The sequence below is a fragment of the Ranitomeya imitator genome, chromosome 1, assembly GCF_032444005.1.
Source record: "Ranitomeya imitator isolate aRanImi1 chromosome 1, aRanImi1.pri, whole genome shotgun sequence".
NCBI classification, from domain to species: Eukaryota; Metazoa; Chordata; class Amphibia; order Anura; family Dendrobatidae; genus Ranitomeya; species Ranitomeya imitator.
Window position 1 is genome coordinate 1,146,137,955 of NC_091282.1, and position 144,179 is coordinate 1,146,282,133.

The window sequence follows — 144,179 nt, forward strand, 5'->3', positions numbered from 1 at the left end:
AGATTCTATCACTACTGCCCCCTGATGACATCCTAAATTAATCGCAGTAAAAGAAGCAGGGACAAATGACCACAGCCTTGCCCCTGATGCCAATCCGTTTCAGATGGGTGACAGAAGCGATGGGCGATGCTGCGGTCACTTTCTGCTTCCTTCACTGCAATTGATTGACTCAAGGCAAAAAGTTAAAGCGGACTACTGGTCAACTTCTTCATAGCGCTAGTCATTAAAAAACTGCATACTTACCACCCCGACTAACCCCACTCTTCTAACTTTCCCTGCAATGGTCACGACATAACAATGTCAACTTCAAGGAGATTAGAGGAGCGCCACCGATCCGAGAGGAAAGTGCATTTATTAAAAATTTTGTGCAGAAAGCTAGAGCACTCTGTTAAACTTTTACTTTGGAACACTTCTTTAATGTAATCACATTTACATTGGACCCCATAGTGGACCCATTGCGGGATCGCGAGTTATGGTACGGACCTGCTTTTTCTTAATTCACTTTATCTAGGATTCAATGTGTTTTAACTGAACTTTCAATTTGGATTTGCAAAGTGGAGAATTTTGACAAGGAATGTAACCACAAGTCTTCACGTCAGCATAATTACTTACTTTTACATTGTGCAGCTATGTAGGTTTCTTTACACTTGCCAACATTCCCTCTATTAATGTAGAAGTTTGGCATCTTTGAAAGATATCCATCTCCTGTTTATTGGAACAGAGTAGACTGAAATATGTAACCACCATAAATGTTAAAGGGGTCGTCCACTTCCCAAAAAATAATTCTTTAAATGTGTAGTATCAGTATGTTGAAGTTACTAATATACTTATAATACCAAAGATGTCCAGATCATTAGCTATGAGCATGGTCCAAAGTTGAGGTAGCTCCATTTTCGACCCTGGGCTCAATAGAGGAGAGCATTAAATCAGAGCTGTGTAGAATGGAAGCCACCCTCTTATCCGTCTATATATCAGCTGGCTTAGCTATTGTAATTAGCCCCTCTCACACAGCACAAATGATATGTCAACACATAAAAATATCTTGTCTAGGCCTGGGCAGAAGTAACCTGGAACTGTGCTGATAACTGACATTCAGGGCACTTTTGGAAATGACATATACAGTGGGTACAGAAAGTATTCATACCCCTTTACATTTTTCACTCTTTGTTTCATTGCAGCCATTTGGCAAATTCAAAAAAAAATCATTGTACACTCTGCACCCCATTTTGACTGAAAAAAACACAAATGTAGTAAGTTTTGCAAATTTAATAAAAAAGAAAAAAAAACTGAAATATCACATGGTCATAAGTATTCTGACCCTTTGCTCAGACACTCATATTTAAGTCACATGCTGTCAATTTCCTTGTGTTCCTCCTTGAGATGGATCTACTCCTTCATTGGAGTCAAGCTGGGTTTAATGAAACTGATAGGACTTGATTTGGAAAGGCACAAACCTGTCTATATAAAACCTAACAGCTCACAGTGCATGTCAGACCAAATGAGAATGATACGGTCAAAGGAACTGGCCAAGGAGCTCAGAGACAGAATTGTGGCAAGGCACAGATCTGGCCAAGGTTACAACAGAAATTCTGCTGTACTCATGGTTCCTAAGAGCACAGTGGTCTCCATAATCCTTGAATGGAAGAAGTTTGGGACACCAGACTTCTTCCTAGACCTGGCCATCCAGCCAAACTGAGCAATCGTGGGAGAAGAGCTTTGGTTTGAGAGATAAAGAAGAACCCCAAGATCACCGTGGCTAAGCTCCAGAGATGCAGTAGGGAGATGGAAGAAAGTTCCACAAAGGCAACTATCACTGCAGCCCTCCACCAGTCGAGCCTTTATGGCAGAGTGGCCCAACGGAATCCTCTCCTCAGTGCAAGACATATGAAAGCCTGCATAGAGTTTGCTAAAAAAAACACATGAAGGACTCCCAGACTATGAGAAATAAGATTTTCTGGTCTGGTAAGATGAAGATATACCTTTTTGGTGATAATTCTAAGCGGTATGTGAGGAGAAAACCAGGCACTGCTCATCACCTGCCCAATACAATCCCAACAGTGAAACATGGTGGTGGCAGCATCATGCTATGGAGGTGTTTTTCAGCTGCAGGGACAGGAAGACTGGTTGTCATTGAAGGAAACATTAATGCGGCCAAGTACAGAGATATCCTGGATGAAAACCTTTTCCAGAGTGCTCTGGACCTCATGCTTGGCCGAAGGTTCACCTTCCAACATGACAATAACCCTAAGCACACAGCTAAAATAACAAAAGAGTGGTTTCAGAACAACTCTGTGACCATTCTTGACTGGCCCAGCCAGAGCCCTGACCTAAATCCAATTGAGCATCTCTGGAGAGACCTAAAAATGGCTGTCAACCAACATTCACCATCCAACCTGACGGAACTGGAGAGGATCTGCAAGGAAGAATGGCAGAGGATCCCAAATCCAGGTGTGAAAAATTGTTGCATCAATCCCAAGAAGACTCGTGGCTGTACTAGCTCAAAAGCCTGCTTCTACTCAATACTGAGCAAAGGGTCTGAATACTTATGACATGTGATATTTCAATTTTTCTTTTTTAATAAATTTGCAAAAATTTCTACATTTCTGTTTTTGTTCAGTCAAGATGCGTTGCAGAGTGTACACTAATGAGAAAAAAATGAACTTTTTTGAATTTACCAAATGGCTGCAATGAAACAAAGAGTGAAAAATTTAAGGGGTCTTTCCGCACCCACTGTATGTACATTATTCAGCATTGAAACAATATGAAGAAAAAGTCTGCAGACGCTGCAGGCCTTGGTAGCATGTTTTGGCCACACAGGCTCCTCACAGCAGAAAGTGCAACACGTCGCAGGCATTGCAATGCTGGAAAATGGCTCCTGTGACACCAAATCAACGTAACACCGAGGCGTAAGTTTTCCTTTAATGAATACTAGAGAGATCTGGCTACTTTACATTATGCCACCTCACACCATAATCCTGGCAGTGGAACCGATGTGACGTCTCTTCCTTCATGGCTTTGCCCACATGGCTTCCAGATGAATCTGTGCTTTTCCAAGACAAAAGTAGGACACATCTTTGAAGAGAACAGACCTCCATTCCAGCCTTCATTGCTCCATTCCAGACTCTGGTCTCTAACTGGAGACCGATTGGGCAATGCTATAATGAGGTCTTTATGAAGGAACATCTCTCTGGTCCTACTCCAAGTATTATGGTGTGGGTTGACATAATGTATGGTTGTTGAACTCTTCTAGTCTTCATTCCAGGTATAAGATCATCTCAATGTCACATTAAGCATTAAGCAGTGGTATGACCATTTTCCAAATTGTCCCAGGAGCTGCTTATAAACAAGAGGCCGTATGTTGTTTGCGCTATTATGAGCAGCCTGCATGGCCTAAACGAGCTACCATGGCCTGAAGCGTCTCTGGACTTGTCTCCCGTCATGCTCATGCTTTGACGTCATTGGTCGGTAGTTACACAGGAGCTGCCAGCAGCGGATCTTGATTATTTGCCCAAATGCAGTCAGCGCGTCAGACAACAATTATTAACCTTCATTGATAGGAGCCAAGGTGTGTAAGTGTGGGGATTTCTGCACGTGGTGCTCATACGCCACACTGAATAAATCAAGATGTTTTGAACATTTTCTTTCTATTTTTTCATCAGCTGCATATCAATAACTAGTCTATCCATCCTGTGATTTCCCTAATTCCAAGACTTTTCCTTCTAGATGTTGCAATGTTGAGGACTATATACTGTACAGTATTATATAGTAACAGTATAGTTAGACTCATGGCAACTATGAATTTGAGTTGTAATCCATAATGGAGCAGATTTGGAGACAAGGCCATCAGGGTAGCAGAGTAGGCACAACAATGAAGCAGAGATAATTCAGTGATAAGGAATTGGAGAGCAGAGTTGTTATTATTATTTATTGTTATAGCGCCATTTATTCCATGGCACTTTACATGTGAGGAGGGATATACATAATAAAAACAAGTACAATAATCTTAAACAATACAAGTCATAACTGGTACAGGAGGAGAGAGGACCCTGCCCGCGAAGGCTCACAATCTACAAGGGATGGGTGAGGATACAGTAGGTGAGGATAGAGCTGGTCATGCAGCGGTTTGGTCGATCGGTGGTTACTGCAGGTCGTAGGCTTGTCGGAAGAGGTGGGTCTTCAGGTTCTTTTTGAAAGTTTCGATGGTAGGCGAGAGTCTGATGTGTTGTAGTAGAGGGTTCCAGAGTAGGGTTGATACGCGAGAGAAATCTTGTAGTTGCATGGGAGATATGAATATGACAAAACTTATTCCACATAGTTGCTTCATCAATTGTGCAAAGCTGATACTGCAGAAGAGTTCAATACAACATGGCTGACACATCAATATAGCAGGGTTGACTCAGTGATGTAGCAAAGCTCAGTTTGCAACAGAGCTGTTCTTAAGAACAAATATGGAGAAGGTCCTTTGTAGCAGCATGGATACCAACTGCCGGAATGCGAACTCTTTGAATTCTCAGGTGGCGTCCTAATAAATGGCCTAGGGAGAGGACGTTGTAGAATGAGGATTGACCTCTCCACGATGGATCCTGGAAAAGTGAGTTACATAGCAATTCCTAATATCACTCAACCTTGTGCCAATGTGGTATAGTCCTACAGAAGACTGATAGGCCTATGCGCCTTTAGATATGGTTATTGACATCAACACACACGTATGGTTACCTGAAGGCTAGGGCTGTGTGGTGACGTGTTATGCAACATTGACATTGCTATGTCACATTGCGATGTTGCAATTAATGATTTTCTATGTTGTGGCATTGCGACCTGTGACCTACCATGACTTTCGTTGGTCACTACTTTTACATCAAAATCACAGATTTAAAATGGTCGCATGCAAGTGATTTTGTTCACACAACTTGTTTGATCTTTCCTGTCATATGACCCCTTTCTCCATGTGTGAGAGAGAAAAACTACCTGTATATTGGGGGCAGCCATTCTGCTAAGAAAAGACAACTGAATAGCTGACCTTTCTCGGGTACAAGACCCATTGTCCAGACAGCTCTACGTGTCTTATATTGAGTATTTTTGACACGTTATTGATCTCTTGATTGACCCAATTATTTTGCCATATCGATGATAAACACAGGTCCGTATATAGAACTCTAGAACAATATGTTCTTTTGTAGGTACATAGATGTCCTCCCTCCTTCTTGACCTACCTTCTTGTTACTGGTGCCAACTTCTCCTCGTAGATGAGTCACACAAATTGACACTGATTGCAGTGAGAGGTTACTGCAGAAGCTTTGATGTTACCCTTGGTTCCTTGGAAACTCTTGTAAGCAAGTACATGGGCTATATTTAGTGAGATTGACTTTGGTAGATTGCCAGTGCTCAGACTTTCTTTTTGTAAATAACTCATTGATGAATGCCCTGATGAACTTCATGTTGTCTTGTAGACAAATGGACACCAACAATATTTCTTCAAATAATCTTAGTCCGTGATTGCTCTAAATTATACTGTATAAAACGTAAGGCACTAATCATCACTAGGGTGAATTCACAGGTGGCAGATTTTGCTGCAGAAATGTCTGCAACTAAAATTTGATCTCATTACACTGAATAGGGTTGTTCCAGAGGAAAGGGACAGTTGCAAAACTTTCTCCAAAAAAATACTCGGTATATGAAGTTTGTGCAAATTGGTCCAAGATTGGACCACAATGCACGGACTGGTAGCGGCTCTCCTGGCTCGAGCGGGACAGCCTTATAGAAATATTTGAAGCTGCCATGCTCAGGTAGGGAGACCTGCGGTCAGTCCATGTATTAGCAGTGCAATCTTGGACTGATATGCATGGATGTCTGAATGATCCTTAAGACTTGATAGGTGCTGGATTACTTGGTATTCTGAATTAGCACAAAGCTGAAGAAATGACATTACATACTTGTAAGGCTAGATGGTAGATCTCAACAAAAAGATTCCCAGCACGCTGTCCACTATCCACGCCAGTACCGTATGGCAGCCGGTCCAGAATCCTGTAAACTTTGTCTTGCACTTGAATGTCTGCATCCTAGACACCAATGACATCATAGTGTCACTAGGGCTTTGTAAGTGCCAGAGACATCCAGTACGCTATTCCACCATTCATGCCAATACCGTATGGCAGCCGGTCCAGAATTCTGTGAACTTCCTCATCTTACGTCATAGTGTCATGAGGGCTTTGTACATGCCAGAGACATCTAGTATGCTGGCATTTGAGTGATGTGCAAGGAAGTTTGCAAGACGCTATTCCAGATGCCACAGAATACGGACATGGACACCGGACCAGGATCATGGCATCTTTTTCGATCAAATCTAGTAGATAATCTTCAGAAATTAATCATTTGCAACAAATAGCACTATATCAAGGCAGCACGGTGGCGCAGTAGATAGCACTGCAGCCTTGCAGCGCTGGAGTCCTGGGTTCAAGCCCCACTAAGGACAACATCTGCAAAGAGTTTGTATGTTCTCTCCGTGTTTGTGTGGGTTTCCTCCGGGTACTCCGGTTTCCTCCCACATTCCAAAGACATACTGATAGGGAATTTAGATTGTGAGCCCCAACGGGGACAGCGATGATAATGTATGCAACCTGTAAAGCGCTGCGGAATATGTTAGTGCTATATAAAAATAAAGATTATTATATCTAGCATATCAGAATTTTTGGAATGCCTTCATACACAGAATCTTGTGAGATGATTAATGAGTGGAACAGGCAGTGAGGGTCATCAATGAGTTGAATAGGCTGCCACGAGAGGTGGTGAGTTTTCCTTCAATGGAAGTCTTCAAACAGAGGCTGAACACACATCTGTCTGAGATGGTTTAGTGAATCCTGCATTGAGCAGGGGGTTGGGCAATGGGCACCATGATCCTGGAGGTCCATTCCAACTCTAACATTCTAGGTAATGAGCCTGTTAAATTCTATGGACACATTTGACATGGAAAAAATTGATTTTTACATATGTTAACTGTTACCTGTAAGTAATAAAAATCTTCACTGCTTCATTCATTTTCAGACCCCTGTGAAATCCAGAACAGAGCCTGATCCAAGTTCCAGATTTTCCTCTTGTGGGAGTTTCCCTACCTGTAATACGGGTTGGATGTGAGTTCTGAGCATATCCAGGCTGTTGGTTTCTTAATTTGCTTTCAAGTTTCTGTACAGGTCTTATATTGTATTTCCTCTCAATTTGCATATGCGGTTTTGGTGTCCTCCAATATCCTCACTTTGCTCTCAACTGCTGATCCATGTACAACCTCTCTCACCCTCTCCTACTACCTCTTAGGTTGGTTTCAAACATTCGTAAATCGTGATCCATACTCGGACAGCAAAACACGGATATGAGAAACCAGCCAAACACTGAAAAATGGGAATTGGTGATCAAAATGCCATCAGGAACAGCACTGATAGATTTGTGACATTTCTGAAAAGCACGGAGCTAGATAATGGACACTCTGCAGCAGCAACAGGTTAACTTTTTTTTTAACAAAGGTGACTTGGAAAGTTGCGTAACTTGGCACAATTTTATTATTTATTGTCCATCTACTGCCTGAAGTCAAAGGTGTTAAATTCTGGAAATCATTGACTGCCAAGATCAAAAGTTTCACTAATGTAATCTGCCATGCAGACCTTAGTGCAGATGATGTAGATGCAGTTGCACCTCTCAGGGTATGTGCACACAATGTCTTTTAAGGTACCGTTAGAGTTAGCGACGCTGCAGCGATATAGACAACGAGCCGATCGCTGCAGCGTCGCTGTTTAGGTCGCTAGGAGACGTCAAACACAGCAGCTCTAGAACGATGCAGGAGCGATCCAGTGACGTAACGGCGACTCACTTATCGTTCTCGCCGGTTGTTCACTCCATGTTACAACATTGCTGGCATCGTTGCTTTTGCTGTCAAACATGACGAATCACGCCGACCTGACGACCAAATAAAGTTCTGGACTTCTAGCTCCGACCAGCGATGTCACAGCGGGATCCTGATCGCTGCTGCCTGTCAAACACAACGAGATCGCTATCCAGGACGCTGCAACGTCACGGATCGTTGTCGTTCTCATTGTAAAGTTGCTCAGTGTGAAGGTACCTTTAGATGCGTAGCTGCTGAGTTTTTGAAGAAGACCCTTCAGGAGAAATAGCAGCTATCTTTATCTTGAAGTATTGTCTTTGGTATTTTTGCTGAGCGTTTGAAATGATCCAGCCAGCCAACCCCCTAATACCATGTCACTGGCCACACAGACACCAGAAGCTTTCTCCTGCTTTCAATCTGATGCGGAAATGGCGATGATAGTTGGACATTTTTGGCTCTTTGTTAATGAAAATATGAGTAGGTTGGATATATGTCAATTTTAAAACAGTATAAAAGATTTTTTTTTAGATAAAACTGGACAAGCCCTTTAATAAATGAGACACTTCCTGATACTGATCCTTCACATTACTCTTACATATAAATCCCAATACATGAGACTAGGATCACAGTTAAGGTACCGTTACACTAAACGACTTACCAACGATCACGACCAGCGATACGACCTGGCCGTGATCGTTGGTAAGTCGTTGTGTGGTCGCTGGGGAGCTGTCACACAGAGAGCTCTCTCCAGCGACCAACGATCAGGGGAACGACTTCGGCATCGTTGAAACTGTCTTCAATGATGCCAAAGTCCCCGGGTAACCAGGGTAAACATCGGGTTACTAAGTGCAGGGCCGCGCTTAGTAACCCGATATTTACCCTGGTTACCATTGTAAACGTAAAAAAAAATAAACAGTACATACTCACATTCCGATGTCTGTCACGTCCCCCGCCGTCAGCTTCCCTGCACTGTGTCAGCGCCGGCCATAAAGCAGAGCACAGCGGTGACGTTACCAGCGAAGACATCGCTGAATCGGTGTCACACACGCCGATTCAGCGATGTCAGCGGGAGAGCCAGCGACCAAAGAAAGGTCTGGCCCTCTAGCCCCGACCAACGACATCACAGCAGGATTCTGATCGCTGCTGCGTGTCAAACTAAACGATATCGCTAGCGAGGACGCTGTCACGGATTGCTAGCGATATCGTTTAGTGTGAAGGTACCTTTATATACACACGCCTGCTGCAGGATACAGCAATCACTACATGCACTTTGGCCTTAGAGCACACTTCAACTTGCACCATTCTAACGTATAGTGTTGCTGCACCTGCACCTTAATCTGCAAGGTTGTATCCTTGTATATACCTTTCTTACATCCCTGTGTATATTCTATTTATTCATTTTATTTTTAATATATATATATATTCTTTCTTTGGTGATATGTATTTATTTATTTATTTACCCACATTTGTGATTTACTCCATCATCATGTAGTCACCTCAATATTCTGTTAAGAATACTTCTCCGTCTCCTGGTGTAGCGCCCTTCTTTTGATTTCTTTCCCCCCTACCATATGGTGTATCTTATTCTTAAATAAATATTATTTAATATGATTATTTGGGCATGAGTTTGGTCTTTTTTGTTCTCTTTCTTTGTTTGTAATTTCCGAGTTGTCCGTTACTTTGTTCATATTGGTATACATATTAGGTATGACTTTGAAATTTTGTCTCTTTTGATACCTTCTTGCATTTGATTCATTTTTTATGTATACCTTGCCTTGAGATTTGTATTTAACAAAGCCTTTGTCGTAGATGTGAACATCACCTTGTACCAGAAAGGTAATTTATAGTGTCACATTTTTAATTGCAGGCATTGAATGTCCTTTTATTTTGACCCAATATTTTCTTTAAAAATATATATATATTTTAATATTATTCAAGTACATTTCACATCATAATACATGGCATAGACAAATTGTACATTTTTTGTATAGGTAGATAGATACATAGGATGGATACATGGGCTATTTAGAAAAACAGGTAGAACCTCAAATTGATCCTGATTAAGGCACAGACCGAGAGGATAAACCCGAAAAATAACTGTGCAATACAAACCAAACCAATTACTCAACAAAATTATCGTAGATATATTTATGTTTTTCATTTTACATTTTTTGTCTTGTAAAAGTGCACTTTTTTTTGCATTCAGGCATCATGGCATACAAAACAAAGAACCGACACAATCCTTTCTGCTCCAAGACAGATTTTTTTTTTGTTCTTTTTTTTTTTAGGAAATGTATTTAATGATGGACAAAAAAAAAGAATAACATTGTAGCACTAATGAATGTGTGAGGAATGTGGCAAGACAAAGCAAACTAGGCACGGTGTTTATAATTAAATATAGGTATAAGTTATTTCATATAGTTATATGGCTTGAACGTACACGTGAAGCAGTAAATTGTCCATTTTCTTTATTTCCTGAGGTGTAATTAAGAGCAGGAAGTTACTGCTTAGCCGCTGTATTACAAAAAAACAACAAAAAAAATAAAAGTTCACATTCTTAGGTCTGACCCGTGGTGAGTACACTGAGGTTAAAAGAATAAAATCTATTGACTGGAATTGTATAGATTCAGACCAGCTGAATCCAGAATTACATGTATAAAAAAAATCCAAAAAAGAAGGAACATTTTTTTTTTAGACGAGCATGTGTCTCTTCCTGTGGAGGGCGAGGTGATCCGAACGGGAGAAGCTACGGTCACAGTCTGGACACTGAAATGGTTTGATTCCAGTGTGTTTACGGAAATGCCGAGTCAGTTCGTCAGAGCGGGCAAACTTCCACGTGCATCCTTCCCATGTACACTGATAAGGTTTTTCCCCTGTAGGAGAGAACAGGAAGATCAGTTAAGTGCACAAAGAAGCAGGTTGAGTGCAAGCGATATTAGATTTTATTTTTTCTGCAATATGAACAATGAAAGAGTTGGGGGGGTAAAAAAAAAAAGTAATCACTTTCCAAATCAGCAACCGTCCTGTACAAGAAAACAACAGCTGCAAAGGACTGCTGAGGAGGTCAAAATGTTTTGGAACAGATGCGCAAAAAGTAAAAATATATCATTCCTCTGGGAACTGCGTGTTCACATACAGGTTTCAAGATGGAAGCTGCCTATCTTATTACGAATAGCGTTTAAGGGAATCGTCCTTCCCCTTCACATTTATTACAAAAAGTCCTATTGGCACTCAACTATAGGGCAGAGGAATCCTGAGGCTTGGGGTCCATGATTCAAAAATCAGATATTGGCCCCCATCACATACCATGTGCCGTTTATAATATTGGTGTCTTTTTACATGGTCAAAAGGGCTTTTCGGTTCTTTCCTACTCTCTGTACATTCCAAACAAATTGCTCAACAAAATTTCATATATTTATTTTTTTCATATTAGATTTTTTTTTGTCTCGTAAAAGTAAACCTTTTTGCATTCAGGGTTCATGGCATACAAAAGAAAGATGTGACTGATGCCTCTTCATGCCCTATAGTCATATCTCTATTCCTGGATGTAGACGCATCTACAAAATACCAGACAGAAGTAGAGTTGGTGAAAATCGATTGGCATGATCTGGTCCAAAGGCCATGTCAGTAATCTGTGGCCAGTGGATGGGAGCCCTGAAAACCGATGGCATCCCTGACTCCTCCTATATTAGCTGGCCTGGCGTGACATCATCGCTGTGCCTTGATGTACATGTGACATCATGCCAGACTGGCCAATCAAACGAAGAGCCCCAAATGCTGTCAGGTAAAAGACGATTCTCAGGGCTCCTGTTCAGCAGCCATAGTTTAATGATGTGACTAATGGACTGGGTCCTCCAAATCGACTCTAATCAGAAGGCTAGAAAATAACTGAATCCTTTGCCCTCCTTCGTTGAGTGCTCTATCATTGAGATGGATTACATGATTATTCCCATTAGTTACCCCCAAGTAACTACAAATAGACAATACCAATAGGCGGATCCATATAGCGCAGTCCACATCGTGGTTACTGTTGATCTTTTTTGGATTAGGATATTACTTTGTATGTTACCTAATCCCTATCAACTAATCAACCACAACCCTTCATGGAGTTTCACTAATTCAGAAACTGAGTCATTGTAAAATTGCTGAATTATAAACCAGGCAGATATGGAGTGGTGCTGACCTGTATGTGTTCTCCTGTGCGCCTTTAAATGAGAACTTTTGGTGTAAACTTTATTGCAGCCATCATAGTCGCATCTGTGTATTCTTCGTTTCCTCTGCGTTTCTGGAGATTCCACAGGTAATGGCCTCTTCACTGGGTGTACTATAACTGATGGGTGATGTCTGCATAAAAAACACAGGTATATAAATATTACAGTATACATTAAAAGGGATGAATGCCTACAAAATAGCACTCAGTAAAATCGATCATAATCAAATGCAAATCGGAAGCAAACGGTCCAAGTAAAATTAGAGTAATTGTATTAATATTCAAAATGAGACATACAGTGTGTTAAAATCAAAATTAAGGAGAGTAAAGACGCTGAACTCCAGGACAATCCAAGGAAGAAGCTAATGAGAAACGCTCGTCGGGGTTCTGGTTCAAGTGGCTCCAGGTTACCTTTCTTTGCACTTACATGATATGACATATTTAAATGCATATTTCTGACAAACTATATATTAATATGGCCCTACTATGGTAATATTAAAGGGACACTGTCACCTGAATTTGGAGGGAACAATCTTCAGCCATAGAGGCGGGGTTTTCAGGTGTTTGATCCACCCTTTCCTTAACCGCTGGCTGCAATATTGGATTGAAGTTCATTCTCTGTCCTCCGTAGTACACGCCTGTACAAGGTAATCTTGCCTTGCGCAGGTGTGTACTATGGAGGACAGAGAATGAACTTCAATCCAATATTGCAGCCAGCATGCAGCCAACGGGTAAGGAAAGGGTGAATCAAACACCCGAAAACCCCGCCTCTATAGCTGAAGATTGTTCCCTCCAAATTCAGGTGACAGTGTCCCTTTAAATAAAGACTTCTGTCTGCATTCACGCCATATTTAAATGCTATTAAGCTCTCTATAGCTACTGTCCATTTATATTATATGCATAACTGTCAGCTAATAACAATTTCATTGTATGGTGACTTTGATTGTCCTGGAGTTTTGTGTCTTCACTCTCCTTTTTTTCTGATTTAAAATGTATGTCTTATCTTCAATATTAATAAAATTATTCTAATTTTATGTGGATTTTTTTACTTTCAATTTGCATCTGGTTATTATGATATATTAAAAGGGGTTGACACAAAAAAATTATTTGAATATTTTTAAAACAGCTAATATACTTAATTTCTAAAACTGGCAGCGATGTCCCGATTTCAGACCCCCTATTGTCATTTCAACAGTTCCACTTCCGATTTTTTTCAGTGCACTCAGAAAGCTTCCGTTTCCCTCTCTATAACTGTATATGATAAAGGGGCTGGTGCCGAGACATAGACTGAGGCGGGCACAGCTAGCCCCAATGCAGACTGATTGGGGGAGTGGAGCTCTTTGTGTGGAAGCAGAGCTGTGAGAACAGTAAAAGGAGGTCTATAATCATAATTAAACTGAAAATAAAAAAACAAATAACAGAAATTGAATTCCATAAAATCTCCCCTTCGCTTTTTCCCCCAAGCACAATACTGCACATACTAGTGAGGTTGTGGCTGGTTTAGAAACTTCATTTTTTGCAATGTTTGCAAAAATTGCTTGCCTTTTTTTTTCCCCATAACGAATTGCAAGGACATGGTGGAGTCACAGTAATCTTACAGCGACTCACCAGACACCATGCGAGAGATAGCCAAACCGAAATAGCAGTGCTGTTATCTTTGGAAATGCTCCCACTAGGAGTTGGATAACAATGATTAGACCTTTAGGAGAACTCAAATCTTGTGTGAATATTCATTTTTTTGCAGCCTTGTATCCAATGGTGGACACAAAACAGAAGGGATTCTGTAGATCAAAGTAGGCCATTCATTAGGGGGCTGGCTTTTGCCACCCATGACAAAATGGCCTTTTGTTTTTAACCCACACCGCATTTGTATGACTCTCTGGCCAATTCTCACCCCTTTGTTAATTATTCAGTAGTAACCAAGTTTTTCTGGAGAGGGAGGTCCTCCAAATAGGTCTGACACCTTTTATCTAAGGACACAAAAGTAGACACATGGCATTTATGCCTTTGCCTGGAGGTTAAGTATCACAATGCTCAACATGCTAATAGCAGGAATCCCAATGAAAACATCATCTATTTGTGGGATCTCCAATGTATTATAGTCATGAGAAGAAAAAAATAAGTACATCATCTTTCAATTCAATGATTTTGTGTATCAGGTCATAAAAAATAAAAACTTCCAGTCCATAGAATACAATCTCAGATAAATACATGACAGTGTAGTCCATCAAAAACTGGATCGAAATGCCAGAAGCCATGTGTGTGAAAAATGGAGTACTATGTGTACTTAGACATTAGCAGGGCAGGTAGCAACCAGATGCTACTAATCGGATGCTCATAATTCATTGTTCATGTGTAAGTATAAATAATCACCAAAAAAGCAGAAATGTTGGCAGTTTACTGGTCTGGAGAATTCAGGCATGCGTCAAGGAGGAAAGATTACAGTAATGATAATGTAATGATCAGTAGTGAAAAGCAATCTGCAAAAGGTGATAAGGCCATTTCCAAACAACTTAGAATCCATCACTTTACAGTGAGAAAAATTATTCACAAGGGCAAAACATTTGAGACAGTTGACAAATCTTCCTTTTAGTGGAACATCAGACCATGTAATATTAAAGGGAACCTGTCACCTGAATTTGGCGGGACTGGTTTTGGGTCATATGGGCGGAGTTTTCGGGTGTTTGATTCACCCTTTCCTTACCCGCTGGCTGCATGCTGGCTGCAATATTGGATTGAAGTTCATTCTCTGTCCTCCATAGTACACGCCTGCACAAGGCAAGATTGCCTTGCACAGGCGTGTACTGTGGAGGACAGAGAATGAACTTCAATCCATTATTGCAGCCAGCATGCAGCCAGCGGGTAAGGAAAGGGTGAATCAAACACCCGAAAACTCCGCCCATATGACCCAAAACCAGTCCCGCCAAATTCAGGTAACAGAGTCCCTTTAAGATAAACTGCCCAAAACTCAAGAGCTAAAACTCAGACTCTAAAGGCCTAAGTTAGCGTGTTAAATCTTAAAGTTCATGGCTATATGACAATGGCTTCTTCAAAATGGTTGCAAGGAGAAAGCTTCTTCTTGGTAAAAAGAACATGATCCTAGAAGTATAGTTTCTCCTTGCGGAGAGTGACATGTTAAGCACGACGAGGTAAGGAGACTTAAAGCCGCAATGCTCCTCTGGGAAATATGCAAATTGTCTCTTCAGAGAGGAAGAGGACTAGAACTCTAGTGCCACCTATTGGAAGTAGCAATCCTAACAGTCAATGTCGACCCTTTAACGAGCCTTGTCACAAGACTTAGGATAAAAGCCAAACCAGAATCTTAGTTTGCAGACACTGTGTTTTGGGGTACTGCCTCTCATCCGTGCAAAGTGGAGATCTAGTTTGGCTGAGTGAGAGGCATCTGACCGGGATCCAAGAAGCATCGTTGCTCCTTGCGGAGAGTGACATGTCATTGCGGATTTAAGTCTCCTCACCTCGACATGCTTAACATGTCACTCTCCACAAGGAGAAACGATACCTCTTGGATCCCGGTCAGACGCCTCTCACTCAGCCAAACTAGATCTCCACTTTGCACGGACGAGGGGCAGCACCCCAAAACACAGTGTCTGCAAAGTGAGATTCTGGTTTGGCTTTTATCCTAAGTCATGTGACAAGGCTCGTTAAAGGGTTAACAATGACTGTTAGGAATGCTACTTCCAATAGGTGACACTAGAGTTCTAGTCCTCTTCCTCTCTGAAGAGACAATTTGTATAAAAAGAACATGGAAACATGACTAAAGTTTGCAAACTTTCATCTGAACAAACCACAAAACCTTTGGAATAATGTCTTTTGGACAGATAAGACCAAAGTAGAGACTGTGGTCATAATTACCTGCACCACGTTTGGCAAAACTCAGACACAGTATGTCAGCTCAAATACCTCAAGCCAACTGTTAAATACTGTGATGTGAGGACTTGGGCTTGTTTTTCAGCAACAGAGCCTGGGCGCACTGCAGAAATTGAATCAACCATCAATTCTTCTACATATCAAAGTATCTAAAGTACAACTTGAGGCCATCTATCCAAAAGCTAGCATGACATTGACAGTAACGTGCATCAGCAAATGTGCATCAGAATGGCTGAAATGAAAAGGATCGAGGTGTTGTAATGGCTCCAGACCTACCTCAAACTAACTAAAATGTTATGAGTGCTATGCATAAATGAAAACCCACAAACCTCAATGAACTTAAAGAGCAGCTATCACCAGTCTGGGGCTGCCCTTTTTTTATTTAAAGAAAGAGTAGGCAGCCTCAGTCCACTGAATTTTCTAACCACTTATTAACAAAAACAGTCCAATATCTAATGTCACCCTATGGGACTTGACTTTCTAGCAAAAGTCAGTTTCAAACTTTTCGGTTGTGGGATCCCACAAACCTTTGTGGCCCTTTTAGTTGTGGAAATGGGTGGTTTTGCTCCCTGAACTACCCCAGATTGACTATGTACTTTGCTAAGCTTTTACTGAACAGTGACATAATTGGAGCCGTTACTGTTTGGGAACAGCTCAGTGAAGTACACGGCGACAGTAGCTGGGGAAGTTTGTGGGATCCCACAACCGACTAGTTAGGATTCAACTTATGCTATAAACTCAAGACCTTTATTGGGACAATAGGAACTCTTGAGACCTCTTTCGTTAACACGTGTTATTTCCAAGAGTCTGAGGCTGCCCACTCCTTTTTTTACATAACAAGGACAGCCCGGGAGTAATGATAACCGCTCATTAAGCCACACTGAAGAAAAGTTGGCCAGAATTATTCCAGAATGATGTGAGAGACTTATAAAGTCATATAGAAAACAATTAGCTCAAGTTATGTTCGGTAAAAGTGGTTCTACAAGTTATTGATGAGTTGTATTTAATTTTTCACACACTGCTATGGCATTTTAGTCTAATTTTTGCCAAATACATAATGACATGGTGTAATCTGTCGTTCATCTGAGGTTGTCTCTACCTAATTTTAGGACCTTCTAGGAAGCAGATGTTTTCTTCATTATGTACTGATAAGTATAACGATAGATATCATAGAGGGTGTACTTAGTTTATCTCGTCATCACTCTATACACATGATAACAATATAATTTCCTTATAGCCCAGCAGAAGTGTTCTCATTATAAGAGTCCTCTTCTGCGTGCCTCAAAGGGGGAGTTTATTATTTTTAATCATTAACAAGGTCATGCTCCCTTTTCCCACGCAAACATTTTCAGGATTGCAAAACCATGTTACGTTGCAGTTTGCTTTCTCTGTGTTTGTTTACATGATCTATTTCCTCCAGAAATAATTCAAAACAGCTTCTTTTTTTTTTCTCCTCCCTCCCGGCACAAAAAACAACTTTATTTTTTTTTTATATAGTCCTATATAGTCCTAGTCATTAGAAGAAATATTTGCTATTGTCTCAGTCACTCCTTTTCACAGCAATTAAGAATTTCCTGTTGTGTTATGCCAAAAGGAGGGTGCGGTCCCTGACGTCAATTCCAAAAGAGGAGCTCAGCCCATGCGCCCCACCCACGGGAAGTTTTCAAATTGGCTCCTTACATTCAAAACATATTGCCACACCGCAGGTAGAACAATCCAATGACTACACCTGCATTCTTCTCGCCTTGTTTTTGTCCTTACTAACCTAGATTCTTCTACACACGACAAATGCTTGTAATTTTCACTTTAGGTCATGTAAAATATTATTTGACAATCCTTTCGGTGTGTAAGAGAGAACTTCGCTGATATGAAAAGTACAAGTTTCATATTTGCCTTTTCTATCCGGTGACAGATCCTCATATAGAGGCAAGGGAAGGCATAGTGGACCATGTACATTGGTACAGAGAGATACAGATTAGATATTAGAAAAAACAGTAAGGGTGATCAATGAGTAGAACACGCTGCCACGAAGAGGTGGTGAGTTCTCCTTCAATGGAAGTCTTCAAACAGAGGCTGGATAGACATCTGTCTGAGATGGTTTAGTGAGCCCTGCATTGAGTAGGGGGTTGGACACGATAACCCTGGAGGTTCCTTTCAACTCTAACATTCTATGATCCAATGACATTCTGCTCAATTTGCAAAAAAAAACCTAGGTACATGTTAAAATTAGAGCCAGAAAATGTCCACTGAACAAGAAGTTGTAAACCGGTAAAAAAAGACACCCAGGTGCACTAAATAGTGATCCAGACTTGGATATATGTAGCACAAGAATGGTGGTAAACTGTTGTCTTTGACCTGGCTGAGACCAAATACTGATGTAAAATACTGACCAAATACTGAACGTGTGAATGTGACTAGTGGTCCATGGAAGTTTGGGTTCTGGTACCCTACCCGAACTTTATTCAAGAAATGTACCCGAATTTGAACCAGAACCCTAACCCCATTAAAAACAAAGGGGACCCAAGGTTTTGAGCTGGAAAACTCTCTCGCTCTCTCCTCCCAGACTTCCCCCGACTCTCTGAACGGACTAACGGGATAAGTCTGTGTTCAGCATATAGCACTGGACGCTAATTGTCCAGTACGAACCCCAAACTTAAGTTCTGATCATCTCTAAACGTGACCTAAAGATGAAAAATTGCCTGATTTTTATCCAGAAAAAACCAAACAATATTTCTACATACTGCTATGACCTTAGCTTCAGAGAACTAAGCAGAGGTCACATTGAGCTCAATAATTCCATTGGAGCATTTAAATAAACTCTACTGTCAGAAGGAGATCACTGACAGATTTGCAGTTTACACATTCTGCAGCCTGCTAAGTACTGTGATTAATAAAGGCATGTCCCCGCTTAATTGTAAAGTTCTGCGGAATATGTTGGCGCTATATAAATAAAAATTATTATTATTATTATTATTATTAAAGGTAATAGAGGTCAAACGGTACAACATTTTTAATGAACACTATTTGACCCCCATACCCAACATATCTTTTAAGTGTCCACATTATGTGACTTACTCATGGAACATTGACTTTGGAGGTGTACTGATACCAGGAGACATTTGTTCAGGGTAAATTTCAGTCATACATTGATCTGTCACAGGCTCAACTTTTATGCTTTTTAATAGTGGAGATTTTTCGTAACACTCCGGGACTGTCACAGGCACTGTAACAGAACAAAGATAGAAAGTTTATTTATTAATGCACATGAACCATTCTCATGTAGTCAGTTAGTAGATAGAGATAAGTGTCTATAGGAAAAATATTCGTCCAACAGCCATCATAGCCAGCTCTTACCATACATAGGAGTGCTAGTTCTTCCCAAGCGCTACTGTGTTCTGTATTTATAAGCCGCGGCTTATCGCCAGGAGAACAATGAGCTCAGCAATCCAAAATCGGAAGTGCACGATTGACCATCAGTCAATCAATGAGTCATCAATATAGGGGTCTGTGCACCTATACACATTAGACCAGGGGTGTCAAACTGCATTCCTCGAGGGCTGCAAACAGATCATGTTTTCAGGATTTCCTTGTACTGCACAGGTGATAATTTAATCACCTACACAAATAATGAGTTGGTGATTAAATTATCACCTGTGCAGTACAAGGAGATCCTGAAAACATGACCTGTTTGCAGCCCTCGAGGAATGCAGTTTGACACCCCTGCATTAGACCATCAGCCAAGCTTGTTGATATCGGCGGGTTCGGCCGACATTAGTCTAATATGTATGGGGGTCTTTAAACTGCAGTGGGTCTCCACACTGAATTTTATTAAAAGCTAAACCGCCCTCAAACCAGAAATCAATGAAAATTTTTGGCCCAGATCATTCTGACATTGGTGCTACAGCAAGTGAATAAGCTGAAACCTTAGCGAACTTCTTTTGTCATCATAGATCCATACATTATTAAGGCCCGCATACACATTAGACTAAAGATGGCCAAACCCGTTAATGTCGGCTGGATCGTCCATCAGTCTAATGAGTATGGAGGCCTCCTTACTTTGTTGATGTCAGAAGAAAGAAAGTTCTGGCCTCTTGAATTTCTATGGTTGAGCATTTTATTCCGTGTGGAGATGAGCTGCTCATAGAGAACACAAGAGTGCTTAGCTGAGCCAAGCTTGCTTTTCTATGGGGTAGTCAGGAGAGGTAGGTGTCAGATGAAATGTGCTTAGAGGCCTTTAGTAAATACTGGTCATACTGGATAAACCATTAGCAAATGTATGTCCGACTGGGTTTGTCTCAGAGATATCTACCATCAGAACTCAACTACTGTGGTGATCAGTGGATTGTTGCAAGTCCCATTCCTGGAGCAATAATGTGCTCAGTTGAATGGCATCCATGTGATACATATAAGGCTCTACTATATCAGAATGGAGCAGCTTTAATCTAGGATGTCTTGTGTTGTCCTCAAACCCAATAGGGAATATGGACAAAGATTGTTCACACAAGAATCCTCAGAAGAACTACCCTAAAATGTAAAACTGAGTAAACAAAGGGATACAGGCTCTTCAGATGGAGGCACGATATCTGCGCCTTCTACTTGTCATTTATCCAAATTGACAGATTAAAAATATGTTGAATTCTTAACATTATTAGAAGTACTTACTGTGTTTACTACTTTGATTCTCCAGTTCATCAGCTATTACCATGATTGGATGCTGAAGATGAGGTGTGTACATGAAAGGAACAGGCTGTACAACCATTGGCTGCAATAAGGGTAAGAGTCCAGGGTTCCTATACCCATGTCTAGGAAATGCAGACAACAATGGGTTAATGGTTAATGGCATTGGGAATTGTGGTACAGATGGTGGTGATGGAGTTAACTTTTTCAAAGGTGGACTGGATGAGTGCATATATAAAACTGGAGGAGTTCTTCTCTTGGGAGGAGATGGGGACCTTCCTGCGGAGGGAGGCGAATTCCTCTTGTTTGTAGTTAGATCCACCGGCTCCATTTGGAATCCAGACAATGTTTCAATGCTGGGGTAAAGTTTACTGTGAGGCATGTTTGGTGTTGGGTAAATGACACTGTATTTATTTGTCTTCAGTGGCTCTATGTAACTTGTTTGATATGGCTACAGAAGGAAGACAAAAACAAGAAAAAGACACCTTGAAGTACAAAATTCAAACAACTGAAGATAATACATAAACGGTCTGAGATAATTATTTAGATTAGGAAATGCCAGCAGACTGGCCAAGCACACTCAGATTTTCCGCACACATTTTGTATAAGCTATAGAAACCAGTTAAAATTTTTACAAAGCTGTTGTAATAACCAGTTCAGGGACTCACGTCACTTGAAGACACAAAAAACAACTATCTTTTAGTGGTGTTGTAGACAAGGAAAAAGAAAAAGATTTCCTGGTGCATTCACAAACTAGAAGTCTCCACTTTCCTCTTTGGGATGATTCTTAGAAGGGTCAATCTACAGGTTCTTGGCTTAAAAAACTCAAAAACTAAGCCCTATTATATGGGCATTATGTAGCAAAGTTGTAGTATTTGGCTATTGCATGGCATATGTATGTGTTTCATCTTGAGAACAATATCTCAGCAATGTGAAACACTGGAACGTTCTGTAATGCAGATGAATGCTCGCTGGGGAGGTCTCAGCACTGGGATGTTTTGTAAGCAGGGTATTGTCAGGGGACCTTGCTAATGTTGCCCATAAACATTACATAGCTGTCAAGCTGACAGCCATCTCTCTCAACACCCCCATACACAGATACTCTCAGCGCAGTCAATCATTCCTGTGTCCTCTATGAGAAAGCTGCTGCCAGGCTCCTTGGGCAATGCCTTATCTCCATGTCCAACAAAAAGAAATTTCAATGGCCTGATTCTTTTCTCCCCCCAATATAATTTGCCAGGAGATGGTAAGGAGGTCACATACCCATTAAATTGTTTGCCGATCACGTTGAAATTGACAGGTTTGGACAACCCTTAGCCTTAAGTGTTTGAAGGCCTTAACAAAGAAGGGGTTGTCTCAAGTAAACATCTCCGTAAAGGCAATGCTCACACCTGTGTTGTTAAAGGGTTTGTCCGCTCCATGGAAAGTGGGCCCAAAATGGTGTAAAATTCCTAAAATAAACTCAGCAGGTACTTACCCCCTGGGTTTAGAGTGGCTCCATTCACGGTGTTTCGGGTGCAGTAGTGATATCACATCAACATTGTCAGCTGTGCCGAGCTTCACAGAATATGGCTAGAGTGGTGATGTCAACGCAGCAGCTAAAACCCAGAGCCAGGGCACTGGCAGGCCGCCGATGCTGGACCCAGGAAGGTCGAGTACCTGCTGAGTTTGTCATTTTAGGAATTCTACACAGTTTGGGTTCCTACCTTCCTGGAAGAATGTTTAACAAGAATAATGGCAATGGTGTTTCCATCCAATGTCCAGTGATCCTCACAGACGATTACTAGGGTCTGTCAGATTTCCATGATGGTGTCCATCAACTTACAGCCCAACATTTTTGGTATGTAATGTTAAAACAACTGACTTCATTTCCTCATAGCCGAATGTTGATTTTCTTCTTTGCCAAATGATGACTTCAAACATTTCAAACTCTTTTTTTTCACTGACTAAAAAGGGTGGAGAGATCTTTTCCAGTAATCGTTCCATTCAGGGCAGTGATTCAGAGTAACCTAATCTTCATCATCATCACAGGCTACTTGTCTTGTGAGGACATATATACAACACAGTCATAAAATTGTGGTAGGAGCACCCTGAGGTATCCACTTTCCGTCAGTCTGCGCTGTTCTAATCCAAGGCGTTGGGGTGATTGGTGTGGTTTAGTTATACAAAGGTACAGACGTAATGTAGAAGTGATAGCAGAAACAGATGGTAGACAAAGCTACAGTAATGTTCTTTCTTTGGCTGGGCAGAGACAGTCTATTCATAATAAATTGAAACACACACAGAAGAATATGTTCTGTACAGCCAAAAGCCTGCCAAAAGCCATGGTGTGGTTCTTGGCACCAACCTTTATATGACTAGATTTCATCCCGCAATAAAACAATTACTGCTACAAAACTAACTGTATTGCCATGGAAATATCCATTAGATTATTAAATGTCTCACCTTACTTGGTAAAATTGAAGAAAAATTTCTTCTAATTTCTGGAATAAAATTTCCTGTATTTGTGTCTAGTGCAAGGCTCGTGGCGCCATTTGCACATCTTTTTAAAACTTTGGCAGAAGATGAAGTTGGTGACTTCATGATTGAAAATTTGCAGAGTTTGCTTAAAAAAAGACTATAAAATTGAGCTGATCCAAGGGAATTTTCACTTTCAGGCCAAATAAACTGAGAATGAGTCTGTCAGGAGGTATTGGAACATGTCTTTAAACCACAGTACTGACCCCACACCTCTAGGAGCTTTGGCAATACATTCGCTGTGCACATGTCATGTCACCTTACCTTGAACTGAAGTGACATACTGAAATGTGTTGACAAAAGCAAAGTGCATAGGTTATACACGTTTCCTGAAAGAAAACATATATGGGGAGGTGCTAAGATAAATCCAGACCATATCGTCCTATGATCACCATATCGTAGCCGAATAGGAGGTGTGTTATGACCTCAATGAACCCCCAGATTCAGATAAGATTATTTATAGTTTGGCCTTGTTAGTCCCATAGTTCTAGTAGATAAAATGGATACTTTATAGGTATATAGTGCCCTAATATTTCTAGACAGTGAGGGTTAGCATTGTTGCCTTGCAGAACTGGGGTCCTGGGTTCAAATTCCACCAAGGACAACATCTTCAAGAAGTTTATACGTCCTCCCGTGTTTGGGTGGGTTTCCTCCTGGTTCGCTCCCACACTACAAAGAATACGATGGTGCTATATAAGTAAGAATACTTTGAAGAGATGTTCACACTGAGTTATTGACTTGGATTTTACAAGCCAACCCGCTTCAAAATCCATGTTGAAAAAGTCATTGTGAACGTACCCTAAAGAGTTGTTCCCAATTTAGGTTGTTCTTAAAGAAAATGACCTATTGTTTTTGGGCAATCTTTTCACAATCTATAGAAAAAGAAATCGAAGTCTTTCAATTTTCAAACTAACCTCTGAGGGTTTTCCTGTCCTTTCAGGAAATCTACATAAACATTAGCAGCAATAGACTGACCGGGACCAGATCTTCTGTTTTGAAGCATCTAATAAGCATATGCAGAGATGTTTTTGCGATGGGAGGCGGAGCTGTGACATCACCCATTGTGATTGGTGGATCCTGTGTTATCAGCTGTAGATTACCTGTCATTGTAATCCCGTCTCTGAGGAGCAGGAGGACCTGAGCTTAGGAGTCCAGTAGGTGGTCCTCCTCAGTGACTGACAGTTATCTCTATAAGCAAAACCTTTACAGGAAAGGCTGTCAACCTATTCGAACTCTTCTTGCTCTATAACATGTCGCCTGCATATTCAATGTCACGGGTTCCTTTCAAACAAAAGTGATTGACTATGCATGGCCATTTCTAGCCTTGGGAATAATTGGGTATTCCGGAATCTGTACCTTCTCACAAATTTAAACAACAAGTGAAAAAATGTATAATAGAAAAGCAACAAGAATATCTTTGAGAATTGACGCAGATCTTCATTCCATGTTTAGATTACATTTATTAAAAAGGCAACAAAATAGGGGTAATATCTTGCATGCTTATGGCAAAGCTCGTTCACTAAATTCTCTTAAACTAGTATGGCTAGACTAAACCACACGCACATTTCTGCACATTTTCCCCCCACTGTGGATACCCCTTCCTGTTATGGGTCAGGGTCTTGGTTTGTGAAGTCATAATACCAGCAGTAGTAAAGCCTGTGTGTTTTCACTGTTCCATTTAAGATGTGTGACCTGGAATTTATAGCCTTACATGTAACTTGCCATATAAAAATCCCAGGCTGTGAATACATGGCTTTAGGCTAGAGGGACTTTTAACTCCTATGAGTCAATAATTGAACAGAAGAAGAACTGGCGAGCAACATATAAATAGTGAAAAAACCAAGGCATCTAACATTTACCATAAAAAGGGACAATGCTCAGCAAAACCTCTTAATTAAAAGCCGATGGGTTTATTATAAATCAGAACCCTTCACACATGAATCCAAGACGTGAATCAACAGTTCTGAGAATCCACATTTTGTCTTGGTCGTGCTAATCAAATGTTCCTCTGTACTCGGAAATTCCTCTCTTTCTCCGTGTCAGACACAATCCCATTTTGAACTATGATTTCCTTTCCACAAGAATGTTTACAAAAGCAATAAACAGCGGACAGAAGTTATGAATCCGACAGGCGCAGGAAGCGGAGTTAATATAGTTTCCTCTATATGTGTCTAGCAAGAACTAAAATCTGCTTCATAAATAAATTTTAAATATATTTATATAAATAAATTATATATTAAAAAAATAAATAAATACATTATATATTTATATATTTTTTTCTTTAAATGCTAAAATATTAATGGAACACTCAAGGGAAAACTGATACACTTATGTTGGGTGTAAAAGAATTCCTAGCATTCTCTGCACAACTTAGGTCCTGCATTAGGCATAATACAGAGTATTCCAAACTGTAGTGTATGTACAGTACTGTTACATTAAGATCTCATTCACATGTCAGGTTTTTTGCGCTCGAGTGCTAGCCATGTTTTTCACAGATAGAACTCATAATTATATTAGTGTACGAGGCTGTTCACATTTCGGTCATTTTCTGTGGACCAAGCAGTCTGCGCAAAATCACAAAGACATGTTCTATATTTATCCGAGCATCGGATCAAAATCGGCAATGCAAGTCTAGGAGTCTGTAAAAAATAAAATAAAAATGGGCAGCACTCGAATGCCATAAAAGTGCGGTGCGACTTTTAAAGACTGGTAGACAGGAGAAGCCGCCGAAACTCTGTTTTTTCACATACGGAAAAAAACTGATGAATTTCGGACAGAATTCCGTCCACACTCTGACCACAATCATTGATGAAACTTGGTCATTTTTTTCTCATACATGAAAAAAAAACTGACATGTGAATGAGCCCTAGCAGGGGTTTGATGCCTTTTTATTATTAAACGGAGCATAATGTATATAGGGCTCAATCTAGAAAGATATAAAAAAAAAATCCATTGTCATGAGCTTATTATTAGAACTGTGTCTACAAGAGGGTAAATATATTGTGAGAAAGTGACCAGACAAGTGGTCAGTGAATGCTAATTTTTCTATGGTTCCTCCCATATGCATATTAGGCTTCAAGAAGTATATACCCCACCCATGGAAAGCTGGGCGAGGTATCAGGAATGCAGGAGAGCTGGATATCCCTTGCATTTCCTTCCCAGCTTTCGCTGTAGACCTTCTCAGTCAATGTGTTGGGCTGATTCATTACTGGGTTTGGAAAGGTGAGCAGAGTGCTCTTTAGGTGGCACAAAACAGAAGAAGCAGAACGTTTCTGTCTGTGGAGACTGTGACTATTGGACTTTTGGTGTGGGTAACACATCCTTTTGGTTACTTTCTCAGATGTTCGGCAGGGTTGCGAGCCATCCAAAAATTTCTAGATTGCCATAAAAAAAAGAATTTCATGCGTTCGTGATCTGACGATTTTTAAGACTGTAATTAACATAATTGTATATTTCACAGTAAATGCAGTTAATATCTTAATATTACAATTATGAGCAGTAGACATATATCACTTAAAAACTTTATGATTTATTATGTTTTTACAATTTGTCTATAAAAAAAACTTTAGCGGTCCATTTTTTATTATAGGCTACCAGGAAGGAAAAAAAATATTAAGATGTCAATCCTGGCAGTTGGTCGTAGGGCACCTGTATAGTCAGGGAAGCTAAATTTTAGTTAGTCCTCAGCTGAGCAGAGCCATTTATCATAAGGCCAGCAGTGATGTAACCATATAGCCAGCCTGGATTAGGATTTAGGATGAACGGATCAATCACTGGAGAAGAACATCATGGTCGGAAGAGTAGAAGGAACAAGGCGAAGAGGAAGACCAGCAACCCGATGGCTTGATACTATCACGATAAAGGTGGAGAAGACCCTGGTGGACCTATCTAGGCTTGCACAAGATTGATCTTCCTACAGAGCATTCATCCATCAAGTCGCCATGGCTGAAGATCGAGCAGAAGGTCGCTAAATGATAAGGTTATATTAGTGATTTGCAGATACTCATTGCTTTTTAAAAGTCCCTTTTAGTTTGTAAATCTTTACACTATGTATATGACCCTTATTTAAATATTAGTGAAGAGCTTTTATTCCTTGGAGTACCAGATGAGATGACCTAATACAGGCAGATCGCGGTCATTACTTTAACAGAGAAGTCTGGCGAGTGCCCAGAGCTCCTTTAAGCAGCCGTGAGGAAGATGAGGTCATGGTAAGTTACAGGATGGGGTTTGGCGAGGGGGAGAGGTGTACGGTTTGTGCCAATATTAAAGCCTGCATTGCTTTCAGACACAGATAATCTTGTGATCTCTCTCATATATGTTGTAGCTGTTGAGAGCATGTCTGGATAATAATGTCATTAGCAGAAGGGAAAGCATGTGATTTCCTGGCCAATCCCCACCCTGGGTTCGCACACCTCCAACATCCTGACTCCATGCGGTGCTACAGGACGAGATCAAAGCTGTGACTTATCTGTATCACTGCAAAAGAAAAACGCTTACTGGGCAATGCTGGACTTTACTTAAAAGGATGTTTCTATGATATTAATTACCTATTTTCATGACAGGTCATCAATATAAAATCGCTGGGGGTCAGACATTCGACTACCCCACCAATCAGCAGTTCTCAGCTTCTGCACTTGCTAGATCTGTGTCTAATTTCCCAACACATCTCAACACACATACACGTTAGGTGTAAGTGGGTAAGAAGCTAACAAACCTAATAATATGTTTTCGGGGAGTAAGGCTAGGTTCACACTTGCGTTGTGCAGTGTGTTCAACAAATCCGTTAAACGGACTGCACTAACGCAAGTGCCGACTTTGGCACTGTGCTAGCGCAGATGGAGCATCTGCTAGGTCCATTTGCACTAGCAGTGCGCTAGCAGTGACGGACCCGGAAACGCTGCAGCCCGCGTCTCGGGTCAGTCACTCAATGATGGCACATCGCTAGCGCACGTCCATTGTGGGCGTGCGCTAGCGATGCGTTTGCCATTGCAAGTAATGGCGGCGTTAACAGACTGCGCTACACCGCGTTATGCCGCGGTGTAACTAATGGCCCCATCACACATAGCGAGATCGCTAGCGAGATCGCTGCTGAGTCACAAGTTTTGTGACGCAACAGCGATCTCAGTAGCGATCTCGCTATGTGTGACACGTAGCAGCGATCAGGCCCCTGCTGTGAGATCGCTGGTCGTGTCGGAATGGCCTGGGCCATTTTTTGATCGTTGAGGCCCCGCTGACATCGCTGAATCGGCGTGTGTGACGCCGATTCAGCGATGTCTTCGCTGGTAACCAGGGTAAACATCGGGTTACTAAGCGCAGGGCCGCGCTTAGTAACCCGATGTTTACCCTGGTTACCATCGTTAAAGTAAAAAAACAAACGCTACATACGTACCTACCGCTGTCTGTCCCCGGCGCTGTGCTTCTCTGCTCTGGCTGTGAGCACCAGGCAGCCGGAAAGCAGAGCGGTGATGTCACCGCTCTGCTTTCCGGCCGCTGTGCTCACAGTCAGTGCAGGAAGCAGAGCGCCGAGGACAGACAGCGGTAGGTAAGTATGTAGCGTTTGTTTTTTTACTTTAACGATGGTAACCAGGGTAAACATCGGGTTACTAAGCGCGTCCCTGCGCTTAGTAACCCGATGTTTACCCTGGTTACCCGGGGACTTCGGCATCGTTGAAGATAGTTTCAACGATGCCGAAGTCTTTCCCCTGATCGTTGGTCGCTGGAGAGAGCTGTCTGTGTGACAGCTCTCCAGTGACCAAACAGCGACGCTGCAGCGATCCGGATCGTTGTCGGTATCGCTGCAGCGTCGCTAAGTGTGACGGGGGCTTTAGTCCGTTAAACGGGTTCACACAACGCAGTGTGAACCCAGCCTAAAGGAACCCAGGCAAAGAGGGAGGAGAATATGGAAACTACCATGCAGACTTTGACACTGGCTGGTCAAAGACCCAAGATATTTATTTTACTTATATATGGCCCCTACATATCCCACAGCACTCTACAGACATCATCACTGTTTCATTGGGGCTAACAATCAGTATGTATTTGGAAGGAAACCCGAGCAAACATGGGGAGAACATACAAACTATAAACCATAAATTCATTTTGTGCAGTAAGAAGCACACATATGGTGGATTATATCTGATGTCAAGAATACAATATTAACAATTTTGGAAGCTGTGTGTGGGTCCAAGATATTAGTGTCATGTCTGCTATGAATAATGTGCCATGTTTGCCTAGAATACTAGGGTCATGTCGGACGCAGTATAATGATGAATAATAGTACCGTGCTACATTCAAGAATAGACTAAATGGTATAAAAAATGAGCTGATATTCACCCATCAATAAAATGTATAGTATTGTTAATTGTAAAGGGAACCGGTCACGTCGGATATCGCCATTAACTAGGGTCAATCTGCATTAAAAAGGTGCCTGTCCATAATACTGAAGCTGGGAGCTGCCAGCTTTCAGTTATACAGGCGTGCCAGTGACTGTAGACATGCCCTGGCTTAATGGTGGACACTTTACTCTGCACTGATGCACTTCAGAGGGGACTGGCAGTCAAAGTGTTGAGGTGGGCATACACCTGCTACTCATAGTATAGTGTGCGCTGGTTGAACCTGCACCGGATCTCCTGTATGACTGAAAGCTGACGGCTCCCGATAGAATGCAATTAGTTTTCTTCTGGGTGCCGCACTTTCAGGGAGGCGACTGAGAGCCTCTCTAATGTTATTAATCTACAGATTGACCCCATATTTGGAGGTTAATAGCGTTATCCAGCACAAGAGCTTCCCTATAATAACCAGTGGAGTGAAATTCTACTGCTCATTACACAGTACACACAGTACTGCTCAGACGTTAGTTTTTACAGACTATAACACAATACCCCCACAGCAATAAAGAAAGCAAAGAGCGTAGTTATATTTACTGTACAAGTAATATACACTGACACTGGAAGAAAGTTACATAACGTCTGGTATTAATGAATTCCAGACAAATGCAACCATCGGGAGCAATGCAAGAAAAATCTAACACAAGGTATTATCAGAATTTAATGTAAAGTAGTGAAAGAGGCCAACTCCGTAACGTCATCTTAAGACCTTGGCCAACACTCCCTCAGTTTTGGTGTCCTCTTCCAAGTCCGCAGTTGAGCAATGTAGATTCTTGGGACAATCCTGGATAGGTATTTCTGGATCACAAACGCTATCATTACACAGAAGCCAGAGAATTTTATACAGACATCATGGCTGCTGCTGAGCGAATGGATCAAATCTTGACTAGTCAGCAGGAGAATAGTTCCAAATTTTGACATGTCAGCAGAAATTGCCTCAAATTCATTTTCAAGGATGGTCTCACAAGGAACAGCTATTAGTTCCAGGACAACTCAACTTCTTTTCCAAACATTTTTCAAGAGTCGATTTATAGAAATGATCTAATTTTATAAGCTTGCCTGTCTTCGGATATAAACCAAATGTTCTTTTAAAAGTGTTTTCCTCCTGCACAGAAGCACAGTGACAAGCAGCTGGCTCCAGTCCCCTCAGCTCACAGGTTACACTCACTCAGAATAATGGAATTATCACATGTGGAAAACTCGCCATCCGTTCCAAGACAAATGCAACTTACGGAGTGGAGTTTACTGGGGTATTGCAGTCTATTTTTCATTTCATGCCAATGTATACAAGATAGCAGCAGCAAACTGTCCCGAAATACAACACGTGTCTGCGCCAGATTTTTCTGCTCTCAAATGGCAACAGCATTGCAAAACATGCCAGTGTCATAGATTCATCATTGTGGTATGAGTGTTACACGATTTTCTCGTAAGTGGAGAAATAGAAAAAAAAATGCCTCCACATTCTCCATTCTGAGAGACTGTGAAAATTGGACTGCACTTGGATATCATCCGAGTGTAGCCTATTTTTTTCAGGGACCTATTGATTTGCATTGTTGATTTTGATTTTACCCTCAGATCAAAAATCAGACATGTTACCAATATTTGGTCCAAGGAAAAAATTGGTCATACGAATGGTCCGATAGAATATCATGAGTACGAGTGCTATCTGCGATAATCAGGATCTCTTCCCGATGTGGCTTCCCAAGGATACACTGGAATTCCAAGGAAATGCTAATTTTTATTCATAGTGTTTTATAATGACACATTCTTACTTTATACAAGATCTCCTTCTCTACTCTCCTCTTATCTCTTCTTCCCACAAACACATACAAGACTTCTCCCGTGCTTCCCCCATACTCTGGAACTCTATACCCCAACACATCAGACTCTCGCCTACCACAGAAACCTTCAAAAAGAACCTGAAGACCCACCTCTTCCGACAAGCCTACAGCCTGCAGTGATCCTCAGTCTACTGAACAGTCGCACAACCAGCTCTACCCTCTCCTAGTGTATCCTCACCCATCCCCTGTAGACTGTGAGCCCTCACGGGCAGGGTCCTCATTTCTTCTGTACTTGTGTGTGCCTTGTATTGCTCGTGTTTATTGTATTTGTCTATATTTGCCCCTTTTCACATGTGAAGCGCCATGGAATAAATGGCGTTATGCAAATGTATAATAATAATAATAATACAGTTACCTGCAGATATGAAGCATATCATCATTTGGCCAATGTAGGGGACAACTTAAGAGCCAGATAACTTTCAGCAGAGGACAACAGTGACTCCCCGCACCCGAGATGTTGGTATGATGGAGCATTCTAACGCCGGCGGTGACATTGTGACTTGTGACATGGAGACTTGTTTCATTCTAAGGCCGGAGTGTAATTATGGTGGGTGTGGGGGAGCTAACAATTTATGGTGCAGGCCAAGGGCAGCAAGCTGAATCCTTCTCAAGGGTGAAGTATGAAGGATGACTGTTCTTTTGAGAGCCACAAAAATGGTGAAATTACAGCAATAATTAATAATAATGTAGCATAACATGCTAGATTGTTAGCTTTATACTAGTGATGAGCGAACGTGGTGGGATAAGGTGTTATCCGAGCATGTTTGGATGCTAACTGAGTATCTCGGACGTGCTCGAAAAATATGCTTGAGTCTCGGAGCTGTTAGACACATTGCAGGGACTACCTAGCAAACAATCGCCATATGTGTTGTGGCTGTCGAACAGCCGAGAGACATGCAGCTGCGGGGACTCGAACATATTTTTCGAACACGCTGAAGACACTCAATTAGCGCCCAAGCATGCTCGGATAACACTATTTCATACACATTTTTTTTTTTTATCACTATAGCATTTTTTTAAACGGTGTAGTCATAAATAGTTCCTTCCACCCACATTTCTTACAGACCGCTAGAAGGATCTTTAAATAAATCAATACATTGAGTTTCAATGTGACAAAGCATCCGGGAGAATCAGATAATTGTGAAATCAAAGGAAGAAGACAACACTAAAAACATACAATTAGGCTACTTCTGGGAATAACTTTTTTTTAAATATATATATATCTCCTGCAAAAACAATTATCGCTGTATAAGTATCCACATCCTGCCTTGGGGAGAATTACATCCGCTCCGTGAGGCTCATGTCTGCATGCAGGGCAGTGAGAACAGTTGACGAGGTGCTTTGTGTGTTGGGAGCAAAGCCGGCTCTAACTCTTTGACTAATTCCTCGTTTTCATCCAAATTGCTAGACAGAAATGTGAGAGAAGGGTCTGCCAGCGCTGGAAGGAGGCACAGGAGGGAACTAAGAATTAACAGCAGATTTCTTCACGCGCTGCCACTTAGCTATGTAGAAAAGTATACTTGGGGTACGCCAGTGTGAGAGCGTAATAACTATCCTGGGATACCAAGAAACACATACATCATGGTACTCTTGCAGCGTTGTGTAATTTAAGAACAGACTCACACACTGGAAAACACAGATTTTGTAGCCTGTAATGGAAAAAAAAGTCTGTTTCGGCAATACAGAGACATATACAATCCAATATCAACAGTGACATAACTTGTGGCTCTTTCCAGAGGTCAGTAGGTTTGTATAAAAGCTGAAGAAGCAATATATAACGTATACTCTACAGGCGCGATGTAAATAGTATCCCTCGTATCTAAATATTAGGACGGGTTGCATTCTGGACACAAACACTTGTGTTAAGACCATGATTTTCACCATTTCAGATGAAATATTTGCACCATTTTTGGAAATAAAAAAAATGAACAACCCAGGACCCACAATGTATTTCTCTAAATTTTGTCCACTTACCATTGACAAGGGCTCCGTGGCCTCTGGCTTTATGAGAACTGGGTCAAACATTAGCATTATTGCATCAATGCCCCTCGTGTGGTCTTGTCTGAAATCAATAGAAGAAATAAAAGTAAATTATTATTATTATTTATTTATATAGCACCATTAATTCCATGGTGCTGTACATGAGAAAGGGGTTACATACAGAGTTATAGATATCCTTTACAGTAAACAAGTTTACAGTGACAGACTGGTACAGAGGGGAGAGGACCCCGTCCTTGCGGACTTACAAATTATTGCAATGTCGTGATGATACTGGCAATTTGGCAATACAATTTCATTACATGTCCTCGGATAGTTCACACGCTCTGGTGTAACGTTATTATTCCTTCATTGAACAGGCAGAAACGTGGAAAAGTAGCAACACCAACAAGAAACGGAAGGTCACACATTATTTATCTCACCCACCCAACTGCTGCAAATTGTAGCTGCTGCTCCAGAGGACTCAGGACAGTAAGGTCATGTTCATACGTTCAGTATTTGGTGAGTTTTTTACCTCAGTATGTGTAAGCCAAAACCAGGAGTGGAACAATCAGAGGAAAAGTATAATAGAAACACATCACCGCTTCTGTATTTATCACCCACTCCTGGTTTTGACTTACAACTACTGAGGTAAAATACTGACCAAACACTGAAGGAGTGAACCTGGCCTTAGTGGCACCGAAAGAAAACATTTCCACTGCAGGTATTGAGGACTGAATCAGCTTTTTCATCACCTTATGTCACCATCTCGTATTAATGATGTAAAGTTCCTTTAAGGCTACGTTACCATAATTAGTTTTTGGTTAGTTTTTTTTTTCGTATTTTCACAAAAAAAGGCAAGTAACCTATTTTAGTTAATGGGTGCAAAAATAGTGCAGAAAAATTTGCAACATCAAAAACTCACCAAAAGCTCATCATGGGAACGTAGCCTAAGACTGCGAGCACATAAAATAATAATTGTTCCATGTACAACACATAACATTTGAATGCACGGATAAAGCAGAAGGCCAAGGAAAGATAGTTTCTCCCTGGTTGATACTTATTAATGTGGGATTTTCTGTTTTGTGAACTGTTACTATCGAATTGATGAAGGGAAATTAGTGGAAACTGCGCGTTACAGCTGTTTGCTCGATAAATGGTTTTATCTTTTCAAAGTCTTTGCCCATGTGCCAGGAAGTGCCATAGCTAGAGAAGTTTGCAGTTTAGAATATTCTTTTTTGTAGAAGTAAGAACATTGGGTTCATTAATAGTTCTTCAGATCACTACTCACTTCTATACTGAAAACTATGAGCAATCTACCGCTTTTAAGTTCTGTAGACAAGTTCGACCAGGTGGGCAAAGATGGCATAACCCCAAGATGTTCATGTAATCTGAAATGAGGTATGGCCAAGCTCTACCTTTGGAAAATGCATACATTTCCCTGTATGTGATCGAAGATGCCATAACACCACTAATAAAGCACACCTGTGGTCATATAGGTTTCTTTCCATGTAGCAGTGTTAGTAATACATTGTGTGGCACTGTTATTAGGTTACTTTATATGTAAATGGCTGCTTGAATAGCTCATGCTGGCATTTACTTGTGTGACAGCGCTAGTAATGTATCGTACGGTATATCATTTCTGTAGAACACGGCACTGATATTTGGACACCTGTGTTTGCCCAATGAATGGCACTGATATTTGGACACGATACTGTCTCAGCATGAAAGCATTATACAATGGCTACTTAAAAGGCACCTGTCAGTCACTTCATGCTGCTTAAATGGCAGGCAGCTTCTCTGCACAATTGCAGCCAGGTATATTATTCCCTGAAATGCTCCTGAATTTCTGAGAAAATGTACTTTGAAAATGTGGGGACCATAGCCGAACACCAGACTAGTCCAGCTTTGCCTTGGCCGACTCTTCCCAGCGCTGCTTCTGGTCATTGACAGTTCCCTTCCTTATGTGTACATAGGGAGAGACCTGTCAATATCACCTCTAGCAGTGCTGGCAAGAGCCGGCCTTGAATGAAGTCAAATGTGTGTCAAAAAATGATATACCTGCCTGCAATCATGCAGCCAATCATGTTGTATGCACTATACTGTTTATTAATGAACTATAACAGTACAACGTGGGGGGCACCTGTAGAGAGTTTTGCACAGGACATCAATGTAACTATGTCCCCAGAGGGTGCCAGTGTGCTCCTCTGTGACTTTATATACAGTTCTGGCAAAAATTAAGAGACCACTGCAAAATGTTCAGTTTGTCTGATTTTTCTCTTTAAAGGTATATTTTTGAGTAAATATAAATTGTTCTTGTTCTTTTATTCTATAAACCTATGACAACATGTCTCCGAATTTGCAAGCAATAAATTTTGTTTGTTTTTTTCTGACTAAGAAAAATGGTCAAAATAAAAAACAAACAAACAGTGCTTTCAGACCTCAAATAATGCAAAGAAAACAAGTTCATAATCATTTAGAAACAACAATACTAATGTTTTAAATCAGGAAGAGTTCAGAAATCAATATTTTGTGGAATAACCATGATTTTTAATCACAGCTTTCATGCGTCTTGGCATGCTTTCCACCAGTCGTTCACACTGCTTCTCGTGCAAAAATTGAAGCAGTACTTCTTTGTTTGATGGCTTGTGACTAGTGTTGAGCGATACCGTCCGATACTTGAAAGTATCGGTATCGGATAGTATCGGCCGATACCCGAAAAATATCGGATATCGCCGATACCGATATCCGATACCAATACAAGTCGATGGGACACCAAGTATCGGAAGGTATCCTGATGGTTCCCAGGGTCTGAAGGTGAGGAAACTCTCCTTCAGGCCCTGGGATCCATAGTGAGGTGTAAAATAAAGAATTAAAATAAAAAATATTGATATATTCACCTCTCCGGCGGCCCCTGGACATCACGCTGGTAACCGGCAGGCTTCTTTGTTTAAAATGAGTGCCTTTAGGACCTGCGAATGACGTCGCGGCTTCTGATTGGTCGCGTGCCGCTCATGTGACCGCCACGCGACCAATCAGAAGCCGCGACGTCATTCGCAGGTCCTTAATTCCTAGAATTAGGAGTTTAGTGAATGAGAATGACGTCGCGGCTTCTGATTGGTCGCGTGGCGGTCACATGAGCGGCACGCGACCAATCAGAAGCCGCGACGTCATTCGCAGGTCCTAAAGGCGCTCATTTTAAACAAAGAAGCCTGCTGGTTACCAGCGTGATGTCCAGGGGCCGCCGGAGAGGTGAATATATCAATATTTTTTGTTTTAATTCTTTATTTTACACATCCCTATGGATCCGATACCCGATACCACAAAAGTATCGGATCTCGGTATCGGAATTCCGATACCGCAAGTATCGGCCGATACCCGATACTTGCGGTATCGGAATGCTCAACACTACTTGTGACTTTCCATCGTCCTCCTGATTACATTTCAGAAGTTTTCAATGGGGCTCAGGTCTGGAGATTAGGCTGCCCATGACAGGGATTTGATGTGGTGGTCTCTTAATTTTTGCCAGGGCTGTATATATGCATAATAGTATAATATATGTATATATATATATATATATATATACACATATACACACACACATATATATATGTATATATATATATATATACATATATTATACTATTATGCATATATACAGCCTGTGGTATATATATATATATACACACACACACACGCACATATGTATGTATATATCCATAAATACACACTGCTTATATAGATACAGTTAGGTCCATATATATTTGGACAGAGACAACATTTTTCTAATTTTGGTTATAGACATTACCACAATGAATTTTAAACAAAACAATTCAGATGCAGTTGAAGTTCAGACTTTCAGCTTTCATTTGAGGGTATCCACATTTAAATTGGATGAAGGGTTTAGGAGTTTCAGCTCCTTAACATGTTCCACCCTGTTTTTAAATGGACCAAAAGTAATTGGACAATAGACTCCAAGGCTATTTCATGGACAGGTGTGGGCAATCCCTTCGTTATGTCATTCTTAATTAAGCAGAAAAAAGGCCTGGAGTTGATTTGAGGTGTGGTGCTTGCATTTGGAAGGTTTTGCTGTGAAGTAAACAGTCGGTCAAAGGAACTCTCAATGCAGGTGAAACAAGCCACCCTTAAGCTGCGAAAACAGAAAAAACCCATCCGAGAAATTGCTACAATATTAGGTGAACTCATCAATGCAAAAAGACCTGGGCGCCCACGGAAGACAACAGTGGTGGATGATCGCAGAATAATCTCCATGGTGAAGAGAAACCCCTTCACAACAGCCAACCAAGTGACCAACACTCTCCAGGAGGTCGACGTATCAATATCCAAATCTACCATAAAGAGAAGACTGCATGAAAGTAAATACAGAGGGTTCACTGCACGGTGCAAGCCACTCATAAGCATCAAGAATAAAAAGGCTAGACTGGACTTTGCTAAAAACATCTAAAAAAGCCAGCAAAGTTCTGGAAGAACATTCTTTGGACAGATGAAACCAAGATCAACCTCTACCAGAATGATGGAAAGAGAAAAGTATGGTGAAGGCTTGGTACAGCTCATGATCCAAAGCATACCACATCATCTGTAAACACGGCGGAGGCAGTGTGATGGCTTGGGCATGCATGGCTGTCAGTGGCCCTGGGTCACTAGTGTTTATTGATGATGTGACACAGGACAGAAGCAGCTGAATGAATTCTGAGGTATTCAGAGCCATACTGTGTGCTCAGATCCAGCCAAATGCAGCCAAACTGATTGGTCGTCGTTTCATACTACAGATGGACCATGACCCAAAACATAAAGCAAAAGCAACCCAGGAGTTTATTAAAGCAAAGAATTAGGGGTATAAAATTTCAAAAAATGTAAAAGTACTACTTTTTCTTTTCTTTGAAATTGTTCACTTCGAAGAAGTGGCATTGACAGTGCCAAAATTCGATCAGTGCACAAGCTGTGCTACTTCTGGCTGGTTGTCCCGGATTTCCAGGTAAGCGTCATTTTCAACTGTATATATACAGTTCACTCCGGGCTGTAGCGCAGGAAACCATACGTTTCCTGTCCCACAACTATCCATCCTATAGGCCAGCCATAGACTGCTGTAGAAATAAAACCTACAAGATGTCAGCGACTCGGTACAATGACTTCACGCATAGCGCCATGTGTGCCGCCCACTCAGAGCACACAGGGGAGAAAGGACTCCGTTGCTTGGATTTTTTCAGCGTAAACTTTATTTTTATGCAGAGGATGGACAAAGGTGGCATTGTTACTTTTGGGAGGATACGTATCACTAAATCGGCACTTTCGGAGAGAGCAATCTTTATTACTTCATAGTTACTTTTGGAGAGGACACTCATTACTACTTTGTTATTTTTGAGAGGGCACTCATTACTACATTTTAAGTAATAATAATAATAATAATAATTTTTATTTATATAGCGCCAACATATTCCGCAGCGCTTTACAAATTATAGAGGGGACTTGTACAGACAATAGACATTACAGCATAACAGAAATACAGTTCAAAACAGATACCAGGAGGAGTGAGGGCCCTGCTCGCAAGCTTACAAACTATGGGGAAAAGGGGAGACACGAGAGGTGGATGGTAACAATTGCTTTAGTTATTCGGACCAGCCATAGTGTAAGGCTCGGGTGTTCATGTAAAGCTGCATGAACCAGTTAACTGCCTAAGTATGTAGCAGTACAGACACAGAGGGCTGTAGGCATTTTATAAAGGCACTCATGGGGCAGTATTTATTTAAAGGAATAATTTATTTACTTGGTAAAGCGGCTTTGGCATTGGCAACCTATGCCAGATCACTGTATGCAACTATGGTAGGTAAGCATAAAAAGTTACTGCACGGTTGCACATCAACACAGGTAACGTTTCTCCAGATTGTTGGAATGAGAGAAGACAAAAATTCTTAAAGAATAAATTTCCTTAACAGAAACTGTCTCTACTAGGACCCACGTGTACATTGCCAAACATGGCCAAAGTTGTCTGTCTTGTGAATCAAACCCCGGGATTCTGATTTTACAAGTTCTTGAAGACAAACTGAACCAAACAACAGTAGAACTCAAGTTGGGAGATAAAATAAACAGAAAAGCTGTTAAAAGGGCAAGGATCATGATTTTCCTGTGTAAACCAGGTGACCTTTAAACAGATTTGCATAGAAGCTGCCGCATTCCTGGCATCCGGCGGCCCATGTCATTGCATTGGGAGGGTCCCATTTGTTGCTCCTTTCCATAAATCTTTTGACACTCTCTACTTCCCTCTGTGCAGGAAGGCAGGGCTGGCATTTCTCTAGCAAACTGTTTTTGCTACTGTTGATAAGGGGAGATGGTAAAAGGTCAGATGACATCACAGTGGGTTTTGACTCATGGATCTCTGGATGCTCTTTCATAGACTTATGAATATGGTTATGCTTAGGATCCACTTGCACAACATGTGCTTTTTTTTTTTTTAAGTCTTGAGATATTTCATGAAAATGGAACCTTGGCCAGTAATAGCTACAATGGGAAAGAAAAGTTGCTTTCTTTCTGCATTCTATTCACATGTAAAAAGTGTCTTCCACTACAGATCACAAAGGCATTGTTATTTAGTTTTCTATGATGACTGAAAGGCAGATTTGCAATTCCAGTCTCTAGACTGGGGGCTATCCACTTGGAAAGAAAACCTGTTGCCATTTTACATCAGTTTAGTATTGGTCATATGCTGACACAGGATGCGCTCTCCTGTTTCGAGCACAAGTGCTTCAGCAGTGGCTTTCACCATCAGTCCAAGCTGAATCACTTGTGGCCCTGACACACGAGAGAGTTATTGTCACATGAGACCAGTACCCTGTGTGTAGGGGGCTGGATTACTGGCTTGTTTCCATGACTAAGCCAGTCCCTTTTTTGTCACGGCTAATACATTGGCAGAGAATGGTTATTTACTGTCATGAGACAGTCAGACTCCTCCACATACGGCATTGACGACTTCCCAACACAATGCACCAGCGGTCCCCAACTCCAGGCCTCGAGGGCCGCCAACAGTGCAGGTTTTCAGGATTTCCTTAGTATTGCACAGGGGTTGGAATCATCACCTGTGCAGATGATCACATTACCACCGATGCAATACTAAAGAAATCCTGAAAAACTGCACTGTTGGCGGCCCTTGAGGCCTGGAGTTGGGGACCCCTGCAATACACTCTCACCCATTTCAAAAAACCAGAAGTGTAACTGCCAGGACCGAATAAGTAGTCAATTTTATTTAATGTCTCTGAATCTTTTTTTTGTTGTTGCTATGACAGTGGTCAGAGCTAGGGTTCAGGGCTCATAGAGAAATGACTGCGATTTTGGGAGTTGACCCATTTTCTGGAATGGAACTACTGCGCACTATTGGCCAGAATGTAGGTAAGCACTAGTGGTCGAGTTTCATGGAAACTAGCTGTACCCCAAGTAAGATAAAGGCTGTCATTGTAGAAGAATTACATCAGACAGAAAAAATATGTCTACTGCAAACGTGCTTATTTTCATGTTGTGTAACTAATTAAAGTAATTTAATAACTTGAGAATATACCCTTTATGGGAGGACATATGCGAATATATTAGATTATGATCCCCACATGGCACAAGTTCTGATATGAGTAGTGTCATTGTCTGTACCGTTTTGCAGAAGATCTTGGCACTATATAGAAATATATACGGGCATATGTTTTCTGACTCGTGTAGCATTATGTGATTTAAAAAATAAAAGAAAGTGAAGGATATGCCATATATTGTATGGATGCCTTGATTGGTGTCCTGACATTGTATAGTATAGTAATTTACCCATTGGTCTTGTTTTTCAGCTCCCGAGTTTTTCATGTCGGTACCAAGAACTACAGGATAATCACACTCCATGTGTATTTATTTAAAAAAAAAGTCAGAGAAATTTGTTAAGTGAAATGACTTCCTGAATGTTCTCCCGAACTTATACAGTGCAAACATTACTCAGAAATGGGATATATTGTGGTCTAATCCTATGTACTGTCGTCGCCCACTCACATAAAGGGATACACAGCCCCTGTGAACACGAACAGCTACAGACATGTTCATAAAATCCAATAACACATCTGTGTTTGCCATCAGACATCTCTGCATAGGATATCCGAAATCTCCTTCATTTCATGTCATTTCTCTTCCTCCACCTTACAAGGCGAGCACTTCTGCTGGGGATTGCCAGATGTTGGTGTGTGTGGGGGCTGTGGTGGGATTGTCTGGTTTAGCGCACAGACCTTGGAGATCAACAATGAAAAAGGAAAGGGGGGGTATAAACCAACACAATCCCTGCGCTGACCTTTCCACAGCATTTCCTATGATGTGTTCTAGACATATTGGGCTTTAACCACCTTGGAGCAAAAGAGGCCTGTAAATCATTAGAAAAGCACTGCAGGCACCACGGGTGCTGGAGGGTTTAAGGCTGTGCTGGAACTTAAAGTAGCCACTATGTAAGGAAAGTCAATTAAAATGCTAAAAAATAGAACATAAAAATATATGCAAAAACTTTCACTATATTATGGACATTTTTTTTTTATATAAAACATTTGAAGGAACCACTTCCTTTGTAAAATTGTGAGAAATTGAGATTTCTTGACACTGCCCTGTCAAAAATGGACGGACAGTCCTAATGTTCCAATGCCCTTTTAAGAAATGATACTGTATGTGGTGCAACTTTTTTTCATGGGAAATTTATGTGAAAGTTTGGACTCTGCTTTGGACCCAGGGGTGTAACTACAACAGGTGCAGGGGTTGCAATTGCACCAGGGCCCGGGAACCTAAGGGGCCTTAAAAGTCCCTTTGGCCTATAGAAAAAGACTATTGCTATTAAAGATTTAAAATATTTGGGGGCCCCGTTTGAGCTTTCGCATCGGGGCCCATGAGTTTCAAGTTACGCCACTGTTTGGACCCCTCTACTAAAGGTACCTTCACACTAAACGATATCGCTAGCGATCCGTGACGTTGCAGCGTCCTGAATAGCGATATCGTTTGACACGCAGCAGCGATCAGAATCCTGCTGTGATGTCGTTGGTCGGGGCTAGAAGGCCAGAACTTTATTTGGTCGCTGGCTCTCCCGCTGACATCGCTGAATCGGCGTGTGTGACACCGATTCAGCGATGTCTTCGCTGGTAACCAGGGTAAACATCGGGTTACTAAGCGCAGGGCCGCGCTTAGTAACCCGATGTTTACCCTGGTTACCATCCTAAAAGTAAAAAAAAAAACGCTTCATACTTACCTTCCGCTGTCTGTCCCCGGCGCTGTGCTTTCCTTCACTCACTGTGAGCACAGCGGCCGGAAAGCAGAGCGGTGACGTCACCGCTCTGCTTTCCGGCCGCTGTGCTCACAGCCAGTACAGAGAAGCAGAGCGCCGAGGACAGACAGCGGAAGGTAAGTATGAAGCGTTTGTTTTTTTTACTTTTAGGATGGTAACCAGGGTAAACATCGGGTTACTAAGCGCGGCCCTGCGCTTAGTAACCCGATGTTTACCCTGGTTACCGGCATCGTTGGTCGCTGGAGAGCGGTCTGTGTGACAGCTCTCCAGCGACTAAACAGCGACGTTGCAGCGATCCGGATCGTTGTCTGGATCGCTGCAGCGTCGTTTAGTGTGAAGGTACCTTAACACAGCTTTAATTGCTGGAGGGCAGTGACTACATCATTTGCAAACAATAGACCACAGACTTTTCTTGAGCTTTACCAGTTCAATCGAATGTGCTACCCTAGATAATCATTTTAATTCTCATTGTTCAGGTTTAAAAGTGATAGTCCACTACTGAACAAATCCCTTATTAATGGACCCAGGGAGATAAGAAAAATATAGTTTGATACCTCATAGACTGTCCCACTCATCTCCATAGTCAATGTTGCGTTCCTTACTGATCTGTGGGTATCAAAATCTGGAAGGGGCATCACATGAATGCTGCAGCCAATCAGCAGCAGTAGGTCAGCCGCTGTGTTCATGGTGAGGAAATACCAATTGGCTGCAGTGCTCACATACCGCCACTGCCGGATGTTGACACAATCAGACCAGCGAGTGATGTAACATAGTAACATAGTAACATAGTAACATAGTTAGTAAGGCCGAAAAAAGACATTTGTCCATCCAGTTCAGCCTATATTCCATCATAATAAATCCCCAGATCTACGTCCTTCTACAGAACCTAATTGTATGATACAATATTGTTCTGCTCCAGGAAGACATCCAGGCCTCTCTTGAACCCCTCGACTGAGTTCGCCATCACCACCTCCTCAGGCAAGCAATTCCAGATTCTCACTGCCCTAACAGTAAAGAACGCTGACTAAGAAGGAGAGGGGCCGGTCCAGGACACAAGTAGAATTTTTTACATTTTTTGTTTATTTTTCTCACTTTCTTGAGCCCATTAATAAGGTTTTATCAGTAATGGACAACCCCTTTAAGCATACCCAAAAAATGATAGACCGCCTGGTATTGTTTGTAAAACACCCCAAATAGTTTGCTAGTTGCTCATACTTGGAACTCTTTTGTAAATGTTGCGCCTCCAGTTTTACCGATGTCTTCAATTAACAGCTATGGTCTTGTGAATATTCAAGCATCTGACGTAATGCTGATCTCATAAGTCATAGTAAGAAAAAAAAAAGGATTGAGGTCCCTGGTGAAATGTATGGAGAGCAGCTGAACATCAGCAGAAAAGCATGTCTGACTCAGGGACAGCCCTGCCATAAAGAATAATTAGTTACTCTATAGTAATTATGGGCAGGGAAGTTTAAGGATAATTGTGCAGTATTATCAGATAATAAACCTCGCCTTCCATGTGCTGAGAGTCCGAGAGTTTTCTTTATGTGCTTCATCATTGGACCATTATTTTCTTATCAGGACCAGAGAAGTTTATCTGCTGTGAAATTTCCTATCCTGATAAAAGTCAGAGGTTCCACGTGGAAGGCCGCCTATAGACACGAGATTGCTGGGGTCTGACGTCAATCAATAGTGCAGTGAGTGTCACACACCCTCAGGTATCAAGGACCGTTGATCTATCAGTTTGGATTTTCCAGATGACTTCCAATTTTTCCCACTTGATATGGAGTAGATTACCAGCCACTCACCCAATGCCCTCCATCAGCGTTGGACTGGGTTGGCAAAGTCCCACCAGTAACATTGGGGCCCACTGTTCAGTTGCATGCGAAAATAACCTGACCCTAGTACATAAATTTACTTTTGCTTCTATGTAATATAAATTTGTCTATCTTGCTTAATGAATGATTAGATTATACCCCTTTCTGCAAATTGTGAATCAAGTGTTATTGAACTACTCATCAGCATTCCCTACATGGGGCCTACAGGAGAATTCTCCTGTTCTCCCATGGGCCAGTCCGAGCCTGGTCACCATAGACACCTACCAGGAGCAAGGTTAGGACAGTGTCAGACTGAGGTGTGAAGAGTCCACCAGTAACATTGACAAAATGGAGGGACCCACCTTTCACATGATACAAACATTACACTGCCCTCATTCACAAATTCACCTATATCTCTATATACTAATAAACTGGGTAGTTGGGTTAATGAATGATGAGATGCTGCTTTTTTTCTGTATAGAATGAATCAAGTGAATTATACCAAGTACTGCCCATACAGTTGGGTTGGGGGCTCAGATCTGAACTGGGGCCCACCGGGGAATTGCCCTATTACCTTATGGTCCAGTCCAAGCCTGATTTAGGACCAACACTCGCACTTTGAAGGGTTCCTGATGATAAACTGAGTGGCACCTGGAGGAATGTCCAGGTCTCCAGAATGAGAGCCAATCTACTCAGTTCTTGTCTACCGAGCTAATAGATCAGTGATCTGAAACGGAAGCATGGAGCCCTTTACTAATCAACTTTTATCCTGCCTAGGCAATATACATTAGTAATCTAGGGGGAATGGCAAATATTTCTGTCCTACAATAGGTGTACATGAGACTCAACAGGTGGCACAGTAATTTATAATATAAAGCTAATTACAGAACATTTTTATAATAATATAAAATGCTGTAATTATACAGTGATTCCTAGAACATTCAGGATGTTTATATGAATAGTCATAGTCAATAGCATTCCAGAGTAGTCCCCCCTACTCTGGAATGCTCTACCACAACATATCAGACTCTCGCCTACCATCGAAACCTTCAAAAAGAACCTGAAGACCCACCTCTTCCGACAAGCCTACAACCTGCAGTAACCACCGATTGACCAAACCGCTGCACGGCCAGCTCTACCCTCACCTACTGTATCCTCACCCATCCCTTGTAGATTGTGAGCCCTCGCGGGCAGGGTCCTCTCTCCTCCTGTACCAGTTGTGACTTGTATTTTTCAAGATTATTGTACTTGTTTTATTATGTATACCCCTCCTCACATGTAAAGCGCCATGGAATAAATGGCGCTATAATAATAAATAATAATAATAATAATAATAATAGTCGGCTAAATGTGCAGAGAGCGGAAGAGGAATGGGAGTGGTGTAGAGAGTTCTGCAACCCATGCGGCCGTTTTTCACGTACGTGCTCAGCCCATGTTTTCCACAGATAGAACATGTACTTATTATAATCTACGGGGGTGTTCACATGTCTACGTCTTTTTAATGAGACGAGTGTCAGCAAAATAAAATACAGAGGCATGTTATGGCAGAAGAAACAAGTAAACACTGAAGGCTGACAATACAAATGTTGATGTTGGTGCCGGATCTTGACAACCTGCCACTGATTTGGATGGTCTCATCTTCAAAACTTGTACCTTACCGTATCATACAGTTTTGTGATAGGGGTGATGTAAAAAAAAAAAACCATTGCAATATATGAACCACAATGATATGATCCAATACAATCACATCTCATTCTTAAAAAAATAAATGCCTTGCAGCCCACTCCTTAGAAGGATTCCTATGCAAGATCCTGCTGAGCGTAGGAAGCGTCTTCCCCCACAATCAAAACTTCATCACAGATCTCTATTGTTCGAAGTTCCTGAAAGTTTTACATAAATATTTGTGAATCAGTAACTCTTTTTTATAAACTAATGGTTACAGAGTCGGGGTTCTTCAAATGAAAGCAGACCCTGATCATGCCAATGATGAAAAGAGCCATGGTGAGGAGAGCTCTCGGGCTGACAGATGGCGGCGGTCTGGATGGTAAAGATCCACAGACATTAGACTGGCCAGATAGACTGTATGAGCGAGCCCCCTGGATACATGACTGCACATTCACAGCTTTCACCACTTGTGAATTAGGTACAGAGCTATGTTCTCAGCAGCTGGTGACCTCAAGGTACATTCCCATTTCAGACAATCACTGAGTAAGCACCGGCAGGTTAATATAAGAGACTGATGAAAGTTACCGTACTTCTTGCTTTTGCCACCGTGACAGATAGGAGTTTCATTTAGAATCAGCAATTAAAATCTATAAAGCAATCTGCACTGAACTTTCATTGTGACCAAAGTTTGTCCGACCAATCAGGATAATAAATAAGAATAATTCACTTTATATTTATAAGGTTTTTTTCCCCCCCTCACAATGTTAATCTTTATGGGATTACATAGAGGCATATGGGGAAACACGGAGGCTCAGTGATTACCACTGATTTGCAAAACTGGGGTACTAGGTTCAAATCCCACCAAGGACAACATCTGTGAGGAGTCTGTATGTTCTCCCAGTGTTTGGGTGGCTTATCTCCAGATTCCTCCCACACTAAAAAAAAGGCGTATTGATGGGGGATTTAGGCTGTGTGCACACGCTGCAGATTTTGCTGTGGATCCGCAGCGGATTTGGCCGCTGCGGATCCGCAGCAGTTTTCCCAAAGTTTACAGTACCATGTAAACCTAAGGGAAAAAAAAAACGCTGTGCACATGCTGCGGAAAAAGCCGCGTGGAAACGCTGTGGATTATTTTCCGCAGCATGTCAATTGTTTGTGCGGATTCCGCAGCGGGTTTCAACCAGCACCAATAGGAAAGTGCTGGTGAAAACCCGCAGAAGAATCCGCAGAAGAAACCGCAAGAAAATCTGCAGTGAAAACCGCAGTGGTTTTGCACTGCGGATTTTCCAAATCCGCTGCGGAAAAATCCGCAGGAAAATCCACAGCGTGGGCACATACCCTTACATTGTGAGCCCTAATGAGGACAGTGCTGATAATGTTTGTAAAGTGCCGTTGAACTAATGGCGCTCATTATACATTAATTCAACAGACCTAAAGCAAGCGGAGGGGCCGGAGAATCCCAGACAGAGAGGAGAAGACCCCCGTGTACAGGCTGGCCCCTGTGCACCGAAATCTGATTAACAGGAAACTTCAAATGGTGATTAAAGAAGAACCACAAAGCGGATTTCTCCACCAAAGGTATAAATGTAATAAGTACCACAGCACCATCACAGCCAAGTCTTGCTGTACATTACAACATCTGCTGACAGGTTCTCTTTAAGATAATGCTCAGCTTCATCAGACTGATCTACATGGTGTCTGGTCCTCATTATCAGTTGTGGGAGCCCATGCAAAAGAACTACAAATAATATCTCTTAGGGTACCGTCACACACTGCCATTTCGATCGCTACGACGGTACGATTCGTGACGTTCCAGCGATATCGTTACGATATCGCTGTGTCTGACACGCAGCAGCGATCAGGGATCCTGCTGAGAATCGTACGTCGTAGCAGATCGTTTAGAACTTTCTTTCGTCGCTGGATCTCCCGCTGTCATCGCTAGATCGGTGTGTGTGACACCGATCTAGCGATGCGATCTAGCGATGTGTTCGCTTGTAACCAGGGTAAACATCGGGTTACTAAGCGCAGGGCTGCGCTTAGTAACCCGATGTTTACCCTGGTTACAAGCGTAAAACTAAAAAAAAAAAAACAGTACATACTTACATTCTGGTGTCCGTCAGGGCCCTTGCCGTCTGCTTCCCGCACTCAGTGACTGCCGGCCATAAAGTGAAAGCAGAGCACAGCTGCTTTCACTTTCACTTTACGGCCGGCAGTCAGTGAGTGCGGGAAGCAGACGGCAAGGGACCTGACGGACACCGGAATGTAAGTATGTGCTGTTTGTTTGTTTTTTTTACGCTGGTAACCAGGGTAAACATCGGGTTACTAAGCGCGGTCCTTAGTAACCCGATGTTTACCCTGGTTACCCGGGGACCTCAGCATCGTTGGTCGCTGGAGAGCTGTCTGTGTGACAGCTCCCCAGCGACCACACTACGATTTACCTACGATCACGGCCAGGTCATATCGCTGGTCGTGATCGTAGGTAAATCGTATAGTGTGACGGTACCCTTAGGCCGGTTTCACACGTCAGTGGCTCCGGGACGTGAAGTGACAGTTTCCTCACGTACCGGAGCCACTGACACACGTAGACACATTAAAATCAATGCATCTGTGCAGATGTCATTGATTTTTTGCGGACCGTGTCTCCATGTGCCAAACATGGAGACATGAAACAAAGCAGAGTCTATATACTGACTACAGGTCACATAGACGATACCACTATAAATAATATATATAACAAAGCATAAGTGGAAAAAATTAAAACGTAACTTTTATTAGAACTAAAGCCACACAAAAAAACAAAACCAGCAGGTTTTGACCGCTAAGTCTTCTGGGTAATTTCACAATGCATCTCTGGGAATGGAAGATGGCGGCAGCGGCGTGTGGCTCGGCGGACTATGGAGGGTGGGAATAGCAGGTTTTTTGTTTTTTTTTTAAATTATTTTTAACATTACATTTTTTTTACTATTGATGGTGCATAGGCAGCGTCAATAGTAAAAAGTTGGGGACACACAGGGTTAATAGCAGCATTAACGGAGTGCGTGACCCGCGGCATAACGCGGTCCGTTACCGCTGGCAGTAACCCTGCGTGAGTGGTGACCAGAGGGGAGTATGGAGCGGGCGCTAGGCACTGACTGCAGGGGAGTAGGGAGGGACTAATTGGACTGTGCCCGTCGCTGATTGGTCGCGGCAGCCATGACAGGCAGCTGGCGAAACCAATCAGCGATGCGGGATTTCCATTACAGAAAGACAGAAGGACAGAAAGACGGAAGTACCCCTTAGACAATTCTATAGTAGATAGTAGATATATATATATACTGTCACCGTCTGTCTCATCTTTCAGCTGCTGTACTTGTGATACAGAAGAAGAGAACAGATAAATAATGATTTTTTTTTTTCTTCCTGATTGAAGATCTTGGAGAAATTCCCCATTGAAAAGGCCATTTCCACCTCCCACCATCCGCCTCTGCTGTGTGTAGTAATCCTGATTCTTATCCGGTGCAGCTATGCATACTGTACAATGTCTTGCAGACACTTTACTACATAGCTTATACCACAACAACCATGATATCATCTTGGTATCAAGGAGAAGGGCCATTGTCTTAGATGTTGCTGCACGTCCCATATAACATGTCTGTAAGCCTTTATTACAACAGCATTTGCAGAGCATGAAGCCCTGTACAAGCTTCTGACTGGTGCAAACAAGAAAATGAGACTTTGGGTATGTTCACCTAGAGGTTTTTTTTGTCATGGATTTTTTTTTTTGGGTGCAAGATCCATATCTAAAAACCATTTCTAAAAAGGAGATTTTTTTGGTGCAGTTTTTATGCTTTTTGTTTTTTTTTAATCCATTTTTAGCCTTTTTTTCTAATGTGGATGTAAAAAAACCATCTGTACATACCCTTTTATTGCATGTTTTAGGAACCATACTAACACAACTTGATTTTAATAACTAAATGGCACTAGCTTCTGGCTGAATGATACTGAGGTCTGGTTGCCACTGACAAAAAGAAGGAAATGTACAAGGATCCAGCAGCAGAAATGGTTCGGAGAATTTTCCTTGTGCGATAAGACTAAGGTGCAGAGAATTGTAGTGATCACCGAGCTACAGACTTGGACATACACATAAATGTGCCATACGCTGAATTTATGGGTGACCTACCTGAGCAAAGTGCCTCCTGTATGCCCATACAATGAGATACATCGCAGTATCAGTATACATTAGGAGACCCTACTGATATATACTTCCTGCTGCAGAGACAATGTCCAACTCAGAAATATGTGACCGCTGCGGCTAATCACTGGCCACTGCAGACAATTACTAGGTGCAGCAGTCCCATGTCAGGAGTACCGACATGGTTGCCACAGCAGGAAATAAAGAAGCAGCTTCAGAATGGAAATAATTCTTATTAGTTTTTACACCTATTAGGAGCCTCAGTTACCAATTCGGTCTTATTTAAACTGGGGTTAAATGGCGACTCTGGCCGCATCAAGGTCACACAGCTGAAGACCATTCATTCCCAAAAAAAAGAAAATCAAGGAGACACATTCCCTTTTGATCTGAGTCAAAGATTACACATACTAGTCCGAAAATTCACTGACCGCACACATTGCCACCCACGTGCTGTCCGTTTTTAGTATTCCAATGTATAGGAAAAAATCACTGATGGGAAAATCTGACACGGATGAAATGCAGATCAAAAACACTGATGAAAATTGGATTGAGAAAAATCCCTGAAGTCTGAATGAGGCCTTACACTGTGGAATATGTAATGACAATCTACAAAATGAATACATATAGAGGTCCACAAATCCTCATATACATGCTGCAGAAAAATCTGCACGGAAAAGGCACCAGGCAGAATTTCCAGCAATACGACTTGGTAATATTCACATATAACCTTTTTATAAAATAAAATAAAATATAAAAAATAATCAACAGTAATTGATCAATTCTGCTAGAACCGTATAACGACAGACCGACCAAGAGCATCGCCCCTATACATGACACATTCATCCTTACCGAGCCGGGGTGCTAACTGCACATGATGATGTGATCGGCCCAATAACCTGTTTCACATAACACATAGGATGGCGCTGTCATTTCATTACTACCTTGCGGTACAGAATGAAAAAATCCCTATTTGTGTGCAGAGTTTCTGTCCTTGAATGTTGTATCAGAATGTGCTGCTGTGAATACGAACTGTGCAATGTACATGGCGCCATCTATGGAGGCGCCATCTATGGAGGCTCGGTCCCGCTCACTTGCATCATAATAGAGCAGGAATAACCACTCATCCGAGTGTGAAATAAACCAATATCCAGCATATTATTTTACTAAAAGGGGCAGCTTTATAGAAATGATAATCACGTATCTGATTTTAGATTTCCTCCAACAATTCCATGCACTGCAGCCTATCTGATAGGTACCACTATTTACCCTGTCTTCCTGATTCATGAATGTAATACCAGAGCTGCGGTGAAGACTGACATGTAACCAGGCAGATGCAATTTAAATTCCATGTATGTATGTATCTATAAAAATAAGACCATTAATTTGTGTATTTTTTTGGGCTGTGTGCTGTTTACTTACAATGAAGGTTTTATCACTAAGAGGTAAGCACTGCTGGACTATTGTAGCACATGTATGCTAGTCCGGCCATGTCCGCTCTGATAAGCAGCTCACTATCAACAGACAATGTACATACAGAGCCTGGTGTAGGCGGGGTTAGCTTGCACAGCTCTGCTGCATCTAAGGCCGGTTTCACACGTCAGTGGCTCCGGTACGTGAGGTGACAGTTTCCTCACGTACCGGAGACACTGACTCACGTAGACACATTAAAATCAATGTGTCTCTGCACATGTCAGCGTGTTTTCACGGACCGTGTGTCCGTTTGGAAAACACGGAGACATGTCAGTGTTTGTAAAAACGCACGGATCACACGGACCCATTAAAGTCAATGGGTCCGTGTAAAACACGTACCGCACACGGATGCTGTCTGTGTGCCGTCCGTGTGCCGTGCAGGAGGCAGTGCTACTGTAAGCGCTGTCCCCCCCAGCTTGTGGTGCTGAAGCCCCATTCATTTCTTCTCTCTTACCCAGCTCCCTCGGCGCTTCCATCCTCTCAGCGTCGCAGCTCTTCCTGTATGAGCGGTCACGTGGTGCCGCACGTGTGCCACACTGATGTGCCACGTGAGCACACGGATAATTCCGGTACCGATTTTTCCGGTACCGGAATTATCTGGACGTGTGGGACAGGCCTAAAAAGTCTGATTGTGTCACAACTGCAGCACCCAGTATGCTAAGTGATACATCGTTGGAATCAGACTCACGTGCCCTATGTTATGCTAATCTCAGATTAAGGGCTCGCTCACAGGAGCGTATACATTGGACGAGTGCTATCCGATGTTTTATTGGATAGCACTCGGACCAACGTTATTCTATGGGAAGTGCTGATCAGCGTTTTTTTCTCATACCACTTTGGCGTGAGAAAAAAAAAATCAGATGGTACGCACTTATTCAAGGTGAGTGGAAATCATCGGACTGAACTCGGATGACTTATGAGTGTATGAGTGCAGTTCGATTTCTGCATAATAACACATCGGAAGAAGATGGAGAAATTTTGTTCCTCATCTCCTCCTCACCTGTGCTAAGATTCTCTCATCTGAGAGAGACGGATCGCACTAAGCGGACACTCAGAGTTAACTCTGATCCCAGTTTGATAAGATTGCCATTACCATAATCGACCCAATTATCTCGCATGAGAAAAACTTCACTCGTGTGACCGTAGCCTAAATAGCAAAAACCTGCTGACCGATTTCCTTTAATATTTCTCAATCATTTCACTATTGATTTTTATAAATACTCTGCCAGATTTACATGTCATGTTTCTGACACCTCTTGGCTTCATGGACTGTGCCTTGAAGAGGAGCATAGAATGGCCACCAGCATCAAGTCAACATCTGCCTCTCTCCGTACCTCCGAGGAGAGGAAAGGATTATTTTCAATAAAAGGAGATTGCACATCTTCTTATGTAACACTGAGCTCATTGTTACTTTACCTGACATGACCCAATTTTGTAATATAATCCATATTTCAGATTTTTTTTTTAAAAAGCAATCTTATGGCAGGATGGGGAGATTCTGCATCTTTGTCAGTCACTTATTTCATTGTAATGCTGATATTTATGATGATGAGTAAACCCCAGTGACATTCACAACTTTCATGATCTTGAAGTCTGAGCAATTGACACACAATGGGCCATCAGTGAATGACATGAGGCCACATTCAATAACTGAAATATTTTTCTGATCTAGTACTGCTCGTACAATGGGGCTTGTTAACAAGTGAACTCTAAAGGCTATGTTCACACGTTGCTATTTACATTACCAGTAACAGCTACAAGATTTCAGAACTATTATGCACACACATTGGGTATTGGGTTTTTTGCCTTGGCGATTTGGAAAACTGCAGCATGTAACTTTTTTCAGCATTTTTTTACCCATAGAAAGCAATGAATAAGTGTAAAAACGCAGCAAAAAATGCAGGCATCAGGTTTTTGCTGCCTTTTTGGTCCAAAAACCTTAAGAAAGTTACATCATGGTTTTTTGTGGGCACCAAACTTTATCAGATCAGAGACGAGAAAAAGTAGGAAACATGCAGCAAAGAATGCTGAAAAGCCTGCTTTTTGTTACTAGCTTCTTTACTGCCAATAAAGCAAGTTTTGCCTGAAGAAAAAACAAATGCAGCAAAAACGCAATGTGTGAACATAGTCTAAGACCATGTGGGAAGAAAAAATCTTTTATCTTCCGATTAATCACCAGACCCATAAGTCGTAGCTAAGATTTTAGCTATCTAGTAATGGCTGAATTACTTATACAGTAGATGTTGCTTGGCGTAATGCCAGATCCGTGTAATGCATCAATAATCTGGAGTTTCAGCGATGTTTATAAGACTTGTATCATATTTTGTGCACATTTCCTTCAACAGAAATCAGATTTGGAGCCGATTTACATAGAGGAAATAGAGGTCAGGCTTGAAAAGTTGGAAATGTTTAGGGAACGTAATGGGGCTCTGTTGCACCCAAGTTGTCTGGTGGGATGTTGTGTAAGGATGTACTGACAGGGGGTGTCATCTCAACCACAAATAGGGGCACTTCTAGTTTCCAATGTAGAACTGGTTAGTGGTTAGTCAATGTGGCTCCTGCCTGCTGTCAGGGGAAAGGGAGGGCTGGTTACTAAGAAAATAGCCCTGGTCCCCTCCCTTAGAGACAATACCATCCCTTATCAGAGCAGACTGCTGTCTGGTTTCCTGTCTCAAGCTTCTGCATTACAGATTTGGACAAGTGAAACAGAGTTTGCTAGTTAGGGGAACAAAGTTGATATCAGATCCCACTGCAGAAAGTATGCAGACGAGTTCCCTCCTCCAAGGCAAACTATACTGACTTAACTAACAAGGGGCTCTCTTGTGTGCAGGGATAGTGCTGGAAAACGTTCCCAAGCACATCTGAGTACGTGTCCTGAAAAAATAAAAAAAGCAAGGTTCATAGCAAGACCGTACGGAAAAATTAAAAAGGTGGCTACTATAGTTCACTGAATGCTCTATGCAATGAGGTATAATAATTAGGAAGTGCAGAAACTGTTTCTGCAATGTGACGAGAATACCATAATGACTTTATAGTATTATAGTATAGTACTAATTACCCTATTGGAGTATACCAACTACATTGGGGTAATTAGTAGAAGCTTTATTTTGGGCCGAAGGCAAAATATTAAGCAGAGCCCCCAACTATCACAGGTTTTTAATAGTATTGGTCTGCTCCTATTAGGCCGGGATCACACTAGACCGTAATACGGCCGAGTGCAATGCGATAAAAAAATCGCATTGCACTCGGACCAATGTTACCATATGGGGCAGCTCCCACCAGCCGACTTTTTGTCGGCCGTTTTCCTCGGTCCGAGACAATCGCAGCATGCTGCGATTGTCTCGGACCGAGGAAAACTCTCGGCTCACTCGCACCCATATAAGCCTATAGGTGCGAGTGAGACAGCGCACACCACTCGGATAGCATCCGAGTGATGTGCGCTATAAGCGGACCCCAGCAATGGAGGAGATGGAGAAATTCATTTCTCCGCCTCCTCCGCAGCTGTGCTCCGATCCTCCCTGTGCGAGAGAATCAGAGCACAGACGCATGACACTCGGCTCCTGCTCTGCTCTCGCATCGGATGCAATACGCTAGTGTGACCCCGGCCTTAGTCAAAGGGGTTTTCTTCATCCCTTAGGGCTAGCTCACACCTCCATATTTTCTGTCCTAGCGCGAGCAGACAAAACATCGGATCGCGGATGTTATTCCATGGGACCATGCACATGGCTGATTTTGATCCAGTTAACAGATTGCACTCGGCCTTGAAAGTAAATGAGTGCATGGAAACCGTGCGACTGTGCTAGGATGCTATCTGAGTGCGGTCCTATTTCCACGCACTGACACAATGCAGAAGATGGAGACATTTTTCTCTCCATCTTCTCCTTGGTATGTTCGGATTCTTTCATGAGAGAATCAGATCACACTATGCGGACACTCGGATCAAAGTTTGTCCCGAGTGTCATTTGCATAATCGACCCGATTCTCTTGGATGAGATAACCTATGGTCTTGTGGGTCCAAAGTCCAGATTCAATTGCAGTCCCTGCAAAGTCAGAGATCAGAACAAGGACTTATTTTTTGTTTCCCCATATTGGATAAATTTACAGAACTCCCACTGTTTCCTATGTGTAGTGTGTACAAGATAACGCTTATTGGCTCCCGTTCACACGCTACAACTTTTGCTATTGCACAGCAAACAACCAGCCTAACTTTCATATTACCATTGTAAGAAATGAATAAGGTCCATGATGCCCTTCCCTGCCTGTCACCTGGCTTTATGTAAGGCGAGAGTGTTTCCAAATTATTATATTCTCATAGTCTAGGCCTATGTACACACACAAGCTCATTCACCAAAAAACACAACCAGGCTGCAGGTTAATTTTTGGACTCTCCCTTTCCAGTAAAGCAGAATACATAGTTTGGTGTGGAACTGCCGTAACACAAGATTTACGACTGATGCACAATAAATAAATATTAAGCCACCTCGTGTTCAGGCGTTCATTGTTGTTTTAGACACCCAGGAGTAGATAATGAGACGCTTGAGGAAATTAATGCTAAAATCATCCCGGCAGGGGCAAAATACGCCAACGGGCACTGGGATCGCTTCACATACCCAGTGTCAGGATACAGGTATACAAACTTCACAGGGGAAGCGGGGTCTTCCAATTTTTCATAGCCCTCCCTTTAGATAGATGTCCTATTATGAAGCCCTCCCTATGATGGTGGATCTGTTGTTGCTCACAATGTACTTTTATTCATCAGCGCACTGATCTTCTCTATATTTAGCTTCATATTCACAAGAATTTCTGCTTATTACGGCTACCTTCCTTTATTAGGGGAAGTTGTCTTGGTAGATAATAATATCAAAGCGCAGCACAAAGATAACACCAATACCTGCACCCATAACAATCTGTGCGAGTAAATAAGGAGTAAAAGCCGCATTGGCTCCGAGCCATACCGCAGGGTCTGGTGGACGCGAATTAGCACCTGAACCGACATGGAATTACTGTGGAGGACACCAAATCACAGCACCAACTTATGTTTGAAGTGTTGTTTTTGTTGCTATGATTATGAGATTAGGATTAAGGTAGATTGCAGCACGCTCCATAATCTCAGTGGGTGGTGCAAGTGAAATGGGGAACGTCACCCCTAATCTCACAAAACACAAAGAATCTGTCAGCAGGTTTTCTGCAACGCACTCTGAGGACAGGATGAGCAAGCAGCTGAGACACTGAATTCAGTGATGTGTCATTTATTAGGCTAGTCAGTGGGTAGAGAGCGTGATATGACCCAGCACCAGGCTCAAACCCCGGTCCCGATGCACCTGACAGACAGCTCCTGGAGGTTCCAGTATGGTAAATGCAGTGACCGGGGTGCCAGCCAGTCCAGTGAAGAGAAAAGTCAGCACTCACCATACTGGTCGTTTGCTATTTATTCAAGAGCACATAAAAACATAGCGTTTAGACCCGTGGAAGAGCTTGCAGCGCAAAACTGCCATAGTCACCGATACGGTGAGTGCTACCTTTTCTCTTCACTGGACATTTTCATTTATTAGGCTGTGTGCTGTTGTTTATTTACAACCAAGATTTTATCACTAGGAGATTATCATTGCTATGACCACAATGCAGGGGAGGCCTGGTCCGACCACAACCAATGCCTCCTCTGATGAACAGATCACTGTCAATAGATAATATACATACAGAGCCTGGTGAGGGCGGGGGCAGCTTTCTGAGCTCTGCTTGATGTAAGAACTCCGATTGTGTCAGAACTGCTGCACCTAGTAAACTAAGGGATACATCACTAGAATCAGGGTCTCTTTCCCGACATTATTCTGCACTCTGATGAGGTAGCCAAAACCTGGTCACAGATTCCCTGCAATTATGTGTGTGTGTCAGACCCATAATTTGGTGCTGATAGATGGCTCAGGGGGCCTAAGGTTTTTTTATAAAAACACATTCATTGAACAAAAACTTTGGCCCCGACTCCTTCTGGTTTCGATAAGATGGCGTGCTGTAGTCAGACGTGCCTGCTTCATTAAGTGGCATACACCTAAAAAGCATCTAACAAGTGACGTGCGGCTCAACACAATTGCGGTACGCCGAAAAGGAAAACTAGAGTGAAAACACCAATAGTCACAACATTTTTGAGCAATGTAGAGTTGCACAAAAATTTAGTAACTTAAAGTGTTTTTTTTGCCAGAATTCTGTCAACCCACCTTTGGTGAATTGGGGCCAAATTTTGTCATGTTGCATCACACATTATGGAGGTATAAAGTGCCTCATGGGCAGCACACAGTGGGTCCATTGGCCACGACAACGGCCCCACCATAATTTTGGCTCCTTCTTGCTCTGCTTCACATTTCTGGATTGTTTTCGCAGTCGGCAGCAGCCTCTCAAAGCAATCATTACTCAGTACAGTTCAAAGGTTGAGTTACCAGCAAACTCGCTTCTGTCTCCATTAAACCCAAACCACTTGATATCAAAGGTCTCAGATTTTAGGCCAAGCCAGTGAACGGGCGACAGTGCCGCAGGTGATCACATTCAGTCACTATAAAGGTCAGCACAGACATAAAGATTTCCCACTGAAAAAACTAGAACACTTGATAATTTGCTCTGAAAATATTCGTTTGTTAGATCACTCCAATTAGGACATTTAGGTCCTACCTAACTGAGGGCTCACATGAGATAAGCCCTGGGTGCTGATGGAGGTGTCTACGAGCCCTTCTACGAAGATACAAGACAGTCTGCACAAGAAATCTGGAAAGTTTTTTTTCTACTTCTATTTGCGCCAATATGTTCTGACTGTTATTTTTACGCCAGCTCTGCCATTTTTTTTTGAAGTGCAGTCAAAGCTTGGTGGTGGACATGGTCAAATTCATCCTAAAGAACAGAAATTACAACAGAAATTGACTGCAGACCAAGACTGGGATAACATGCAACACCGATGCGCCAAATCCATTAAGAGGTGCATGCCTACTAATGAATTTGGCTCATCTTACCCTGTGCCCAATGATCAAGACTGGCATACGAAATGTCTCGTCGGGGCATACATCTAAACCTCCACCACAAAATGGGGTTTCGACATACATGTCAACAGGGCCATAGACTAAAATGGTGACGGCACAGAGAACATGACGTGCACCGTTTTCGGGAGTGTACAGCTCCAGGAGGTGGACACTCAAACATAGTAGGCTGCGTCTGAGTGTCCGACTCCTGTAGGTCTACACTTCCTAAAATGGGGCACCTCAGAACACGTCTGCTTTGCCATCACTATTACAGTCTATGGTATTGTTGGCGCATAAGTCCGAACCCCGATTTGTGGGGGGTTCTAACGTAAACTCTGATGGGACGACTGAACAGGTGCAGAAACGCAATGTTTCTTTCGGGAATAGGAGAAGAATTTTGCCAAATATTCCATCCTATAAACATAGTCCACAGTGTCACACGCTGTCCATCGTTCTTTCGTCTGCTCTCCGCTATCCGTTTCCCCATTTACAAATCGTGTGTAACATATGAGACTGCTCCTTTACAAATTCCTACTTGTGCTGCAATAGGATCATTGGGATCACTTCCAAGAGAAAACAGCTACGAGAGAAAAACACCCTCCATGTTAATCTTCCCAGATGTTTAGAGACAGGGAGGCTGCACAGAGACACTCACGGAAGCATCAGGTCATGTTGACTAGCGCTGTATCACTGGTTAATATTTCACAGATTTTTTTTCACAACTATTGCACAATTCTTAAGTAGTTTAAAAGGAAAAGAAAAAACAGTCCGGCAAGAGATTAGCTAATCCTAATCAAAAGGTACAAAGCACATTTAAAAGGAAATATGGCATGTGAAGCAAGGTGTGTCAGTGGATCCGACATTAGCACAGTCATATTTGTTGTCCGGGTCATTGTACAACATGGCGAACTTCAGAGAAACGGATAAAAGCAACAAAGCATTGCTTCCCATGGGCAGGTGTCTGAGCAGTCGGGCCTGGGTCCTTCTCTGCCCTTATCTATATTGAGGTAGACTGACACCAGGTGGGGTGTTAATAATCGAGATAGGACCATCCCAATTGGGTGCACCTTGTCGCGGTGGGATGGCTTTTATGCTTTTTTTAATTAAAAGGTCTTTAATGAAGTACTGTATGTTATTTACATGTCTCGTTACTATTTACTTACTACAGCGTATATGCTCATTTTGTTTTTTGTTTTTTTTGGGGGGGTTTGTCTGTGAAATGGCCACAGTGTGAAGGCGTTCTTACACATCAGATGTTGACCAATCTATGTTTCAGCTCATTTCTTTGGCTGTACCCTTTGTGCAGCCAACTCGGCTGCAAAGGATCCTGTGGGCCCATTTAGTTGGCGCCTTTGAACGTGTAATTAATTGTTTTTTTTTTTTGTAACACCTCTTTGACAGGACTCAAACTTTAGACTTATGGTGTTGAAGACAGAAACTCTTAACAGTAAGCCACACACTGCACTGTTGTTCATGAGAGATTTTTCTCTGCCTATAAATTGAAATGTTCTTCTTCTTCTTTATAGGCACATTGTACTGGTACACAGATTTTACACAAGTTCTTTTGGCTTCACAGGAAGAACAGGTGAAGCATATATGAGCATGTGCATGACCTGTGCTTGCCAGATGGTTCTCGAGTGGACTCTTGGGTGGTTGAGTGCTGCTCAGCCAAAAATGGCAATATGTCAACCCAACATGAGTTCCTGTAGGGTGAAGATTCACTTCCTTCCATAAATAATATGTTACTACTGGTATAATAAAGAGAGTGACCATTTAAAGATTTGCTTTGGTTTGCCATATTCCAAAAAGTGACTTTGTAAGTGTTAGGGTGGAGATAATGTGGGCTGTGTATCTGCACGCCATGCTCATATGCCCCTGGCAGTGCAGCCTACTTGTGGTTTCAGGCTCCACATTGGGCATGTATCTCACCTGCTGCTGTGGGTGAGATATCCGCCCATTTATGATCGGCTTATGTACAGTACATTCCATAATAACCACTATCGTCAGTTTATAATAACCAAACTAGGCAACATAGCAGCAGGTAAATTAAAGCACTAGATAGCGCTGAAAAAACCCACAACCGAAAAAGCAAACTAGCTCCATATAATCCATAAGAAAACAGGAGTAGAAACAGAGCAAAGAGAATAGTGCAAAATATATAAATATACCTGCTTGTGATACAATAAAATATATTTTGCACTATTCTCTTTGCTCTGTTTCTACTCCTGTTTTCTTATCGTCAGTTTATGTAACATCCACATCCACCAGGCAGCCATGGCTGTAGCACAAACTTGCATCAGCTGTTACAAGAGTTAAAAAAAGCACAAAAATATAGTTAGTTGCAAAAAAAAGAAAAAAACAAAGCTGCAAAAGTCAGCGCTCCTAAATCTATATTCTTCCTCTTTCTGTAAAGTACTTCCTCATGAACACTGTCTGCACCAGGGGAGGTGAAGGGGCAGCGCTCGAGGAGCCTCGCCCAGGGTAGGAAAACAAATGTGGAGCCTAAACAGCAGGGAGTATGAGACATTTCCTGAGGAATCCAGGCAGGATTTTTCCTTTCCTGCTCAGTTACATGGTTCCCTTTTCCTCTTTCCTCTCCCACAAGGGTCACATCTAGGAAGAGTTGCTCTGTTTAACCCGTGAAACTAATTGAAGACGTTTTCGTTGTTGAATACATTTTACAGCCTATGAATGTATTATAGCCTATGTCGTAGCGTCCTCGTTTACCCCTTGTAAATCCTCTGCATTTTTTTCCAATGGTAGCTGGGGTGGATGGAGACCTATTGTCTAGGCCTCCATCCTGAGTATGGTCACTGTTGGGCGCACACCTCCAGAGTCATCAAAGGTGCATAGCCAGTTTATAGAGGAAATCTATAGCATACATAAAAATAAGAGACTTTGTATTACATCTTATCAGAGAAATCTGCTTCTTTCTCCTCCTGGACTTTTTTTTTTTTCAAAATTCTCAATTCATGGGATCCAGATTTTCCATTGATGTGATAGGAGAGGACGGTTGGAGCTTATAACATTCTATGGAGAACTGTAAGTGTGGTATCAGGAGAACTTGCAGCAGAAAGTCTGTGTCTGCCTCTAACTTCTCCCCTCTTCATAGAACTCTAGAAGCACCCACTGTCACTCAGTAATGGGAAGATTTTTTTGAATGCAGCTTTTATCAAATAAAAAAAAAAAATAAAAAAAAAAAAAAAAAAAAAATAATCTCCGTAGATCTATTGCCTTTTGTTAGATTTTTCTTTAGGTATTCCCATCTTCAATATCTTATTCCAATATGTAGTAGGTGTAATAATAATATTAGCAAATACCTCCAATTAATTGCTAAAACATTGTATTTGCTTGATATGAAAGTTTCACAAGTTATAAAAACTCCAGATGACCTCCCTGCTTCATTCATTCTGCAGATCTCAAGTGGATTAGTTTAAAAGTGGTATTCCCATCTCTAAGATCCTACCCCAATATATAGTAGATGTAATAATGATAACAATATTTACAAATATTAGAAACGTAGTATAGTTCTTCTGATTCGCTACGTCTCTCACCCCATGTGCATTACATTTCAGTAGATCAAATATCCATAATTAGGTCCACTCATATAGTGACAGTTAGTTATTAGTCGTTAGTGGTTGTAACCATGGATACCTAATCTGCAATGCCCTGCACATGGGGTAAGTGACATAGTAAATCAGGAGAACTATGCTACATTTCTAATATTTGTAAATATTGTTAGCATTATTACATCTTCTATATATTGGGGTAGGATCTTAGAGATGGGAATGCCACTTTTAATCTAATCCACTTGAGATCTGCAGAATGAATGAAGCAGGGAGGTCATCTGGAGTTTTTATAACTTGTGAAACTTTCATATCAAGCAAATACAATGTTTTAGCAATTAGGCTTCTATTTTTAGTGAACGTAGGATGGATACGAGTGGGTTTTTGTGGTGGTTAATGGCAGAGTTTACATAGCGCGCGCTGTTGACCTACAAGCAATGTCTTCTTGTATATTTTATGATAAAAGAAAGAGCCGAGAGTTTATTCAGTGCGGCAGGTGATAATGCAGCCACTGATTGAAGAATTACATGACTTGGCACAGCGCAGTCTACGGGGAGTGTTGCCATTGATCCCGGGCGATGGCTGAAACGTTTGGTCTAAGGGAAAGTGCCAGTCTGGGGATCAGTAATGTGACTGATAAGCTATGAAACAGTTGTAAAAAATATTTTATTTCTAGTTTCAGGTAATAAACAGGTTATTCTAACGATACATGGCAGCCACTCACATGCAACTTCCAGTTCTTTTTTTTGGGTAGAAGGTCACAAGCAGATCCCCTCCCATATGCCCTATGGACAACACAGGGTGAAAAATCGGATTTTGGAAAATTATGTTCAGTTATTTCAAAATGAAGTTATCCATTGTATTCTCCTAGTTGGAAATAAATGAAGATAAATCGGGAACAATAGACAAAATGGAGATAGCAGTGGCTTTCGTACCCCTTTAACAAACTGACCACTATGGAGATTGTTCAAGTCAGCGTCCATGTAGCGACATTGCATTTTAATAATACAGAAAAGCGGTTGGATATAACAGTTAATGCAGAGTGGATGTGATTTCATTAAAAAAAGTCATATCCACTGGATGTTCAATGGCGCTGATGAACTGAGCCTTTTTGGTGCATTTTTTTACCCTGCAGATTGTATTGGGGAGCCTGCAAAAAAATGCATGTCAAAATGCAATTGCATTTTTAAGTACAAAATCCTAGTGTTTTTTTTTTTAACAAAATTTATAAAAAAAAAGAAAAAAAACATAAAAAAATTCATAAAAAGTGTTAAATACATAGAAAAGGGAAAAATGTATAAAACAACAGCAAAAAAGCAGATTGCTATTGGGTATTTTGGTGTGTAAACCCACAGAAAAGTGTTTCCACTAAATTTCCTTATTGTAATACGTTTGTTGGTTTTTTCTGATCACCAGTAAGAAGATGGCAGGTCTGCAGAACACAATAACGAAGGATGTCCTAACTGTGAGCCTGGCTATAGTCAATGAGGAGGGCAGCCAAATACCAATGACCTGGAAATGTGATCAGACTTGGAGAAAGTGAAGATTTCCGGGCTGGCGGAACATTCTGAAGGAGCAATCATACAGAAGCCGGTGGTGGAGCTGGAGAAATCTCACGTCTACTCTACACCCGGTCGACTGTCCATAGTTTCCAGGGAAAGTCCTGTGTTGTGATCTCGTTTCCCCTGAATGTGCAGTTTCTGACAACGTCCTCGATTATTACATGTGTCAATTTCCTTGTTACATTGCACGTCCCTCAGATGTTTGTTTTTCATGATATTTGTGAGTAATATGTCATAGTTTCGGGCCAAATTCTTATGTCACATTGGAAGGATCTCCCACAATATATGACATTTATACACGTACCTGTAAAGTACCGTGGGGACTTCGGTATAAAGCTAATCGAGGGGAAATTTAGAAATCTCCCAACTACAATCAATATGAACCTGCAGTATCCATAGGGCTACATTCAAACTGGACACTTTTTAGCCAAAGACACAATTAGATACTAAAAATGAGAAGTAAGGAACCACTTGGGACCAAAATTGAGTTCATATCCTAAAGAGAGGGGAAGTACTGTGCAAAGCTTTCTTTTACAAACTAATCTCTTAAGAACTTGTCTTGGCACACAATGTGTGCAGCAAAAACAGGTCTTAACCCACTCTGCGTTCCCACCTTGTGGTCATTTTGCCTTTTTTCCACGATTTTGGAAAGTGGCGGAAAGTTAGTTAATTTTTTGCCGTGGTTGCAACAACAAGAAAATAATATTCCAGCATGGTCGCTACATGTGAATGCATGAGCCAATATTTGAAGCTCATTATTGGCTTGTATAAATATGCTGACAATCATCTGATAAACAAGCGAAATGATCGTTCACTGGGTGACTGGATCGTAAGTGCTAGCACTAAAATCATCATTTTCCACAGTATATGATCCCGTGTAAACAGGAGGTGTGCTGCCGATGACGATGATGATACCCTGTTGGCACAGAACTTTCGGTTTAGCATTTGTTCTGTGTGCAGAGAATTCTGGTCATCCAGTGTAAACAGGACATAAGGCTGAAATAAAGTCTCCATAACTTTCTAGAGAATGTTTGGCACAGCTGATCTCGAAAGTTAAAAAAAAAAGACCCAATAAGTCCAATCCCTGATAGGAGTTGTCAAAGGATCCTTTAACGAAAGATTCTTGGCAGATCCGTACACAGTTGCAGTATAAACACTATATTCTCCCCTTGTAACAATGCTCTGACGTAGGAGAACACCTCTGTGATACATGTCCAATGGAACATGCCACCATTCTTTTCTAGACGAGTCAATGAGAACCAATGTTCTGTATGGGCCCATAGCAGACTATTTATGCCGTAGTTATGCAGAAAGCATTGTGCCGTAATGTTCCCCATAGACATTACACAATTCTTGGCCATATCATTCAATGACATCTATTGGCGTCATCGTATCCTGCCTACTGATCTGAAGAGGAATATATAGACTGGCTGAGCTGCCTTGGTTGCTCCTCTCCCAAATTGTCCTGTAACACCCTAATAAATGACAAGTATAGTCCATAAAATTCATTTCTTCCCTTATTTGTTAGGGCATGAAACGAAAACTAATCTACATTTTTGTTACATCCGAAAAGATGTTTCGAAGTGGGAGTAAATTGTGGTAACACAACAAAACCATATCTTTATAATAGCTCGATTATTGTGCCCACTTGTTAAATGAGGAAATTGTGTTCTCGGCAATTCTGTAATAAATCACAACATATCACCATACAGTATTACTGCCACATTTATACATACGGCAAGTTTCACAAAAACAGGATAGAAATCTAATTTGTTATCAGAGTCACTACTCTGGGTAAAGGAAGACACCCCATAATAGCATTGTGTATAAGAAATGTTCAGAATGCAATGCCCTAATATCTCAAGTATCCATCACAGTATCATGAAGAACTAGACCAGACTCATGGTCCCAGTAAAGACCATGGTCAGACTCAGCAGATATGTGGCTAGGCTTTCTATCTTGGTCCATACTGGGACTGTGAAATACAGATTTGATAGATTGTCCTAGTAGCCAATTCTTTATATTCCTGTTGGATCCCATCTCAGTTTTAGCAAAAGAATCATCATGGTTTATCATCATCAAAATTGACTCTCTAAGGAACCATTTAGACAAGTTGATAATCATCCGCGTGTCCCAGTCAGATTGTCGTCTCGTTTAACAGTACGATCAATAAAAACTCTCATTAGGTGATGAGATCGTTTACATCGACATTATATTCACCATTATCGGCAACATATTTCCACGAGTATACTGGGGACATGCTGCTTATAATATGATGCTGAATGATGACAGAAGCAGTGTTGGACCGGCGTGCCAAGGACCCAACAGTAACATTGACTTTGGGGGCCCACTTTTCACCTGCATACAATTATTATACTTCACAAATTTACCTATATTTCTACATAATAATAAACTGAGCAGTTTGGTTAATGAATAATGATATGCTGCTTTTTTCTGTACAGAGTAAATCATGTGAATTATGCCAGGTACTGCCCATACAGTGGGGTTGGGGGCCCAGATCTGCACAGGGGCCCACCCGGGGATTCCCCTGTTACCCTATGGGACAGTCCGAGCCTGGACAGAAGGACTTCTAGATAGTTGATTATCACTTGATAATGGTCCGATATCACCCTCTCTAATTGTATCTTAAGAGTTAAAATAATTACTGGGCCAGGTAAATGAACCTATGGCGTAGTAATACTAGTCAACAGAAGTGGATCACAACCATAGTCCTGATCAGTGACCGTCACAGGACATAAATAGGCCCGATTCACATTAGCTCAAAATCGTCCAAACCTGATGATTTCAGCTACACTAATCTAGTGTGAATATTAGCCTCCAAACTCGCCCCTGACAGATTATATATGGGAGAAAAGAAGGATTTATCATGTTGGGTTTCATTGTCCAACCCTTTTCTTGAGCATGCAAGTGCATGGGAGAGTTTGGCGTTCGCGTGCCGATTCTTTTTCCAGCTGCTCATGTGGCACCGACGAAACCCACAGCATTGCAAAATATCTGAAGTATCCATTCCTATACTCCATTGGGACTTACAATCTAATATCGCCATCTCAAACTTGAGGTAATTTATCAGTATGTTTTGGAATGTGGAAGAAAACCAACGTAGACAGGAGGAGAACCTAGAGACCACCTTCAGAAGTTGCATGTGGTCAGATCCAAGTCTCACTGGGTATGGACAAAGGGTTAAACACTGGTGAGCTGAGGTGATGGATCCCAGGGTGGGGACTGGGAGTTGCTGGGGCTGTGACAGAGGTTTGGTCAGGACCCGTGATCTGAAACAGGAAAGAGCACACATATGCCATTTGGAATGTATGACGCAAACTCCAGCCTTGAAACAAAGAAAAGGAAACAGCTCTTCTGGCTTAGCAGGGGAGAAAGCACAGAGAGACTGCAGTCAGCCCTGGCTGAGCAATATTCATGAGCAGCTGCACTCATCTCATACAGCAGCAGGGGTGGAGGTGTTTGCTCAGTGGGTGTGAAGAAAAACAAGGGCTTTATAGGCAGGTCCTGCCCTGTTTACAAATACAAGGTGATGGGCCGCAATCTACATTAAATAGTCGAAATGAGCGAATGACTAACGACCAGATCATACCTGAAGGAGCATCGCCCTGACCTATATTCTACCATCATACTCAGTTTCAGCTGATGGGATTTTTAGACTATTTATAGCTATTTATATCATTTTATGATGGTAGTCCAAAGCTATATTCATACAGAGTTTTTGGGAGTGGAACATCTCCAAAGTCCTCCTCAAAAATGTTTGGAAAACCCTTCCTATTTAGTTCTAGGGAAAATTCACTTTGATGTTCATAAGATGAGTTTTTTTGGTGGTTTTTTTCTCTGAAGAAGTTTTGATTAAAAAAAATTGGAGAAAAAGTAAATGCCCTTTCTTTGAAGCGGATCTCGTTGAAATCTACTCCAAGCTAGGGATTGTCAAATGAAAAGTCTGCAAAAATTGCTCCAGGAAAAATAAATCTCTTCCAATACCATTTTGGGTCCCCCTTTAGACGTGATTTTTCTCTTAGGGTTTCATCAGTGTTTTTGATCAGGGCAGCATGGTGGCTCAGTGGTTAGCATCGTTGCTTTGCAGCACTGGAGTTCTGGGTTCAAATCTCACCAAGGACAACATCTGCAAGGAGTTTGTATGTTCTCCCCGTGTTTGCGTGGATTTCCTCTGGGTTCTCCGGTTTACTCCCACATCCCAAGGTCATACTGATAGGGACTTTAGATTGTGAGCCTCAATGGGGAAAGTGATGATGATGACTGTAAAGCGTTGTTGAATATAATGGATAAGCAAAACAATAAGAGTTTAGTCAGAGTTTGGTCATTGTCAGTATTTACCATCAGAGTTTTCTCAGTTTTTCTCGTTTAAAAAAAATAAAATATAATGCAGGCTTCTCACACTTTTATTAAATAGTGAAATACGAACAGCACATGGATGGTATCTGAGTGCTGTCCAATTTTTTCATGGACCCATAGACTTCCATTGGCAAACAATATCGGACAAGACACTCTGCTTTGTGCTGACCACTCAGTCTGAGAAAAAAATGGGACATATGAACTACCCCATAGAATATCATAGGTAAGAGTGGTATCTGTGAAAAACAGAGAGCATTTGTATGAGAAAAATTGACATTTGAATAAGGCCGTAGGAAGAGAAAAAAAACCTCCAAAAACTCAAAAAGGTATGTGCACACAACGTCTTTTCCAGTTGGGTCAACTTCGAAGCCCACCTGAAAAAGCGCTAACTAAACGCTCAAAAGAATGAACAGATACATTTCTATGTAAAAACGATTTGCTGTTCTCTCCTTTCAGTGTCTTATCTGCTCAGACATTTTCCGCTTAAAGGATGCTCTCTACCTTATAATAGAAGTCAATTTTAAAACTCAAAAAACGCCCCAAAGACGCCCAGTTGCCATTTTGCACATTTTGCCAGTATTACTTCTAAAGAAAAACGATAACGGTTTCTTAATTTTTGAATGGCATTAAAAAAATATCCGGAAAATGGCAGTACAAAAGATGTCACAAAAAACCACTGTCGCTTAATGAAATGGTTTGTGCTTGAAAATCTCATGGGTCTGCCTGACCAGAAAAGCCGTTGTGTGCACATACACTTAGTGCTCATGCAAAAATCTGTGGCAATCGGTCTGATCTCAGACAACAACGCATGGACTGGCTGCGGGTCTCCCGATCTGAGCGTGACAGCCTGGTAGAAATATATGAAGGGGTGGTGGTCCAGTTGGAAGACCCGCAGCCATTCCGTGCATTAGCGGTTCATGCTCGGACTCCACCTGGAGTCTTCCGTCTGTGTTGTTGGGCTCCCAATAGACTTCTTTATTTAATTTAGTTCAGGAGAACGGTCAGGTCACTTTTTTTAACTGCTTGGTGTCTTTTGAAACCTCAAGCGGTTAAATGACATTCTAAAGACTTAACATGTGAAAAGCAAGTTGTTTTTACATATAAAATACATATGTTCAGTCTTTTTAGCTTTTTAGGTTGTTTTTTTTAGACGGATTTCCAAGCGGGCCTGCCTGAAAAAGACAATTTGCTCATAATCTAAAAAATTACGTGGTTTCTACTTGAAAAACTACTTTTTGAACACCTCAGCTCCATGTGAACAAAGCCTTTCATTGCTCAAGTTTTGGGCTGTGATCTAACAGCACTCTATATAATGATCCATTTTGGGGTCAAAAGTGAAAATTGATTTCCATTTTTGATCACTATATACAAGAACACTGAGCTCCATCCAACGATTCCTGTCCGCCATTTAATGAACAGATATGGGGTTAGACTCCCCAAGAAGAAATACTAAAGTATGAGAATGCCTGTATATTACTAGACCTGATGGAATAAGCCATCCTATTGTTTTTCTGAAGGATTCATAAAGTTTTCGATCCTCTTTGTGAAATCCGGGGCATATGGCGATACAGAAATGACTCATAAACATGTATGGGTGCTTTATTACTGCCCGTAAAACTCAATTGGAGTATTCTACAACTTTACAATGCAGCTATAATAGGGTCAAGTCTCGACTTTCGACTTCACCTTTATTAAAAAATACTATTTTATGTATTATATCATCCATCAAACCAGATGACAAGCCAATTAGAGAAAATTATTTACAGAAGCATTTTGATATTACAGGTGAACAAAATACAAGCACAGGTTGTGTCAGTGCAATATATCATTATGTCAGAATTTACGGAGCGTCAGATAACACCTACCGGCTATGCACACACTGTAATCCATACATTAATGTATATAGCGCCAGCAGTCAGTGTAGCTTGGAAGTTGTCACAGCTACAGCAGTGAAGCAAAGCATTGCGGCCTTAGCAACTAACGACACGTGAACAAGACCGGTTGGAAGAAACAAATAAAAAAGGCGATCTATCAAATTGGAAAAGAATAATATGTGTCCTTGACATTCATGTATTCCTGGTATGCAAGTAGAATTAGGTGCATGGAGATGACAGTGCCACAGATCATCTTGGGTAAGGCTAAGTTCACACAAGTTGGTTTACCTGCAGTTTTTTTTTAGTGGACACAGAGCTGTAGAGATGAGAAGCATCCATCCTTTCTATATATGTTCCCTTCTTTTGGGATCCATCCATGTTCCGAAAAACCAAAACAAAATTCATCTCCTGTTGGGGCAGATTTTACATTTGCACATTTTAATTAGTCGCATCCACATGCTGCATTTTTTGGGGTCCTGAAATTGGCTTTTGAGTTCTTTATAATCAGCACCATGCCAATATCTGGTGCGGAAACTCGCCTTTTTGGTGCAGATTTTCCCTATTGATGGCGGTATAGTAATGGCTGCGCTGGAGATTGTTACGTTGGTGTCATTTGCCACAATGAATCCGATTGACATTGGTCACTTGTCATTATAAAGGCACATTGCTATTAGATGCAATGAAGACCACCTTAACATAAAAAAGCTTCAGTTCTAAATTGCAAGACTTGAGCTCAAACTTTCCACAAGTTCTGCCAAAATAATGATCTGGTCTCCAGCTTCTTCTCCTTCCTGTGCTACTGTTTTCTAAGCCATAAAAACTAATTTGGCCCCAATAAAGTAGAGTTACCATTCAACCATTGCCTGAGTGTAATAAAGATGCTTAGAAGGTGGCTACCAACTGCTGGGCTATGGCCCGAATTATCAGACTAGCCAGGCACAGACATTGTGCAAAAAGTGAAGGATATGGCAACATCTGTTCCCACCACTGTCCTGCTCATGCAAGAGTGAAGGGCAGGCTGAGGGCAGTCTTCTTTTTTTAGTCATTACAACATCGCACAAAGTGGTGCCATGGTTCAGTCATTGCCTGCTGGCGCAGACAGATCTGTTACATTATGGGGCACGCTGGTGTCACATCACACAGATCTGTTACACTATGGGGCACCCCGATGTCACATCACACAGATCTGTTACACTATGGGGCACCCCGATGTCACATCACACAGATCTGTTACACTATGGGGCACCCCGATGTCACATCACACAGATCTGTTACACTATGGGGCACCCCGATGTCACATCACACAGATCTGTTACACTATGGGGCACCCCGATGTCACATCACACAGATCTGTTACACTATGGGGCACCCCGATGTCACATCACACAGATCTGTTACACTATGGGGCACCCCGGTGTCACATCACACAGATCTGTTACACTATGGGGCACCCCGATGTCACATCACACAGATCTGTTACACTATGGGGCACCCCTGTGTCACATCACACAGATCTGTTACATTATGGGGCACCCCGATGTCACAGCACACAGAATCGTGACATTATGGGGGAACGCCGGTGTCACAGCACACAGATCTGTTACACTATGGGGCATCTGTTACACTATGGGGCATGCTGGTGTCACAGCACACAGATCCGTGACATTATGGAGCACCCCGATGTCACAGCACACATGTCCGTGATATTATGGGGGAACGCCGGTGTTACAGCACACAGATCCATGACATTATGGGGAACGCCGATGTCACAGCACACAGATCCATAACATTATGGGGCACCCCGGTGTCACAGCACACAGATCCATAACATGCCAATGTCACAGCACACATATCCCATATCCATTACATTATGGGGCACCCCGGTGTCACATCACACAGATCCGTGACATTACGGGGCACCACGGTGTCACAGCACACAGATCCGTGATATTATGGGCCCCCCCCCCCGATGTCACATCACACAGATCTGTTACACTATGGGGAACGCTGGTGTCACAGCACACATATCCATTACAATATGGGGCACCACGGTGTCACAGCACACAGATCTGTTACACTATGGGGCACCCCGGTGTCACATCACACAGATCTGTTACACTATGGGGCACCCCGGTGTCACATCACACAGATCCGTGACATTATGGGGCACCCCGATGTCACAGCACACAGAATCGTGACATTATGGGGGAACGCCGGTGTCACAGCACACAGATCTGTTACACTATGGGGCATCTGTTACACTATGGGGCATGCTGGTGTCACAGCACACAGATCCGTGACATTATGGAGCACCCCGATGTCACAGCACACATGTCCGTGATATTATGGGGGAACGCCGGTGTTACAGCACACAGATCCATGACATTATGGGGAACGCCGATGTCACAGCACACAGATCCATAACATTATGGGGCACCCCGGTGTCACAGCACACAGATCCATAACATGCCAATGTCACAGCACACATATCCCATATCCATTACATTATGGGGCACCCCGGTGTCACATCACACAGATCCGTGACATTACGGGGCACCACGGTGTCACAGCACACAGATCCGTGATATTATGGGCCCCCCCCGATGTCACATCACACAGATCTGTTACACTATGGGGAACGCTGGTGTCACAGCACACATATCCATTACAATATGGGGCACCACGGTGTCACAGCACACAGATTTGTGACATCATAGGGCACCACGGTGTCACATCACAGATCTGTGACATTATGGGGCATGCTGGTGTCACAGCACACAGGTCCATGATATTATGGGGCACACCAGTGTCACATCACACAGATCCGTGACATTATGGGGCACCCAGGTGTCACAGCACACAGGTCCATGACATTATGGGGCACCCCGGTGTCACAGCACACAGATCTGTGAGATTATGGGGCACTCTGGTGTCACAGCACACAGAATCGTGACATTATGGGGCACCCCGGTGTCACATCACACAGATCTGTGACGTTAAGGGGCACCACGGTGTCACAGAACACAGATCCGTGATATTATGGGGCACCACGGTGTCACATCAGACAGATCTGTGACATTATGGGGCACCCAGGTGTCACAGCACACAGGTCCAAGATATTATGGGGCACCCCGGGGTCACATCACACAGATCCGTGACATTATGGGGCACCCAGGTGTCACAGTACACAGGTCCAAGATATTATGAGGCACCCCGGGGTCACATCACACAGATCCGTGACATTATGGGGCACCCAGGTGTCACAGTACACAGGTCCAAGATATTATGAGGCACCCCGGGGTCACATCACACAGATCCGTGACATTATGGGGCACCCAGGTGTCACAGTACACAGGTCCATGACATTATGAGGCACCCCGGTGTCACAGCACACAGATCTATGAGATTATGAGGCACCCTGGTGTCACAGCACACAGGTCCATGACATTATGAGGCACCCCGGTGTCACAGCACACAGATCTGTGAGATTATGAGGCACCCTGGTGTCACAGCACACAGATCCGTGACATTATGGGGCACCCAGGTGTCACAGCACACAGGTCCATGACATTATGAGGCACCCCGGTGTCACAGCACACAGATCTGTGAGATTATGGGGCACCCTGGTGTCACAGCACACAGATCCGTGACATTATGGGGCACCCCGGTGTCACAGACCTCAGGTGGGCATAGTGACTAAACAGTTAGGACTACTCTATATAATATACAATGAACAGACACGTCTAATGTACGAGCATACGGAACTGAAAAACTTTTCCCCGCAGCTGTGCACACATAATAATCTCTGGTTATCTGGAGCTACGTGTTAATAAATGTATATATGATTAGTGCCCGCCGATAACATTCCAAGAAAACTTTCTCTATGGCGACATTTTTTTTTCCAACACTTATGCACAGATGCAGCAGAGCTGGGATTATAATTTGGCACAGCACCTATTTTAGATCACAGAGTGCCATCTGTGGGTTATAAAGCACTACAGGGAACGTTCAGCTCCTAAGAATTACAGTAGATGAAGAATTCAGCTCTCCATATAAAGAACATGTAGAAAATGAAAAAATGACACGTAAAAACCCAAATGGAGAAAAAAGACAAGTTGTTGGAATTGATAAGCCCACCACATACAATCATCGTTAAACCTCTCCAGATGACCACCTCTTTGAGAAGACCCTTTACCCAGACCAGATATCCTGTAGCAAAGTTTTAGTTCCACCATTTATTATGAATACTAGCCAACTTTGTTTTTTTTTTGGAGAAGACCATCCCCTAGAAGTCCATTTCTATTTGATTGACACAAAGTGTAAGAAATCCCAGAACTGACTCAATATTTTCCATTTCTCACAAGTATTTTAGCGACACTTATCCATGACCCCCCAATGGCAACGAGACAACAGATTTGATACATGTGGGATTGTCTGTGACGACTCACAGCAGAATTATTCAATCAGGTGAATCATGTCTGACGACGACTCATCCGATTACAAAACACTGTACTAAATAAAAATACAATAAAAACAAAATATAAATAAAATTCCTGGGCATTCGAAGGATTTCAACTGAGCTTCTCCGACTGTGTTGGTAGCAGGAACGCATGTATATCTGGTTCTGTGTTGTCATAGCTTATGAAAAAAATCATCACATCCACGACTTTGGTGTATAGAACCATAAAAGGCATATATACCACAGGATGAAAAGGAAAAGAAACCACAGATCCATAAAGTGTAACTTAAAGAGATGTCCGACTTTGGATAAATTTCATAAAATTGAATGTTCAATCTCAATTTACACCCCAAAAACTAGAAAACAAAGACCCCCAAAATATTGATCCTTTCTCCCCCAAAACCCCAGCTTGTCCATATCGTCCACTGTAACATTATTACGGTATAAAGTGCCGTGTGTTCGAAAGTTGGCTTTCTAAGACAGCTAATCGTTGGCTAATGCCAATCATCTCATGGCTCTCAGTGACAAGGGCTTTCTGTACCTCCTTCCAGAGGGTCCCGGACCACTGACTGGCACTGTGTGCTCTTTTAATGTCCCCATCAATCAGCCTTTTTGTTAAGACAGCCTGGTGGAAAATGTAGAGACCAATGTGTGGCCAGCGCTCAATCAGCTGACAGTAAGTTTAGCTTGTCCTGGGAATGGTGCCCACCACAGCCAACCAGGTGATGAGTGCCAGCACAGACTCAGCTCTTCTTCTGATTATCCCAATAGGGTCTTCTTCATCCAAAAGCAAAAAAAAAGAAGAGGCGCCTGTCATCCGGTTGACAACCCATTCCCTAAAACCAAGAGCAATCACTTGGACCCAAGTCACCCCAAGATTGACCGGGGCACCTGAGAAGTGGCAGTAAAGACCAAACTAGTGTAGTGGAGCATAAAGAATTGGAGACTTACTGTAATCCAAGGCTGGAGGGGGCACAGGGGATCTGATATATGACGCGTTTGGGTAGTAGTCCCTTTACTCCAGTAATAAGCTTGGTGTACAGCGCTCTCTCAGCTGTGTCTCACACCAGTGTGTGGCTGCTGCAGCCTCAAGGTTAGGGACAAGCCTCTAAGGGATGGGAATTCAGGCAGGGAGGAGGTCTGATCAGCAGCACTCTACACACCAGGGTGGGGCAGGGCAGCTCCTGCCCATAGGGTGGAGGGTGGATTTGGGTGGAGGCTTGGACCAGTCAACATTGACACTTTCATAAACATATATTTACAGAGCACTCAGCCTCTCCCCTGCAGCTGCCTCCTCCTCCTCCCCCCCACACACAGACACAGGACCTGATCACACTGTGACCCCACACACTCCTAGTAATGAAAATCCGCCTGCTAAGTCTAGGTCCACACCAGGAAAAGGACTGCGACAGAACAAAAGGAGCCCACATAGCGCCAGTCTTGTGGAAATTCCTACTTTATGAGATATGGGTGTAAGCCCGAGAAGAGGAACACTGACTTCTTGGACTATACGCTTCCTCGTAATAATAAGCGTCAAGTCTGGGATATGAGGTAGCAGGGTTGGGTTTTTTCGAAATGCAGCATAGTTTGTCATTTGGCACAACTCACCCAGATCTCACAATGTTGTGGTTTACCGTAGACATTCTGACTATTACGACTATTACATTACCTTATTTACTTATTAGGATTTGTAATATTACTTTTTATCTTAAAGTCCCCCTAATTCTAGGGCGATGTGCGTATCAAAAAGGTTCATCAGGCTTTAAATACGTAACATAGTAAGTATGACAACAAGTATAACAAAATATATAACATTGGTTAGAAAAACACAGAATAAATATGGCTTAGGCTACGTGCACATGTTCAGGATTTCTCGCAGAAAATTCCTGAGAAAAACAGGACATTTTCTGCAAGAAATCCTCAAGAATACCGCATGCGTTTTTGCCGCGGTTTTGCCGCGTTTTTTCCGGACACTTCCCAATGCATTTTGTAGTGGGAAATCCGCAAAAAAAACCCGCAAAATTAATGAACATGCTGCGTTTTTTACCGCGATGCGTTTTTTCGTGGAAAAAAACGCATCATGTGCACAAAACATGCGGAATTCATTCTAAATGATAGGATGCTTATTGTATGCGTTTTTTTGCGGTTTTATAGCGTTTTTATCTGGAAAAACTGCGGAAAAAAAAACGCGAAAACGTGTGCACACAGCCTAAGGCTTCTGCTTTATTCTCGTACGTGACTGCCGTTCACCAGTATACCAAATCCATTTTTCACTCACTTTTGGTCAGTATATCAGTTTTTATCAGTATACAGTAGCATCAATTTTTCTCATATGCAAAAAAACTTAAATGTTCTCCTACCCGTCAAACTGTAACAGGATACATATTATAAACAGATGGCATCAGTGTGCTGTTCATTTTTTTCACCAACCCATTAGCTTGAATTGACGAGTCTGATCCATGACTCAAATTAAAAATGGATGTGTGGATAGCTCCATAGACTATAATGGGTACATGATCCATCCATGAAAAAATCAGATAGAACATGAATCTGAAAAATGGGCATCTGAATGAAGCAGGAGCAAGTGGTCCTCCATGTGTAGCGCAGGGTCTTTCACTTTTACCTGCCGTCCATGTGTAGTGGGGGGTCTGTCACCCTCTACCTTCCCTACATGCAGTGTTTTGTTTTAGACAAAGTGGGGCCCTGGGCAAAAGTTTAAAGTAGGACCCAAATACTAACATATTGCACCATCACACAAACATTTTGGTTGTACTTACATGCACTGAGTTCAGGCCGTTAAACGAGCGTGATCGACAATATTGAAGTCATTCGACGCTTGTTTCGCGGCCTCTTTACACCGGCCGAGGAAGAATGAGGGGCATAGAATGATCACTAGTAGATCAATCTGTCATCAGACAGTATCATGATATCAGCAGCATATCTGCAGTTTTCATCAGGCAAAGTGTTGCTGAGAACAATGATTTCTGTTCCGGCATAAACAATCCAGTCACTCGATGAATAGGAAGCATTTTTTGCTCGTTTGGTATAATGCACCCCATAGTCCTCCATATAGTATAATCTTCCCCGTAGTCCTCCACATAGTATAATCTACCTGCAGCGCCCCAGAGTTCTGGTCATTGCAGTAATGTCGTTCTTCCACCAGGGGGAGTGATGTTACGTCGGATGGCACCAAAGGAGTTCACCCTGCCAGGTATCACAGCCACACACACACTTCACACACCGGTCCACCAGGGGGAGCTAAGGGTTCTGTTCACTAGGCCACTCCTCACATAGGGTAAAACTGGTGGGTTGGTTAGGAAGTCAGTCAGTTGAAGGGAGAGTGAGTCAGGAGTCGGAAGGAGAGGGAGAGAAGCAGACTGGGCTCGACCCAGGGAATTCCTGTCAGGCAGACAGAGGAAAAAGAAAGAACATCAGTGGCTCAGTAGGAAAGAAGGACACGGAGCTGCGCCTGCAACCCATGTGGCAGCCTCCTAAGAAAGGACACGAAAGGAAGTGTGCTGTAGTGAGTGAGCACAGAAGTCATAGCAACAGGAGTGAAACATCAGTGGGAGACCAGCTTGAAGCAGGCTGCCTCCATCTGAAGCGCAGATCCGGTGGCCGGAACACTGAGGGAGTAATAGACTCTATGCTTTACTTCAGAGACCGGCAGGGCAGTCGATTCCAAGTTGGCTGTCTGACCTAAACACCTAAGCAGACACGGTGGCAATCGCGGAGGAGGGGCGTCACTAGGGTCCCTATAAAATAGCCTCAGGCCACCACCATCATACGGGCTTGTCCTATCCATCTGGGGGACAGAGAGAGAGAAGTAACCACAGTGAGGACCTTATGGTAGCTAATGCAAGTAGGGACCTACTACGTTACTGTGCGCAAGGGGAAGGCTACTGATTTCCACCTGGATAAGGGGACTCTGGAATTGCCATCAGACCGGCCGGACCCTGCCAACCCTGTCATCCGGCACTCTGGACTGTGGATGCTGAAGCCTTCAGTAAAGGTGAGGAGACTGCACCCATTGTGTCCTCGTTATTCACCGCACCTTGCACCATTCACCATCATCATCTACACTTTTGGGAAGCCCTGGGGATATACTTCACCTGTGGGAAGGTATACCATCTAGCTGCCATTCCATCACCCCAGCAGACCCCTAAGCAGCGTCGGTCACTCTGACCGAATACCACAGGTGGCGTCACGAACACTCCCATTATCTACGAACTCTGCCTTTTATTGGGCGCCCGTCATAGGGCCACGGTCCGGGTCGGGCCACCGTGACATCCTCGCTGAGGGAACTGAAGGACCCGGTACCGAGTACCCCATTGCCTTTACGTGGGGGCGATCCATACCCCATAGACCTACATATGGTATAATACACTCCTCATAGACTATAATGAAGCCCCATATAGTACATATAGTATAATGTACTCCCCATAGTCCTTGATAGAGTATAATGCAGCCCCCATAGAGTATAATGCAGCCTCAAAAAAAAAATGCAGCCCCATAGAGTATAAGACAGCCTCATAAAGTATAATGCAGCCTCAGAGTATAATACAGCCCCATAGAGTATAATGCAGCCCCCTTAGAGTACATAAAGTATAATGCAGCCCCATCACGTATAATGCAGCCCCATAGAGTATAATGCAACCCTCATAGAGTATAATGCAGCCAGATAGAGTGCATAAAGTATAACGCAATCCCCATAGAGTATAATGCAGCCCCTATAGAGTATAATGTAGCCCCCTATAGTATAATACAGCCTCCTAGAGCATAATGCAGCTCCATAGCGTATAATGTAGCCCCCATAGAGTATAACGCAACTCCTAGAGAGTATAATGCAGCCCCCATAGAGTATAATGCAGCCCCCATAGTCCTCCAGTATTATGGACTCCACGTATTCACTGATTTAAAAATAAATCTCCTCAATCCCCTGCTGCTTCCATCTCTGCAATGCATCTACTCAGCAGCTTCACAGCTTGGCACAGTGTGGCGCTATGAAGTGAGTGACGTCATCGCGTCTGCTGCATCAGAAGCAGAGGGGGAATGATGGAAGAGGGAGCATCATCTGATGCTCTCTCCTCCATCATTACTTTCAACTGTATTGGCACCTATGATGCTGATATAGTTGGATGCCAAATGAGTTGGGGTGGACTTGGCGCTGGCATCGGGCCCCCCCGACTCACAGACCTCATAGCACCCATGTGGTATGCTGCTATTAGCGGCAGGCCACTGGCTGGTGGTTCCTGGGGGAGTAGGTGCCCTAGGCAAATGCCTAGTTTGCCTGCCCCTGTCACTCTCCACCTGATCTCCATGTGTAGTATGGGGTCTACACTCTCTACCTCCCTTCCATGTGTAGTGTGGGATCTGTCACTCTACTTTCCCTACATGTGTAGTCAGGGTTTGTCATTTCCACCTGCTCTCCATGTGTAGTGTGGGGTCTGTCACTCTCTAGCTGATATCCCAGATGGCAACCTGTAAATAAAGTTATATGCTTTGAGAGATTCTCCCTATATTGATCTTTATTAAGTGTTACCTGTTGGGTTACAGGAGCTTGGAGAGATGTTACAGGGTCACCAGGTAAGAAGTAGGTGAGTTGACAAGTATGAAGGTGTGGCATACAGGTACTAGCCATTGATGGATTTTGTGGTGGATTATTAAAGGGATTGTCTCATTTGTATTTATTTTACTAACTATATAGTGTCATTAATTTCACAGCTCTTTACAGACATCATCATCACATGGGGAGAACGTACAAACTCCTTGCAGATGTTGGCTTTGGTGGCATTTCAGCCCCGGACCCCAGCGCTACAAGACTACAGTGCTAACCACTGACATCAAAGAAAAAGCAGCAGCCAGCAAGGCATTTACCCTGAAGAGGCAACTACAAGGGAAATGTGGTATTACAGAGCGGCCATTCAAATGAGTGACTGTTCTTGTAACACAAGGACAACTAGACTAGCCCAGCCACAAAACGGCCGTCACTGATGATGCTTCATTTCAGGGTGGGGACAGAAACTGGCGGTATTGATCACAGCCTCTGCCCCTGGTGAAGTCTTGTTTGAGTATCCCAGCATGCAATGGGCGTTCTGAAACGAAACGTCATCAAACAGGAGGTTGGTAGAAGAGAGAAAAAAAAAAAAACAATACTGAACAACGACAGGAAATTTTTAATTAAGTGTATTAGAGAAAAAGATGAGATTATTACATCAAATAAATTGAGATTTATAATTAAATCAGTGTTCATTTTGGACCACCCGGTGGACCTTCTGAGGTGTTCCTAGGCAAGCCCGCTTCAGGAAAAAGACAGCTTCATTGGGGTTTAAAGAGGCTGTGCACACACTGTGCGCAAACAGTACCCGGACCCCATTCACTTGAATGGGGGTCTCGAACATACAGCGTTTGCCATGCTGTCATGCTCATGACAGCGTGGCAAACACCGCTTCTGATCGGCAGTAAAATCATTACCGCTAGTCAGAGAGCCACGGTTCCCATGCTGTAAAATAACAGCGTGAGCCTGCAGCTGTGATCGGAGGTAAAAAGTTTACCTGTGGTCACTGGCATCATCTGATGGGACTACTACTCCCATCAGCTGCAGCTGCTAATAACTGCAAGCGTAGGCGGCGGTTGATGGGAGTATTCATCAGCCACCACCTGCTCTCTAAATAGAAATGGTGTGGGTTCCCCTGCATTTTTGATAACCAGCCAGGCAAAACTCACAGCTGGGGGCTGCAACTAGAGTTGAGCGAATTTGTTCAGGTTCCCTCTTATTCGGCAAGCTATAGAGCTTGCCAAAAAAGCCGCAGTGGGAATCGGGCTTCCTGGATCGTGTCGGCTGATCAGCACCGCAACTGCAGGTGTTGCGGCTGTCTCACAGTCACAGAACATGCATGGAGAGCCTGTTTGTTGGGCTCTCCATGCATGTGCTGTGACACAGCCGCGACACATGCAGCTGCTACGCTGATCTGCTGATCGACCAGCGCACTCCAGGATGCCAGGGTCCCTCTGCAGCTTATTCGGCAAGTGCTATAACTTCCCGAAGAGGGAACCTGGACAAATTAGCTCAACTCTAGCTGCAACCCTCAGCTGTCAGCTTCAACATGGTTGGTTATCAAGAACAGAGGGGTCCCCACTCCGATGTTTTTAGCTTGATTGGTTGTCAAAAATGGGGGGGACCCCACACCATTTCTTTTCATTATTTAAATACTTTAAAAAAAAAAATCGAAGTGGGGACCCCTCTATTTTTTTATAACCAGCCTTGCTAAAGCTGACAGTTGAGATAATAAAGACATGAGCATTATTAAAGGGAACTGTCAGGTCTTTTTTAGCATGTAAACTGCCCCCAGTGCGTTGTTAGTGATGCAATTGTTCATTAAAAATGGCGGTGTAATCATGTGCAAAAAGCATTTTATACACTGTGTGCAGAGTTATTAGGCAAGTTGTATTTTGATCACATGATACTTTATATACATGTTGTCCTACTCCAAGCTGTTCAGGCTTGAGAGCCAACTACCAATTAATTAAATCAGGTGATGTGCATCTCTAATGAGGAGGGGTGTTGTCTAATGACATCAAAACCCTATATAAGGTGTTCTTAATTATTAGGCAACTTCCTTTCCTTTGGCAAAATGGGTCAGAAGAGAGATCTGAAAAGTCCAAAATTGTGAGATGTCTTGCAGAGGGATGCAGCAGTCTTGAAATTGCCAAACTTTTGAAGCGTGATCACCAAACAATCAAGCGTTTAATGGCAAATAGCCAAAAGGGTCGCAAGAAGCGTGTTGGGCAAAAAAGGCACAAAATAACTGCCCATGAATTGAGGAAAATCAAGCGTGAAGCTGCCAAGATGCCATTTGCCACCAATTTTACCATATTTCAGAGCTGCAACCTTACTGGAGTAGCAAAAAGCACAAGGTGTGCGATACTCGGGGACATGGCCAAGGTAAGGAAGACTGAAAAACGACCACCTGTGAACAAGAAACGTAAGATAGAAACGTCAAGACTGGGCCAAGAAATATCTTAAGACTGACTTTTCAAAGGTTTTATGGACTGATGAAATGAGAGTGACTCTTGATGGGCCAGAGGCTGCATCAGTAAAGGGCAGAGAGCTCCACTCCGACTCAGACGCCAGCAAGGTGGAGGTGGGGTACTGGTATGGGCTGGCATCATCAAAGATGAACTTGTTGGACCTTTTCGGGTTGAGGATGAAGTGAAGCTCAACTCCCAGACCTACTGCCAGTTTCTGGAAGACAACTTCTTCAAGCAGTGGTATAGGAAGAAGTCGGTATCGTTCAAGAAAAACATGATTTTCATACAGGACAATGCTCCATCACATGCCTCCAACTACTCCACAGCGTGGCTGGCCAGTAAAGGTCTCAAAGAAGAAAAAATAATGACATGGCCCCCTTGTTCACCTGATTTGAACCCCATAGAGCAGGGGTCCCCAACTCCAGTCCTCAAGGCCCACCAACAGGTCATGTTTTCAGGATTTCCTTTGCATTGCACAGGTAATGCAATTATTACCTGGGCAAGACTAAGGAAATCCTGAAAACATGACATGTTGGTGGGCCTTGAGGACTGGAGTTGGGGACCCCTGCCATAGAGAACCTGTGGTCTCTCATAAAATGTGAGATCTACAGGGAGGGAAAACAGTTCACCTCTCGGAACAGTGTCTGGGAGGCTGTGGTGGCTGCTGCACGCAATGTTGATCATAAACAGATCAAGCAACTCACAGAATCTATGGATGGAGGCTGCTGAGTGTCATCATAAAGAAAGATCCCTATATTAGTCACTAATTTTTGGGGGTTTTGTTTTTGCATGTCAGAAATGTTTATTTCTAAATTTTGTGCAGTGATAGTGATTTACCTGGTGAAAACAAGTGAGATGGGATTATATTTGGTTTTTATTATTCTGCACAGTAATAGTTACCTGCACAAACAGATATCCTCCTAAGATAGCCAAATCTAAAAAAAAGCACTCCAACTTCCAAAAATATTAAAGCTTTGTTATTTATGAGTCTTTTGGGTTGATTGAGAACATAGCGCGCGCCCGCACGTCAATAGGTGAAACTGCCGCAGCGCCGGTAGGGGCCCGGTGAGCAGACGAGACGGGGACCGATGCGGGCCCCCTCTGCCCACCGGGCCCATACGCCAGTCGGGGCAGTGATGCCCTGATGGCGGCGGGCAATCTGAGCGGTAGCCCAGGGCCCCCCACACCACTGGGCCCTGGGCTACCGCCCAGATTGACCCTATTATAATCCGCCCCTGACACTGACCTGCGGTGAAATCAGCAATATGTCAACCCTTGCGGGTACACTGAGTTTTCCCTGCAGGTTTTCCGCGTAGACTTGCATCAAATGTGGAAAATCCACAGGTAAAAACCAACATGCCTTTTTAGTGGATTTCTGTTTTAGAACTGCGCTAAAAAATGCTGTAACCCGCACTGTATCAGTAAAGTGTTATCAAAGAGAAGCAAATCACAGCAGCTTTATCTAATAATAATATAATAATAATAATTTTTATTTATATAGCGCCAACATATTCCGCAGCGCTTTACAAATTATAGAGGGGACTTGTACAGACAATAGACATTACAGCATAACAGAAATACAGTTCAAAACAGATACCAGGAGGAGTGAGGGCCCTGCTCGCAAGCTTACAAACTATGGGGAAAAGGGGAGACACGAGAGGTGGATGGTAACAATTGCTTTAGTTATTCGGACCGGCCATAGTGTAAGGCTCGGGTGTTCATGTAAAGCTGCATGAACCAGTTATCAGCCTAAGTATGTAGCAGTACAGACACAGAGGGCTAATACTGCATAAAGTGAATGAGAACATGATGCGAGGAACCTGATTTTTTTTTTTTTTTTTTTTTATTTATAAATATTATAATATTTTTTATAAATATTTAACAGAACAAAAAGTGACAAAAACTGCAGGGTCAAAATGTGATAAATACGCATGTAAAAATGCTAAAAAATGTAATGAATAAAAAACCACATGTAACCGAATTTACATAATAGGTGCAGACAAAAAACCCTCAAATACTTATCGTGGGAACACAGCCGTAGTCATATAGAGCAGTACCATGCAAAGGGGAACAAATCCCAGGGACCCTGATAAAAATATGGAATCAAAAAATGACCCATCTTATATCTCTATATATTTCTCAATTAATATTAATCTATTGCAGGAGTGCTCATGTGAACATCCCCTAGGACTGGAGGCTACAATGCAGCATCCGGGTGATCGCTCATATAGTTCACATTGCCAGGTCTCATGCCAGTTCCCCGCTATCGGGCTACCGGCACAGCTGGGCAGACACAGGGGCGAGGAGGGCCGGGAGGGGCCACAGACTTGTTTTGGGGTTTCTGGGAGGGAGAGGTGTGCATCTGGCACAGCTGCCTAAACGCACTCCACCTTAAAAATGCAACAAAAACAACAGGCAGTAACACCCAGGGCTGAAGGGGAAGGAAGGGAGGTGCTCAACCCAGCACTGCTTAGCTACATCTCAACACACTGCTATTACTGGCCTCTTAACCCTTCACTGCACGTGTCCCTAATCCTGAGCTTTCCGGTTACATGTCCTCGTCCTCTCCCACCACCCTAATATTACCCCGTCCTAGCACATTACTATCAGCTCCGGCCCTAATTCCGCATAACTCTTCATTCCGTAATGAATGATAAAAGTCTATTAGAGAACCGGTCTGGAGCCAGTGAACTAAGTATATAGTGGAATTGCTTAAATGACAACTACGAGATAACTGACGGACAGATTCACTGTCCTAGCTGATTTTAGGCTATGTTCACACGTTGCATTCTTGCTGTGTTTGTTTTTTATGAAAATTTTAAGCTGCAAAAATTTAAGACATTTCAGAAATCTCATACGCACAAATTGGTTTTATTTTCCTGACTGATTTGGAAAACTGCTGCATTTTTGTAAACTGCAACATGTCGCTTCTTTCAGCATTTTTGCAGCATTTTTTCACCCATAGGAAACAATGGGTAAGGGCCAAAATGCAGCAAAAAACACAGTTTTTGCCGCATTTTTGGTGGAAAAACCTTAAGGAAGTTGCATAATGATTTTTTGGGGGTCATTGAACTTTATCAGCATGCACAAGAGACAATAAAAATGCAGCAAAAACGCAGCAAGTACACTGCAAAAAACACAGCAAGTACACAGCAAAAAAGCACAGGAAGTACACAGCAAAAAACACAGCAAGCAGACAGCAAAAAACACAGCAAGTACGCAGCAAAAAAAAAAAAACGACAGCAAGTACACAGCAAAAAGCAGCAAGTATACAGCAAAAAAACACAGCAAGTACACAGCAAAAAAACAGCAAGTACACAGCAAAAAGCACAGCAAGTACACAGCAAAAAACACAGCAAGTGCGCAGCAAAAAACAGCAAGTATACAGCAAAAAAACAGCAAGTACACAGCAAAAAACACAGCAAGTACACAGCAAAAAACACAGCAAGTACGCAGCAAAGAAAACCGACAGCAAGTATACAGCAAAAAAACACAGCAAGTACACAACAAGAAAAAAGGCAAGTACACAGCAAAAAGCACAGCAAGTACACAGCAAAAACACAGCAAGTTCGCAGCAAAAAACAGCAAGTATACAGCAAAAAAACAGCAAGTACACAGCAAAAAACACAGCAAGTACACAGCAAAAACACAGCAAGTACACAGCAAAAAACACAGCAAGTGCATAGCAAAAAGCACAGCAAGTACACAGCAAAAAAACACAGCAAGTATGCAGCAAAAAAAAACAACAGGAAGTACAGAGCAAAAAACACAGCAAGTATACAACAAACAAACACAGCAAGTACACAGCAAAAAAACACAGCAAGTACACAGCAAAAAACACAGCAAGTACACAGCAAAAAACACAGCAAGTGCATAGCAAAAAGCACAGCAAGTACACAGCAAAAAAACACAGCAAGTATGCAGCAAAAATAAAAACGACAGGAAGTACAGAGCAAAAAACACAGCAAGTATACAACAAACAAACACAGCAAGTACACAGCAAAAAAACACAGCAACTACACAGCAAAAAGCACAGCAAGTACACAGCAAAAAAACACAGCAAGTACACAGCAAAAAAACACAGCAAGTACACAGCAAAAATGCACAGCAAGTACACAGCAAAAAGCACAGCAAGTACACAGCAAAAAGACACATCAAGTACACAGCAAAAAACACAGCAACTACACAGCAAAAAACACAGCAAGTACACAGCAAAACCTGCTTTTTTTGTAGCAGCTTCAAACAGGTTTTGCGCCTGCAGAAAAAACAATGCAGCAAAACACAGTTTGATCATAACCTCAGGCTATGTGCACACGTTGTGGATTAGGCTTAGGAATTTCTGGTGCAGATTCTGCCTTTCCTGGCAGAAAACGCACCTGTGGATTTGTTGTGTTTTTTGTGCGGTTCCGCAGTGTTTTTTGTGCGTTTTTGCTGCGGTTTTCTTGCGGATTTGCTGCGTTTTTTACCCCTGCGGTTTTCTTGCGGATTTGCTGCGTTTTTTACCCCTGTGGTTTTCTATAATGGAATGGGTACAAAAATGCTGCAGATTCACAAAAAAGAAGTGACATGCTACTTCTTTTAAACCGCAGCGTTTCCGCAGCGGATTTTCCGCAAAGTGTGCACAGCATTTTTTTTCTCATTGATTATACTGTAAATCAATTGCGAATCTGCAGCGTTTCTGCACTGCAAAAAACGCTGCGGATCCGCAGAGAATCCGCAACCTGTGCACATACCCTCATTTTCTGACTTTCCAACAATCTAAATTTCCTCTAGCTGCCCTGAAGGCGCATTGCTCCCATTCACAAATTACAGGCTGCTAGAAGTCTATGATTTAAGGAAGAATTCTCATTAACCTCAGGATTTATATTTTAAGCATTAGATAGTAAAATCTTTACTGACATTATATTAGGTAATTGCTTATTATGTCTATTCCAATGTCTGTGCGTCTGTCAGGACAATCTACCATCTTCTTCACATGATTTTTGAACTGTCTCCTTGTGGACTTTGGTCTTTTTAATTTTTACTATATAAACTGGAGGCACTCTCTCTTTTTTAATGTTAATTATGTGATTTGGCATTAAAGGGGGTGACCAGGACTGACTTATTAATGACATATCCGTGGGATTAACATGAGCATATTTGCTCTGGTAGTTACTAGTGATGAGCGAATGTGCTGGGATAAGGTGTTATCTGAGCATGCTCAGGGGCTAACCGAGTGACTTCTGCGTGCTCGAATAATATGCTCGAATCCCTGCGGCTTTATGTCTCGCGGCTCTTTGACAGCTGCAACACATGCAGGGATTGCCTAACAAACAGGCGGACAGATTATTTGAGCACGCCGAAGTCACTCGGTTAGCACCCGAGCATACTTAGATAACACCTTATCCAAAAATGTCCGCTCATCGATAATAGCAACCAGATATAAGACATGTATAACGACGGAACACGGCAGCCATGTACATTGCCTTGTGACCACTGTAGAGTACTGCACTTTAGTTCCCTTTCAAGTGAACAGCAATGACCACTAAGCAAAGTTCAGGCTTCTTTGTACCCCCTCATACATCGCTTATATCTGGATGCTGTTGCAGTGAATTTTAGCTGATTGGTGTTGGACATCCTTGATTTCATATTGCTTTAGATAATTCATCAATATGTCAGTCCAAGACAACTCCCTTAACCCCTTTACCCCCAAGGGTGGTTTGCACGTTAATGACCGGGCCAATTTTTACAATTCTGACCACTGTCCCTTTATGAGGTTATAACTCTGGAACGCTTCAACGGATCCCAGTGAATCTGACATTATTTTCTCGTGACATATCGTACTTCATGACAATGGTAAAAATTCTTTGATAATACCTGCGTTTATTTGTGAAAAAAACGGAAATTTGGCGAACATTATGAAAATTTTGCAATTTTCCAACTTTGAATTTTTATGCTATTAAATCACAGAGATATGTCACACAAAATACTTAATAAGTAACATTTCCCACATGTCTACTTTACATCAGCACAATTTTGGAACCAAAATTTTTTTTTGTTAGGGAGTTATAAGGGTTAAAAGTTGACCAGCAATTTCTCATTTTTACAACACCATTTTTTTTAGGGACCACATCTCATTTGAAGTCATTTTGAGGGGTCTATATGATAGAAAATACCCAAGTGTGACACCATTCTAAAAACTGCACCCCTCAAGGTGCTCAAAACCACATTCAAGAAGTTTATTAACCCTTCTGGTGCTTCACAGGAATTTTTTGAATGTTTAAATAAAAATGAACATTTAACTTTTTTTCACAAAAAATTTAATTCAGCTCCAATTTGTTTTATTTTACCAAGGGTAACAGGAGAAAATGGACCCCAAACGTTGTTGTACAATTTGTCCTGAGTACACCGATTCCCCATATGTGGGGGTAAACCACTGTTTGGGCGCATGGCACAGCTGGGAAGCGAAGGAGCGCCATTTGACTTTTCAATGCAAAATTGACTGGAATTGAGATGGGACGCCATGTTTCGTTTGGAGAGCCCCTGATGTGCCTAAACATTGAAACCCCCCACAAGTGACACCATTTTGGAAAGTAGACCCCCTAAGGAACTTATCTAGAGGTGTGGTGAGCTCTTTGACCCACTAAGTGCTTCACAGAAGTTTATAATGTAGAACCGTAAAAATAAAAAATAATATTTTTTCACAAAAATTATCTTTTCGCCCCCAATTTTTTATTTTTCCAAGGGTAAGAGAAGAAATTGGACCCCAAAAGTTGTTGTACAATTTGTCCTGAGTACGCTGATACCCTATATGTGGGGGTAAACCACTGTTTGGGCGGATGGGAGAGCTCGGAAGGAAAGGAGCGCCGTTTGACTTTTCAATGCAAAATTGACAGGAATTGAGATGGGACGCCATGTCGCGTTTGGAGAGCCACTGATGTGCCTAAACATTGAAACCCCCCACAAGTGACATCATTTTGGAAACTAGACCCCCTAAGGAACTTATCTAGATGTGTGGTGAGCGCTTTGACCCACCAAGGGCTTCACAGAAGTTTATAATGGAGAGCCGTAAAAATAAAACCTTTTTTTTCCCACAAAAATTATTTTTTAGCCCCCAGTTTTGTATTTTCCCGAGGGTAACAGGAGAAATTGGACCCCAAAATTGTTGTCCAATTTGTCCTGAGTGCGCTGATACCCCATATGTGGGGGGAAACCACTGTTTGGGTGCATGGGAGGGCTCGGAAGGGAAGGAGCTCCATTTGGAATGCAGACTTAGATGGAATGGTCTGCAGGTGTCACATTGCATTTGCAGAGCCCCTAATGTACCTAAACAGTAGAAACCCCCCACAAGTGACACCATTTTGGAAACTAGACCCCCTAAGGAACTCATCTAGGTGTGTTGTGAGAGCTTTGAACCCCCAAGTGTTTCACTACAGTTTGTAACGCAGAGCCGTGAAAATTAAAAAAAAAATCTTTCCCCCCAAAATTATTTTTTAGCCCCCAGTTTTGTATTTTCCCGAGGGTAAGAGGAGAAATTCGACCCCAAAAGTTGTTGTCCAATTTGTCCTGAGTACGCTGATACCCTATATGTGGGGGTAAACCACTGTTTGGGCGGATGGGAGAGCTCGGAAGGAAAGGAGCGCCGTTTGACTTTTCAATGCAAAATTGACAGGAATTGAGATGGGACGCCATGTCGCGTTTGGAGAGCCACTGATGTGCCTAAACATTGAAACCCCCCACAAGTGACATCATTTTGGAAACTAGACCCCCTAAGGAACTTATCTAGATGTGTGGTGAGCGCTTTGACCCACCAAGGGCTTCACAGAAGTTTATAATGGAGAGCCGTAAAAATAAAACATTTTTTTCCCACAAAAATTATTTTTTAGCCCCCAGTTTTGTATTTTCCCGAGGGTAACAGGAGAAATTGGACCCCAAAATTGTTGTCCAATTTGTCCTGAGTGCGCTGATACCCCATATGTGGGGGGAAACCACTGTTTGGGTGCATGGGAGGGCTCGGAAGGGAAGGAGCTCCATTTGGAATGCAGACTTAGATGGAATGGTCTGCAGGTGTCACATTGCATTTGCAGAGCCCCTAATGTACCTAAACAGTAGAAACCCCCCACAAGTGACACCATTTTGGAAACTAGACCCCCTAAGGAACTCATCTAGATGTGTTGTGAGAGCTTTGAACCCCCAAGTGTTTCACTACAGTTTGTAACGCAGAGCCGTGAAAATTAAAAAAAAAATCTTTCCCCCCAAAATTATTTTTTAGCCCCCAGTTTTGTATTTTCCCGAGGGTAAGAGGAGAAATTCGACCCCAAAAGTTGTTGTCCAATTTGTCCTGAGTACGCTGATACCCCATATGTTGGGGGGAACCACCGTTTGGGCGCATGGGAGGGCTCGGAAGGGAAGGAGTGCCATTTGGAATGCAGACTTAGATGGAATGGTCTGCAAGCGTCACATTGCGTTTGCAGAACCCCTAATGTACCTAAACAGTAGAAACCCCCCACAAGTGACCCCATATTGGAAACTAGACCCCCCAGGGAACTTATCTAGATGTGTTGTGAGAACTTTGAACCCCCAAGTGTTTCACTACAGTTTATAACGCAGAGCTGTAAAAATAAAAAATCATTTTTTTCCCACAAAAATTATTTTTTAGCCCCCAGTTTTGTATTTTCCCAAGGGTAACAGGAGAAATTGGACCCCAACAGTTGTTGTCCTATTTGTCCTGAGTACGCTGATACCCCATATGTTGGGGTAAACCCGTTTGGGCACACGGGCGAGCTCGGAAGGGAAGAAGCACTGTTTTACTTTTTCAACGCAGAATTGGCTGGAATTGAGATCGGACGCCATGTCGCTTTTGGAGAGCCCCTGATGTGCCTAAACAGTGGAACCCCCCCAATTATAACTGAAACCCTAATCCAAACACACTCCTAACCCTAATCCCAACGGTAACCCTAACTACACCTCTAACCCAGACACACCCCTAACCCTAATGCCAACCCTATTCCCAACTGTAAATGTAATCTTAACCCTAACTGTAACTTTAGCCCCAACCCACACTGTAGCCCTAGCCCTAACCCTAGCCCTAACCCTAGCCCTAACACTAGCCCAAACCCTAGCCCTAGCCCTAACCCTAGCCCTAACCCTAGCCCTAACCGTAACCCTAACCCTAACCCTAGCCCTAACCCTAGCCCTAACCCTAACCCTAGCCCTAACCCTAGCCCTAACCCTAACCTTAGCCCTAACCCTAGCCCTAACCCTAGCCCTAACCCTAGCCCTAACCCTAACCCTAGCCCTAACCCTAACCCTAGCCCTAACCCTAACCCTAACCCTAACCCTAGCCCTAACCCTAGCCCTAACCCTAGCCCTAATGGGAAAATGGAAATAAATACATTTTTTTAATTTTTCCCTAACTAAGGGGGTGATGAAGGGGGGTTTGATTTACTTTTATAGCGGGTTTTTTAGCGGATTTTTATGATTGGCAGCCGTCACACACTGAAAGACGCTTTTTATTGCAAAAAGTATTTTTTGCGTTACCACATTTTGAGAGCTATAATTTTTCCATATTTTGGTCCACAGAGTCATTTGAGGTCTTGTTTTTTGCGGGACGAGTTGACGTTTTTATTGGTAACATTTTCGGGCACGTGACATTTTTTGATCGCTTTTTATTCCGATTTTTGTGACACAGAATGACCAACAACCAGCTATTCATGAATTTCTTTTGGGGGAGGCGTTTATACCGTTCCGCGTTTGGTAAAATTGATAAAGCAGTTTTATTCTTCGGGTCAGTACGATTACAGCGACACCTCATTTATATCATTTTTTTATGTTTTGGCGCTTTTATACGATAAAAACTATTTTATAGAAAAAATAATTATTTTGGCATCGCTTTATTCTCAGGACTATAACTTTTTTATTTTTTTGCTGATGATGCTATATGGCGGCTCGTTTTTTGCGAGACAAGATGATGCTTTCAGCGGTGCCATGGTTATTTATATCTGTCCTTTTGATCGCGTGTTATTCCACTTTTTGTTCGGCGGCATGATAATAAAGCGTCGTTTTTTGCCTCGTTTTTTTTTTTTCTTACGGTGTTTACTGAAGGGGTTAACTAGTGGGCCAGTTTTATAGGTCGGGCCGTTACGGACGCGGCGATACTAAATATATGTACTTTTATTGTTTTTTTTTATTTATTTAGATAAAGAAATGTATTTATGGGAATAATATTTTTTTTTTTTCATTATTTAGGAATATTTTTTTTTATTTTTTTTTACACATTTGGAAAAAATTTTTTTTAATTTTTTTACTTTGTCCCAGGGGGGGACATCACAGATCGGTGATCTGACAGTTTGCACAGCACTCTGTCAGATCACCGATCTGAGAGAAGTGCAGGCTGCTTCACAGTGCCTGCTCTGAGCAGGCTCTGTGAAGCCACCTCCCTCCCTGCAGGACCCGGATCCGCGGCCATCTTGGATCCGGGCCTGGAACAAGCAGGGAGGGAGGTAAGACCCTCACAGCAACGCGATCACATCGCGTTGCTGCGGGGGGCTCAGGGAAGCCCGCAGGGAGCCCCCTCCCTGCGCGATGCTTCCCTGCACCGCCGGCACATCGCGATCATCTTTGATCGCGGTGTGCCAGGGGTTAATGTGCCGGGGGCGGTTCGTGACCACTCCTGGCACATAGTGCCGGATGTCAGCTGCGATAGGCAGCTGACACCCGGCCGCGATCGGCCGCGCTCCCCCCGTGAGCGCCGCCGATCGCGCTGGACGTACTATCCCGTCCGTGGTCATGGGGGCCCACCCCACCTCGACGGGATAGTACGTCCCATGTCAGAAAGGGGTTAAAGGGGTTGTCCACTACTAGGAAAACCACTTCTTAAACTTAAAGGGAACCTGTCACCCCCAAAATCGAAGATGAGCTAAGCCCCCCGGCATCAGGAGCTTATCTACAGCATTCTGTAATACTGAAGATAAGCCCCCGATGTAACCTGACAGATGAGAAAAAGAGGTTAGATTGTACTCACCTGGGGGGCGGTGCGATCCGATGGGCGTCGCGGTCCGGTCCGGGGCCTCCCATCTTCTTACGATGACATCCTCTTCTTGTATTCACGCTGTGGCTCTGGCGCAGGCGTACTTTGCCCTGTTGAGGGCAGAGCAAAGCACTGCAGTGCGCAGGCGCCAGGCCTCTCTGACCTTTCCTGGTGCCTGCGCAGTGCAGTACACCGCGACGCCCATCGGACCGGGACCGCCCCTGGGTGAGTATAATCTAACCTCTTTTTCTCATCTTTCAGGATACATCGGGGGTTTATCTACAGCATTACAGAATGCTGTAGATAAGCCCCTGATGCCGGTGGACTTAGCTCACCTTCGATTTTGGGGGTGACAGGTTCCCTTTAATGTTATGCGCCGATAAAGTAATAAAGCCTATACTCACCTCCCATGCCAAATCCGTTCCAGCAGTGTCGGCACTGGCGGCCCCTGAGCTGTGATGAGGTGGAATGACGCGTGATGCCCGCTGCCCAATCAGCACTGGTGTCACTGTCTCCCTGGCTTCCTCTTCATGTTCAGTTTGTCTGAAGGCGGAGACAGTGACGCGAGTGCTGATTGGGCACCGGTGTCACCTGTCACAACACCACATCACAGCCCCGGGGAGAGCGAGTATCGACACTGAGCGAACAAGCCAGCATGGGAGGTGAACATAGGATTTATTTTTTTATCGGGGCCGAACATTTAGTTTAAGACCGAGTTGTCCCAGTAGTGGATAACTCTTTTTAAGGACTTGTCTGGCCCTTTATTTAAACAAAAAAATGCTCAGATTGGTGCAAAAAGTAAAGTTTAAAAATAAACAAATAAAAGTATGGTTCTCTCTTTACTACTGCTCCTATTCTAATACTTCCCAGGTTCCCCCGCCAGTCTTTGTACTTCCTTTTCCATCTGGAAGAACACGTGACCACTACAGCCAATCATTGACTTCAACAGTTACAGTCTCTGTTAGTCACTACTGCAGTAAGAGATTGGCTACTACTGTCACATGACCTTGCAGGCGGAGCAGGCTTATCCAATAGAAAAACACTGCCATGACATTGGAGGATTTATGGATTGGCCTAATGACATGCTTCTTTATCAGGAGCCATGTTCAGAATAGGAGCGCTTTGGGGATGGCTGTACTGTCACACAGAGAAGAATCTGTAATACTATAATATCTAATATATAAAGCTGAGTGTGTGTGTGTGTGTCCGGGATTGGCATCTGCACCGTCGCAGCTACAGCCACAAAATGTTGCACACTCACACGTCTGGACCCAGAGAGCGTCATAGGCTATGTTGTGAGGCGAAATTTTAACCCTGCGCTTTCCAATTCACCAAACAATTTTGCCCCTATCTACATAATGGGGAAAAAGTGAAAGGAAAAGTGTTGGAGGCAAATTGACAGCTGCCAGATGTGAACAAGGGGGATTTAAAGAGTGAGAGCGATGGCGCCAAAGAGTATATACCGTACAGTTGCTAAGGTGGGGCCCCAACATGGGATACTCACCACACACGGGGATATGAACACAAACACAAAACGCGCCACACACTACGTGCTTGAACACATATACCACCCTCAGCACACATTTCACTACACATACACCAACCTCGCCACATAAAAGTTGAAACACAAAAGTCACCGCTCAAAACTCGCCACGGACCGGGTCAGCCACCGTGACATCCCCCTTGAGAACCGAAGGACCCGGTACCGAGTACCCCTAGCCCTTGGGGGGCGATCCATATACTATATATAAGGGAGATGACAAACATGTATATACTGAGGGGAAAATGAGAGGTGTGAGGTGAAAATGAGGGGTGTGAGGTGAAAATGAAATGATGTGAGTGCAAAATGAGAGGAGTGAGGGAAAATAGTGTAGTGATCGGAAAATGACAGATGTGAGGTCGAAATGACAAGTGTTATGGGGGAATGAGAGAAGTGAGGGGGGAATGAGAGGAGTGAGGGGGAAAATAAGAGGAGTGGGGGAAAATGAGAGGTGTGAGGGAGAAAATGAGAGATGTGAGGGAGAAAATGAGAGATGTGAGGGGGAAAATGAGAGATGTGAGGGGGAAAATGAAAGATGTGAGGGGGAAAATGAGAGGCGTGATGGGAAAATAAGAGACGTGAGGTGCTATAACTAACCACAGATATTTAATATGCCCAGGCAACGCCGGGCTCTTCAGCTAGTAAGAGGGGAAAATGAGAGGTGTGAGGTGAAAATGAGGGGTGTGAGGTGAAAATGAAATGATGTGAGTGCAAAATGAGAGGAGTGAGGGAAAATAGTGGAGTGATCGGGAAATGACAGATGTGAGGTCGAAATGACAAGTGTTAGGGGGGAATGAGAGAAGTGAGGGGGGAATGAGAGGAGTGAGGGGGAAAATAAGAGGAGTGGGGGAAAATGAGAGGTGTGAGGGAGAAAATGAGAGATGTGAGGGAGAAAATGAGAGGCGTGATGGGAAAATAAGAGACGTGAGGTGCTATAACTGACCACAGATATTTACTATGCCCAGGAAACGCCGGGCTCTTCAGCTAGTATTTATATAAAAAGACAAACCCTTTAAAGATTTGCATGGGGCAGTAAAATACAAGCATTATAATTGCCGCTCTAAACATTATCCATCCTGTGCTGAGTTCACTGATAGTCCAAGTTCTATTCTTAATATGTTGGGAAATACTAATTCTACTTTACTTTACATATTCAGGGAGAATTTTTTTTTTAGATTGGAAACCATTGTCAGCACAGAAGGAAAACAGCACGAGTACAGTCAGCTTTAAAATAGTAACAGAGATTCATCGAAATAAGGCGAGTGGGCGTAGGGTGGGGTTGAAAAACATAGGAGAGGACATGGTAAAAAATAGAAAGTTGGGAGGATGCGTCTGGTCACAGAGTAGATTGCCAGGTTATGTCATCACTGGAGATGAATAGCTGGTTTGGATCACACAGGGACAGTAGAGTTTTATCTTCATAAAGAAAAACATTTCGATATGAATTACATTCAAATAACAAACTGGAAATATGAGTAATATTCTCACAAAAATATAACTCCCAGCAGACAGACGGTGACTGACGGCTCAGCACACCTGAGCTGAATCAGAACACACAGTGTAAAGCGTTGTCACATTCTGAAACTTCACATAATAACCAGGAAATCTAATACGCAAAATGTCCTTGATAATACATTTGGTTATTTTAAAGAGAATCGGTCACCATGTTTTTGCTACTTAATTTGAGCACAGTATGATGTAGGGACAAAGACCCTGATTCCAGTGATGTGTCACTTACTGGAGCTCCTTAGTTTACTTTTCATAAAATGACTGTTTTATCAGCAGGAGATTATCACCAGAGGACTAGTGAATCTGATGCCATGTAGTCCTCCATATTCATCATCTCTGTATAACCCCGCCCCCACCACTGATTGGCAGCTTTCTGTGTACATTGTGCACAGACACTTTTATAAGAGACGAATAAAGGCGCCAAAAGAGCACATGAAATGTCACATGAATGTCATTTCATGTGCCCTTTTGGCGCCTTTATCCACTGCCAACGGCTCTTATAAAGCTGTCTGTTTGTCAATGCGTCTTCATTGTGGGTGTATCCTGTAACTTTGAAACGTGTCAATATTAAAACCACATTACTTAAACCCTTGTGTATTCTGGATTCTTCCAGTGGAACTCCACCAGCAGGACAGGAAAAAAACTCACTTTTCCTCGGCAGTACTTTCCTAGTTTTGTGTCCCATGGTCTTGCAGCAACTGGTCTATTACAATTGTTGTGATCACACAACCCCATCAGGTGAGCAGCACTCCCCACCTACATATCTCTGTGGTAATTGGTAAAAACTAGTGATGAGCAAATGTGCTTTGATACCGTCTTATTCGAGTACGAGTCGCCCATCAGGGCAGTGGGATCCTCGGTACCGGGTCCAGTCTTAAAGGGGATGTCACGGTGGCTGCGACCCGGTTCGTGGCCCTGGGACTCAATTAAAGGGAAACGGTCTTTTAAGGGGTATTGTGAAAGTCTATTTTTGTGATGCCACCTGTGGTTCTTTGTCACTAGAGACCAACGCCGCTTAAAAAGGTCCTCTGGGGTGATGGTATGGCAGCTGGATGGTGACGCTTCTCACAGATGAAGCGGGGTCCCCAGGGCTCCCAAGATATATGGCAGGGATGATGTGTTGCCGGTAAATAACAGAGGACTCAGGGTTGCAGTCTTTACCTGGTTTACTGGAGTTGTAGTAGGCCTCAGTCCAGGGTACCGGCAACAGGTACAGAAGGAGTCCAGGCAGCCCGGAAACAAGAAGAAGTCCCCTTGGCAGGTCAGGTTGGGAGCCTTCCTCTATGTGCTGGGTTTCTCGTACCTTGCTACCTGTGGTTTGCTGGCAAAGTACTCCTTTCTCTCTCCTGTCCTGGGACAGAACCTGCACGGCAGGCAGCTTGAGCTGTACTCTTGGGGGTCTCTGTCACGGTGACTCCTGGCTGTATCTGCTGCTTTGCCTCAGGTATGGTAAGGGCAATATACTTATAGTCCTATGCCGTCCAACTCTGCTGTGGACCTTACAGCTATCCACAACATCGGGCTCCCGGTGCCCGGTTTCTGTGGTTTGGCTCTTAGGGGTCTAATCGTCACCTCCTTGAGCCCACAATCTCTCCTCTGCTCCTTTTCTGTCTGCTGCAGACTGAACTGAACTCTCTGGTCTCTCTGGACCAACTGTCTCCTCTGGTCTCTCTGGACCGACTGTCTGACTCCTCCTCCAGACCAGGATCTTTATTCAGGGAAGCTGCCCTAAAACCGGGTTTGAGCTCCCCCTCCTGGCCTGGATTCAGAAAGTGTTGTGTGTGGGATAACCTGCCAAAAGGATCCCTCTTGTCTCCAGGCATAGCACTACCCTCCCCGAGAGGAAGGCAGCACTACTGTGGTACCCAAACTCCTGGGGTGCCACACACACCCGGATGTTATCCGAGTGTCTAGGCGTACTCGTATATTATGTTCTGGTCCCTGCGGCTGCATGATTTGTGGCTGTTAGTCAGACTGAACACATGTGGGGAGCCCCTAACAAACAGGCAATCCCACATGGGCTGAGGCTGTCCAAGAAATCATGCAGCCGCAGGGAATCGAACATAATATACAAGCACGCCCAAGATACTCAGAGAACACCCGAGCATGCTCTGAAAACTCGAGTAACGAGCTCACTCGCTCATCACTAATAAGATGTTATCCGAGCTTGTTCCCTCATCCCTAGTCAAAACCATATTGCAGTTCTTTTTGCTCCTTAGGTACATGTGGCCAGAAGAGCAGCTGAGGATACAGTAGGAATAGATTATCTATGGCAGTTCTGGAGAACACTAAATGTAAAGTAGCGGCCGACCCCTTTAATTGTCTCAGACTGGTTACCTGCCCTTCATTTAAAATGTAGGCATATTCTCATGCAGATTCTCCATAGTCCTGAAGACCTCATTTACATATAAGAAAAACCTGGATTTCTCTGGAATCACATCAGATCGCAGATATCAGGTTGTCATTGTATTCAGCTTCCTATGACCTATATGCCCATATAGACTGCTTAGGAGGGACGATCCTACTGACAGATTCCCTTTACAATGCTGGAATAAATAGACAGAAACTTTATGGAAATGCAATTTCGTATTGGCACTGCTTGGCTTTTTGAGGATGGCCACATGGTTGAAATTATGGTCGACCACTCCATGTCTGTCAGATCTGCTCCAATTTAGTAGGGGGTGACAACCTCCAGCATTACCGTAGTAGTAGTGCGGTAAGTAGAGTGGCCAAACTGGAGTATTACAGCTCTGGGTTTCTTGCCCAAAAAGTTCATGTTACAACAGTTTGTGGTTGTCAAGCAACTTTTACGTAAGTGTCAGTATCTGTCCATAGAAAGGCACAGCATACAGTATGTGAACTGCAAAAATGGCCTTAAGGCTACAAGGGTTCAGGAACACAAATACGTTTACAGTTCTTCTCTCCTGATAAAGAGAAACACAGGCCTTAATTCATCACAGCAATTTTGTCAGAATTCTGGAGTAAATTGCCTTTAAAAGTCGCAAAATGTTGAGTTTCGGAGTGTGATCCATGGACGTCTGTATGATCCCTAAGAACTAACTTACTGATGGATTTTCACTTAACTCATTCTGCAGCCAGCAAGAGACATTGAAGCACAGTGGCTTCAGAAGGCGAGCAGGGCAACATTTGTAACGAAACTCAATTGCAAAACTGAGTTTAAACTGAAAATACTCACATTTATGTAAAAAAAAAATGCTCCCGAAGGCTCCATATTCTTGAAGGCATTTGTGGGGAAACTTTTTTCTACCAAGGGCCATTTGGATATTTATACCATCCTTCAGGGGCCGTACAAATTGTGCGCTAACTCAGCCCCCAAGGTACATTCTGGCACTGACTCAGCATTCAGTAGTGAACTCTGCATGATCGTGCTTACTGAGCAAGAAGAAATTAATGAGCCTGCGGCCAGCAAAATACAGCTACCGGCCCAAGTACTACAGTCCCAGGGAATCTGTACAGGGCTGGATAAAAGGTCATCGAGGTTATGGCCTGCGGACCTGAGGTTTCCCACCCCTGCCTTAAGGTATGTCTTCACTATTGGTCTGGAGTCTATCTCACAGCTCCCTCCTATAAATATAACCTGTTGCGCGGTACCACCAGCGGAACACTGTCGCACCACACACACTCTATATGCCGTACGCACCACACACACACACACACACACACACTAACACACACTCACACTCATATTCACACTCACACACTTACACTCACACACTCACATTCACACTCACACACTTACACTCACACACTCACACTCTCACACACTCATACACTCACACTCACACACACTCACATTCACACTCACACACGCTCACACTTAGGCCGGTTTCACACGTCCAGATAATTCCAGTACCGTATAAAAACGGTACTGGAGTTATCCGTGTCCGTGTGTCCCTGTGCTCACGTGGCACATCAGTGTGGCACATGTGCGGCACACGTGTGCCGCCCGTGTGCCCACTGGGTACCACACGCACCGTGCAGGAGACAGCGCTAAAGTTAGATAAAGATAAATCTTTATTTTAAACACTATTATTCATATCTTCCCTGCAGCAAACGTTGCTGCAGGGAAGATATGAATCGCGGATTCAGCACCAGTGGGGGGGACAGCGCTTACAGTAGCGCTGTCTCCTGTACGGCACACGGACTGCACACGGAAAACGTCCGTGTGCGGTACGTGTTTTACATGGACCCATTGACTTTAATGGGTCCGTGTAATACGTGCGCTCCCACAAACACTGACATGTCTCCGTGTTTGGCACACGGAGACACGGTCCGAAAAAAATCACTGACATCTGAAAAGATGCATTGATTTTTATGTGTCTACGTGTGTCAGTGTCTCCGGTACGTGAGGAAACTGTCACCTCACGTACCGGAGACACTGACGTGTGAAACAGGCCTTACACTCACACTTACACTCACACACTCACGCAGCCTCTTACGTGGTACCACCAGCGGAACACTATCGCGAACACTCCGTCGCCGGGATCAGCCGAATGATTCACTGACTGCCGCCATCTTTGTAAAGGAGGAGCGCATGCGCAGTTTTAATGTGACCACCGCTATCTGTCTGCACAAAGATGGCAGTGGTCTGGTTTACTGCGCCTAAGCGAATTACGCACAGGTGCGGTGAATCATTCGGCTGATCCCGGCGGCAGATGCGTGACTTGTCTGCAGGCAGAGGAAGCCAGTCACATTAAAGGGATTTTCCCAAGAATGAAAGTTCATTTTAAAAATTAACTGTGTCTGACCATGTACGGAGCATACCACATCTGGGCAGGGGAGGAAACAAAAGACAATATTGACATTACAGCAGGGGATCACAGTGGATTCATTTTGTGAGGTAAAATATTTCACTGAATGTTTTTAAAAAATATTTTATAAAATGTATCCTCTGCGATCTCCTGCTGTAATGTCAGTATTGTCTTTTGCTTCCTTCCCTGCCCAGGAGCTGTGACATGTTCTGTACACGGTCAGGCACCGACAATTTTTAAAATGAACTTTTGCTTGTGGGAAAACCCCTTTAAAAAGCAAATATCAATGCCAACATGGCTCCTCCTAAAAAGTACGCCAATGTCAATGAAAGGAAAGCAGCAAAGGCACAACGTCGAAGACAACAACGGCAAATGAGACTCTTGAAGAGCAACAGCATCGCTGGGACAAAAACAATGCATATAAACGTGGCATCAAGCAAATGAGTCCCCTGATGCAAAAGTCATTAGATTATCACAGGATGCCATTAGGTAACAAGAGTGCCGCATGCCTGCCCCCATCGTGACATTACCGCCCTCCCCATGCGATAGCATCGGGCCTATAAAGCACTATGTGCAGCATTGGCAGTGCCTACAGTGTTTTGGAAAAGTTTTCATAACTTATGAAGTTTTTCATATTTTTTCACGTTACACCCACAAACCTAAATGTATTTTATTGGGATTTTATGTGATATAACATCACAAAGTAGCAAGTATTTTTGTAGTGTAAATTAAATGATACATGGTTTTCTAAATATTTTAAAAATATAAATCTGAAAATTGTGAGGTGCATTTGTGTCCAGTCCCACCGAGTCAATACTTTGTAGAACCACCGTTCGCTGCAGATACTGCTGCAAGTCTTTTGGGGTACGTCTCTACTAGCTTTGCACATTTAGAGGCTGACATTTTTGTCCATTCTTCTTGGCAAACTAGCTCTACCTCAATGAGATTGGATGGAGGCGTCTGTGAACAGCAATTTTCAAGTCTTGCCACAGATTCTTGATGGGATTTAGGTCTGGGCTGTGACTGGGCCATTCACACACATGAATATGCTTTGATCTAAACCATCCATTGTAGCTTTGAGGGTATGTTTACGGTTGTTGTCCTGCTGGAATGTAAACTTATGCAACAGTCAAGTCTTTTTTCAGCCTTTAACAGGTTTTCCTGTTTGATTGCCCAGTATTTAGCTCCATCCATCTTCCCATCAACTCTGACCAGCTTACCAGAGCACCTACTTCCACATGCTAGCTGTGACCCCTACATGGCTTTTTGCAAACTGCAAATAGCACTTCTTATTGATTGCTTTCAAAAATGCCTTTCTTTGTGCCACTCTTCCATAAAGACCAGACTTGTGCAGTATCCGACTAATAGTTGTCCTGTTAACGGATTCCCCCACCTCAGCTGTGAATCTTTGCAGCTCCTCCAGAATGACCATGGGTCTCTTGGCTGCTTTTCTAATTCGTACTCTCCTTGCTTGGGATGTCAGGTTAGGTGGACGGCTATGTCTTGGCATATTTGCAGCTGTGCCATACTTCTTCCATTTTTGTATGTTGGATTTAACAGAGCTCCATGAGATGTTCAGAGCTTGGGCTATTTTTTATAACCTAACCCTGCTTTAGTCTTCTCCATAACATTATACCTGACTTGACTGGTGTGTTCCTTGGTTTTCATGATGCTATTTGATCTCTAAACTCTCAAACAAACCTCTGAGGTTTTCACAAAACAGCTGTAGTTATGATGAGAATTAACCCCTTTACCCCCAAGGGTGGTTTGCACGTTAATGACCGGGCCAATTTTTACAATTCTGACCACTGTCCTTTATGAGGTTATAACTCTGGAACGCTTCAACGGATCCCAGTGATTCTGACACTGTTTTCTCGTGACATATTGTGCTTCATGATAGTGGTAGAAATTCTTTGATAGAACCTGCATTTATTTGTGAAAAAAACGGAAATTTGGCGAAAATTATGAAAATTTTGCAATTTTCCAAATTTGAATTTTTATGCAATTAAATCACAGAGATATGTCACACAAAATACGTAATAAGTAACATTTCCCACATGTCTACTTTACATCAGCACAATTTTGGAACCAAATTTTTTTTTGTTAGGGAGTTATAAGGGTTAAAAGTTGACCAGCAATTTCTAATTTTTACAACACCATTTTTTTTTAGGGACCACATCTCATTTGAAGTCATTTTGAGGGGTCCATATAATAGAAAATACCCAAGTGTGACACCATTCTAAAAACTGCACCCCTCAAGGTGCTCAAAACCATATTCAAGAAGTTTATTAACCCTTCTGGTGCTTCACAGGAATTTTTGGAATGTTTAAATAAAAATGAACATTTAACTTTTTTTCACAAAAAATTTATTTCAGCTCCAATTTGTTTTATTTTACCAAGGGTAACAGGAGAAAATGGACCCCAAAAGTTGTTTTACAATTTGTCCTGAGTACACCGATACCCCATATGTGGGGGTAAACCACTGTTTGGGCGCATGACAGAGCTCGGAAGCGAAGGAGCACCATTTGACTTTTCAATGCAAAATTGACTGGAATCGAGATGGGACACCATGTTGCGTTTGGAGAGCCCCTGATGTGCCTAAACATTGAAACCCCCCACAAGTGACACCATTTTGGAAAGTAGACCCCTTAATGAACTTATCTAGAGGTGTGGTGAGCACTTTGACTCACCAAGTGCTTCACAGAAGTTTATAATGCAGAACCATAAAAATAAAAAATCATATTTTTTCACAAAAATTATCTTTTCGCCCCCAATTTTTTATTTTCCCAAGGGTAAGATAAGAAATCGGACCCCAAAAGTTGTTGTATAATTTGTCCTGAGTACGCTGATACCCCATATGTGGGGGTAAACCACTGTTTGGGCGCATGGATGAGCTCGGAAGGGAAGGAGCGCCATTTGACTTTTCAATGGAAAATTGACTGGAATTGAGATGGGATGCCATGTTGCGTTTGGAGAGCTACTGATGTGCCTAAACATTGAAACCCCCCACAAGTGACACCATTTTGGAAAGTAGACCCCCTAAGGAACTTATCTAGAGGTGTGGTGAGCACTTTGACCCACCAAGTGCTTCACAGAAGTTTATAATGCAGAACCATAAAAAAAAAAATCATATTTTTTCACAAAAATTATCTTTTCGCCCCCAATTTTTTATTTTCCCAAGGGTAAGAGAAGAAATTGGACCCCAAAAGTTGTTGTACAATTTGTCCTGAGTACGCTGATACCCCATATGTGGGGGTAAACCACTGTTTGGGCGCATGGGAGAGCCCGGAAGGAAAGGAGCGCCGTTTGACTTTTCAATGCAAAATTGACTGGAATTGAGATGGGACATCATGTTGCGTTTGGAGAGCTACTGATGTGCCTAAACATTGAAACCCCCCACAATTGACACCATTTTGAAAAGTAGACCCCCAAAGGAACTTATCTAGATGTGTTTTGAGCGCTTTGACGCACCAAGGGCTTCACAGAAGTTTATAATGCAGAGCCGTAAAAATAAAACAACATTTTTTTCTCACAAAAATTATTTTTTAGCCCCAGTTTTGTATTTTCCCGAGGGTAACATGAGAAATTGGACCCCAAAATGTGTTGTCCAATTTGTCCTGAGTGCGCTGATACCTCATATGTGGGGGGAACCACTGTTTGGGCGCATGGGAGGGCTCGGAAGGGAAGGAGCTCCATTTGGAATGCAGACTTAGATGGAATGGTCTGCAGGTGTCACATTGCGTTTGCAGAGCCCCTAATGTACCTAAACAGTAGAAACCCCACACAAGTGACACCATTTTGGAAACTAGACCCCCTAAGGAACTCATCTAGATGTGTTGTGAGAGCTTTGAACCCCCAAATGTTTCACTAAAGTTTGTAACGGAGAGCCGTGAAAATAAAAAAAAAACTTTCCCCCCAAAATTATTTTTTAGCCCACAGTTTTGTATTTTCCCGAGGGTAAGAGGAGAAATTCGACCCCAAAAGTTGTTGTCCAATTTGTCCTGAGTACGCTGATACCCCATATGTGGGGGGGAACCACTGGGCGCATGGGAGGGCTCGGAAGGGAAGGAGTGCCATTTGGAATGCAGACTTAGATGGAATGGTCTGCAGGTGTCACATTGCGTTTGCAGAGCCCCTAATGTACCTAAACAGTGGAAACCCCCCACAAGTGACCCCATATTGGAAACTAGACCCCCAAGGAACTTATCTAGATGTGTTGTGAGAACTTTGAACCCCCAAGTGTTTCACTACAGTTTGTAACGCAGAGCCGTGAAAATAAAAAATCTTTTTTTTTCCCACAAAAATTATTTTTTAGCCCCCAGTTTTGTATTTTCCCGAGGGTAACAGGAGAAATTGGACCCCAAAAGTTGTTTTCCTATTTGTCCTGAGTATGCTGATACCCCATATGTGGGGGGAACCACTGTTTGGGCGCAAGGGAGGGCTCGGAAGGGAAGGAGCTCCATTTGGAATGCAGACTTAGATGGAATGGTCTGCAGGTGTCACATTGCGTTTTCAGAGCCCCTAATGTACCTAAACAGTAGAAACCCCCCACAAGTGACACCATTTTGGAAACTAGACCCCCTAAGGAACTCATCTAGATGTGTTGTGAGAGCTTTGAACCCCCAAGTGTTTCACTAAAGTTTTTAACGCAGAGCCGTGAAAATAAAAAAAAAAAACTTTCCCCCCAAAATTATTTTTTAGCCCACAGTTTTGTATTTTCCCGAGGGTAAGAGGAGAAATTCGACCCCAAAAGTTGTTGTCCAATTTGTCCTGAGTACGCTGATACCCCATATGTGGGGGGGGGAACCACTGTTTGGGCGCATGGGAGGGCTCAGAAGGGAAGAAGTGCCATTTGGAATGCAGACTTAGATGGAATGGTCTGCAGGTGTCACATTGCGTTTGCAGAGCCCCTAATGTACCTAAACAGTAGAAACCCCCCACAAGTGACCCCATATTGGAAACTAGACCCCCAAGGAACTTATCTAGATGTGTTGTGAAAACTTTGAACCCCCAAGTGTTTCACTACAGTTTATAACGCAGAGCCGTGAAAATAAAAAATCTTTTTTTTTTCCCACAAAAATTATTTTTTAGACCCCAGTTTTGTATTTTCCCAAGGGTAACAGGAGAAAGTGGACCCCAAAAGTTGTTGTCCTATTTGTCCTGAGTACGCAGATACCCCATATGTTGGGGTAAACCCCTGTTTGGGCACATGGGAGAGCTCGGAAGGGAAGGAGCACTGTTTTACTTTTTCAACGCAGAATTGGCTGGAATTGAGATCGGACGCCATGTCGCGTTTGGAGAGCCCCTGATGTGCCTAAACAGTGGAAACCCCCCAATTATAACCGAAAGCTTAATCCAAACACACCCCTAACCCTAATCCCAACAGTAACCCTAATCCCAACAGTAACCCTAACCATACCTCTAACCCTGACACACCCCTAACCCTAATCCCAACCCTATTCCCAACTGTAAATGTAATCTAAACCCTAACCGTAACTTTAGCCCCAACCCTAACCCTAACTTTAGCCCCAACCCTAACTGTAGCCTTAACCCTAGCCCCAACCCTAACCCTAACCCTAGCCCTAACCCTAGCCCTAACCCTAACCCTAGCCCTAACCCTAGCCCTAACCCTAGCCCTAACCCTAACCCTAACCCTAACCCTTGCCCTAACCCTAACCCTAGCCCTTACCCTAACCCTAGCCGTAATGGGAAAATGGAAATAAATAAATTTTTTTAATTTTTCCCTAACTAAGGGGGTGATGAAGGGGGGTTTGATTTACCTTTATAGCGGGTTTCTTAGCGGATTTTTATGATTGGCAGCCGTCACACACTTGAAAGACACTTTTTATTGCAAAAAATATTTTTTGCGTTACCACATTTTGAGAGCTATAATTTTTCCATATTTTGGTCCACAGAGTCATTTGAGGTCTTGTTTTTTGCGGGACGAGTTGACATTTTTATTGGTAACATTTTCGGGCACGTGATATTTTTTGATCGCTTTTTATTACGATTTTTGTGAGGCAGAATGACCAAAAACCAGCTATTCATGAATTTCTTTTGGGGGAGCCGTTTATACCGTCCCGCGTTTGGTAAAATTGATAAAGCATTATTCTTCGGGTCAGTACGATTACAGCGACATCTCATTTATATCATTTTTTTAATGTTTTGGCGCTTTTATACGATAAAAACTATTTTATAGAAAAAATAATTATTTTTGCATCGCTTTATTCTCAGGACTATAACTTTTTTATTTTTTGCTGATGATGCTGTATGGAGGCTCGTTTTTTGCGGGACAAGATGAAGTTTTCAGCGGTACCATGGTTATTTATATCTGTCTTTTTGATCGAGTGTTATTCCACTTTTTGTTCGGCGGTATGATAATAAAGCGTTGTTTTTTGCACTCTGTCAGATCACTGATCTGTCTCAGAGCACTGCAGGCTTCACAGTGCCTGCTCTGAGCAGGCTCTGTGAAGACACCTCCCTCCCTGCAGGACCCGGATGCCGCGGCCATCTTGGATCCGGGCCTGCTACAGGGAGGGAGGTAGGGAGACCCTCGCAGCAACGCGATCACATTGCGTTGCTGCGGGGGGCTCAGAGAAGCCCGCAGGGAGCCCCCTCCCTGCGCGATGCTTCCCTGTACCGCCGGCACATATTTGATCGCGGTGTGCCGGGGGTTATTGTGGCGGGAGCGGTCCGTGGCCATTCCTGGCATATAGAGCCGGATGTCAGCTGCAATAGGCAGCTGACACCCGGCCGCGATCGGCCGCGCTCCCTCCGTGAGCGCGGCCGATCGCGTATGATGTACTATCCCATCGGTGGTCATAGGGGCCCACCCCACCTCGACGGGATAGTAATGTCAGAAAGGGGTTAATTACATACCGGTGGACTCAGTTTTAATTATGTGACTTCTGAGACAACTGGTCACTCAGGATTTTATTTAGGGGTATCAGACTACAGGGGGTTGAATACAAATATACGTCACAATTTTCAGATTGAATTCTTCAGATTTCAGATTTGAATTCAGATTCAATACTTGTCACTTTGTGTTGTTACATCAAATAAAATCCCCCAAAATAACATTTACATTTGTGGGTGTTATGTAAAATATGGAAACATTCAAGGGGTATGAATAATTTTTTAATGCACTGTAAGGGCACAGTACAAAGTTAAGCCTTCCTCTAGCGCAGTGGTGTTATAGTCCCTTACTGTCTATGGCTTCTTATAAGGTCCTCACAGTTCTTACCTGTCCACCATATAGGATAGGACACAAACCAGTCCATATGACAGGTGACTCGAGCCTTTTTACAATATATTTATCATGGCCCGGGTTCTATATGTCACTGTGCCTCCTGCGTATTGAGGTGGACAGGTAACTTGCAGTTCAGCTGTCCTGCCGGTCTCTGCTGTAAGTCTTAGAGTCCCTTACAACCTTGGTGTTCCGGCTACCGGTGATCTGCGCTTCAGAGGGAGGCAGCTCATTCGCAGCTGGTCTCCCCTGATATCACTCTCCTGTGCTTCGCTCTCCTGCACACTCACTGAACGATGTTCTTTCCTTCTGTATGTCTCTTTCTCGAGAGGTTGTAGTACTTCAGAATACATAGCCCCTTCAGACCTTCTGACACTCTATGTTGGTCTGCACTCTCCTCTGCCTCTCTGACAGGAAATTACTGACTTTCCCTCCAAACCACAATATATAGGGGAGTCACCTAGGAATAGGATCAAAACCTCCCCCTTGTGGCCTGGAGTGTGAACATGTTCTGTTTATTGTGATTACCTGATAAAGAGATATCCTTCAACGCTTCCAAGCGTAACATCACTCTCCCCATGAGGAAAGCAATGTCACTGTGAGGACCAGGACCCTGGGGCGTCACACTTGTCTGGCTACATAAAGTGTTTACCAGCTGTGATACTTTCAAAAGTCAGTGTTACTAGGTACTAACCATGCAGGGTAGCCAATCTTTTGCATCGGATGGACCATTTTCCTTTTCGTAATTTTTGAAATGTAAAAGATGACAATATAGTTTACTTTTTGCCTAAAATAATACAAAGGAAATGTGTCATCTGTAACTTTAGGCCTTTTAGAGATCATTTCATCTTTAACTTGCTTAGCAGTTCACAATAACAGTCATTTTGACCAGGGGTGCCCAAAGTTTTTCATGTCACTGTATGTTATATATGCCAAATTTGCCTATGTGGAGACAATTCACTCATAGTTTGGATAGCTTAGCAGCTATTATCAGATTGTCCATGTTCTGTTCTGATCAAGCAATATATTGGTATAGATGAAGAGCATCCAGACAACCTTAAAAAAAAAAAGCAATATCCAACCTGTCTGGTCCATGTGGAAGCCCTGAGGGGATGCAGATCTTCAGACAATACCTACATACAATTGTTCCTGGGGTCTCCTGGACAGCTTTAGTAGTTGTCACACCATTTACAATGAGACTAGCCTCTTTTCATATTTAATGGCCTACCACACATGCTCGTCCTGTTGTTTGTTCAATTGGGAACATTGTCCTGGTGGGAGACCAAGGGGAGCTTTTGAAGAAGAAAAAAAGAGTCTTAAAGTTAATGTCTGCTAGATAATTACTCTAAATAGGTTAAACACAGTGTGCTGATTAATATATATAATTAATATATTGAAGTCGAAGCTTATTAATTTCCAAAGTTTAAATTGCGTGCATAGATATAAAAGTATGACTTGTAACTTGGGGGATATTGTAGCTTTCTGCTTAATGTTTACTTAGGAGTCAGCAAAAGCACAGATTACCATTAGGTCCTACTCCTAAGGCCCTTCCTATTATAAATCAATGTATTATATGGATAGTATTCAGTCCTGTGTTGTTTTTATTGCTTTTTTTCAGGTCACTATATTTAGAATAAAACTTGGAAGTTTACTACTTTTTAAAGAGGATCTGTCAGTAGCATCAACCCTCCTAAGCCATTTATATGGGTATGCAGGTCATGTCAGTGAGCTCTTCAGGATACTGATCTGTATAAGAATCTGACTCCAGAGATTATTTTAAATTAAAAGTGGCATTATCAATGTGAGACATGTAACTAACACAGAACAGGAGAACTGAACTTTGTGTCCATACAAACACGTTAGCAGCTGCACAGCTCTGCTGTACTGTGAGGCTATGTGCACACGTTGCGGATTGGTGTGCGGATTTTTCCTCACTGTTTTTGCAAAATACACAGGTAAACCCCACTGCGGATTACCTGCAGATTTGCAGTGGGTTTACCGCGTTTTTGTGTGGATTCCACCTGCTGTTTTACACCTGCGGATTCCTATTAAGGAATAGGTGTAAACTACTGAGGAATCCGCACAAAGAATTGACATGCTGCTTAAAAAACACCACTGCGTTTCCGCGCATTTTTTTCCGCAGCATGTGCACTGTGGATCTTGTTTTCCATACGTTTACATGGTACTGTACAACGCATGGAAAACAGCTGCGGATCCGCATCAAAATCTGCAACGTGTGCACATAGCCTGTCACCGTCTGCCTGTGAGATGGAAGCTGAAGCTGAAGCTGAGAGGAACGTGCAGATGTGTCACATACAGATATAATCACACACAGCTCTGCAGTGAGATCAGGAGAGCAGAGAGCGGCCATTACACATCACATTGGTAATGTTCCCAATTATTTACAATAATGTCTGGAAGCAGATTATAAGGGATATTCTCAGAGATATTAATAGCATGCTTACTTATAAGAAAAACATGGTTTTCTCTAGACTAAGACATTGGGTATGGAAAATATTCGGACCCCTTTTAATTTTTCACTCTTTGTTTCATTGCAGCCATTTCGTAAATTCAAAGAAGTTCATCTTTTCTCATTATTGTACACTCTGCACCCCATCTTGACTGAAAAACCCCCCAGAAATGTAGAAATTTTTGCAAATTTATTAAAAAAGAAAAACTGAAATATCACATGGTCATAAGTACTCAGACCCTTTGCTCAGTATTGAGTAGAAGCACCCTTTTGAGCTAGTACAGCCATGAGTCTTCTTGGCAATGATGCAACAAGTTTTTCACACCTGGATTTGCAGATCTTCTTCAGTTCCGTCAGGTTGGATGGTGAACGTTGGTGGACAGCCATTTTCAGGTCTCTCCAGAGATGCTCAATTAGGTTTCGGCCAGGGCTCCGGCTGGGCCAGTAAGGAATGGACATAGAGTTGTTCTGAAGCCACACCTTTGATATTTTAGCTGTGAGCTTAGGGTTATTGTCTTGTTGGAAGGTGAACCTTCGGTCAAGTCTGCGGTCCAGAGCATTCTGATAGAGGTTTTCATCCAGGAAATCTCTGTCGCTTGACTTCTTCCTGAATTAGGAAAACAACAATTAATGATATGCCATCTTTATTAGGGTTGAGCAACCTTGACTTTTTTAGAGTCGAGTCGGCTTTAGCAAAACCCGACTATCTCAATAGTCGGGTCGAGTGAAATCGGCTGATTATGACGTAAAGTCGGGATCGACCGAAACACGAAACCCACTGCAAGTCAATGGGGCAGCATAGTCGGCAGTGAGTGGGGGCCAGGAAAACGCCTAGAGTGCCCATTTTAATGCCAAAACCATGCATTCTTCTTAATGAAGCTTGTCAATCTTAATATCCCTTATAATAATAGGTAAAACTTTGCAAGTGCTGTGATCCTGAGCAAGCAGGGGGGGCCCACTCGTTGACATTGGCTCTGGCACAGGGCCCCTCAAAGTACGGCAGTGTGTTTGCACGGCGGGGGCGCCTCCCACCGGCAGCGACACTTTTGCGTACTATGAGGGGCCCTGTGCCAGTGACGTCGCCAACGAGTATTCCTCCCCCCACCTGATGAAGGAACCTGCACTTTCATCTGCACCTTCCTCTTTGTCCCCGTGTAAGGTGGTATGGTATGCGGGAAGAGGAACCTGACTTTCAGCAGGGTCACAATCTTGCTGTGTAGCGTGCACGGGGAATGTTGCGTTATGGGTCAATGTACCAGCAGACTCATCTATCACTGGCTGGGCAATGGGCAGGATGAGGAGGAAACACAGATATAGGCCCAAAGAATAAAGTGGTTTAAATGCAGTTCAAAATTGGTAAGAGGACTAACCAGGGGGCATTGCTTTGTTCAGTGGAGGACAACTGTAATGAGAGGCTGACACAGAGAGTAGGCCCAAATCAGTAATTAGTCTAAATGCAGTTCGAAATTGGCAACAGTAGTAAACAGGCGGCACAGCTTTGTTCAGTGGAGGAGCACAGCAAGGAGCGGCAGACACCAATAGTAGGCCCCAATCCAACTAGTAGGCCAAATGCAGTCTAACATTAACAACTACTTAACGAGAGCCTGAAAATGGAATTTCAGGACAGGAAACTAGGAGAACAGCAAGGAGCGGCAGACACTGTTAGTTGGCCCCAACCCAACTAGTAGGCCAAATGCAGTTGTTCCATTTAACAACTATTTAACAAGAGCCTGAAGATAGAAGCTCAGGAAAGGCAACCTGGAGAACACCTTTGAGCGGAAGACACCGTCTCTACAACCCAGACCCAACTTGTAGGCCAAATGCAGTGTTGTTTTCAACAACTACTTAAGAAGAGCCTCAAGATTGAAGCAATGGAGAGGCAACCTGGGGAACACCTTGGAGTGGAACACACCGTCTCTACACCCCTGACCCAACTTGTAGGCCGCATGCAGTGTTGTTTTCAACAACTACTAAACGAGAGCCAGAAGATTGAAGCAATGGAGAGGCAACCTGGAGAACACCTTGGAGCGGCAGACACTGGTAGTAGGCCCCAACCCAAGTACTAGCCCCACTGAAGTTAGATTTACAAAAAAATACTAAACGAGAGCCTGAAGATCAAAGCTCAGAAAAGGCAACCCGGAGAACACCTTGGAGCGGCAGACACTGGTAGTAGGCCCCAACCCAAGTACTAGCCCCACTGCAGTTAGATTTAAAAAAAACTACTAAACGAGAGCCTGAAGATCAAAGCTCAGAAAAGGCAACCCGGAGAACACCTTGGAGCGGCAGACACTGGTAGTAGGCCCCAACCCAAGTACTAGCCCCACTGCAGTTAGATTTAAAAAAAACTACTAAACGAGAGCCTGAAGATCAAAGCTCAGAAAAGGCAACCCGGAGAACACCTTGGAGCGGCAGACACTGGTAGTAGGCTTTAAACCCAAAATTTTGGTCAATGGAGTTTATAAAATGTTCCAGGGGTACACAGGCAGCATTGGTGTGGTAAGCGGAGGACAATTTCTATTTGGGACTGCAGACAGACTTAGTAGGCTGTCCCCTGTGGACCATGCATCCACAACATTAACCCAGTGCGCCGTAATGGACATGTAACCTTTCGTGGACATGCCTACTGGTCCATGCATCTGTTGTCAGGTGCACCTTTCTACTATTAGATAGCCTGAGAGCATGGACAATGCGGATTTTTACATGATGGTGGAGGGCTGGGATGGCTTTTCTCGCAAAAGAAGTGACGACTGGGTAGCTCTTACCGTGGTACAGCGTAGTACATCTGGGCTTTATAATTATAAATTAAAGAAAAAAAGTAGGCTGTATGCACTTTGAAATAGGTTCCAGGGGTACACGGGCAGCATTGGTCTGGTCAGTGGAGGAGTAGTAGAAAGAACGGACCGCAGACAGGCTTCGAAGGCCTAACATAATAAAATTGGTCTGTAGGCACTTTATAATTGGTTCCAGGGGTACACGGGCAGCATTGGTCTGGTCAGTGGAGGAGTAGTAGAAAGAAGGGACCGCAGACAGACTTCGAAGGCCTAACATTATTATTATTATTATTTATTATTATAGCGCCATTTATTCCATGGCGCTTTACATGTGAGGAGGGGTATACATAATAAAACAAGTACAATAATCTTGAAAAATACAAGTCACAACTGGTACAGGAGGAGAGAGGACCCTGCCCGCGAGGGCTCACAATCTACAAGGGATGGGTGAGGATACAGTAGGTGAGGGTAGAGCTGGCCGTGCAGCGGTTTGGTCAATCGGTGGTTACTGCAGGTTGTAGGCTTGTCGGAAGAGGTGGGTCTTCAGGTTCTTTTTGAAGGTTTCGATGGTAGGCGAGAGTCTGATATGTTGTGGTAGAGCATTCCAGAGTAGGGGGGATGCACGAGAGAAATCTTGTATGCGATTGTGGGAAGAGGAGATAATAGGGGAGTAGAGAAGGAGATCTTGTGAGGATCGGAGGTTGCGTGCAGGAAAGTACCGGGAGACGAGGTCACAGATGTATGGAGGAGACAGGTTGTGGATGGCTTTATATGTCATGGTTAGGCTTTTGTACTGGAGTCTCTGGGTGATGGGGAGCCAGTGCAGGGATTGACAGAGGGGAGAGGCCGGGGAATAGCGGGGGGACAGGTGGATTAGTCGGGCAGCAGAGTTTAGAATAGATTGGAGGGGTGCAAGAGTGTTAGAGGGGAGGCCACAGAGCAGGAGGTTACAGTAGTCAAGGCGGGAGATGATGAGGGCATGGACTAGGGTTTTTGCAGATTCTTGGTTTAGGAATGTGCGGATCCGTGAAATATTTTTGAGTTGGAGGCGGCAGGAAGTGGAAAGGGTTTGGATATGTGGTTTAAAGGAGAGATCAGTGTCAAGGATTACCCCAAGACAGCGGGCTTGTGGGACTGGGGAGAGTGGGCAGCCGTTTACTGTAATGGATAGGTTCGTTGGGGAGATCGCGTGAGATGGGGGAAAGATGATGAATTCTGTTTTGTCCATGTTAAGTTTTAGAAATCTAGTGGAGAAGAAGGATGAAATAGCAGACAGACATTGAGGGATTCTGGTTAGTAGGGAGGTGATATCTGGTCCAGAGATGTAGATCTGTGTGTCGTCAGCATAGAGATGATACTGAAAGCCGTGAGATTCTATGAGCTGTCCCAGGCCAAAGGTGTAGATGGAGAAGAGCAGGGGTCCTAGAACTGAACCTTGCGGGACTAACATAAAAAAATTGGGCTGTAGGCACTTTATAATTGGTTCCAGGTGTACACGGGCAGCATTGGTCTGGTCAGTGGAGGAGTAGTAGAAAGAAGGGACCGCGGACAGGCTTCGAAGGCCTAACATAATAAAATTGGGCTGTAGGCACTTTATAATTGGTTCCAGGGGTACACGGGCAGCAGTAGACAGGTCAGTGGAGGCCTAGTGGAAGGAGGGACCGCAGACAGGCTTCGAAGGCCTAACATAAAAAAAATTGGGCTGTAGGCACTTTAAAATAGGTTCCAGGGGAACACGGGCAGCAGTGGTCTGGTCAGTGGAGGAGTAGTAGAAAGATGGGACCGCAGACAGGCTTCGAAGGCCTAACATAAAAAAATTGGGCTGTAGGCACTTTTAAATAGGTTCCAGGGGTACACGGGCAGCAGTGGTCTGGTCAGTGGAGGAGTAGTAGAAAGAACAGACCGCAGACAGGCTCCGAAGGCCTAACATAATAAAATTGGGCTGTAGGCACTTTATAATTGGTTCCAGGGGTACACGGGCAGCATTGGTCTGGTCAGTGGAGGAGTAGTAGAAAGAAGGTACCGCAGACAGGCTTCGAAGGCCTAACATAAAAAAATTGGGCTGTAGGCACTTTATAATTGGTTCCAGGGGTACACAGGCAGCATTGGTGTTGTCAGCGGAGGCCGATTGTAATGAGTGTCTGCCAGTTAGTAGTCCCAAACAATAAATAGATGTTAATCTCTCGCATGACAACAAAACGAAACCACCAAAGGGTGCAATCATTCGGTACTGGGGTGGGCTCCTCTGCGGAGTGTCAGACCTAGTAATTTGGTGCAAAGTATTTACTTGGGTAAATATAGGACACTGCCCTGGACTATGTTAAGTACCATCATACATGTCAATACAATGGTATTGTCAGTGGCTGGAATTTAAGGATATCAGCGCATAGACTAAACATTGGTGGAACTGTGAGAGATAATTGTGCAAGTGGTTTAGCAATGTTTGAGCTGGGGGTGGGGGAACTCTCTTGTGGCCGGCGGTACAGGCCCAGGGCCCCTCATGTTACAACAGTGTGTCTGACATTGGGTGCGCACCACCACCGCCAGAGACACTTTATTGTACTATGAGAGACCCAGTGGCAGTGCCGTTGACCAAAAGCGGGCACACCCACCTCTTCAGACAAACAGCACTCTCACGGGTGCTGGCGCCAAGTGGCGATACCACGGCCCCGTGTGGGGAGTTTGGCCATTTAGGGAGGTGTAAACATGTCGTATGCTGGACAATCAGGTGCTGCAAATTACGAGATTGGAAAAGTCATTCAGAATAGTCCACAGGCAAGACCTTTTCATAGGAAAGCTAGGTGTCGGCCGGGCAAGGTGGGGCAAAAGATTTCGAAATCCAGTTGTGGTTCATTTTAATGAAGGTTAGATCATCTACATTTTGGGTAGCCAGACGAGTCCTTTTTTCGGTTAATATTGAACCTGCAGCACTGAATACTCTTTCTGATAGGACACTAGCTGCCGGGCAAGCAAGCTCCTGCAATGCATATTCTGCCAATTCTGGCCAGGTGTCTAATTTGGATGCCCATTAATCAAATGGGAATGACGGTTGAGGGAGAACGTCGATAAGGGATGAAAAATAGTTAGTAACCATACTGGACAAATGTTGTCTCCTGTCACTTTGAATTGATGCTGCAGTACCTGTCCTGTCTGCGGTCATAGCAAAATCACTCCACAACCTGGTCAGAAAACCCCTCTGTCCAACGCCACTTCTGATTTCTGCCCCTCTAACACCTCTGGTCTGCTGGCCCCTGCAGCTCGTGTGAGAACGATCACGGGCGCTGTGTGCTGGGAATGCCTGAAGCAAATGGTCAACAAGAGTTGATTGTTTGGTTGCTAATATTAGTTCCAAGTTCTCATATGGCATTATATTTTGCAATTTGCCTTTATAGCGAGGATCAAGGAGGCAGGCCAACCAGTAATCGTCATCGTTCATCATTTTAGTAATGCGTGTGTCCCTTTTGAGGATATGTAAGGCATAATCCGCCATGTGGGCCAAAGTTCCAGTTGTCAAATCTGCGGTTGTGCTTGGTTGAGGGGCAGTTTTAGGCAAATCTACGTCACTTGTGTCCCTCAAAAAACCAGAACCCGGCCTTGCCACGCCACCAATTTCCAGTGGCCCCAGAAAAGCTTCCTCATTAAAAATATAATCATCCCCATCATCCTCCTCGTCCTCCTCCTCCTCTTCGCCCGCTACCTCGTCCTGTACACTGCCCTGGCCAGACAATGGCTGACTGTCATCAAGGCTTTCCTCTTCCTCTGCTGCAGACGCCTGATCCTTTATGTGCGTCAAACTTTGCATCAGCAGACGCATTAGGGGGATGTTCATGCTTATTATGGCATTGTCTGCACTAACCAGCCGTGTGCATTCCTCAAAACACTGAAGGACTTGACACATGTCTTGTATCTTCGACCACTGCACACCTGACAACTCCATGTCTGCCATCCTACTGCCTGCCCGTGTATGTGTATCCTCCCACAAAAACATAACAGCCCGCCTCTGTTCGCACAGTCTCTGAAGCATGTGCAGTGTTGAGTTCCACCTTGTTGCAACGTCTATGATTAGGCGATGCTGGGGAAGGTTCAAAGACCGCTGATAGGTCTGCATACGACTGGAATGTACGGGCGAACGGCGGATATGCGAGCAAAGTCCGCGCACTATGAGGAGCAGGTCGGATAACCCCGGGTAACTTTTCAGGAAGCACTGGACCACCAGGTTTAAGGTGTGAGCCAGGCAAGGAATGTGTTTCAGTTGGGAAAGGGAGATGGCAGCCATGAAATTCCTTCCGTTATCACTCACTACCTTGCCTGCCTCAAGATCTACAGTGCCCAGCCACGACTGCGTTTCTTTCTGCAAGAACTCGGACAGAACTTCCGCGGTGTGTCTGTTGTCGCCCAAACACTTCATAGCCAATACAGCCTGCTGACGCTTGCCAGAAGCTGCCCCATAATGGGAGACCTGGTGTGCAACAGTGGCAGCTGCGGATGGAGTGGTTGTGCGACTGCGGTCTGTGGACGAGCTCTCGCTTCTGCAGGAGGACGAGGAGGAGGTGGTGCGAATGGCTACAGCCAACTGTTTCCTAGACCGTGGGCTAGGCAGAACTGTCCCAAAATGTCCCCTGTGGACCCTGCATCCACAACATTCACCCAGTGTGCCGTGATGGACACGTAACGTCCCTGGCCATGCCTACTGGTCCATGCATCTGTTGTCAGGTGCACCTTTGTGCTCACAGATTGCCTGAGTGCATGGACGATGCGCTCTTTAACATGCTGGTGGAGGGCTGGGATGGCTTTTCTGGAAAAGAAGTGTCGACTGGGTAGCTCGTAGTGTGGTACAGCGTAGTCCATCAGGGCTTTGAAAGCTTCGCTTTCAACTAACCGGTAGGGCATCATCTCTAACGAGATTAGTCTAGCTATGTGGGCGTTCAAACCCTGTGTACGCGGATGCGAGGCTAAGTACTTCCTTTTTCTAACCATAGTCTCATGTAGGGTGAGCTGGACTGGAGAGCTGGAGATCGTGGAACTAGCGGGGGTGCCGGTGGACATGGCAGACTGAGAGACGGTGGGAGATGGTATTGTTGCCGCCGGTGCCCTAGATGCAGTGTTTCCTACTACGAAACTGGTGATTCCCTGACCCTGACTGCTTTGGCCTGGCAAAGAAACCTGCACAGATACTGCAGGTGGTATGGAAAATGGTGGCCCTACACTGCCGGAAGGGATGTTGCGTTGCTGACTAGCTTCATTGGCCGAGGGTGCTACAACCTTAAGGGACGTTTGGTAGTTAGTCCAGGCTTGCAAATGCATGGTGGTTAAATGTCTATGCATGCAACTTGTATTGAGACTTTTCAGATTCTGACCTCTGCTTAAGGTAGTTGAACATTTTTGACAGATGACTTTGCGCTGATCAATTGGATGTTGTTTAAAAAAAATGCCAGACTGCACTCTTTCTAGCATCGGATACCTTTTCAGGCATTGCAGACTGAGCTTTAACCGGATGGCCACGCTGTCCTCCAACAGGATTTGACTTTGCCACGCGTTTTGGGCCAGATACGGGCCCGGCAGATGGAACCTGTTGCGATGTTGATGCCTGCTGCGGCCCCTCCTCCTCCGCTTCAGAACTGCTGCCGCCTGCACCCTGTTCCCCCAATGGCTGCCAATCGGGGTCAAGAACTGGGTCATCTATAACCTACTCTTCTAGCTCGTGCGCAACTTCGTCTGTGTCACCGTGTAAGTCGGTGGTAGAGCGTTTGTGACGGGGCAACATAGTCTCATCAGGGTCTGATTCTGGATCAGTACCCTGCGAGGGCAATGTTGTGGTCTGAGTCAAAGGACCAGCATAGTAGTCTGGCTGTGGCTGTGCATCAGTGCACTCCATGTCAGATTCAACTTGTAATGGGCATGGCCTGTTAACTGCTTCACTTTCTAAGCCAGGGACGGTATGTGTAAAGAGCTCCATGGAGTAACCCGTTGTGTTGCCTGCTCCATCCTTCTCTGTTGTTGTTTTTGCTGAAGAGGACAAGGAAGCGACTTGTCCCTGACCATGAACATCCACTAACGACGCGCTGCTTTTACATTTACCAGTTTCAAAAGAGGAGGCAAAAGAGCTAGAGGCTGAGTCAGCAAGGTAAGCCAAAACTTGCTCTTGCTGCTCCGGCTTTAAAAGCGGTTTTCCTACTCCCAGAAAAGGAGCTCCAGACTTAGGTGCAATATTTTTTTTCCCACGACCACCTGATGCTCCACCACTACCACTACCCTCATTACCAGCTGACAATGAACGCCCCTGGCCACGACCTCTTCCACCAGACTTCCTCATTGTTTTAAAAACGTAAACAAACTAATGGTATTTGTTGCTGTCAAACAACTTACACGGTGAGCTATAACTTCAGTATGATTTAGATACCCCTTTACAGGTGGGTGAGACCGCAAGGAAAAGCAGGCACAATGTTACACACTCTGTTTTTGGTGGCACCAAATGAGAGAGATGCCACACACGCAGGACTGTCACTCAAGCACAAATGTCAATATTAATCTCCCACTGTTTGTTTTTATTTTTTCAGGGAGAATTTAGAACCCCTCCCCCCAAAAAAAAAATGATTTTTTAAGGAAGAATTTAGAAAACAAATAAAAAAAAAGTGATTTTTTCAGAGAGAATTTAGAAACCAAATAAAAAAACAAAAACAAATAGGCTTTCTATGGCCCACTATCTGAGAGAGAGAGATGGCACACCCAGGAGTCAGGACTGGCACACAAGTAGAAAGGCCAATATTAATCTCCCACTGTTTGTTTTTATTTTTTCAGGGAGAATTTAGAAACCCCCCCAAAAAAATGATTTTTTAAGGAAGAATTTAGAAAACAAATTAAAAAAAGTGATTTTTTCAGAGAGAATTTAGAAACCAAATAAAAAAACAAAAACAAATAGGCTTTCTATGGCCCACTATCTGAGAGAGAGAGATGGCACACCCAGGAGTCAGGACTGGCACACAAGCAGAAAGGCCAATATTAATCTCCCACTGTTTTTTTTTTTCAGGGAGAATTTATAAAACCAATGAAAAAATAATAAATAGCCTTTCTATGGCCCACTATTTGAGAGAGAGATGGCACGCTCAGGACTGGCACACAAGCCCAAAGGGCAATATTAATCTCCCACTGTTTTTTTTTTTTTCAGGGAGAATTTATAAAACCAATTAAAAAAAAAAGAAATAGGCTTTCTATGGCCCACTATTTGACAGAGAGAAGGCACGCTCAGGACTGGCACACAAGCCCAAAGGGCAATATTAATCTCCCACTGTTTTAATTTTTTCAGGGAGAATTTATAAAACCATTAAAAAATAATAATTAGGCTTTCTATGGCCCACTATTTGAGAGAGAGATGGCACGCTCAGGACTGGCACACAAGCCCAAAGGGCAATATTAATCTCCCACTGTTTTTTTTTTTCAGGGAGAATTTATAAAACCAATAAAAAAAAAAGAAATAGGCTTTCTATGGCCCACTATTTGACAGAGAGATAGCACGCTCAGGACTGGCACACAAGCCCAAAGGGCAATATTAATCTCCCACTGTTTTTTTTTTTTCAGGGAGAATTTATAAAACCAATGAAAAAATAATAAATAGGCTGTCTATGGCCCACTATTTGACAGAGAGATGGCACGCTCAGGACTGGCACACAAGGCCAAAGGGCAATATTAATCTCCCACTGTTTTTTTTTTTTTTTCAGGGAGAATTTATAAAACCAATAAAAAAAAAATAAATAGGCTTTCTATGGCCCACTATTTGAGAGAGAGATGGCACGCTCAGGACTGGCACACAAGCCCAAAGGGCAATATTAATCTCCCACTGTTTTTTTTTTTTCAGGGAGAATTTAGAAACCCCACAAAAAAAACAGAAAAAAAAATTAGGCTTTCTATGGCCCACTATGTGAGATGGCACACACAGGGATGGCACTCGAGCAGAAATGCCAATCTTAGGCCATGTTCACACAGTGCGTTTTTTACCGCGGAAACGCAGCGGTTTTGCCGCTGCGGTTCCGCGGCTGTTTTCCATGCAGGGTACAGTACACTGTACCCTATGGAAAACAGGACCCACTGTGCACATGGTCCTGAATTGAAAAAAAAAACCGCACTGATTAGCTGCGGTAAAAAAGAAGTACCATGTCACTTCTTTTTGTAAAACAGCAGCGGTTCTGCACCCATAGACCTCCATTGTGAGGTGAAAGCCGCAGTAAAACCCGCAGATGAAAAAAATATCTGCGGGTTTTACTGCGGTTTGTGGTGCAGAACCGCTGCAGTGTGGCTGCCCCCCCGTGCCCCAATCCCACCCCCCCATGCTCCGATGCCACCCCCCCGTGCTCCGACGCCCCCCCGTGCCCCCATCTCCCCCCATCTCCCCCCCTTATACTTACCCGGTCCCGTTGTCCGTCCGGCCGTCTTCTCCCTGGGCGCCGCCATTTTGCAAAATGGCGGGCGCATGCGCAGTGCGCCCGCCGAATCTGCCGGCCGGCAGATTCGTTACAAAGTGCATTTTGATCACTGAGATATAACCTATCTCAGTGATCAAAATAAAAAAAATAGTAAATGACCCCCCCCCCCTTTGTCACCCCCATAGGTAGGGACAATAAAAAAATAAAGAATTTTTTTTTTTTTTCACTAAGGTTAGAATAGGGTTAGGGTTAGGGGTAGGGTTAGGAGTAGGGTTAGGGGTAGGGTTAGGGTTAGGGGTAGGGTTAGGGGTAGGGTTAGGGTTAGGGGTAGGGTTAGGGGTAGGGTTAGGGTTAGGGGTAGGGTTAGGGTATTTTCAGCCATTTTAACCCTAAAAAAATTCCTAGAAAACACACAGACTCTGGCTAGAAAACTGCATCAAAAAACGCATCAAAAAACGCATCAAAAAAGGACCAAAAAAGGACCTGCGTTTTCTGCCAAGAGCTGCAGTTTTTTAAAAAACAGTCCTGAAAAAAAAAGGATGGAAATCAGGAACGTGTGAACATACCCTTAATCTCCCACAGCTTTTTTTTTTTAGGGAGAATTAAAAAAACAAAAAAAAACACACAGGGACTGTCCTACAATTACTATCTCCCTGCAGTAATCTCAGCCAGGTATGGCAGGCAGCAATAAGGAGTGGACTGCTGCACAAATTAAGTAAAAAGTGTGGACAAACAAACAAGATAGCTGTGCAGAAAGGAAGGAACAAGAGGATTTGTGCTTTGAAAAAAGCAGTTGGTTTGCACAGCGGCGTACACACAGCAATGCAGCTATCAGGGAGCCTTCTAGGGCAGCCCAATGAGCTACAGCGCTGAGGAAAAAAAAATGTAGCTTCCACTGTCCCTGCAAACAAAGGTGGTGTTGGACAGTGGAAATCGCTACAGCACAAGCGGTTTGGTGGTTAATGGACCCTGCCTAACGCTATCCCTGCTTCTGATGAAGCGGCAGCAACCTCTCCCTAAGCTCAGATCAGCAGCAGTAAGATGGCGGTCGGCGGGAACGCCCCTTTATAGCCCCTGTGATGCCGCAGACAGCAAGCCAATCACTGCAATGCCCTTCTCTAAGATGGTGGGGACCAGGACCTATGTCATCACGCTGCCCACACTCTGCGTCCACCTTCATTGGCTGAGAAATGGCGCTTTTCACGTCATTGAAACGCGACTTTGGCGCGAAAGTTGCGTACCGCATGGCCGACCCCGCACAGGGGTCGGGTTTCATGAAACCCGACTTTGCCAAAAGTCGGCGACTTTTGAAAATGAACGATCCGTTTCGCTCAACCCTAGTCTTTATTACTATTGGCCCCACGGTCATTAGTTTAAAATCGGCTGAACCTGCCGATATCAACGGATTCGGCCCATGGTCTAATGTGTATGGAGGCTCCAGCCGACGGATGTTCGGGAGAGATGTTGATTGCGCATGTCCGATTTTAGACTGCTGATTGCATTGTGTTCCCTGAGATAAGCTCTCTGGTAGAGAACACAGAAGCACTCAGCTGTGCAAGCGCTGCTGCTTGGGAGAGACAGCTAAGGTGGCTACGGTTGAATGATCAGCCAAAGCATCGTTTGGCCTACAGCCATCTAGTGTGTATAGCCAGCCTAAGTTGCCCAAGCTGCCTACCCTGGTGAGTTATCTTCCTGTGAAGTGAAGAATGAAAATAAGAATGAACTGACAGTAGTTTCAGTGTCCTGCTCTTTTTAAGCCCTTATTATCAAGGTTTTTTTCCTCCTTTTTTTTTCTATTTTCTATTTGATGAATATTTTTGGCAGAGACTGTCCCTCCACCCAAAACCATAACATAGAATTTAGTATAAGAATTATGTCTGTCTCCAAATAGCTCTACATGGATTTGCCCTTGTTCACCTTAACCAGGTCTTTGAGAAGTGGCATATGGTTTCAATTAATTGAAACATAACTAAAGAAATTATACCATTTACCAAAGCATTTTCTGTGTACTTTACTCACAGTTTTCAATATCTCTGTGAACTTTGTCGACAGTAGCTTATGTGAATGATTACAATCTCTGTCCAGTATGAAAGATGCGTATATAGAACAAATCTTTATTAGAATAAAAATTGTACTTAAACATTGAAACATACAAAATTTAAAATCGTCTTCCCCTGACGAAGGCACGCTGCCGAAACGCGGGTAGGGTCTGTGGCACCATCTAAAGAGCATCAGCAAGGATCTATTTATCAATGTGAGTACTTTGGTGTATATTGCTTTGCTATTATGAGTACTATTGGGTAGTGGGAACCGGGTATGCCACTATGGCTTGATGATTCCTATTGGTGATTTGAGGTATTGCTCTTTGTCTCCCACCTAGAATTATGCTAGTTTTAGCAATATATTGATGCTGATATTACCATATTTTTGTAATGCTGTTCGCTCAGTAATGGTGCCACATATTTTTGTTTGGCTCATATACCGAGCACTTTGTTGGCTACCAGATTTTAAATTTTGTATGTTTCAATGTTTAAGTACAATTTTTATTCTAATAAAGATTTGTTCTATATACGCATCTTTCGTATATGTTTTCCATACATGTAGCGTAGAACATGTGCTGACTACTTATTTATGTGGACACTGTACTTCTTTCTAGATTTTTGAAAACGCATCCTTTAGATTAGGGGTATTTGTTAGGTTTCCTCTGTCCGGTGTTGTGTGGTGCACTGGCACTCAGAAATGTGCAGTAGCTTGGGATACAAGGCAAATCAATTGTCAGCATAATTTTGTAATGTAAAGACCATCTGAAGTTTTCTGCTAATCAGATTTCAGTGCACAGGGGCCAGACTGTGCATGGGGTCTTCTCCCTGTCTGTGATTCTGTGGCCCTGCAGCCTGACTGTGACCCCCCTCATCCTTATTCTGGTATGCATGGCCCCCATCCCCATCTTGGTATGCATGGCCCCATCAGATAAACAGAAAAAAAACATTCTACTTACCTTCCCTGCGCTCCCTTGCAGCATCCTGTTCTGATGCCAGCAGCTGATTTATGCTTGTAAGCAGCACATGGCAGTAAGGTCATGCACCGCTTACAAGCCAAGGACAGCTGCCGGAATACTCATTACTCCTCACACCCATGACCATTGGCATGTGGAGTAGTGAATATTCATTTCTCTTTAATAGCAGGCATACCAGTAGCCACAGCCACCGGCTTTCTGCAGCTGATGGGCAATCACATGGGCCCTCTAATTAATGGATATAATATTCACTGCTCTCCACTCAGATGGGCATGGGGAGCAGTGAATATTCATTCTCTTTAATAGTGGGCACATGTAATCACCCAAGAAGCTGGCGGCAGCTGCTACTGTGCCTGCTATTAAAGAGGAATGAATATTCACTGCTCCCCACACCCATGGCACATTTGACAGCCCAGCCATTGCAGAAATCCGGCAGCTGTAGCTACCCCTGTGCCTGCTATTTAAGAATATTCATTGCTCCTCACGCCAATAGTCCCTCCCAACTCTCAGGTGGGAGGGACTATGGGCGTAGGGAGCAGTGAATATTTATTTCTCTTTAACAGAGGGCACAGGGACCTGCAGCAGCCAACTCCTGCCTCCTGTGACCCGCAGCTACGTCGCTGCCACTCCCCCACCTCCCTATCCACAGCCATAGCAGGTACATCCAGACTGTAAGACGCACCTCCACATTTTTGCAGAAAAATGGGGCGTCTTATAGTCTGAAAAATATGATATGTGTATTTTTGTTCATACTTGATAAAGATAAATTCAGATGTTTGATATGTTGTTTCCATTTTTTAAACACATGCATATCATTAACATGTCCGTAGAGCCTGTGATTTCCATAATTCCACGACATTTAATATTTTTGTGTTACAATTTCAATGTTGAGGAGTGTAGCTTTATAGAAGTTCTCATAGTACACTGCGTGCATTAGCATTAGCTGAAATTTGGAAGTTTCTTCCATTCCTAATGTTGTTTGCAGCCGTCCCTGCCCTGATTTATAACTTGGTCAGATGGTCTCAAGCATATGGAATATATCTCTGCTGACACATTCAGTAAGAAAACTCTTTGTTTTTGTGTCTTGAAGATCAGGAAGTGTGGTTGAGGAATGACATACTTTTTATTTCAAAGCCTTGTTGGAGCCTCATTTAACCCTTATGAATTGCAAATAAACCTCAGGGCAAATATTGGTAAGGGTTCAAAGCAAAAATAGGCCATGTTTTACTTCAATGCAGTAATAAGGCTTCCCCGAGGATTGGGAGGAGAGTATGACCCAACAATATCCATTATTGCTTCTTTTCCCAGACCAGTATTTCAATTATGGGAAATAAATTTGAGGAACTTTATGGTGGAACATGTTCTCCATGTCTAATATACACAGTTATGTGGAAAGGTTCATTAAAGGGTCAAGCATTGACTGACAGGGCAGCTATCTCCAATAGATGAAACGAGACAGATCATTTTGATTCCTTACAGGAGAGCTAATTTGCATGTTTTTCTCATGTATGCATTTTAGAGAAGACTTGTACAGACAATAAAAAACATTACAGAATAACACATGACACCAAAAGGAGTGAGGGTTCCTGCTCGTTAGATTACAATCTATGAAAAAATAGGGGAAACACAAAAGGAAAAAGATCAAATGTACAATTATTGTACAATACAACCAAAATATAATAAATAGGGTATGCACATAACGCTGCATGAACCAATCACTTGTCAATTTGTGTACAGTACAGACACAGAGGGATATTAAATGCATGGAGGGAGTGTGAACAAATGCTACGAGGGTCATGATTTTGAAGAAAGTTTTGTGTGGACAAAATGGGGATAGTTACATAAGTGAGGTGAGGTGGTAGGCCAGTCTAAAGAAATGCGCTTTTAGGCCACTCTTATATATTGTATGTGTATATTGGGAATTAAACGAATTCTCCTGGGTAGTGCATTCCAAAGACCTGGCACAGTATGAGAGAAGTCTTGGAGACAGGAATGGGAGGTTCGGGTTATTCATGATTTTAGTTTTAAGTCATTTTCTGAATGGAGGGCATGGGTAGGGTGGTAGACTGAAACGAGGGAGGAGATGTAGAGTGGTGCTGAACCGTGGAATGCTTTGTGGGTGAGAGTGCTACCTTTTTATTGAACTATGTATCGGATGCAATGATTTGCATAGAGTAGAGGCATTGGTGTACTGGTTGGGAAGGGATAGGATCCTGGCTGCTGCTTTCAGGACAGATTGGAGAGGGGAGATTTTGGTAAGAGGGAGACCAATTAGTAGAGAGTTACAATAGTCCAGACGAGAATGAATAAGAGCTTCATTGAGATTTTTTGCAGAATCAAAGGTAAAAAAAGGTCAAATTCTAGAGATGTTTTTGAGGTGTAGATAACAAGAGCAAGTGAGCGAACAATTGGATGTGGGGAGTAAAGGAAAGATCTGAATCAAATATGACCCCAAGATAGCGGGCATGTTGCTGGACAGTAATGATGGAACCACACATGGAAATGGCAATATCAGGCATAGATACGTTAGTGGAGGGAGGAAACACAAGGAGTTCAGTTTTTGACAGATTTGGTTTTTGATAGAGGGAGGACACAATGTTAGGACAGCGGAAAGACAATCACTGGTATTTTGTAGTAACGCAGGGGTGATGTCAGGAGATGATGTGTATTACTCAAACTGACCTGCAAGACAAGAAAAAGACCTTTTAATATACTCACCTGTGGGGCGGGGCGCTCTGAGGGGTGTAGCTGGTTGTGGTCCAGCACCTAACTTCTTCTTGTGATGCCGTCCTCCTTCTTACTTCATGTGGGTGACATGTCCCTACATCATGCACACAGTCTCCCCGGCATCACGCTCCTGAGCAGGCGCACTTCTCTGCCCTGACTAGCACAGAGTAAAGTAGTGCTGTGCATGTGTGCATGGCACTTTCACCTTTCCTGGCGCCTATGCACTGCAGTACTTTACTCTGCATTGGTCGTGGAAGAGAAGTATGCCTGCGCAGGAGCGCAATACCGGGGAGACTGTGTGGTTGACCTAAGGACTTGTCATCCACACAAAGCAAGAGGAAGGGAGGCACCACACCAAGACCAGCAATACTCCTTGGACCGGACATATAACTTGCTGTATATCAGGCCTGGAAGGTGGTGTTTTTATCTAATATCGATCAAACCTGCTGATAGGTTCACTTTAAGATTGGTATTTTGTATGCCATTCTCCATATCAGCATGGGTTTATGAGAAATCGCTCCTGTCAAACCAATCTAATCAGTTTTTATGAAGAGGTAAGCTATAGGCTGGACCACGGTGAGTCATTGGACGTGGTATATCTCGATTTTTCCAAAGCGTTTGATACCGTGCCGCACAAGAGGTTGGTATACAAAATGAGAATGCTTGGTCTGGGGGAAATTGTGTGTAAATGGGTTAGTAACTGGCTTAGTGATAGAAAGCAGAGGGTGGTTATAAATGGTATAGTCTCTAACTGGGTCGCTGTGACCAGTGGGGTACCGCAGGGGTCAGTATTGGGACCTGTTCTCTTCAACATATTCATTAATGATCTGGTAGAAGGTTTACACAGTAAAATATCGATATTTGCAGATGATACAAAACTATGTAAAGCAGTTAATACAAGAGAAGATAGTATTCTGCTACAGATGGATCTGGATAAGTTGGAAACTTGGGCTGAAAGGTGGCAGATGAGGTTTAACAATGATAAATGTAAGGTTATACACATGGGAAGAAGGAATCAATATCACCATTACACACTGAACGGGAAACCACTGGGTAAATCTGACAGGGAGAAGGACTTGGGGATCCTGGTTAATGATAAACTTACCTGGAGCAGCCAGTGCCAGGCAGCAGCTGCCAAGGCAAACAGGATCATGGGGTGCATTAAGAGAGGTCTGGATACACATGATGAGAGCATTATACTGCCTCTGTACAAATCCCTAGTTAGACCGCACATGGAGTACTGTGTCCAGTTTTGGGCACCGGTGCTCAGGAAGGATATAATGGAACTAGAGAGAGTACAAAGGAGGGCAACAAAATTAATAAAGGGGATGGGAGAACTACAATACCCAGATAGATTAGCGAAATTAGGATTATTTAGTCTAGAAAAAAGACAACTGAGGGGCGATCTAATAACCATGTATAAGTATATAAGGGGACAATACAAATATCTCGCTGGGGATCTGTTTATACCAAGGAAGGTGACGGCCACAAGAGGGCATTCTTTGCGTCTGGAGGAGAGAAGGTTTTTCCACCAACATAGAAGAGGATTCTTTACTGTTAGGGCAGTGAGAATCTGGAATTGCTTGCCTGAGGAGGTGGTGATGGCGAACTCAGTCGAGGGGTTCAAGAGAGGCCTGGATGTCTTCCTGGAGCAGAACAATATTGTATCATACAATTATTAGGTTCTGTAGAAGGACGTAGATCTGGGGATTTATTATGATGGAATATAGGCTGAACTGGATGGACAAATGTCTTTTTTCGGCCTTACTAACTATGTTATGTTACTATGTTAATGAGGGTCATGCAGGAATACGATGCAGCGCATCTTCTCAGTGGCCTGCACATCCATGCACCTCAACATATATTTTACAGCAGTTAGTGACTGGAGTAACATTTCTGGCATAAGAGATGTCGCCATTTTGAAGAATTTCTTGGGCGGGCGTGTATTTCATTTTAGAGTTATGTAAAAAACCATCAGAACATGATTGATGTTGGCCGTTTTCTTTATTGATGCGCTTGATTTAACCTTCTATTTGTGTAAGTGACTATGCGACTAATCTTTTAATGCACAGATACGGATCACATCATATATATTACTCACTGGGCTTTCAGGTGACTAAGGAATACTTAGGGCACAGAGAAGTACATGGACCAACCCTCTCTCAATGAATGACATAACACAAAAGAGCGATATGTATATATACGTAAGTATCAACAACAAACAGATGATATAATGCAATCTAATCTTCAAGGTTTGAGATTTGTCCAAATTGGACTTTATCATACCCAAGCACTGAAATAGCAAAAATAAAGTTATAATTATTTCCCTCTTTATGTAAGAGATGAATGGAGTACATGACTTTGTGGCCATTACTATTATATAACTATTCTTCTCATTCACTTGTTGGTGCTACCTTATTTGGCTGCTTATATGCACAAACATCTGGTGGGAATATGACATCATTCTTTGATGTATAAACTTGGACATTCTATGTGTTGTTTTTGCAAAAATGTGCAATAATAGATCTTGATATCAGGACATCCTGCGTACACCTCTATATTTTGGGTTTGTAGTATACTCACACCGATATTGATGTTGATAAGGATATAATTATAGCATCAATATATAGTGACCCATGATACAAAATCTTTATACTGAATATATATATCTATATATATAATTGTCTAAGGGGTACTTCCGTCTGTCTGTCTGTCCTTCTGTCACGGTTATTCATTCGCTGATTGGTCTCGGCAGCTGCCTGTCATGGCTGCCGCGACCAATCAGCGACGGGCACAGTCCGATTAGTCCCTCCCCTACTCCCCTGCACTCACTGCCCGGAGCCCGCTCTGTAATCCCCTCCACTCACCGCTCACACAGGGTTAATGGCAGCGGTAACAGCCCGCGGTGTAACGCACTCCGTTACCGCTGCTATTAACCCTGTGTGTCCCCAACTATTTACTATTGATGCTGCCTACGCAGCATCAATAGTAAAAATATGTCATGTTAAAAATAATAATAAAAAAAAAACCTGCTATAGTCACCCTCTGCAGCCTTTCCCGCTCCAGTCGCCACGCTCCCGGGACATTGCAAGCGGCAGCTTCCGCTTCCAGGGCTGGTGTGCGACAAGGACCTGCCGTGACGTCACGGTCATGTGACCGCGACGTCATCATAGGTCCTGCTCACACCAGCCCTGGGACCGGAAGCTGCTGCTTACAATGGAGCGGTCCCGGGAGCGTGGTGAGGAGCGGCAAAGGCGGCGGACGGTGAGTATAGCAGGACTTCCAACGGGCCTTTGGAAGGTGAGTATATGTTTATTTTTTTTTAAGTCTCTACACTACGTGGCTATGTGCTGGGCAATATACTACGTGCCTGGGCAATATACTTCGTGGCTCTGCTATATACTATGTGGCTGGGCAATATACTACGTGACTGGGCAATATACCGTACTACGTGGCTCTGCTATATACTACGTGGCTGGGCAATATACTACGTCACTGGGCAATATACTACGTCACTGGGCAATATTCTATGTGGCTGGGCAATATACTATGTGGCTGGGCAATATACTACGTGGCTGGGCAATATACTACATGGCTGGGCAATATACTATGTAACTGGGCAACATACTACGTGACTGGGCAATATATAACATGACTGGGCAATATACTACATAGCTGGGCAATAGACTACGTGGCTGGGCAATATACTAGGTGACTGGGCAATATACTACGTGACTGGGCAATATACTACGTGACTGGGCAATATACTACGTGACTGGGCAACATACTACGTGACTGGGCAATATATAACATGCCTGGGCAATATACTACATAGCTGGGCAATAGACTACGTGGCTGGGCAATATACTAGGTGACTGGGCAATATACTACGTGACTGGGCAATATACTACGTGACTGGGCAATATACTACGTGACTGGGCAATATACTACGTGACTGGGCAATATACTACGTCGCTGGGCAATATACTAGTTGACTGGGCAATATACTACGTGACTGGGCAATATACTATGTGACTGGGCAATATACTACGTGACTGGGCAATATACTACGTGACTGGGCAATATACTACGTCGCTGGGCAATATACTACATGGACATGCATATTCTAGAATACCCGATGCGTTAGAATCGGGCCACCATCTAGTATATATATATATATCTACTATATAATTGTCTAAGGCTGGCGTCACACTCGGCGTAAGACAATACGGTCCGTATATTACGGCTGTAATACGCATTAAAGTCCCCAAAATATTGGTCCGTAGCTCCTCCGTAGGCAGGGTATGTCAGCGTATTTTGCGCATGGCATCCTCCATATGTAATCCGTATGGCATCCGTACTGCGTGTTTTTCTCGCAGGCTTGCAAAACCAACATACGGATTTACAATGGATACATGTGTTAAAAAACAAACAAACATATATGCTGTTATATATATATATATCTATATATATGTCAGTAGACACATATATGTATATATATTAATATTTCATCCAGCACGAGATAGCTTTAAAGCCGGTAATTCAATTGCCGGCTTTTGCTATCTCCTTCCTAAACCCGACATGATATGAGACATGGTTTACATGCAGTAAACCATCTCATATCCCCTTTTTTTTGCATATTCCACACTACTAATGTTAGTAGTGTGTATGTGCAAAATTTGGCCGTTCTAGCTATTAAATTAAAGGGTTAAATGGCGGAAAAAATTGGCCTGGGCTCCCGCGCAATTTTCTCCGCCAGAGTAGTAAAGCCAGTGACTGAGGGCAGATATCAATAGCCTGGAGAGGGTCCATGGTTATTGCCCCCCCCTGGCTAAAAACACCTGCCCCCAGCCACCCCAGAAAAGGCACATCTGGAAGATGCGTCTATTCTGGCACTTGGCCACTCTCTTCCCATTCCCGTGTAGCGGTGGGATATGGGGTAATGAAGGGTTAATGCCACCTTGCTATTGTAAGGTGACATTAAGCCAGATTAATAATGGAGAGGCGTCAATTATGACACCTATCCATTATTAATCCAATAGTAGTAAAGGGTTAAAAAAAACACAAACACATTATCAAAAAGTATTTTAATGAAATAAACAGAAAGGTTGTTGTAATATTTTATTGTACTCTCAATCCACCTGAAGACCCTCGCTCTGTAACAAAGAAAAAATAATAAACCAACAATATACATACCTTCTGAAGATCTGTAACATCCCACGATGTAAGTTCCCACGCTCGAGGAACAACCAGCAGAGGGCGCCTCACCATGAATGAAGGTAAATATAGGTCATTGACCTACTTTACCTTCATTCCCCGGGGTTTTGCAGCCACGAGCACCGCTGCATTAGCAGAGTTCCTGGCTGTAAAATATTTTAACCCCTTCAGATGGATTTACATCGTGGGACGTTACAGATCTTCGGAAGGTATGTATATTGTTGGTTTATTATTTTTTCTTTGTTACAGAGCGAGGGTCTACAGGTGGATTGAGAGTGCAATAAAATATTACAACAACCTTTGTGTTTATTTCATTAAAATACTTTTTAATAATTTGTTTGTGTTTTTTTTAACCCTTTACTACTATTGGATTAATAATGGATAGGTGTCATAATTGACGCCTCTCCATTATTAATCTGGCTTAATGTCACCTTACAATAGCAAGGTGACATTTAACCCTTCATTACCCCATATCCCACCGCTACACGGGAATGGGAAGAGAGTGGCCAAGTGCCAGAATAGGCGCATCTTCCAGATGTGCCTTTTCTGGGGTGGCTGGGGGCAGATGTTTTTAGCCAGGGAGGGGGGCAATAACCATGGACCCTCTCCAGGCTATTAATATCTGCCCTCAGTCACTGGCTTTTCTACTCTGGCGGAGAAAATTGCGCGGGAGCCCACGCCAATTTTTTCCGCCATTTAACCCTTTAATTTAATAGCTAGAACGGCCAAATTTTGCACATACACACTACTAACATTAGTAGTGTGGAATATGCAAAAAAAAAGGGATATGAGATGGTTTACTGTATGTAAACCATGTCTCATATCATGTCAGGTTTAGGAAGAAGATAGCAAAAGCCGGCAATTGAATTACCGGCTTTAAAGCTATCTAGCGCTGTATGAAATAATAATATATATACATATATGTGTCTCACTGACATATATATATATATATATATATATATATATATACCTATTCTATGTGTACACATTTATTCTACCTATTTTATTGTAAGCTGTCAGTGTGATTTTACTGTACACCGCACTGAATTACCGACTTTTCTCTCTAACACCGCTGCGTATTTCTCGCAAGTCACACTGCTGGTCCGTGTGTAATCCGTATTTTTCTGGCTTCCATAGACTTTCATTGGCGATTTTTTTGCGCAATACGGTGACAAACGCAGCATGCTGCGATTTTCTACGGCCGTAGAAAGCCGTATAATACGGATCAGTAAAATACGGCAGATAGGAGCATGGGCATAGAGAATAATTGGGCCGTGTGTAATGCGTGTTTTACGGACGTATTTTATGCGCTCACACGTCCGTAAAATTCACTAGTGTGACGCCGGCCTAAGGGTCACTTCCGTCTGTCTGTCTGTCTTTCTGTCTGTAACAGAAATCCCAAGTCGCTGATTGGTCGCGGCAAAACAGCCACGACCAATCAGCGACGGGCACAGTCCGGCGGAAAAATGGCCGCTCCTTCCTCCTCGCATTCAGTGCCCGCTCCATACTCCCCTCCAGTCAGCGCTCACACAGGGTTAATGGCAGCATTATCGAACCGCGTTATGCCGCGGTGTAACACACTTCGTTAACGCTGCTATTAACCCTGTGTGACCAACTTTTTACTATTGATGCTGCCTATGCGGCATCAATAGTAAAAAGATATAATGTTAAAAATAATAATAAAAAAAAAATATCATTATATACTCACCTTCCTGATCCAGCCCAGGCCTTTCCCGCTACTTGCGACGCTCCGGTGACCGGTCTATGCATTGCAGTCTCACGAGATGATGACGTAGCGGCCTCGCGAGACCGCAAGTCAACATCTCGCGAGACCGCAATGCACTCTTGGGAGCGACGGGCACAGTCCGGCCGCTCCCTACTCCCCTGCAGTCAGTGTCCCCTCTATACTACCCCCCCGACATTGGCACGGGATTTAAATCCCGCTTCGCTGACTGGTCGCGCACAGCCGATGCGACCAATCAGCGACATTGGTGCAGGATTTATATCCCGCATGACCAATCAGCGACATTGGCGCGGGATTTAAATCCCGCTTCGCTGATTGGTCGAGGCCAGCCGCGCGCGACCAATCAGCGCCATTGGCGCAGGATTTAAATCCCACTTCGCTAATTGCTCGCGACCAATCAGCGTCATTGCCCTGGGATTTAAATCCTGCTTCGCTGATTGCTCGCGCCCAGCCGGCGAGCGCAACCAATCAGCGCCATTGGCGCGGGATTTAAATCCCGCTTCGCTGATTGCTCGCGACCAATCGGCGACATTGCCGTGGGATTTAAATCCCACTTCGCTGATTGGTTGGACCGGCTGGGCGCGACCAATCAGCGACATTGGTGCAGGGTTTAAATTCCGCGCGTCCAATCAGCGACATTGGCGCGGGATTTAAATCCCGCTCCACTGATTGGTTGCGCCCAGCCGACCAGGTCTGCTCCTCTCCTCTCCTCCTCCTGGCTCCGACTGTCTGACTTCCTAACCAATCCCCCAGTTTTACCCAAGTGTGAGGAGTGGCCTAATAGATAGAACCTTTTGCTCCCCCTGGTGGCCGGCGTGTGAAGTGTGTGTGTGGCTGTGATACCTGGCAGGGTGAACTCCTTTGGTGCCATCAGACGTAACATCGCTCCCCCAGGTGGAAGAACAACATTACTTCAATGACCAGGACTCAGGGACGCTGCACTATATACTTCGTAGCCTGTGCTATACACTACGTGGCCTGTGTTATACACTATGTGGCCTGTGTTATATACTGCGTGCGTGGGTTTTTATATACTATGTGAGCTGTGTTATATGCTATGTGAGCTGTTATAAACTATGTGGCTGTGCTATATGCTTTGTGGGCTGTTATACACTCCGTGGGCTGTATATACTCCGTGGACTGTGTTATATACTATGTGGCTGTGCTATATACTACATGGCTGTGCTATATACTACATGGCTGTGCAATATACTACATGGCTGTGCAATATACTACGTGGCTGTGCTATTTACTACGTGGGCTGTTATATACTACGAGGCTGTGCTATATACTACGTGGCCGGCCGTGAACAATCAGCGACAGGCGCAGTCTGGCTGCGAATTGGCTCGGGATTTGAACCACGCTTCACTAATTGGTCGAGGTTGGCCGAATCCTGTGTATTCAATGTATTATTCTAAAATCTTCATAAATAAACTACATACATATTCTAGAATACCCGATGCGTTAGATTCGTGCCACCATCTAGTATATATGTATATATACACAGTCTCTTTTCATTACTTCTGATACCACTGAATGCAAAAACAGACTCGGATTTTTAAGGAGTAAGAAATGTATATATATATTTTTTAGTATAACTGCAAAAAATCTAGTGAATTCCCAATTGTCTGTGGTTAAAGAGATATAGACAGCCACCACCCACCAATATTCAATAGGGTAGAAAGGTACATCACAGCAAGCATGGATACCAAAAAACTAAAGATACATCAAACAGCCATGTGCACTCCCAAATATATAAAGTAACACATCGACTTCAGTTGGCTAAAAAATTCAGAGACAAGGACAAATGTAAAGTTGAGAAAAACATGTCAAAACCGATGAATAACACCATTAGTGCAAATAATGGTGTCCTGTATCCACACTTCCCAAAGATAAGGGAAATGAGTGAAAAATATCTATGGGTCCTACTTTCTGCAGGGTCCTGAAAGCTATGTGATGAGATACCAATAACAGGATATACAATTTTTCAACCTACTGAACCGCCCCACAACCAGCTCTACCCTCTCCTAATGTATCCTCACCCATCCCCTGCAGACTGTGAGCCCTCCCTCCTTCTGTACCTGTTTGTGCCTTGTTTTTTGTTCATGTTTATTGTATTTGTCAATATTTGTCCCCTTTTCACATGTAAAGCGCCATGGAATAAATGGCGCTATAAAAATGTATAATAATAATAATAATAATAATAATAAAAAGAACTTAACAAAAGTGAACTTATTATGCATAAGGATAAAGTCCAACAAATTTATGATGAATAAGTCATGCATGTGATTTCCATCTGGATGTAGGTAAAAAAAATGGGTAACTGCTTGGACCCCATGCTGATGAAGAATATTGGAATATAAAGCTTCGACGTTGCATGTGACCAACTCTTTTCCAGGAGGTTTAGCAAAGTCTTGCAGATATTATATCAGGTGCATGGAATTATGGAGATAGGAAGGCATGTCGAAAACCATAGGATGTATGAAAAAATATATGTACATGACTTTTCACACAGACTTCCTATCCTTGCCATAATAGGCCTACATGGTGGAACCACAAGATTTTGCACACGTTCAGGAATGTCTGCAGAATTTTCCTGAACAAAACCGGACTTTTTATGCAGGAAATCCACATGCGTTTTTTTCATGTTTTTGTGCGTTTTTTGTGGATTTTTTGCGTTTTTTTTCTGGAACTTCCCAATGCAATAATATAGCTGCAAAAACACAAAAAATCCGCAAAATTCATGAACATGCTGCGTTTTTTACCGCGATGCGTTTTTCGCGGAAAAAACTCAGCATGTGCACAAAAATTGTGGAATGCATTGAAATGATGGGAGCTTAATGTGTTTTTTTAAGCATTTTTCCACAGAAAACGGCCAAAAAAACGCAAAAAAGTGAAAAATCCTGAACGTGTGCACATAGCCTTAACTGTAGCTGTCAACTCTGACAGCGGTATTTAACTTGCACAAACCAGATGCACATCACAAACCCTGTCCATCGGCACCCCATGTTAATTTCACAAGGGTGCCGATGGCAGGGGTCTGCAGAAGACCCCCGTGCTTGTCATTGAAGATCTCCAAGGCCTTTGTTCATAGGAGTTGATGATTTCTGCTGCACAAAGTATGCAAAAAGCAAGCCCTCGCATTGCCATGCTGATGTAAAATAAAAAAGTTACGGCTCTGGGAAGAAGGGGAGCAAAAAACAAAAACATCCCAAAGTCATGAAGGGGTTAACGTTAGGACTTAACCCCTTCACGACATGTGCCGTACTAGTACGGCACATGTCTTGTCTCCCCCTTTGATGTGTGCTTTGGGTCTGAGCCCACATTTTTCCCGGCACATGTCAGCTGTTTTGAACAGCTTCAACCCTTCTCATCAGAAAATGCTCCTGTTTAAGTGTCCATGGTTGCCCTGGACATTTCTGTAAGAGGGTTGCAATTCTATCTTTGTTAAATTTTTGTATCACTTTTGTTACAGTATTCTGACTGATTCCTTATGGCATCTAAATCTGCTTGGACTTTACTCAAATGATGCCTTCAAACCCAGCTGAAGATAACAATAACATCAAAGTAGTCTGCTGCATACTTTTTATGAGGGGCTAGGATCCGGTCCATGGCAATCTGAAAAGTGGCATGAGCCCCATGTAACCAACAAGACATCCTGACATATTAATAACATCCATCTGACATTGAGAAGGCTGTCTTTTCCTTAACCTCCTTGGATAGGAGAAGCTGCCAGTACCCTTTCTTGAGATCTAGTGTGGTGATACACTGAGCTTGTTCTAGCCTTTCAGTAAGGTCATCTAAATGGAGCATGAGGTAGACATCAAACTTAGAGAACTTATTGAGTTTTCAGTAGTTACTACAGAATTGCCATAATCCATCTGGCTTTGGCACTAACACTTTGGGACTTGGCCACCTGCTCTTTGACTACTCAATTTCCCCCAGGTTTAGAGTCAATGAGTATCTCATGCTAGATGACACGAGTGAAACCTCGTAATTTGAGAACTTATTCCTATTTTGGTATAACAATTCCTGACACTCCTGTTTTTGTGATGGCGACAAAGTTTCTGTAACTTTGACATCCTCAAGGTTGACTTTTGACTGGACCAACAAACAAGGGGTTTTAAGAGGGTCTCTCTCTCTATCCTTCCAGGATTTTACTAGGTTGACATGATATATTTGGAAGGGCTTCCTTTTTCCCTGGTTGGTGTATTTTATAGTTGACTTCTTCCACCTCATAGGGCCCCTTCTACTTGTCAAGGAACTTCTCCACTGTGGGCACTAACACAAGTGCTCGATCCCCAGGTTTAAACTTTCTCTCTCGAGATGACCTGTTATACGTCCTGGATTGTGCCTCTTGTACCTTGAGGAGGTGCTCTTTTACAATAGTGTTATGCATATGGTTATGAGACTACTGTGCTACGGTCTGGGGAGAGCCTGTAGGGGCATAACTAAGTAACCCCCTGGTTTTTCACTAGATCGCCTGATGACGTGGTTAGACTTGAACCCACGTAGGTGTCAGGTGCTACTCCAGGACAGACCCTAGAGCCATTGCAGCTGACCCCCAAAGAGGTATGAAATCAGGACTGGCCAGGAACTGGTTAACAGGTGGATATGCAGCTGGTAGATGGGTCCTGGACCCATTGAAGCTATTAGGCGCGAAATGGCTGTCGTCCACCCTCACACTCCCCGCATACCTCTTTAGCCTGCATATCCAGCTCAATGTCTTTACTGCAGAAGTGAAATAAAAGGACTTTTGAGATGTACTTCAACGTGGTGAGTGCCGCAATTCTTTCTCCTTGTTTATGATATAACAAATAGGCATATAAAAAAAGGGTTGAATGATTTACTCAATACATATAACATTGTGGGTTATAATGAATTTAGTGACAAAATGCACAATTGGTGAAGAAAGGTTGAACTTGATGGACCTAGGTTTCTTCAACCTACCATCTGAGCTACATGCTCTATTATGCTATTGTAGGGCGTCGTCTCAGTTTAACATGTCTCCTTTGCTACATCAAGGAGTCCCCGGTAGTGTTGGCCATACAGTAGCTCAAATGGGTAAAACCCCGATGATGCTTGTGGAACTTACCTGTTAGAGAAAAATAGAGAAGGTATAAGACAGTCCCCATGCCGACCATCCTTCTCTATCACGTTCGTTAACATGGCTTTCAAGATTTTGTTAAAGCTCTCCATAATGCCATCTGTGGATTGTACACTGAGGTATGTGGCTGTGAAATGTTTAGAATCTTACAAAACTCATCTTTGGAAAAGGACCAGTTTGAGAGACTTTATAGAATAAAGCATGAGCAATACACTGTTTCCCAAATGTAGCAAGAAAAGGAAAATCCAGCTTAAAAAAAAATCCAAATTTATTGTGAATAAAGCATGAAGTCCAGTAGGATGAATTCACATGACAATGAGTAACAGATTACGCATTTCGAACAATAGCTTGTTCTTTCTCAAAGCACCGCCTCTGGGTAGCTTAATTTAACACTACTAATATGTACTCATGTCCACTGGCAAACTTCACCAGGGGTCCCACAAGTTCCATGGCTGTCCATTCAAATGGTACCTGAATAGTTTTCAACAGCGGAAGTGGGCCACCAGGGAGGTCAACTGGCATATGGGTTAAGACCAACCATAATCCAGTATTTCCCTATATCAACCGGACCATTAAAAGCTTTGCAGGATCTGCTCCTCAGTCTTGTCTACTCCCAGATGACCACCCAACCCATGGAAATGGGCCATCTCTAACACCATGCGTCTGTAGATCCCAGGTACATGTAGTTTCTCTATTACCTTGCCAGACCCTTTGATCACTCTGTACAACTGATTATTGTTCATAGCAAAATATGGGAAATCATTATCAACCCTCATCTCCTGGGAAACATCATTCAACACAGTTACATTTTTTAGAGCACCTTTCAACCATAATTCCTTGAGCTGGGCAGCCCCAAAGTTTTCCTGGGACACCTCAATTTAAGGATATTGACTTCAGGGGATGCTTCTTCATGCTCGGTTCTGGCCAGAAAAGTGAAAAGAAAATCACAGGTTACTTCACATGACATTGTTACCCTAGTCAAATTCTGGTGGCATACTGGACTGCTGGGCGTTACAGCTTTAGCCTGCAAGTCCCAGAACAAAGGAAAATCTTGTCTGATAATAATAATAGCGTGCAATAAGGCCTTGACAATTCACACTTCTTGGGAAACGGAACCACAGTCTGAACGTATGTCAACCTGGGCCATGGGATAGTTTTTGCTGCCTCCATGTACACACCTCACTCCCAACCTCTAGGGTAAACAAACTCTCTGAGTCCAGAAATTTAGTCACAGTAACACCGTTCACCATCACCTGGTAGGGTATGGCACTGCTTATGGGAAGTGTAAATAATGAGCAGTGCTGGCCTACGGTGCAGTCCATCGGAAAATGGACTGCTATGTGACCCAGTGCATGACATCTCCAGCAGACAATGGTATGAAATAGACCCCTTGAAACTGGCTCTGACCTCTCCTGGGTATTTGGGCACCCTGTTGTGAATTCTGTTGTCGGGCTCCCTCCTGTGGTCATGAATGGTACTTCGGCTGGTTCTGTCCATGGACTTCCTCTGGTGGGTGTTTCTGAGTTTCACAGGTGACTAGGTTAATTCGTTAGCTGCTGCTCTATTTAACTCCACTTAGATCTTTGCTCCATGCCACCTGTCAATGTTCCAGTATTGGTCTGTTCACTCCTGGATCGTTCTTGTGACCTGTCTTCCCATCAGAAGCTAAGTTCCAGCTTGTATTTCTTTGGTTTGCTATTTTTCTGTCCAGCTTGCTATTTATTTTGTTGTCTTGCTTGCTGGAAGCTCTGGGAAGCAGAGGGAGCGCCTCCGCACCGTGAGTCGGTGCGGAGGGTCTTTTTGCGCCCTCTGCGTGGTCTTTTTGTAGGTTTTTATGCTGACCGCAAAGTAACCTTTCCTATCCTCGGTCTGTTCAGTAAGTCGGGCCTCACTTTGCTAAATCTATTTCATCTCTGTGTTTGTATTTTCATCTTTACTCACAGTCATTATATGTGGGGGGCTGCCTTTTCCTTTGGGGAATTTCTCTGAGGCAAGGTAGGCTTTATTTTTCTATCTTCAGGGCTAGCTAGTTTCTTAGGCTGTGCCGAGTTGCATAGGGAGCGTTAGGCGCAATCCACGGCTATTTCTAGTGTGTTTGATAGGTTTAGGGATTGCGGTCAGCAGAGTTCCCACGTCCCAGAGCTCGTCCTTATTATCAGTAACTATCAGGTCATTCTGTGTGCTCTTAACCATCAGGTCCATTATTGTCCTGACCACCAGGTCATAACAGCACCCCTCAGGTATGGATTTGTGCCCCCTCTTTTGGGTATCAACTCTACTTTGGGTACCCCAGTAAGGCAACATAAGGCTCTATTGACTGCTCAGGGACTTCTCCAAAACCAGCAGTGGCATAACTACCGCGGTCGCAGCGGTCGCCATTGCGACGGGGCCCAGCAGGTCAGGGGCCCTCCGCCCAGCAGGTCAGAGGCACCGGCTGACACCATGTTGCAGTGCAGGAGGAGATCCCTCCCACACGGCAACAGTCTGAGGCGTATCTAGGGGGAGGGGGCAGCCGAGGTATGGGAGAGTTAGGAACTTGGAAGCAGCTCCAGTCAGCACTGTGAGACTGTGACAGAGTCTCTTGCTCTGAGCCCTGGGACTGAAGGGGAGAGCGGGGGAGGTGTGGGACATGACAGCGGTGTGCAAGCAGGAGAAGCTGAGGAGCTGCAGGTTAATATCAGCCTCCCCTTTACCAGAGAGGAGTGTGAGATGTGTGTATGAGCTGGTGTGTTTGTGTGTGATATCTATAGTGTGTGTGTGTGTTATATATATAGTGTGTGTGTGTGTGTGTGTGATATCTGTAGTGCGTGTGTGTGTGTGTGATATCTGTAGTGTGTGTGTGTGTCTGATATCTGTAGTGTGTGTGTGTGTGTGATATCTGTAGTGCGTGTGTTATATATGTAGTGTGTGTGTGACATCGGTAGTGTGTGTGTGTGATATCTGTAGTGCGTGTGTTATATATGTAGTGTGTGTGACATCTGTAGTGTGTGTGTGTGATATCTGTAGTGTGTGTGTGTGTGATATCTGTAGTGTGTATGTGTGTGTGATATCTGTAGTGTGTATGTGTGTGTGATATCTGTAGTGTGTGACATCTGTTGTGTGTGTGTGTGATATCTGTGTGATATCTGAAGTGTGTGTGTGTGATATCTGTAATGTGTGTGAGGCAGGGGCGTAACTACCACAGTCTGGCAAGTCAGGAGCCCGACAGGTCAGAGGCACCCGACTCCCCCCATCATAGCCGCCTCAGTGAACTATACCGGCGTTTATGATTAAGGTACAGTTCAAAGCAATGATGGAGGAGAGAGCGTCAGCTGATGCTCCCTCTCCTGTTGTGAATTCTGTGGCAGAGTTCACTCCTGTGGTCACAAGTGGTACTTCGGCTGATTCTCTCTGGGAGCTTCCGTTTGTGGAGGAAAGCGGTACTGCAGCTTCTGAGTTTCCTCCCTCAGGTGATCTGGTGAGGTCGTTAGCTGCTTCTCTACTTAACTCCACCTGATGCTTTGATCCATGCTTCCTGTCAATGTTCCAGTGTTGGACTTGTGTTTCTCTGGATCATTCCTGTGGCCTGCTGCTCTGCATACTAAGTGCTTCTTTGCTATTTGTTGCTTTTTTTCTGTCCAGCTTGTCTATTTGTTTTGCTGGAAGCTCTGGGACGCAAAGGGTGTACCTCCGTGCCGTTAGTTCGGTACGGAGGGTCTTTTTGCCCCCTTTGCGTGGTTTTCTTTAGGGTTTTGTGTAGACCGCAAAGTTATCTTTCCTATCCTCGTTCTGTCTAGAATATCGGGCCTCACTTTGTTGAATCTATTTCATCCCTACGTTTGTCTTTTCATCTTACTCACAGTCATTATATGTGGGGGGCTGCCTTTTCCTTTGGGGTATTTCTCTGAGGCAAGGTAGGCTTATTTTTCTATCTTCAGGCTAGTTAGTTTCTCAGGCTGTGCCGAGTTGCATAGGGAGCGCTAGGCGCAATCCACAGCTGCC

The 144,179-nt window shown here is 43.3% G+C and overlaps 1 protein-coding gene across 2 annotated transcripts; it reads right to left on the bottom strand.

The window, feature by feature from the left end:
• Nucleotides 1-9,768: 9,768 nt before the first annotated feature.
• On the bottom strand, nt 9,769-75,747 carry KLF3 (KLF transcription factor 3). 2 transcript variants are annotated; one of them, XM_069744612.1, is made up of 6 exons: nt 75,575-75,747; nt 33,364-33,451; nt 20,631-21,096; nt 19,044-19,191; nt 12,054-12,214; nt 9,769-10,743 (listed from the first exon to the last, which is right to left on the bottom strand). In XM_069744612.1, the coding sequence occupies exons 2-6, from the start codon at nt 33,418-33,420 to the stop codon at nt 10,562-10,564; spliced, it is 1,014 nt and encodes a 337-aa protein (XP_069600713.1). In that variant the 5' UTR covers nt 33,421-33,451; nt 75,575-75,747; the 3' UTR covers nt 9,769-10,561. The 2 variants fall into 2 exon arrangements, with proteins under 2 accessions (XP_069600713.1, XP_069600714.1); XM_069744613.1 differs by having other exon boundaries at nt 33,364-33,458; nt 75,575-75,702.
• Between the last annotated feature and the right edge of the window lie 68,432 nt (nt 75,748-144,179).

Coding starts and splice junctions, on each gene's coding strand:
- KLF3 (XM_069744612.1), bottom strand. CDS start 33,420: ATGCTAATGTTTGACCCAGTTCTCATAAAGCCAGAGGCCACGGAGCCC. Junction 21,097..33,363: donor CCACGGAGCCCTTGTCAATG/GTAAGTGGACAA, acceptor TTCCTTCTGTAG/CCATATCAAACAAGTTACAT. Junction 19,192..20,630: donor GAATCAAAGTAGTAAACACA/GTAAGTACTTCT, acceptor GTTCTGTTACAG/TGCCTGTGACAGTCCCGGAG.